Source organism: Anser anser, assembly GCF_964211835.1.
Source record: "Anser anser genome assembly, chromosome: 1".
Classification (NCBI taxonomy): domain Eukaryota; kingdom Metazoa; phylum Chordata; class Aves; order Anseriformes; family Anatidae; genus Anser; species Anser anser.
In genome coordinates, this window is record NC_139720.1 from 196,010,197 (window position 1) to 196,141,892 (window position 131,696).

The 131,696-nt window shown below is 40.7% G+C and overlaps 3 protein-coding genes across 24 annotated transcripts; 2 read left to right on the plus strand and 1 right to left on the minus strand.

Moving 5' to 3' along the window:
* Nucleotides 1-56,096: 56,096 nt before the first annotated feature.
* Nucleotides 56,097-93,746, minus strand: AASDHPPT (aminoadipate-semialdehyde dehydrogenase-phosphopantetheinyl transferase). 4 transcript variants are annotated; one of them, XM_083820240.1, is made up of 7 exons: nucleotides 93,002-93,246; nucleotides 91,707-91,932; nucleotides 73,383-73,504; nucleotides 72,751-72,912; nucleotides 66,940-67,017; nucleotides 65,826-66,002; nucleotides 56,097-56,346 (listed from the first exon to the last, which is right to left on the minus strand). In XM_083820240.1, the coding sequence occupies exons 1-6, from the start codon at nucleotides 93,143-93,145 to the stop codon at nucleotides 65,844-65,846; spliced, it is 891 nt and encodes a 296-aa protein (XP_083676366.1). In that variant the 5' UTR covers nucleotides 93,146-93,246; the 3' UTR covers nucleotides 56,097-56,346; nucleotides 65,826-65,843. The 4 variants fall into 4 exon arrangements, with proteins under 4 accessions (XP_083676366.1, XP_083676367.1, XP_083676365.1 ...); XM_083820241.1 differs by lacking the exon at nucleotides 56,097-56,346 and adding an exon at nucleotides 56,420-58,100 and having other exon boundaries at nucleotides 93,002-93,241; XM_083820239.1 differs by lacking the exon at nucleotides 56,097-56,346 and adding an exon at nucleotides 56,420-60,683 and having other exon boundaries at nucleotides 93,002-93,241.
* KBTBD3 (kelch repeat and BTB domain containing 3) lies at nucleotides 93,378-109,855 on the plus strand. Of its 18 annotated transcripts, none has more exons than XM_083820233.1 (4): nucleotides 93,830-99,315; nucleotides 99,835-99,877; nucleotides 99,993-101,804; nucleotides 104,292-109,855. In XM_083820233.1, exons 3-4 carry the CDS (start codon nucleotides 101,581-101,583, stop codon nucleotides 105,910-105,912), a joined length of 1,845 nt encoding a protein of 614 aa, XP_083676359.1. In that variant the 5' UTR covers nucleotides 93,830-99,315; nucleotides 99,835-99,877; nucleotides 99,993-101,580; the 3' UTR covers nucleotides 105,913-109,855. The 18 variants fall into 18 exon arrangements, with proteins under 18 accessions (XP_083676353.1, XP_083676359.1, XP_083676346.1 ...); XM_083820220.1 differs by having other exon boundaries at nucleotides 101,563-101,804; XM_083820222.1 differs by having other exon boundaries at nucleotides 93,830-98,141.
* A 2,259-nt stretch (nucleotides 109,856-112,114) lies between these two features.
* Nucleotides 112,115-121,517, plus strand: MSANTD4 (Myb/SANT DNA binding domain containing 4 with coiled-coils). 2 transcript variants are annotated; one of them, XM_083820237.1, is made up of 3 exons: nucleotides 112,115-112,327; nucleotides 117,088-117,713; nucleotides 119,553-121,517. In XM_083820237.1, exons 2-3 carry the CDS (start codon nucleotides 117,252-117,254, stop codon nucleotides 120,126-120,128), a joined length of 1,038 nt encoding a protein of 345 aa, XP_083676363.1. In that variant the 5' UTR covers nucleotides 112,115-112,327; nucleotides 117,088-117,251; the 3' UTR covers nucleotides 120,129-121,517. The 2 variants fall into 2 exon arrangements, with proteins under 2 accessions (XP_083676363.1, XP_083676364.1); XM_083820238.1 differs by lacking the exon at nucleotides 112,115-112,327 and adding an exon at nucleotides 112,330-112,793.
* Nucleotides 121,518-131,696: the final 10,179 nt, after the last annotated feature.

The window sequence follows — 131,696 nt, forward strand, 5'->3', positions numbered from 1 at the left end:
ACAATGAGGTAATTTCCTGCTTATGTTCCCTATTATCCTCCAACACGGAAGAAATTACAAGTAAGAGGGGAAAAAAAAGGGCTTTATCTCCTGCATGCCAGAGGACAGTCACTGGAACCTCCAACTGAGGTTGCTGACTGAGGGGACAAACCCCACACAACACAGGGATGTGTCCTGAAGAGTTGATCATGTGGACACAGGTCTCCTCACAAGTTACACTGAGAAGGAAAATTAGCAAGAGAACACTTGCAAGGACATAGAGTAATGCCTTCCCTGTAAGCACTCAGAAGATCAACCCTGGGAGTACCAATCGTGTACTGCAAACAAGAAGAGCTCAGGGCAAACAAAAGGGATCGGCTATTTCAAGTTGCAACAGTGTCCAGGTTCTTGCCCTGTCTCTCAAATCTTTTTGATGTTTTTTGTCAGATGTTGTCATATCAGGACCTTCTTTTTTGTTCTTTTGTTTATTTTTGCTTTGTTTTTTGCCTCACCTTGCCTCTCCTCTGCCCTTCCTCTCCGTACATCATACATCATTTAAAAGTCTCTAAATGCTGTGCAGGAGTAATTCCTTAGTCCAGTGAGGGCTTTGCTACATCCACTTTAGCATCAGCCATTACTTCTCACCTACTGTGGTTTACAGCAGTGTTTCTTTTTGTTGTTGTTTGATGGTATGTTTAGTTTCAAAGCCCTCTCAAGTACAATTCAATACAGGACTGAAATGCAAACATTGCATCACATTCTTTATTAGAGAAGCAGCTTTCTACTGGGTTCCTAGACTGGCAACTATCACACCAAGTTATTTTGGAGCCCACATGCTGCAGAATACTCCTTGAGCACCAAAGCATGCAAGACTATAAAAAAATCTCTTCTTTGAGTCTCCAGAGATGTATGGTGGTGATGCAGAAGAGAAGGGATTTACTTTGAGATTTGATTATTTGAGTAAGAGACCACTATGGGAAACAATGCATAACAAGAATTTTGGTCAGAAATTCAGACATGCGAGAATCTGAAGTGAAATCTCTAATTCCTAATTTAGAGTAAACGAACAATTTCATCTTTCCTCACACCTCAGAGGATTTTTTTGCTTTGTTTTTTACACACCAGAAAAACTACCTCATTATTCTCCCCCAAGTCTCTTCTTAAACCCTTTCTTGCCCTAATGCCAGCAGCAAACCTTGTAATGGTAAAACTGCTCCAGTAATGATTTTACTGCCACTCACGCTGATTGATGTTGTGTCAGTGATTTCTTGTACTCTCCATCTGTCTCTTTCCATCTGTCTCTTGTCTTGGATGGTAATGTCTTGGAAAACAGAACTTTAATTTTGTTCTTTGAATAGCACCCTGTATGTATGTGGTGGTTTTACTCAGGTGGGCAGCTGAGCTCCACCACAACCGCTTTCTCACTTCCCCTCCTCAAAGGGAAAGAGAGAAAATACGATGAAAAGGGCTAAAGGGCTGAGATAAAGACAGGGAGATCACTCAACAATTATCATCACGGGCAAAACAGACTCAGCATAGGGAGATTACTAAAATGTATTGCCTATTACTAACAAGCTAGAGAAGTGAGAAACAAAGAGAACCAACTAAAAACACCTTCGCCCCATCCACCCTCTTCCACCTCCTCCCCCCAAGCGGTACAGGGAAACGGGGTTATGGTCAGTCCCTGACGCTTCGTCTCCGCTGCTCCTTCATGGTCCCTCTCTGCCCCTGCTCCCCGTGGGGTCCCTCCCACGGGATGCCGTCCTTCCCGAACTGAGCCTGGGGGGCTGCCCACAGGCCGCAGCTCTTCCAGAACTGCTCCCACATGGCTCCGTACCACGGGGTCCATCCCCCAGGAGCAAACTGCTCCAGCACGGGTCCCCCACGGGCGGCAGCTCCCCCCAGACCCCCTGCTCCTGCGTGGGCTCCTCTCCACGGGCTGCAGCTCCGGCCCGGGGCCTGCTCCTGCGGGGGCTCTCCATGGGCCGCAGCCTCCTCCAGGCCACATCCACCTGCTCCACGTGGGCTCCTCCACGGGCTGCAGCGTGGAGATCTGCTCCGTGTGGGACCCGTGGGCTGCAGGGGGACAGCCTGCTCCACCAGGGGCCTCTCCACGGGCCGCAGGGGAACTTGTGCTGCGTGCCTGGAGCACCTCCTGCCCTCCTGCTGCACTCACCTTGGGGGCTGCAGGGCTGCTTCTCTCTCAGCTCTCACCCCTCTCTCCCAGCTGCTGTAGCACAGCAGATTTCCCCTTCCTTCAATCTGCTCTCCCAGAGGCCCAACCAGCATCGCCCATGGCTCGGCTCTGGCCAGCGGTGGGTCCCTTTTGGAGCCGTCTGGAGCTGGCTCTGATCTGACCTGGGGCAGCTGCTGGGCTCTGCTCACAGAGGCCACCTCCACATACCCCCTGCCACTAAAACCTTGCCATGTAAATCCACTACAGTGTACTGTCATGCTCATTCTAGGAAGAAGACAAAGAAGAAAATGTAAACACATTAGAAACTTTGTTTTGAGGCAAACCAATGATCCAAGCAAGTATCCCGTCTCCAACAGCACCTGGAAGCATATGCATAGAACAGAATGCAAGAGGAGTGCAAGTGTTGGCATCCAGATCTGAGCAATCTGAAGGAGAGTTCCTAAACTAGAGATCTTATTTTTGTTTATAATAACCCTGGATTAGGACACTTCTCAAGCTAAACTTGTGGTGTTCACATTATCCTGTGAAAATGAGTCCCATGGCTTAATTAGGCATTCTGTGAGAAAGCACTTCTTTTGTTCATTTTATACGCACTGTTGAACAATTTCATTCATTTCCCTGCTTTGAATAATGACAACAAAATCATTGCTAGTATCATCTAAGTATGGTTTCGAGTCTGAAGTGTATGCTACCTGCTCAGGCTTCAGTACTAACTTGAATCCAGCTACTTTTGGTGGAAATCTATGAAAATGCATGGTCCAATGGATAACCTTGAATCTGAGTTCATCTTCAAAAATTATGAGAAACCCATTTGTTTTAATTAAATTAGTCTTCTGCACTAAGAGTTTTTGAGTTTTGCAGAGTTTGAAACTCAAATAAAGATGAAAATGTAAAAGACAAAAAAAAAGATTCTATTTTGGGTTGGGTTTGTTGTTTTGTTTGTGTTGTTTTTCTTATATCTAAATGGACTGGATTTCACACAACATAAAAATGCTGTTGTAGTTGTATATCTTAAAATAAAGCAGATTTTGAGACTGTCCTATGAAAACTTTGCTGAATAGTACACTTTAAATTTAATTGCCTTGGAAATTATCACAAATAGCAAAAGTTTACTTTCACTAATGACTTTTACAATCTAATAAATTTCATCAACCATGATTATTAAGCTAAGTGTCAAAGTTCCTCTCAGAACTTTGCTTTATGGTATAACTGATGACATTTTCACCCCAGATTACAGGATAGAGTGTCACCTGTCACTAATGACTTTTAATGTATGTATCAGCAGTACAATGGGCCGACCTTTCACCATTAGAGTATGCCTGCAAGCCACTGTCTAAAAATGAGAAAAATATGAACAAGGAAGAAGCTTTTTTTAGGATTTCCTAAGTAATAACTTATGAGAGAATAGTTGAATTTTAGCAGCCAAAGCTCATTAGCCTGAGAATGGTAAAAGGAGGAAAGTAGAGATGCTAGTTTCTGCTCTTCAAGGATGAAGTGTTGCCTAAATGGTAAGACCTTGGCAACAGTCAGAACACCCATAGAAATGACAATTGGTTTGCAAACAGGGAAAAAGTACTTGGAATGAATAAATTGTCCACCTCTAATCTGGATGCATGATAAACCTTCAAAAATTCACATCTTTAGTGTTGTTTATTACTTTTTCTTCCCATTGAGGAATGTCTCAAGAAGGCATCCTATCTTCATTATGATTTTAATACTTTTTTTTTTTTTTTTAGCAGGACACTATTTTACCTCTAATGAACGACAAACTGCATTTCATTGCCTTGTGTTTGTATAATCTAACTTTACAGAAAATACTACATGGTATAATGGTGACCAAGCATTATTTTTCTAGTGAAGTTGTTTCCTTAACTTGGTCTATTCTTGTTTGTGTTCCAAATTTTAATTTGTTAATTCAATATGAAGTAAAAGTAATTCATTCCACTGTGATATGTTGTACTGTTTACATTATCATTAATAGAGTCAGACTATCATAAAACCTTGCCTATAAAGATGAAATAACATTCGTAATGAAAATAGGCCTAAAAGACTATTCAGAAATTAAGCCTTAAGATAGCTGAAAAGAAGACAATGCAAATGTAAGATAGAAAAAAAAAAAAAAAAGTAAATTTTATCATGAATCTATGACTGCAAGGGTTCAAAAAACTTTTTTTTTTTTAACAAATTTTCTGTTGTTTGGACACCCATAAGAACTTACACTGTTCTTTGTCAAATCCATTATTTCAAAATGTATTTTAATTTTTCTTTTGTTTATCTCTACATTGATTTTCTTCAGACAAAAGTTAACAGTTTTATTTGATTTTTTTATTTTTTTTTTTAATTTTTTTTGTACAAGTTATTATTTCCTGGGAAAGGTTGCCTTTCTCTCATGGTTAGCGAGGTCTTCAGCCAAAATCATAAGGGCATTCTCTTTGACTTTTATTCTTACAGAAGCAGCTCATGTCATTCATTTCTCTGCGCCCACCTCTCAGTAACAGGAAGACAGGATGTGACATGGTGTATTAGGAGCAACAACTCAGTGTTTCTGCTTTTCTGCTGCTTCTCTGACAGCAGAGAGCCTCAGCCAGTGCCTGTGCCACTCACCTTGGTCCTCTTCTCTTCACCCTCATGCACACATGGGCACCACCAGCCTCTCCTGGCATTGAAGGCAAGCAGAGAAGTCAAAAAAATCTCAGACAATCTCATTGTTTGCTTAGCTCTCAAAGTATTCTGTTTGCTCAGGGGTGTAGGGAATAAGAGCTCTTCAAGGCCAAGATAAAATACATCTGGATATGTACACGGTGTTAAAATGCTTCCATATCTAAGGGCCTGTTGGAGCGACCATCAGGAGCAGTGGCCACAGCATTTTAAAAATTCACTCTCTGCCTTTCCCTGCCCACCTATTTCAGTTATTGAAAACAGGCAGTTTAGCAAAGACACATTATGCTCTCAAATACCATCCTAAGAAATATCTGGGGGCTTGTGTTCCTTTCTATGATGAGCACATTCAGAAGTATTCCTGGTGGTGAGGATATATAAAGCCATATTCTTACCTCTAAAAAAAAAAAAAAAAAAAAAAAAAAAAACAGGAAACTAATGCCAAAATCATTGGCCTGCTCTTAGGAATGCTATATCCATTTGGAGGCAGCATCTTTGTTTAAATCTTAACTAGCACAAATTTATAACTGTGCATACACATGACTTTATGGGACTCTTCTGCCTAGAAGAGTAGATATTTCTGATGAATCAACATTTTGACTATTCAAAACTATGGCAATACGGTCTCTGTGAAAATGGTGTCTAATAGCGTTTGCTCTGCCAAAATGTAGTTCTGCCATGATAACTGTGTCTATAGTCAGCTTCTGGCCCAATTAATAGTTAATTATTTATGCAGTGTGGAACAGCTCCAGTTTTAAGTGCGAGCAAGAGAGCATAGCTGAGGGGATGTTTATTTGCTCTTGGTAGACATATGTGAATTAGTTCTGCCAATGCTCTGAGACAGCAGGTTGTGAGGAAAGTCTGATCCAAAAGTTTTCTGCCCATCCTGTATCTTACAGCCTCAGAACAAATATCTCTCTCAAAACAATATCTGGATAGAAAGAACTGGTTGGGGAGAATTTAATAATAATAATAATAATAATAATAATAATAATAGACATTAAGGGTTGATATGTTGCAGTAGAATATATCTGTGTAGAAGAAACTGAAGACTGCATAAAAGTAAACAAATTTGCAGAATGGTATTTAGAAATAAAAAGGCTAACTACATGTGTGGGAATTAAAAGCATGGGATACATGGAAGAAGTTGCTAGGTGCATTGAAAAGTACCTAGATATAACAGAAAGAATGGATGAAATTAAAAGCAAACTAACTTACAAGAAAGTAATACCTGAATGCGAAACAGCCTCAAAAAAAAAAAAAAGCTGAAAGTCTGTAAATGTTTTCCATTATTTTGACAAAAAGTTCACATTTTTCTGTCAATTAAGCATACGTGAATTTCTGAATAAACTGCAACATAGTTCAAAAACACCAAAATTTTTAAAATGTCTTAAAAATACATGTTCTGGAGTGAAGAAATTGTAAAATAAGTAATATTTAGTTTGGTGCACACTAACAAGATTTTGTATTTATACATTTTATTAACCCAATTAACGAAGACTATTTAAACCTTTAATTTCAGTCAGATCATCTTTAGACATCTAGGCAAAGTGTTAGAAAATGTCATAACAGAAGCTATCTTCAGAGACAGGAAGATCAATAAATATCTCCTATTGTTCCTTTCCACCTTGCTTTGTAAAACAGCGTGAGAACAGCGTCTCTTATGGGTGGCAATGACAAGATTTCAACACTGGAGTTGGCTGAACGCGCCTGGCCTGATCGTTATCCAGTGTTACACCTCTTTGTTAGTGTCTGTACTACCATCTTGTCCTGGAGTCCTCGTAACAGGTTGTCCCGGTCTCTGGCCAGAAGAGCTGAGTGGTGGTTTCTGCCCTCAGAACAGGGATAACACAATCCAGTCAGTCAGAAGCTTTCATTTATTATCTTTCTTCAAAGGTTTCAGATCATGTTCACTTAAATTAACCATCACCATGAAAAAAATGTCAAACTCGAATGGCTCATTTCAGATGTCTGGATCCATGCCTTAGAGATAAGACCCTGGCTTACCAGCAGGCATTTCTGAGCTGGTTACTCCATACAAAGTGTGTTTCTGCTGCTCACAGCCTGCCTGGGTATCAGCACTGACCTCACCTCCCTGAAAGTGTCCCTGATGGAGGTAGGCCATCCATCGGATTTTATCCTTTGGAGAAAGTGACACTTCGTACCATTCTTCTTTCAGATGTCTTCAATTACCATTGTTATTGTGTAATGAAGTTATTTTGGCTGGAAAAAAAATTGTCTTGTGGAACAATTCCACAAGATCTTCTTGATCCACAAGATCTTTTGGAGTTGAATAGCATGCTTAGCTACTCTTACACTAGTTTTATGGAGAGATGAGACAGTTTTGTGTTGTTTTTCAGCAAAGAAGGAGCAAAACATACTTTTACAGCCCTGTGATGATATGTAAATTACTTGGCACAACAGCAGATGTAGAGTGCTTGCCCGGTGCCCAGGGCAGCCAGATCTTCTGGCCAGACTTCAGCATGACATTCTTGAAGAACTGAGGGCAGAGCATGTAAAGAAAGTCCAAGAGCTGTCTCAAACAGACAGAGAAACAATACTTGGATGTAAATCTGGATTTCAAACAATCTTGCAAAATAAATGAGACACAGAAATTCAATACGCCAGTCAAAGATCTTCCCAATATTTTTATGACTAAATATAGTAGTTATGAATGAAAAGATGTTGTTCTCCTTCTTCTTTGGTTAGAATAGGTTTGACCTTGGCCTAGGAACTATAAGCAAGTAATCTAGCTAGTAAAATAAACTGGGCACAGGCTCAGGAGCTGGTGTGTGATCATTCATATTGGTTAATTTCAGGGTGCCCCTTGCCCCTGGAGACCTCCTAGGCAATATCCTGGGACAGATATGGATATACCACTGGTTAGAGACTGCTCTCTACCTGCTGTGGATTGGAACTACCCCATCCTCAAAGGAGACGGGAAAGCAGTAAGGACTGCAGATGCAAACCATGGCCTCAGGATTGGACCTGGCCTTTTCTATTCTTTAATCCAGACACAGTCCCTGAACCCAGGACATCCACATGGTCAGAAACTTTAGGTTTATTTTAGACAAGTTGCCTTATACTGACTAAATCACTACCAGGTACATCAATTACTTTAAGATTAAGTAGTTATATAAAGATTATTTCATTACTATTTTATTATTATTATTGTTAGTGTTGTGAAGCCAAGTGATGGGATTTTTTAGAGTCAAAGAAGCAAGAACAATCATCCTCTGTTGAAGGGTATGTGGGGAAAATGAGTAAAATCTACATTTCAAGAAAAATCCTTCAGCAAGATTCTGAGATGCTTAACAAAACACAAGTTCCGTTTATTTGTTTATGGACTTGAAGTTTTATAGGCAGAGTTATAAATTCATGCACTTTTCCTAAGTGCTGAGATTTTCCATTTGGGAATATGAGTGAAATGCAGGATGTTCACAGTCACAATTGCTATTGTGTATTCATAAGAAGGAGCTCAGAGTAGTAACAGCATTTGCATATAAAAATCCAAGATATCTGTGTTTTCCATAAGTACTGCTATGATTGATTGAGTCTGTCTATGCTGCATTCAAATTTATTGTAATTTCAGACATGCACTGCTATCACAAATTCCCTAAGCAATTTGTTATTTCTGATCAAATTTTGGAAAAAAAAAATGTTGACTTTGTGTTTTGTGTTAATAATAGATAAGACGCTGTTTAGATACAATCAAACATTTGAGCTATATGCTTCAAAGCCTGGAGGACCTCTGTCATTGTAAAAAGATGTATAACCTGGAAGGAACAAGTTAGACCATCACCTGTCAGTGGGTCAGTTTATGCCTCAGTTTGCTACCTGCTTGGACTGCCACCTTCCTTAACCCTAACATGTAACAACTAAATTCTTTATATGAGTACTGCAGTGCTATAAAAGACCATGGAGTATCAAGCAAATGCCAGTTCCAATGCCGTGTTATCTTTGTAAGCCATCTAACATCCTCAGTCCTCTAGCTTCCCTAGCATGAGATGGTTCAACCATAGTCCTAGTCCTAAAGCAGTGTGTCCAGAAACCTAGTGGACACTCCCCATCGTAGAACACAATATAACACGCGGGGGACCAAAACAAAGCAAAACAAAACAAACAAAAATACCACCTCTATCCAAGGAGGACGATTAATATCCAGCAAGCCACTACTTGTCAAGACTGCTGCATTCTTCAGCCCTAACCCTTGCACCAGGAAATCTTATGACAAGGATGTTCAATTCCTCCTATAAATAGGAAGGGGGGCTGGATTTATTTCTTTTCTAGGTGTTCCTGGACCTTTTATTGCAGGGCTGGACTCTCTTGATACCAGAAATTTACTGTAGCATGAGTTTAGGGTGAGCAATCCAAGTATGTGGTAGTTTCTGTCATATTTGATATCCCCTGCTATCAGAAGAGAGTAGATCCTTTTTTTTTCTTCTTCTTCTTTTATTTTTTTGGTTAGGCTTTTTTTTTTCAATGTTTTGTTTTCATTCCTTTGCAAGCTGCATTGTTCCTCAGAGACTAAGAAGCCAAAGAAATGGATAATCAAGGCAACTGCAAATCCAGCAATTGTTTGGATAGGATCACTGGAGAATAAAGCAACAATATCATTAAAAGAACTTTATTTATTAGTTTGCTTGTTTTATTCATATAAAAGAATTAATACAGTTAAAAAATACAGGGTTTTTGATGATCTGATCTAATCTTCTTGTGTCCACATACACTTAAAATATAAAGTCTCATAGCTCTAAAGCTTATGTGAATGTTTCAGGCTACAGATTGATGCTTCTTTATGTTTGTAAACATTTTGCTGATATTCAGTAAAATGCATTAATTTATTAATCTGCAAATTTATCAAGGGTGAGAGTCATTCAGAATATCTAATAAATATACTGGACAAACTCCTTTATACTTGTCTTCTTTTTGCTAAAAAAGTAATATAGTAATTTACAGTGAAGTCCCATTTGTTTGGGTGAATAGACATATTTTTGTGTAAGTCTGTCACTGAAAATGATGAAATAGTCTATTGGAACGAACACAGGTTTGCAAACATAAACGAAACACCGAATTAGAGGCAATTACAAAACAGCTAATCTCAACAGACAACACATCTACAGAACAAATTTAGAGTAAATAACTTCTGTTCAGTTTGTGACTAATGTCTCTTTTTCCACTGTCAATCTAAAGTGCTAAGGCAAAATTCTGAAAAAATATTATAACAGATTGTTTAAAAAATCCAAAATCCACCTGAAAAAAAAAAATAAAAAAAGCCTAAGTCAGGTTGACAAAGGAAGTGTCTCCATGATCTTGGATGACTCTAAGGCAGTGTTTGCACATGGTTCCAACTGTACTGTCTCTAGACCCAGACATTCAGAGGTATCCAGTGCTGACACCCAGGTACCAGATGTGCATCAGCTTAAGGCAAGATGCAGTTATTTGTTTTGCTCATGGGCAAGGCCACACTAAGGAAGAATTAACTCAAGTTAGAAAACAGGTTAGCTGCAAGATTACATTTTCCCCTGTGAATTTGAAAACTTAGGACTCTATTAATTTATTACTCTCCAAAACATGTTCCATTTTACATCTGTAGATGTATCTTAGATGCATAAATGCATAATTCGCTGGGGAACCACCCTGCTCTTCTATAACAACCTCCAACATGAGAGTTGTCACTGTATGCATCTGTTTCTAAACATAACCTTGTAGCTTACAGGTAATTGTTTTTAACAGAAAAAAAAAATGTAATTCATTTTACACTCAGATGTGGGGAGTCACTGTAATGCAGCAGAGAGCCCACTGAACATGAATTAAATAAACATATTTTATTTTCTACAAGCCTGGCAGGTGGAAAAATAAAACTGTTTTACCTGCATGCACCTCAGCTTATTCCTCCATAAATGGAAAAAAAAAAAAAAAAAGTATGTTTTCCTTATAAAATCATTTTAAAGTGGATAGAAATACACTTTAGCCAAATTTAATTAATCTCACCTATCTTGAACACTGCTTTAGGGGGCGTTACTTTTGAGTTCTCTCTTTTCACAGTAAGGGGAGCTGGGAGCACTGCCAACTACTAGACAAATATCCTTCGGATAATTAAGGTAAATCTCTCCTATGCAAGGGGGAAAATTTAAGGGAAAAATAAACCCAATACAGATTTAAGAATGATGAAAAGAAGCAAAATAAGTTAACAGTTAAGTTAGTGGTATAAGATTACTTTTATGTAATTTCTTAAACTTTTAAACAAGTAAGATTAGTTCCATCCTAAAAGCTGATTGTTTTCATTGTTATATTAGCTAGTGTTTTCCGAAATTTTTTCCTACTTTTTTTGTTTGTTTAATTTTTTACTACCCTAAATGTCTCTGAGGTCCTTTTGTATTAGATCCCTGTCCTTCGTATTGTTATATCATTATTCTATTTATTACTATCCAAGTAGTTTTTTACCTGTACTTTTAAATTACTGCTGATAAAATAGGAGTAACCCTAATATTAAAACATATATTCTTCTGACCCGGTTCATGTTGGCTCTTGTCCAACTTTTGTTTATGTTTGCTAAGAAAATTGAATTAATCCTGTGAAAATAAATTTGAATGGTTTACTATGCTCTTCAGGTGTACTCCAAGGTATGATTTCTGTTAGAATTACAAAAAAGGTCAATCAATATGAAAGTATTGTGAGTATTCAAAAATTGTAAGCCAGGCTCAGAAAATCAACCAGTTTCTATTCAAACTGAAGAGATTAATGGATACATGTTTAATGAATGCATACAATACTATTTGCCTCGTTGTTTTGTCAGTCTTTGAGAATTGTATTCAAAAGACTTTTCTTCACAGCCTTATGGAAAATGTGAAATAAATATGACATAAATATCAAAAGTTTGGGGGGGGGGGATGCTATACTGAATCACAGAATGACTACAGCTAAAGTTTTAAATCTTGTTTCATGTTGAAACACTGAGCAATGGCAACAATGTTTAATAATATTGTTACTTTTTAATTTTCCCTTGCTGTTTATAATGTTTTTGAATAAGTGTCTCAATATTTTTGTTTTTAAAATTTTCACTAGCTGCATTTTGATTGGTTTATGGTATTGGTTTAAGGCTTTTGACACCGTTCCCCACAACATTCTCCTCAAGAAACTGGCTGCTCGGGGCTTGGACTGGCGTACGCTTCGCTGGGTTAGAAACTGGCTGGATGGCCGGGCCCAGAGAGTTGTGGTGAATGGAGTCAAATCTGGTTGGAGGCCGGTCACTAGTGGTGTCCCCCAGGGCTCGGTACTGGGGCCGGCCCTCTTTAATATCTTTATCGATGATCTGGATGAGGGCGTCCAGTGCACCCTCAGTAAGTTTGCAGATGACACCAAGCTAAGTGCGTGTGTCGATCTGCTCGAGGGAAGGAAGGCTCTGCAGGAGGATCTGGATAGGCTGGAGCGATGGGCTGAGGTCAACTGTATGAAGTTCAACAAGGCCAAGTGCTGGGTCCTGCACCTGGGGCGCAACAACCCCAAGCAGAGCTACAGGCTGGGAGATGAGTGGCTGGAAAGCTGCCTGGCCGAGAGGGACCTGGGAGTATTGGTGGATAGTCGGCTGAATATGAGCCAGCAGTGTGCCCAGGTGGCCAAGAAGGCCAACAGCATCCTGGCCTGCATAAGAAGCAGTGTGGCCAGCAGGTCTAGGGAAGTGATTGTGCCCCTGTACTCGGCTCTGGTGAGGCCGCACCTCGAGTACTGTGTTCAGTTTTGGGCCCCTCGCTACAAGAAGGACATCGAGGTGCTCGAGCGAGTCCAGAGAAGGGCGACCAAGCTGGTGAGGGGTCTGGAGAACAAGTCTTACGAGGAGCGGCTGAGGGAGCTGGGCTTGTTCAGCCTGGAGAAGAGGAGGCTCAGGGGCGACCTCATCGCTCTCTACAGTTACCTTAAAGGAGGCTGTAGAGAGGTGGGGGTTGGTCTGTTCTCCCACGTGCCTGGTGACAGGACGAGGGGGAATGGGCGAAAGTTGCGACAGGGGAGTTTTAGGTTGGATGTTAGGAAGTACTTCTTTACCGAAAGGGTTATTAAGCATTGGAACGGGCTGCCCAGGGAGTTGGTGGAGTCACTATCCCTGGAGGTCTTTAAAAGACATTTAGATGTAGAGCTTAGCGATATGGTTTAGTGGAGTACTTAGTGTTAGGTTGGAGGTTGGACTCGATGATCTTGAGGTCTCTTCCAACCTAGAAATCTGTGATACTGTGATACTGTGATTGGTTTATGGTACTGCATTTCACAGCACCTTAGTCCAACTGCTAGAGTTTTCAGCACAAATAATCTTTCAGTTCTGAAACTAAAAGTATTGAATTTTAAGTCCACTTGTCTGCTAGTGATTTTGATGAGTTGACACCCTCTCTGAAAATCCTATTCAGACTCAGGAGTTCATACAATTTTCATACATACCTCAATCTGTTAAACCTTTTCAGAGTGCTGAACCTATCCAGGCAAGGTAATGAGGAAAGCTTTACCAAATTCCCTCTGAATGTCTGCCTTAATCTAAGTGATTGTCAAGGAAAGAAATCCTCATGAATAACAAAAACTTATTTGGAAAATGAGATGCAATCATAGGCTCCCTACAAATGTAAGAGGAAAACATAACCTGTGTGTCAACAGATACACATCTGTTCAGACAGGAACACTGATAGATTAGCCTGGAAGCCTCCCTGCACTTCTCAAGAAAGGTCTCATTAGAGACATTAGTTATTATTATTATTTATTTATGCTGCATAGCACTGAGAGCCTCCTGCTGAGACCCCAGTACCATTGTGATAAGATTGCGCATAGCAAGAGAGTGCTGCTGGCCTCAACATGTTTCCAAACTCAGTGGACAGAGGAAAGGAAGTAGGTGCAGTTCTCCTGGTGTTGGCAGGGAGCAGAGGCACGTGAAGATGAAAGAACTCGCTCTGCAATTCTGCGAGGATGTCTATGGTGGAACCCATGATGGAGCCACTGCTTAGGAGATGCACATCTGCCAGTAGGACAGTCCTTCTTTCAAATTGCATTGTGAGTCCAAAGTACAGCATTTTTTTTTCATTTTCTTTGAGTTATTCAATCCTGACCAGGGAGATAGGTGTGTTAGTCCTAGAAAAGGTAAATCTAGGTGTTGGAGCAAGGAAAACTACTGTAATTAGACTGTGATGCTTCAGGGAGGAGTCATGCTGAGGTGGCTTCTGACATCCGAGCCAGCTTTGATATTTTTTCATAATGTTGTAGCTGTTGTGTAGATTTACTCTCCAATAAGAGAAAGAATTGCCATTATTATTATTTAAACTCTGAACTGAGTATCAGAGATACGTGGTGCACGCAGCAACTGTGCCTGGACCAGACATCTCAAAGTTTCAGCTCGTGGAAATAAACTAATCATCTTTCTTATTGGCATTTCACTTATATTTGTCTCTCCTTTCAGCCTGTAGGCTGAAGAGGCTTCTGGAGAAAAGAATGCTTCCTGAAGAAAGACAAATGAGGTAAGTTACAAAATTAGTTCATTTCAGATGCTTTTATTCAAGTGACAGCTCAAAAGGACAGCAGGCTAAATGACTCAGAAGAGTGAGAAGAATGTGAACATGATTTATTATCCTGACACCCATTATATAATCTTTGTTTTGTGCTGTGCTTTAGAAACTGCCTCATTAAACAAATTTCCAAACATTCCATTACTTGCACTTAAATCTATTTTTAAGCAATTTCTTTTTCATCTTGTGAAGATTTGTTCTTTGAGAGGCACCTGAGGACAGTTCACAGGATTTTTATACACACCTTTTTCATCATATGCTGCACACGCACAGAAGCACTTGTTTCAGAATTGCTGTTTTAATAAATTCTGTCAACTTTTGGTCCCTACCTTTTTGTAGATTTGATCTGTGCTGCCAGTTTCGTTTGTGTTGGAATCTCTCATATCTTTGTCTTTTGATTCAGATCATCCCAGGTGTGGCGACTGGCATAAGTACCAGTTTCCCTGCTTTTCCTGTGAAGGTCAGATTTTGGGAGCTAGGCTGGCAGAGAGATGAGCAGCAGCATGCTGAGTATTACCCAGTGCCTCTGCAGGTTGCAGGGGGTTCAGGCAGAAAGGAAAAAAAAAAACCAACCAACCAACCAAAAAAAAAAAATCAGATCTGCCTAAAGTGACAAACCAGGATCTGAGAATCTGGATTTCTTTTATCTATGCTGTTTGAGCTGAATCAGACCAGATATCAACTTTATCCACAATTACACAAGAAGCTGAACTTAGTAAGAGCACAAACGGAGATGGCAGTGATGGCTAGCGTAAAAAGATGTAGAACAAACCGTTACTATTCTTGACAGTAGGCATGAAGATCAAAAAGTTAAATGTCCTAATGGTCTATATCTTAAAACAGATCATAGCCTATTCTATGCTTCATTTAAATGTTTCCTATTCTGTCTAATTTATTTTGTCATTGTTAAAATGTTAACAGAAAAGTACAGTCTGTGCAATGATATGCTTGGAAACCTTGCTGTTAATTGGGTAAGAGTGTTTCTGCTTACTTTACATAAGAGCGGGTATAACAGATCAAACCAAGGTCTATCGTCTTTCCTTTCGTTTTGACCCAAAAGCTTGGGGCACCGTGTGGGAGCAGAATAAACATCTATGGTGTTCTTCTGATGCTTCTCCAAGTCTTATTACTCGCAGTTCAGCCCCTGGGGTGGTTTCACCCTGATGTGCAGCTCAACTCCACCACACCACTCTCTCACTCCCCTTTCTCGAAGTAACAAGGGTTGAAAATATAATGGAAAAGGTCTCAAAGGTTGAGATATGGACAGTGACATCACTCACCAATTACCATAACGGGCAAAAATACCTCAGCATAATGAGATTAGTGTAATTTATAGCCTATTGCTAGCAGATTAGACCAGTGAGAAATAAAAGCAAACCAAAACCACCTTGCCCCATCCACCCTCTTCTACGTCCATCCCCCGACCAGCTCAGGGGAACTGGCAATGGGGGCTGCGGTCAGTCCCTGACGCTTCGTCTCCGCCGCTCCTTCACGGTCCCTCCCTGCCCCTGCTCCCCGTGGGGTCCCTCCCACGGGATGCCGTCCTTCCCGAACTGAGCCTGGGGGGCTGCCCACAGGCCGCAGCTCTTCCAGAACTGCTCCCACACGGCTCCGTACCACGGGGTCCATCCCCCAGGAGCAAACTGCTCCAGCACGGGTCCCCCACGGGCGGCAGCTCCCCCCAGACCCCCTGCTCCTGCGTGGGCTCCTCTCCACGGGCTGCAGCTCCGGCCCGGGGCCTGCTCCTGCGGGGGCTCTCCATGGGCCGCAGCCTCCTCCAGGCCACATCCACCTGCTCCACGTGGGCTCCTCCACGGGCTGCAGCGTGGAGATCTGCTCCATGTGGGACCCATGGGCTGTGACAGGTCCTTTTGGAGCCGTCTGGAGCTGGCTCTGATCTGACATGGGGCAGCTTCTGGGCACTGCTCACAGAGGCTACCCTTGCAGCCCCGCTGCTACCAAACTCTTGCCACTTAAGCCCAACAGAAGCAAGGCCTGAGCTGGGAGTACTTTCTGTGTACATAACAACCCCCATCGGATTTGTCTGAAGTGAACTTTTCCAGCCTCTCCTTGAAGCCATGCAAACTTTAACAAAACATGCTGAAGATTTCTGCTTCTCAGCTGCAACACTGACTGCAAGAAAAATCTTGTTTGCTTTGAGCCTTATTTCTGGCAGCTTCAGTGGATGTCCCTACAGCCAAAACAAAATGTCCTTGGGAGCTACAGTGGGGAAAACTGGTAATGGAAGATAGCACTTTGTAGGAGGCTGTCAGTGTTTTGTAAAGTCAGGTCCCAACTGAGAGCAATGCTCCATTTCTTCACAAAAATGCCTAAAGAACATGAAACTGCAACTGTGCTCCTGAGGGTAAGGGTTTGGGGCTCCTGTGATCAGAACTGGTAGGATTCTATATAACTCTATCACTTTTTCTGCTTCCTGCCAGGTTCAATATATCTCTGTTTGGTCTCATCAGCAGGGGAATAGGACACTGCAAGAATATCTAAATAAACATTTTAATGCTTGCAATAATGCTGTACTTATGTCAAAACCAGTAAAGATGAATTTTAATAATTTAACAGCAGTTTTCCCCTCACCTCTGTAAGGAATTTTACATGTGGATTTAGCAAGGGAAAAGGACGGTGAAAGGGGGAGAGGACAGAGGCTCTGTAGCCCTCTCACTGCAGCTCCATGTGTTGTAGGTAACTCCTCTCTGCAAGCCCCTCCACAGCCTCCCTCCATGGAGACACTCAGCCAGCTGGACCACCAGGCTGAACCGCCTCTTTGTCCGGCCATCAGTGTCGTCAGCGCATCAGGTTCATAGGAGATGGCAAAGCAGCACCACCAAGGACTAAGCCCAGGAGCTGAGGGGGCCAACCCTTCCCCTCCTGCCCCCACCCTCTTTATGCACAGCTTAAAGATGACCAAAACAGCGCAGAATAGGGGTAGTGATACCTGTTATGTGTCAGCTTCCTTTCAGGCTTCTCTTCAACACAACTTGAGGAATGCTCATCACCTGGTAACCTGCAAATGTTGCTAAAAGATCACTGCAGGCTGATCCGATGAGAAAAATCAGAAAGGGAGGTGGAGATGGAGGTCACCCAGCTTTCCCCCTCGACTACCAAATAACCTGAGTATTTAGTCTAATCATGTTCTGCTTGTCCTTGTTTTTCTCCTGAAGTACCTTCCAGAGTTCAATATAAGCTTTCTCAGTCAAAAGGATGCATATTGCTCTTGTATTTAGGACTAAAGCAACAACGGTGTTTTTCCTCTCATGTGAAAGACTTTTCGACAGAGCTGAGCTTCTACTTTGACTTTCAAAATTCACTAAACAACCTCCAAGCAAGTCAGTTTAGCTGTAGCTTAGAGGACCACCACAGGACTGACAAATAATATATGGACTTATCCTCTATTATGACTTAGAGCTTAGTCTGACAGCCTCAAATATCATTTATAATTAATTCTTACCTTTAGAGTCTTCTGTATGCACAATTCAAAAATGCAAACTATAATAATATAATATGATATGACATGATACGATATGGTATATGATATAATTTATATGATATGATATGATATGATATGATATGATATGATATGATATGATATGATATGATATGATATGATATGATGTAATGTAATATTAGACCTGAAATAAGAGGAGCTTTCTAATATTCCTGTTTTTCATTAGAACGGTGTTTGCTTATAGAACTACAGATAAGTACTTTTGAAAGGGAATTTATTCCTCGCTAAGCTGGGTAGTAGGGAAATCTCTCTGGGTTAAATCTCATCTTCTGCATCCTGGAACTATGATGGTGTGAAGCAAAAAGCTCCAGTTGTGGTATCTTGCGCTGCATATGAGCTGGTAATTATTTTTCTAACCAAGCAGAATAAAAGGTTTAATGATTAAATGCAGTTTAAAAGGCCAATGAAACAGAAGCTAGGCATCAGTTTTTGTCAAGATACTTATGCCAGCAAAATATAGTAGCAAATTTTGCTGCTGTGACTCTGTTGAGGAGATATTCACTGATTTTATCAGAAGCTCAGGAATGTGCAGACACCTGCATGTACAGATATATTAAGATATCTCCCTCTCAAACTCATTTCTCAGAACATCTACTTTAAAAAGCATCTGCCCAAACTCTTGGGTCTCTTCTTGTTTGTTAATTTTATGCAGTGTCTTCTGACAAACTCAGTTTTTAGCAATTGTGTCTATGCATTGCTCGACATAAGGCATTGATGATAATTCTGGTAGTCAAGCTTACTAACTGTGCTGGTAGGAGACTGGTTTCTTTTTTCTTCTTTTTATTTAAAAAAATCACATTTTCTATTGCAGGGAGATGATCAGCGTGAATGAAAAAGCTAATGGTGGGCAAACAACCGTAAGGAAGTAATTCAGTGTTTAATGTACTACATTGGGGATTGAGAGCAAGAATATAGATCCCTTTGGGGATCCTTGGCAGGCAAATCATTAGTCTAGTCCTACAGACTTACACAATTTGCTATGCATAATTGCAAGTAACTAGATTTTTTCTAGTGGTTAAGAGGAATGCTAGTGTTTTAAGAATACATTGAAACAACTCACTCCTTATTGGCCACCATTAAATTGCAGCAGTGTTTCATTTCCCATATTGTTGTAATACGCAACACATTTTCTGGAATAGTTCTTTATAGGTGGTAATTAAAGGGAAAGAAAGGAAAGTCAAAAGGTAGTCTGAAAGTTTCTTGAGCAGTTCAGTTTTGTTACCAGGTAGTGGTGTTGGAGGAGGAAGCACTTCCTAGTAGTGAATCTCTAACACTTGTGGACTGGATGGCGCTTAATGATAAATGTTGAGAAATTCCAAGGTGACTAAGGATTTTGGACAATTTGCTTAAAAGCTCATGTGGTTTATATAGATGAAGATTTGAAAACCTCCACTACGGAACTAGTTTACCAGGTGGCCTCTCAGGTGGTATGTGATCAGAAACAGAAGGAAATTGTAAAGATCTAGGCTGGTGGAGGCACTACTAATACTGTGTGGAGATGTGGAAAAACAGGAACTGAGGTCCTGGCTACTGAAAGGACAGACTGTTAACGTGACTCCCTGTAGAACTCAGAGACCTGCTCGGAGTTCATTACATGAAGCACAGCTTCCAGACAGACCACTGTGCCAGCGGTGGGGGCTGCACTGGGAGCCTCGGTGTGCTGCTCTGGGGATGGCTACCCTCCCTCTGGAAAACACCACCTTAGGTATAGCCCAAATTTATCTAACTTCAGTTTCTATACACCATCTTCTCATGCTTCCTTGACTAGATGAAAGAGCTATTATCACAAGCCAAGGGAATATGGGAATGATGACTCCTTCTTTCCAAAGCCGCCTGAAGCCACTCTGCATGAGCACTGCTCCTCCAACTCTGAGCCCTCTGGGATGGAGCCTTCTGTCCTTTCCTTCCCGTCCCAGGCATTTATGGTTCATCCTGTCCATTACCATGATCCCTGCAGTAGGCCTGGTGTGTTTACCAGTCTTCTTCTCTCGCAGTTATTTCAGATAAAGCAAAGGCCTGCTATTTAGGAAGAACTCTAAATACAATGAGAAAATGAAATGGCATCCCCTTATCCAAAGGCTACTGTGGCAGGCAGAGTATATGCTTCTGTTCGTCCTGGGTTTCAGGACTTTTTCCTCTCCCCTCATACAGTCTGGTCACTCACTGCCATCACCGAGGCTTTGACAGGAAACTTTCATCAGCACACCCAAACTCACCCAGGGTACGTGGGACCTCAGCCTCTTGGGAGCGCTTTTTCTGCCTTGCTCTTTGCATTAATTATCTCTGAGCTATTTTATTTCATGTGCAAAGCTTCTTTAATTCCTCCATGGAGACAGGATCCAATTTGTCCACAGAGACAGATGTAACCCCTGCTAGACCTATTGAACAGCTTCAGAATTATATTTAATATTTATCTACTTGATATTATGGAACTGATTATTCCCTGGGCTTCTGCTATTTGGCATGCCCATTACCAAAGCTTTTACCCATGTATTTCAATTCCCATTCTCATTTCCCTCTCATTGGTATGAAATGAATCAGGAAAGAATATGTTCTACCTCAGAGAAGAGTATTACATACAGCTCAGCTGGACACTAAGGACTAGCATTAGTCCAAAAAGAAGGCATGGATGAATCAAAACTTAAATTGGAGCTGAGGGGGAGGAATTAATAACTGGCCAGGATTTTAACACAGAAACGATGAACAAGATGATCTTTGCAAACATTGGATTTGGAATATGTGAATTTGTACCTCTCTAGAAAAGTACAAAAGCATTGCCACGTGAAGGATTATAACATACCCATCCCTCAAAGGCAATCCTGCTTTATAGCACCAGCTAGCTCTCCAGGAACAAGAAGTCACTGATTTACCCTGATGCCTGAGTTATCCATGGATTTCATGCACTTCTGCTTAACAGTACTCAGAACCAGAGTGACAACATCCCCGCTTAGAGAAGTTCCACATGGCTCCCCAGGGAGGCCAGAGAATTTGGACACATTAACCTCATAGCACTGCACTGAATTCAGACCATAATGTTGTCCTGCTACCTGCCTTTCTCATAATAGCCTAATGCATAATGCACTGGCCTCCTGCTGCAGCCAGTGACAGCAGAGCACTCAAAAAACAGACTGGCTGCTCATCCAGCTTGCAAGGAGAGAGGCTGAAGGATTTCGTTCCCATGACTGTGACTTTATCTTCACTAGAAATACACAAACATTTCATAAGAAACAAGTCCTAAGATCTTAGATCATCGTTATCTTGGATGAGTTCATTTGGAGATGATGCTTGCCACTGATTTTGCTTTGGAGAACTTCCACAGATCCATAGCAGCAGTGAGAAGCCTAACTTTCCTACGCAGTCAGCAAAGGCGGGTAGCTGCTCACTTAATTGGTCTAATTTGCCTTCTGAAAGCTTTCAGAGATGTCTGCACTGATTATATAGGGCACTTAGCTTGCCTTCAGGGTCTGCATTCAGGGTCTGTATTGCAGATATTGCAATACATATTCCATGCTGCTAACTTAGTCTGAATCTCACTCTTCCTGCAATACATGCCTGAAAAGCTTTAATTCTCAAATATAAAAGCAATTCAGAAACTAATAGCTGAATCTTCCATGGGGAAAAAAAAAAAAGAGAAAAAAAAAGAAAAGAAAAAAAAAACATACACACACACACACATGAAAAGACAACAAACAACAAGAACAAAATATTGAATTTCTTTATTGATCTAAATACCAGAGCTAAACTCAGTCTGACGTCTTCTGGATTCACGTTCCATTGTGGGCTCCCACCACTGCGATGGTGCTACTGTCTGATAAATTCAGCCTGTGTTTTCTCAGTTGTCCTGTCCTGTCCAGAAAGACTGCATGGAGAGAGCCTCAAGATGACTCAGCTCCATCCTGCAATCAGGAGCAGAGTACTGAGGGACAAGATAATGCATGCACAGAGTTTTCTTATGAAAATTAAATGTTGTTTGGTCTGTTGCCTTTGGCTTTACTGACCCAGAAGGAGAATTTCTGCATGTTTTCCACTTTGTCAAGGATAGTCCTAGTTCAGGAAAACATCCAGCTATTTTTGAGCACTGTGCTGAAAAGGTTTGAATGCAAAAACATGACTAAGCTAGGTCCTGTAGTGGGACCTTTCTGGCATTAAGTTAAATTGAAAACCTGCACAATGGAGTCTTAATTTTCATCAAAAATAGAAATATGTATTTTTCTTTTACACTGTTCTTCCTCAGAGTGCTTTCAAAATATTAATTAGTTAATCCCACAGTGAATCTGGCATTCAAACTTTTCCTACAATAATGATAAAAACTTTCTGTAAATGTTAATGTGCCACTGAACTTTGAAATTGTAGAGACTGTATTGGAAAAGGAATGTATTCTGTCAGAAAGGCTCTGGCTGAAGCATAAAGGGTAGAGAAAGAAACATTATGCATAATAATATTCAAAGATACTTAAAGGTCAGACGTAGATTTTAAAACTTTCCCCTTCTGAGGGAAAAAGTGTTCCTTCTTTGAAGTACTGTTATCAATTCCTCTTTAGGGCTTTCTGTGACCCAACCCTTCAATTTTATCTCATTGTGTTGAATATCATCAGGCTCCAAGGATGGGTGTTCATTATATTGACTCAGTGTCAGTGAAATCTTCCCACAGCAAGAGAAAAAAAAAAAAAAGGTTTTCATTTTCAGATCAAGTTTAATATACTCAAAATGAACTAGTAGAAATTGTCTTAATCTTTATTCTTCAAAGGGGATGCAATCCAGAGGAGTGCTGAGAGCCCAGCTAGGGCCAGTACAGGTGTTCGGCAGGGCCCTGCTTTGCTCTCGCATACCTGGTTTGTCAGTGACTCCAGAAGGAGCACAATACCAGGGGGCATTTGACAATCACTGGGTGCCTGTGGTCAGAAGGGAATGTAGGACATCCCAAAAGATGATGAATTGTTGCCACCATTTTTTTTTTTGCACATTAGCTCTGGGCAGAATCTCACCCTGTACCAAAGATACCTTCTCCTCAGCAGAGGAAACCCACACATGATGACAAATATTAATTCTGTAACAAAAGGTTCAAAACTATCAGTGCAACCAACCAAAAATAAAAACAACGTATGTGTAAACCAGTGGCTCTCCCCAAAGCAAGCTGAGCACCCTGGGAAGGCAGGAGGGGATTTGGAAGCTCATTAAGGACTTCGTTTATGGAAAGTATTTGACACCCTGTACCTTGGACCTTACCTCATGGTGTCTGTCAGTCACTGCAAAGATTTCAGAGCTTTAAGAAGTATTAAAAAATTGTGGTGAATGGCAGAGCATTACAGTAAGCAGTTAGTGAGCTTGCTCTGACATTCTCTGGTGTAAATCATGTAAATCATTCAGCTTAGCTCCTGATTTCATCCTGTGTTATTCCCAGTGGAAGTATAAGTGGAATGGTGTTATAAACAGTGTGAAACCATATTGAAATGTGGAGTCACAACACCCTGCCTCTGTACAATGGGTGCAAAGGTGACTTCTTGGTTCTTGAGCTTTCCTTCCTTCTTAAATCACCAAAGCTGGATGTACTTGGGTAAAAGCCAGAAAAAAAGTACTGCCATGCACATCTGCAGGAACGGAATCACAGAATGGTTTGGGTTGGAAGGGACCTTACAGATCATCTAATTCCACCCCCCCTGCCATGAGCAAAGACACCTTCCACTAGGTCAGGATGCTCAAAGCCCCATCCAACCTGACTTCTAACACTTCCAATGATGTGGTGTCCACAGCTTGTCTGAGCACCCTGTTCCAGTATCTCGCCACCCTCATAGTGAAAAATTTCTTCTTCAGAAGGTGAATGCTAAACATTCCTAATGATCTCACTGCTTCAGGGAAGGACCAAACACCTGAAAGCTCCGTACTTGGTTCCCACCCCAGCCTGTACCCATTGCCTTCCCAAGCTATCTGCACCTAATTTCTGAATTGTATGTGACCTGAGGCAACATCCTTCCTCTGCAATAAGGACTTGTTGGTCTCTCAGCTGAATTAGACTGTGAAACCTATAACGTGGCCTTGGTATGAAGTAAGCGTCATTGGTAGGCTGCTATTTTTACTTGCCATAAATCTTTCACAGTAAAACCAAGAAATCCTTAAAAAGAGCATGGCTGAGATCACTGGGGTTTACAGCTCTTCACAGAGAATCTTGTAGTGGGAACCTTGTCTGAGGAATACTTCCCAGACGCTGTCTCCTTCCCTCCCTGGCAAGCATTGCCAGCTGGCTGCGTGAGAGCTCGCAGCTCACTGCAGGCCTCAGTCCTGCCTGCAAGGATGCCATTTAAATATTCACTTTTTGTTCAGCATACTTAATGACCTTTGCAATTATTTACATACTAAATTTCCAATGGCCCTCTGCTGCCATGAGATCGTTAGTTTTAATGAAGGCAGAAAAAGGCAATGAGGTCAAACAGACAGCTCTTTATTGAAGCTTTAAGTTCTGCAAAGAGGTTGTGGGACTGAATTTACCTTTTCCATACAGCGCAGGGTCATCTGCTCTGGGCTCACACAGATTTTTACGATCCTCATAGATGGCTTGCTGATTTTGGAGCAATTTAGGGTTGAGAAAAGGAAAAGTAGGAGCAGCAGTTGCTAAGGATTATTCTGCCTCAGCGTGTCCGTGCTTTGGCAGTGACTCAGACAGAGGCAGGAGTACCACTGAGAAATGCTAGCTCGTATAAATGTCCCAGGTTGTTCCAGAAGCAAATCCGCCCCACACAGTCCCAGATACATGAAGGAGAGCCTATATACTCTGACTAATGCCAATCTGAGTACTGTCTTCTGGGCAGGCTGGATGCTCAGCTGACACGTTCAGCCCATGGAAGGCTCTGAGGACTTTATATATGCTCTCAGTCTCTTGAGGGTAGCTATATTGGTTACCCAAAAAGAGAAGCTAAGCAGCTGTCAGTAATAAGGTAATATAAGAGAGAAAAAATTACCTTATCTGCTACAAGTTAAGCAGCACGCACTGGGCACAGGGGTACATTTCTCATATGGGTAAGAAGTCATCTGCTTTTGTAGTTAATTTTCTGAGGAAAATTTTTCATCTGTTGAAAACAGAAGTTTTTTTCTCAGTAAAAAGAACGGATCTTCTCTTCATAATCTTATTGAAATTCTGCTGTGGTAAATTCCTTGAGACACGCAGACAAGGCAATGCAGCTCTCTCTGGAAGATGGGCCACCACGAGTTAGATCCGACAGCAGAACAAATGGTGCGGTGCTCTCCCTTGCAGAGCTGTATGAATTATTTGTTGTAGTTCCTTTTGCCAAATTTAGCTGATTTTTCTCTTTGTTTAATGGTTCTCAGCAGATGTTGTCTTCAACTTTTTTTTTTTCAGGTTTGTTTATTTCTATTTATTAAATTAATGTACTGGATTTATGGGAGCTGTGAAGTACTGCTACAAGTTTGAAATATGTGTCATGTGATCTCTCATCCATGCCACACGGACTTATTACTGTGCCCTGAAAAAACAGTAATTTGGGCAATGGAAAAACATCTTACAGAAAAAAAAAAAAAAATCAACCGCAACTCTATTCTTAGTATTGTTGTAGCAGTGGCAGTTAATGCCAATACAGAAAAAGGTACAGGCTAAATGCAAGCTCGGGAGAGAGGGGTCATTCTGTAGATAACCTTCTTTAGTGTTAGAGGTGAAGCTGCAGCTAAGCCAGCTGGAGATGAGGAAAAGGGCTTAGCTAAAGGTTACAAACTAGAAGAGCTGCTGAGGCTCACACGGCCCTCGGACTCCTCTGTTTCTCCTCCACATAGTCACCAACAGTATGGCCAGAGAGCCATAACCACCTGGATCGTGTCTGGAGTGACTGCATGGCTCTGTAGGTGATGGTCAAGACCATGGGGTCTCAGGTGGTTTTCTCCTTGGTCCTGCCAGTGAAGAGGAAGGTTTGGGGAAGACGGTGCCAAATCCTGCAGATCCACAATGCCACAGCTGGCATTGTCGTTAGGGATTATTTTGTTGTCAGGGTTTTTACAACCACAGGACCCTCCTTGAGGACAAGTGGGGAGGGGTGAGGTCCACTTTAACTGGTGGACTTCCATGATAAAATGATGTGGATGGCAGAAGAGCAGTGCTTCCCACAATAAGTCCGTGCGATGACGTTACTGTCTGGATGGGTGGACAAGCAGATGATTTAAAAATATATATTTTAAGTGGTTAATTGGATGTACTTGATCTGGAGGCCAATAAGAAAGGAAGTAATTCATTTGTCTATCCCAATACTTACCCTGTAAACATTTCTATCGATGACCTAAAGGAGGAGAGAGAGTGGCTCCCTTAGTAAGCTTGCAGGTGTCACCAAACTTGGGGTGCAGGTGGGATCCAGTGTCATGCTACAGGTGAGGCTTTCCCTACTCACACTCTGCCCTGTCGTGTGTTTGCATCTGTGTAGTTATAGATGGAGGTTGTTTTTTGAAGACCTGCTTCCTTTGTTCGAAATTTTCATCAACAAAGGCACATCAAGGTTATTTAAGTTTTAAAAGCTTTATTTGTGTTAGCTAACTTTTCCCCTACTCCTCCTCCTCCTAGCAGCTCTGAGTCTTGTTCATGGGGAAGACAAGAATGACAACTTTTTCCAAATCTAGAAAGAGAAGAGAAAGATGAAGAAGTGTCATTTCCAAAATGTTTTTGCTTTTGTTCTTGATGCCCTGAAAAAGAACTGGTGCCCCATGAAACCAGCAGAACTGCTTTTATTAAAAGGTTCGCACATTGCCTTTCAACTCTCTAAAACTCACTTGGTCTTCTTTTACCCTGAGCTATTTTTTTGTTCTTTGGGTTGTTTTTGTGTATTTTTGTGCTTGCTTGCTTCCTCTCTCTCTCCTGCTTGCTTACTTTCTTTCTCATTGTGTGTTTTGATGATTTATGCATGCCGAGATGCTTCTGGGAATGCCTGTTGCTATTCAGATGCCTGGAGGAAAAATCTTTTGTTGGGAGTTGCTGAAGTTACTACTAAAATAAATTTAATATTTTGTTCTTTTGTTTTCCAACTCTAATTGGCTCTGATCCATTTGCAGGCATTATCCTGATCACAAAGTCTTGCCTTATTGCTTGGGCTACATTTCAGTGTAATTTGCTTGGCAGTGTTCAATACATGGAGGAAGGAGGCGTCTGCGTGTTATTGCTTGGGGAAGGTGCCCTTACATCTCCTCATACTCAACCTCTGCAGTGCAGAAATCCTTATGATTATGTGGCTCCAAGAGAGGAGGCACCTGAGAAAAATTAACAGACACCAAATTAGAAGCCCAAATTGCAGCAACCAGGATGTGGGCAGCTGGGCTGAACGCTGACAGCATGTGGTCAGCAGAACAGCGTGCCCCTTGCTGCCCGTGGGTCCTGGGGGGAAAGCAAAGGGAATATCTCAGTAAGACAAGGTGCCACCACCCCGCGGCTGTGTTTGACAACCTATGTGTTGCAGCTGGCCTCAGTGGGTCAGAGCAGCCCCTAAAGCAGTGCCAGACACTGCCCAGAGCTACCTCTTTTATTACCCAGGGCCCTGGACTGTCCTCTTTGCTAACAGGGAATCTGGCTTTGGTAAATGCATGGACTCAACTACTTATTAAAACTGTAGTCTGAATATTCAGATTGCCAAAAAGGTAATTCAGGTAATTCTGTGATTCCTTACATTCTTTGATATTTGTCTTGCAATGTTTGATGCTTTTAAGATTGCACAGATATGGAAACATGATTATCTGGTGCACCTTCATCTGGCTTGATCTCCAGCTGCTCTCAGGTGGGTACAAGCGCTGCAGGCCCCCTCTGCCCACCAGCACCGAGGGACCATGTGTGTGTTTGCACTTCAGTCCTCATCTTGGAGCGTGGAGCAGAGCAAGTCAGAAACCCGTGAGGTTTTCTCTGATTGTGTCAGCTGTCCTTGTTATGGTCACCAGAAACAGGGAAAGTATTTACTCTCATGCAATAAAAGGAAGTGCATTTTTACACACTCAGGAGGTGGGGATAAGGCACAAGAAAAAAATCATCCCGTTATCTGAGTGCTGGTTCTTTCCCCCACTGTTTGGTTTTGTCAGCATGGATTGCCTTCCTGGCATGCTTGGTGGTGTCAGAAGGTAACTGCTCCAGCCGCAAGATCTCACCATGCTATGTGATATGTGACCATTAAGCTGCTGCAGCAGCGAGAAGTTTTAATATAAAGATTGCCTCTTGGTGTTACAAGTCATCACAGGCTCTCCCTGACGTATGATTCGTAGGCAACTATCTTTTCTGTGTAACAAAAATTATTATAGCCTGGAGGGTGTTTTGTTCTCCGAGAGGAAACGTACTGCTTCTTCCTACAAAACTTACTCTTAGCACTTCTGATGCTGATTTTATTCTAAATAAGAAATCTCTCCCTATCATAGAAAACTGAACAAACATAACTCTAAGAGCTGAAAATCAACAGTAGTTAAATCTGCAGCGTCTGTAGCTAGGCCAAACCAATATATGTTTTAATGATAAACAAACTCAAATGGTTGAGTTGAGCAGCTGCATCCATCTAATCTTCTTTGATCTTCAAATTGGTTCTTTTGCTGCTTTTCTGGTACAGTACACAAATACATTAGTGGACTCTTTAATCTGCCGGATAAAAGCACAAATATATAAAACACTGCTTGAAGTTGAAGTAAATAAAATTCAAACTGGAATACACTGAACGTTTTTAGTAGTGAATGTAATGCTTTTTGATCAGATTATTATTTATAAATTATGTAAAATGTCCAGAATGGATCACGCTCCTGAAAAAATGCTTTAAATGTGTTAAATTAGTGGTTACATGAAGAAATTTGGTAGACTTGTCACTGCTAGGAAGCAATGAGATTATTGTTCATGTGCTCCTCAGCACATCTGTGCAGACATGTCCCTGGCTGTTACTGAGTGAACCCTCAGGACAAAGCTTTGCCAAATGAGTTCACCCCATCCACCCTTTGCTGTTGTCTCTCCTGAGTGTGCCTCAGAGGCAGAAAGGGCAGAAGGATGTGGAGTTGGGGATCTGCCCGTGCCTTGTGCCTCCGTGGTGAGCTGGACACAGGAAACCCTCCACCCAGACCCACGGCCACAGCTGCAGAAGGCAGGGTGAGTAACGCTGGTAGCTGGCTGTACAAGTCAAATGCAAACAGAAGAGATGATCTCAGGTCAACAGTATGAACTGAAAAATGGCCAGACTTAGGAAGTTCGGAACTTTTTTGACTTCTGTAATGAACATACAATTAAGTCCCAGTCTCATTAGAACCCATCCAAAGCAGAAGGCACAGTAGTAACCCACAGATGATGGTCATACAGGTAACGAGGGAGGCAGAATCATCACAGTGCCTTCCTCACAAGCTTTGCAAGAATAAACTGTTACAGATGAAGAACTGCAAAATGCTCTTATCTAGGGAGCCCAGTCACGCAGCAAACACATTCTCCTTGTCAAGCCCAGCAGCATCTCCCTGCATGCTTATTCATGCTGGGGAGCTGCCATCAGTCCTTATGGCAGCTCCGCTCACTGTGATTTTATTCACAGCTCTTTATCCATCTCTGCAAGACGCACTGGCCACAGCTGTGAAGACTGGTTGCAATCTGATTGTGAACTGGCCAGTTTGTAACCTGTTCGGCTGGTCTGGCTGAAGGAACTTCAAACCAAATTGCAGGACTGCTTCTGAGGAAACTTTTTCTTATTTTTAATGAGAAACGTTTTTCTCACCAGCCTGACTATAGGCAATCTTTGCTTAGTCTCTTAAAACCACAGGGATTATTTTGGAGACTGCAAAACTACAAGCAAATTGAAAAGATTTGTATGCAACTGAAAAGATCTGCATGCAATGGCAGATGAACAGTAGCCTGGATGTTCTCTAATAGTTAATGAGTTGCATCCCTGTGAAGAATACATATGCTTAACACCAGTAGCTACATTAGCAGGTTAAGATAGAAATGTTTTTGTGTGGTACACAGAGTGAAATAAAACCACGTGTCAATCAGCTCTCTCTGTGACAAACGGCGTGAGATGAACAGAGGTCTGCAGCTGAGTTGCGGATTGGAGAGGCATGTGAACCTGTGCAACCCAGGTTAAGCCATTACAAGGCATTACAAGCTTTAATTTCTGCAAGTGTTCCAAAAGTTCAACATTTTAGCTAACATCATACCAAAGAAATCTAGATGCGGCTCACTCTTTGGAATGATATTTAATTTAGATGTTTATACTGACTGTAGCTGGAAAGTCCTTGACAGCCATTTCATTGCATTTGTTAGAAGATAGTATTTTCTGTAGCACTCAAACATCCTTGTCATGTCAGAATTTGAAGTAGCAGCCAGGTTAGAGATTGACTGCTCTGGGAGACCAAGGTGTCTGTTGTCTACATGGGTATTTATGAGTGAAAGGGTAGTGGCTAATCAAAGTGTAGCAGGATAATGGGAATGGCAGCACAGAATGAGCTAGGATGCTGTTGACTTACTGTCTTTTTACATCTATTTCTTGTGCATTGCCAAAATGGCCTGCAAGGAATAGGCAGCTCTGCAACACTGTAAAATCCTGGACACCTTAAGCAAAACACCAGTGAGACCAAGCAGATCACTGGATCTGTCAGGTTGAGATCTATAGCCTTTGCTGAGCAGCACGAGTAATCATCAGAATTTGTTTATAGAAGCTGTTCCTTATTGAAACCTAGCTGGACTGGTTATCAAAATGATCTGCACTTCTGTAATGTCTGATTGTCCTGGCTTCATCTAGGAGAGAGTTAATTTTCCTCCTAGTAGCTGGTCGGGTGCTATGTTTTGGATTAGGATGAGAAGAGCGCTGATAACATGCTGATGTTTTAATTGTTGCAGAGCAGTGCTTACACCAGGCCAAGGACTTTTCGGCTTCTCGCTCTGTCCTGCCAGCGAGCAGGCTGGGGGTGCAGCAGGAGCTGGGAGGGGACAGACCCAGGACAGCTGACCCAAACTGGCCAAAGGGGTATTCCATACCATCTGGCGTCATGCTAAACAATATATAGGGGTGGCTGGCCGGGGTGGGGGGCCGGCTGCTCGGGGATAGGCTGGGCATCGGTCAGCGGGTGGTAAGCAATTGCATTGTGCATCACTTGTTCTGTATACATTATTATTTTTATTTTTATTTTTATTTTTATTTTTATTTTTATTGGTATTTTTATTGGTATTTTTATTTTTATTTTTATTTTCCTGTCTTAATAAACTGCTTCATCTCAACTCACAGGCTTCACTTTCCTGTTTCTCTCCCCCATCCCAGAGAGGTAGGGGGGAGGGTGAGCGAATGGCTGTGTGGTGCTTAGCTGCCAGCTGGGTTAAACCACAACACTGATGGAAGACAAACTGCTCCAATAGTCAAAGCCTACAGAAAAAGCTGATATCAGAAAATATTTTGACTCATTGCATATGCAATGAGCGCTATACACTTGATAGCATGACTATCTGCACACAGACTAGCAAGGATCTTAAAGTTTCCAGATCTCTGAAAGTGTGCAGTTCCTGTTAATCCAGGTCCTCAGCTGGGCTGTCCAAGGGCAAGCAGTGCCGGGTCCCTGACTGCACCAGCAGGCTCTGCAACCCCTTCCCCAATCCAAAGAGCTGTACAAAGAGACTGGGGCATTGCTATTCATAGATGCTCCAAGCTGTTTCAAAGTCTACAGAGGATTTTTGATTTCGTGTATATAAAGCATTCAGAAATTAGCGCTTCTATTATCCCTGTATTTATGAAGCTCAGGTAGCATATTTGATTCCCAAAACAGTTTGTCAGTTTGATGCAAAGGTTCTTACTAAATCTAGTTTTATCTTAATTGCCTCTAATAGGTAGATGTGTATTTTCCTCATGACTATCCTATATACCACAATGGCTTGTTTGAAATCAACATTGCATTATTGTGCGGTTGTGACAACCTGCCTTGTAAGTTTGTTTTCTAGATATTTTACCTATTTTTTTGTCCATAAAGTCTTTTTTAAGATCTTGCCTCTCTGCTGGAATTTAAGCTTGCTATTTTGGGACCTGCCAGTTTAAGACATACCCAAATCACACTGTCCAAATATCTTGTGGCACCCAAATTACATCCTGGCACCCAAGACTGCTAGTCTGTGGGAGTGTATTCCTCAGAGGAATGGCAAATCTGAGCAGTTGGACAAACAGGAACTAATCACTGAAATCCAGCTGCTGAAGACCACAATTCATCATTTGGAGGTCAAACCTAGCACTACAGTATTAGACATTTCAGGAGTTTTTTGTTGTACTTTTCTGAGTTGGAGCCGATATAAACATCCACTGACATTTTCTGGATGCTTTTAATCCATATTTAAGAAGTCTTCTATAGAACAGGTTATTAGATACCTAGATTTAAAAAATATAAACAAACCCAATCTTTTTTTTTCTGTTACTACTTGTTTTACATGCACATAGTAACACAGTAGCTCCAATGCAAACATTACTTATTTTTGAATCAGAGGTAGTAAACACCTTTTTGCCCCAAATGTATTATTTATGAAAAAAAGTGATTTCAGAAAAGGTACAGTTTAAATATTTAGTGAGTAAAAGTGAATGATAAACACTTATGCCAAAATACTGAATATATGTCTTCATATACAGGTCTGAAAATAAAAACAACACATGAACTGCTAGAAGAAAAAGAATGTATGTTGCTTTTCCAAGCCAACAACAAAATGAAATTTAAAAGCAGAAAAAAATAATTAGATTCTACTGATGGAATATGGTAAACAACAAGGTCACCCAAACTGCTTGCTGTGCCTGAGCATACCTGTTGGAGGCTCACAGGGATCATAACAAAATCCAACATTATTGAACATTTTTATTCATAATCTCAAAGTAGGTATGAAATATCTGCTGGAGAAAGCATGCAGACAGGAAATGGTGAAGCTTGATAAGGACAGTAAAATCATGCAGACCAGTGAAAAAATGAGGTATTAACAACAATGGTGATTAGGATAACACCTGGGAAGATGTTGGCTTTTCCATCATTTGATGTTTCAGCTAAAGATTTCCTTTATCTTCAAATAAAACGTTGATGTCTTTGGGGAAAATAGGCTATAGCCAAACAAGTCGTGCTTCACTCAAACCGAAGTTATCTTGCTCAAGATGAAGGTAAGTAGATAAAATTAAAAGAAACATCCCAAGATTTATAGGAGGTTTAATCTCCCTCACCTTATTGAAAATTTTCAGAGTGAGTTGAAAATATAATGTGCTAGTGATGATTCATTCTTTTGTGTGTGTGCGTGATACAATTAGCTGTAAACAGCAGGCCTGGAACCTTCTAACCCAGATTTTTTCGGATAGCATTTTACTACTTTAGCCCTCCATAAATTAACAGAGGAATTTAAGTGAAAGGTAGAAGAAGGTCTTTGGAGTTCCTGAATCAGGGTGCGCCCCATGGTTCCACCAGAGGGCTGACCCTGACATGTATTTCATGACCCTCTTTTTATTCCTGCAAGTCCTTTTTTTCCAAAGAAAAGACACCAGTTGGTGCTGAGCAACAGGAAAGGCAACGTGCTTTGAAAGTCCCCAGTCTGGGGATCCAGGGGTCCAGAACCTTGTGAGTACCGCAACACTCACTGGTGCATAAATCTGAAGAGCAACTACAACGAACAAAGTATTTACAGTCTTCACATACTTCATTGAGTACATAATTGAGTCTCATGATTATTCTTTTACTGAGTAATAATGAGACAACAAGCTCTTGCAATGATATTGCTACTGTCTCTGACAGTTCATCTTATAACATTTTTTGTTCTTATTCCATATTTTAACATAGGTTTGGAAAATACAGTTCATCTACCTCAAGTCTGTGTTGGAAAGTGCCTTGCACTGATGTCATGCCACAACAAGGGGCTTTCGTTGACTCACCTGCAAGATCATGATTTGCTTTTCTTGTTGGTAGAGATTGGTGGGTCAGTGCTGGAATAAATGAATAGTTTTTGTGTTTGCCCTGCACATACTATATAAATTAAGAAAATAAATATATTTTTAAAAATACATTTTTGAACACTTTCTTCTACTTTCTTTTTTTCCTTGAATTGGAAATTGCAGGACAAGGGTAGGCATGAAGCAGTTCTCAAATACGTGAAACATTTTCCACATGATTGAACAGCAGAAGATAACTAAGCACAGTTTGGACCCTTGGAGGAATGAACTCTGCAATTCACTTATTCCAGTGTGACTGAAGTATGAATAAATTATAGTTTAAAACTTGATCATTTGCATATTCTGATAAACAAAAGAGTATTGGGAAGATATGTTGTGTACAGTGTTATATAAACTTGGAAACCCTATGCCATGGTGGTCCAATACTTCTTCCCCCGAGCAATGACTTCTGCACAGTAACTCTTTCACCAGTGGCTTTTCAGGTGGAAGCACACAAGACTTCTCCTATACTCATGTCAAAGTTTATCTCAGGCTCACTTTAAAGCATCACTGTTGATCGCCTAAATCTTCGGTACTGCTCCATGCTGTAAAACTAGGAGTGGTGGAAAGCACCCTGCTGGAATTTACACTTGAGGCAATGCTGAACCTGGTGACAGCCTCTGTGAGTGTGAGGGATGTTCTTCCTCATCAGAGGATGACTTGAATGTATCCCTGTGTTCTCCAAGAATACCTGCTTCACATTGCCATTTTGGACAATCTTCACAACCTGCTGACTTAATTTAATTGCTTCAACATGCTCGTAGTTGGTTGTATGATAAAAATAGGTGCCTTTTTATGAGATTTTGTTACAAACTCAAGAAAACCAGACACTCATATCACATTTTAATTGGAAGACAGATGATTATCTGTCAGACTCCTCTGAAAAAGCACATTCTAAATATGCCTTACTGGTGATGTGATATTAGATTTTTTCCTGTAAGGAAAACAAATTGCCTGCCTCTTTATGGGAAATTACTGTACCATTGTACTCAGAACATCACTTAATGCTGGTATAACCTAGTCAGCTGTGCTGTATTATCTAAAGTTTCATTTGGGGGTAAATCTATTGAGTAACTGGACTGCTGTAGGTTAGAGTTTCTGCCTACTTTGTGTCTACTTACTATATTATAGAGGCTTCCCCTTAATCTTTCATATCTGTTTTTCTGGAGCTGGCAGTGTTCTGACAAAGTTGTAGTTAATATTCTAACAGTGCAGTTTGTGTTAGTTGAGCATCACTCCCCTGAGCAGCCGACATTTTCAATGAAAAATATAATTTTGCACATCCAAGCAGATGTTTCCCAGGGCACTCAATGCTGCCAGTAGGGATGTGTAAAGGTGTTTTATTAAAGAATGGTTTCTGTTCCAAGCACTGGAGTTAAAGGAGAAATGTACAGAAGAAAATCTGCCATGCCTCATGCTGGAGCTGGTTTCTAGATGCTTACAGTAGTTCCTCCTTAAAATTAAATTTTGTGAAAATTCCTGTTCAGTGTTCAAATATATATATTCCCTTTCAAAAGTGGTGAAACAAAGTGTCATAGCTGTGATGTTTTATTTGCAACTTCCAAAGCAGAAACAAAAACTCTTTTTTCAATACAAACCCAAAATTTGTTTCAAAGCAGAATTACATCAAAATGGAAAGAACATTTCAGCCTCAGTGCAGCAGCACTTTCCAACAGAGAAATGTTTCAGCTGAACTCCCCTGACTGCCCTGCCCTTGTGGGAGTGGTGCTGGCCCCATCCAGGCAGGGCATCAGGAGGCACAGAGATGGGAAGGTGCCTTTGCTCCTCGCCATGGTGCTAGCAGAGCTTCTGCAACGTTAATGAAACGCTCTCTCCCTTATTTCTGTGGCCAGCTTCTCTTAACTTGCTGCTCCCACGCTTCTTTAACACATAATTGCTCTGCGTCCAAGGAACCGAGGCAGACAGCCCTTTCCAAGGCTGCTTTCCACGATAAACAAAATAACAGCATGTAAAGACTGCTAATAAACTGAAAATCCCTCTGGAGGCAAAGCCGTACCTCGGTATCATCCCATTTTCTGTTTATTCCAGGAGTGAGAGTCTCAAGGCCAGCCAAGCCAAGGCCCCCCTGGAGGCGATGCTGACGCCAGCCTGGCCATGGACACCGGGCTGCTGGCCCAGCGGCTGCGCGGGCTGCGAGTGCCTGTGCTCTTAGACTGCTGTTTTCCTCTCTATTTACCGTTCTCCTGCACTGCATCACTTTGATATCAGACTTTTTAAATGTCCTTTCTCCTCCTCCTACGTGCAATTTTCCAAATAGCAGGGGTCTTTTACGAGGTGAAGAAGCAGGTTATGTATACATGCATATATGCATTATGCACAAAAAGCTGGGCTGAAAGAAAAATCTCGTGAGAGTAAAGCACTCGAGCACTCAAGAATTAAGAAGAGAAGGACTATCTGTGCAGTTTTAAATTATGCTTTTTCCATCCTTATATAAAACTGAAGTGACTGAAATTTTTGTATCTCACAAGACCTGTAGTTCTCTTTTGTCCTGTTTTAAGCCCTGGCTGAACAACATTTCTGCCAGCCTGTCAGAGACCAGCACCCCGTGCTGCAGTGCTCCCCACCAACAGAAACTGGTACGCAGGGAAAGAAGTTAATAAGAAAGCCAAACAGCATGCTTTTTATGAGGAATTTGAAAAACAAATCTTTCTAGTGAAATATGGTCTTAAAGGAAATCTGTCATCGAGGCTGCTACGCGAAAATCTAACAAAAGCAAATTCAGGTTGGCAGTTCCATCCCAAACTTCACTTTTAATTTTTAATCTATTATGTGCAGAGAGACCTGTGAATGTATTTGCATTAGGAAAGACATCTTTTGAGGCTGTAAAACTACCTCTGTTCGCAAGAAAGGAGAGGATATATGGGGATCGGGGGGTGGGATTATTTTTCCCCCTTATTCCTCCATTCTGCTGTTGTTGAAATAAGAGTAGAATTTTTGCAGCAGTGCCATCAGGCTCCCTTGCAGGGCTGTGCCACTGGAGGTAGCTCTGATGGTAAGGGAAATCAATTTCTAGGGTGTCCACACAACCAAGCTGAGAATTCAGACCAAGTACATGTCATTTCCATTTCCCCCCTTGATGCAGTCCAGAAAGATCTCCATCCCAGTTCACAATTCAAATTTGAATTTCATAGAAAATGTTAGCAGGAGAAAGGACTGGACCAGTATTCTGCCTTTGTGAGAGAAAAGGAAAATCAAACGAATTGGATTTTAATGTCTTAAATGTTATAACTCACCTGGAAGCAGGTGTCTCTAGCAGCTTGTAGTCTCAGGCCGAGACTTTGCTTCTACACAAGAAAGTAAGGAGGGCATTGTGTGCATCTCCCTCACACACATTCCCACCATTCCCGAAACCATCCAGGCTTCATTTTAAGTAAATATGGAAAGGGAGATCTATCCTGAGAAAGGCTATTCTCTGTACAAGGGCATTGGGAGTTTGCCAAGGAGAAGGAGCTTTAGGACAATGCTTTCCATGATGCCATAGAAGAGAAGCACTGGCATCAAACTTGTGTCAGTTGTTAGAGAAGTTTCACTCCCAAGGCTGTTGCAAACACTTTGCCTGCTGTACCAGAGGTAGAATTATAAATTAGAAAATCTCTTGCTGGCCTAGCATCCTTGAATAAGCATTCACATATCTGCAGAGTTCAGCTCAATTGCCCTTGTATTCTTTATTCCGCCTCCACTCAAACAGGGTGTAGTCTAGTAACAAGGTCAGATCGAGTTACAAAACTGATTTTTCAGCCAGTACCAAGTTTACTCAGGGTATTTCACATCCAAAGCCTGAACAGCTGATTTAGTTCTAATTCTCTGAGCAAATCTGGCATACTGCAGAAGCCTCTGTTTGTGTCAGAAATATTTACAAATCTGTACATAAAGGGAACCTGCACCAACAAGGAGGTGACTACTGCTTTCAAGCATCAGAAAGATGCCTTCCTTGGTCATCTTGAAAACCCACAGTAAAATTTGCCCAATTCTTCTCTTCTGAAAACTGAACACTGTGGAAAATTCAAGGAAAATTTTAAGACATACACAGAACATCCACTATAGTGATACAGTTCATTATGATTTCCTAAAGCAAAATTTGAGATGTTTAAATTAGATTTGCTAAAGCAGATTAGTTAGAATTCAGGGTTTTATCCTTTCTGCTAATTTTGCATGAGAATCAGCTGTTTCTGTAATCATATTTTGTAGTGGCACTTCAAATATTGTTTAATTATTGCTCACAACAACCTTAAAAGTAATGAAATAGAGGATATAATAAAGCAGTAGCTTAAAAAAAAAAAAAAACTTTAACACATAAAGTGACTGTTTGCTCAGATCCTAATCATCAAAAAATAATAATTAAGAGTAAGGTGATGAGACAGCACATTGCATGCTATCCAATAAAGCAGACTGAAAAGCCAATTCTGCAGATACCGATCTCCTCAGGACTCAGACAGGCAGTTAAACACTGTTTTTCCAAAGGTTACATGGATGGAAGGTCAGCCATGCCACTGGATTACTGTCAGCAACGTGACCTTAGTACAAAATGGAGACATTCCTAAATTCAATGCACAGACCGAGGCTCAGGGGAAACCTTATTGCTCTCTGCAGCTACCTGAAAGGAAGCTGTGGGGAGCTTGGGGTCGGCCTCTTCTCAGATAACTAGTGATAGGACTAGAGGGAGTGGCCTCAAGTTGCTCTAGGGGAGGTTCAGGTTGGAAATGAGGAGACATTTCTTCTCAGAAAGAGCAGTCAGGCATTGGGACGGGTTGCCCAGGGAGGTGGTGGAGTCACCGTCCCTGGGGGTGTTTAAGGAAAGGTTGGACGTGGAGCTTAGGGACATGGTTTAGTGGGTGACATTGGTGGTAGGGGTATGGTTGGACCAGATGATCTTGGAAGGCTTTTCCAACCTTAATGATTCTGTGATTCTATGACCAAGTTCCTGGACTTCAGCAAGGCTTCTGACACCATCTCTGACAGTATTTTTGTATTCAGGTCAGGACATAATGGTCTGGCTTGGAAAGAGAGGCACAGCTGAATCTGGTGAGGATGAGTGACGTGAAAGGCAAAAAGAAGGTCTTCTAAAGCTGCAAAGTCAGTAAAAGGAAAACTAAGGGAAATGTGGGCCAGCTGCTGAGATCATGAAAAAGGCTGATGTACTCAATGACTTCTTCACCTCAGTCTTACCTGGTAAGATATGCCATCAGAAAACCCAGACCACTCTGATTCATGGGAAAGTCTGGAGCAAGGAAGATTTCTACTCACTAGTGAAAAGTCCAGTTAGGGAACGTTTAAACAAAATGGACAACACAAATCTATGGACTTGATATAATGCATCAACAAGGGTTGATGGAGCTGGTCAACACCACTCAAGGACAGCCTTGATTATTTCTGAGGAACTGTGGTGACTGGATGAGATTCATGAGGACTTGGGGAGAGTAAATGTCTCCCTTCTCTTCAAGAAAGGCAAGAAGGGTTTGGGGAACTACAGGCTGGTCAGCCTCATCTTAATCTCTGGGAATGTGATGGAGCAAATCCTCGTGAAAACCATTTCAAATCCTCTTGGAAACACACAAAAAGATGGTGACAGCAAGTAGTCAGCATGGGTTTACAAAGAGGAAATTCTGCCTGACCAACTTTAAAGTCTTCTGAAACAAAAAGGTGGAGCCAGTGGGTGAAGGGAGAGCAGAGGATTTTGTTTATCTCAGGTTCATCAAGGCTTTCAACACTGTCTTCCATAACATCCTCATAGACAAAATTATAAAGTTGGACTAGATAAATATACAGTGATGTGGATTATGAAAACAGTCTGCACAGCCAGGTTCAAAGGGTTATGATGAGCATCATGAAGTCTAGATGGACAACAGTTACTGGTGATGTGTCCCAGGAGGCAATACTGGGGTGAGTATTGTTTATTGTCTTCATTAATGACCTGGCTGATGGGAGAGGACACTGGAGAGGAGAGGAGAGGAGAGGAGAGGAGAGGAGAGGAGAGGAGAGGAGAGGAGAGGAGAGGAGAGGAGAGGAGAGGAGAGGAGAGGAGAGGAGAGGAGAGGAGAGGAGAGGAGAGGAGAGGAGAGGAGAGGAGAGGAGAGGAGAGGAGAGGAGAGGAGAGGAGAGGAGAGGAGAGGAGAGGAGAGGAGAGGAGAGGAGAGGAGAGGAGAGGAGAGTTCCACCACTTCTCTCAAATAAACAGAATTCCTCTCTTTAATAGCAACAATAATCTCATTCTGTGCCGTTAGTCATCTGAGTTCCACCCAGGTTGGTGAACACCACATCAGCGTACTGTTTCAGAGAATGAGCAGACGTGTGCCTGCTGCTATGGGAATTAACTGAGATGTCAGTTTTCATTCACTTTCAGGGCTATAACCTGAATATTTCATGTTTATCTTTAAATAGACTATCTCAGAGTTTATGGGAAATCATGAACATTTTACTACACATGATGCAACATAGCCATTAAACAAATGAAAAACAAATCCCTGGCGTTTCTGTTAAAATAAAATAAAATAAGGCATATATAAAAAAACATTAAAAAGCAGCAAAAGCTACCAAGAGAATTATGTTATTTCCACTCATTTTAACAGCAGAGTCCTGCAGGCCTTCTGAGGTTCAATTTCTTCTGTTTTTCACAAATCCATTCATATCCAAGAAAGAGAAAAGTATATAGTCAAGCACAACTTGCTGCCAGGAGTCAATCAGGAATTCACAGGACTGATGAAGGATTAGCTTTTGGATATCTTGAGCAACACAGGTATCCGACCTCCTGTGGAAGCCAAAGGGTTTTTTCGTGCCATAATCTGAAAAAAGGTTGTGTGCTTCTCTGTTGTGCTAACAGCACACAGGTTTGGGACAGCCACAGCACAAGTGCAACACAGCCGTATGATTTGGCAGGGCTGTGCTGGTGCAACACTGATCCTGCCATGGAGAACTTGGTTCACTGGTTGTTTTTCCTCTGAGAGCATCCTGAGGGAACAGGAAAAGGGGAGGCAACAAAACGAAATGGAGAAGGACATCAGAGTTATAGACAGTGAACGTTACGAAGAAGTCCTATCCCCATTCTCTCCTCTGTGTAACTCTATATTCTGGGCAGGGAAAGGGGTGAAAATGAATTTGTGTCGGGATTAATGACAGAGAAAGTGAACAGGAGTATAATGAAATGAAAATTTTCATTTTCATTCTCTACTCTTTTCCACTTCCTGTCTTTTGCTGGACACTTGGCTCCTTCAGAGAAACGGTCTTTTCCTTCTATATGTGTACAGCATTTAATTTCTTGATATTAATGAGTACAGGAAACTTTTTCATGAAAAGTTGCAAAAAATTACTACTAAGGTGAGAAAGTCCTGGCTGATGCACATGTCACATCTTCATTTTCAGGTGAATACAAACAGCAGCAAGACTGTATCCTCTGGTTCGTCTTTTAGGCACCATCTCCCTGCTCACAGCCATTCTCCAGAGGGCAAAATTCACAGCCAGGTGCACAGCTTTTGGACTGGAGATTTATTCTGGACATACCATTGCATTTTTTTCAACAGTTTTGAAATGGTACCGAGGGCTCACCCTCAGACTGCCCAGTTTAAGATCTGGCAAAAAGTGCTGCAGAATTTCCATGCAGAATTCCACAGAACAGCCATTCCTTCATCATATCAGAAGCTGGGGCAGCTGTTTATAACTCAGCAAATTCACTTGGTTTCCAGCTTGGATATTATTTTCCATAAGGTGTCACACCTTATTTTAATCGCTTTTACTTCTCTTATTGTTATCTCTCATACAGTTTGAATTGCCCTTTCCTTGCTCGGTAGCAGGAGAGCAATTGTTTGTGAGCAACACATAAATCTCTGGATGCCGCGATACTTCTTTTTGGCTTCAATTGATGGCACTCTCAAATGTTAGTTATTTTTCTACAGATTGTTAAAGTGCTCAGTAATATTTAAGAAATTGAACTCAAAATACATACGGCACCTTTTACATTTTTGGATGGCTGAGGTGATAGTTAACTGTGTCCAAACAATCACCAAGAATCAATTTTATTACAAGCTTTATCGTAACAGCCCTTATTAGCTTCTGTAATTTGATCTAAAAATGCAAGAAGCTGAATTAGAGTGGTTAACTAAACAAATCCTCTGGTTTTATCAGAAATAATTAATCATCCTTATCTACATTGCACATTTATAGATGTTTTTCATCCAATAAGTTTAACTCCATAAGGATTGAACTGTGAAAAGCAACGAGCTTCTGAGCTATCTCTGGAGATTGGGCCTGGGAAATTGAAGTAATTACATATGTTGGTTTTAAAGTGAATGGAAAGCAGCTAAATAAATTTTTTATGAAGTAGTATCTCCATGGCAATACTTGGTCATTGGGTTTAATAGGTACTTGCAATATCTTCAGCTATTTAGACAAGCAGTTTTCCAGGCTATGTTTGTAATTATTAGTCTTCCTATTCCCCTGCTCCTGACAAGCATTAGTCTAAGACAAATAAAATTACTGTTCTGCTTTTCTCCAGTTTTTAGGTAGACTTCTGAAATACTGTTAGGTTATGGAAATAAAGAAGAAATGTACTGTAATCTTTCTGAGAAGACATGGCACCTGCCCTAGGGGTTGACTCAGATCCAACACTCACACCCTGTGCCAGCAACAGTGCACATCCATACTTGGCTGGATGTGGCTGGCATCCCCCTGAGGTCAGTGCATGCTTTTCCTAAGCATTTGCCCTTGAAATCAATGGAATTATTCACATCAGGAAGTAATTCTCAGCGCTGCCTCTTCCAGCTCCCTCATGTGGATATTCTGACCGTGGCATTGTGCAAAGCACAAGGAATATATTGCCTCTTAAAACAGTAATGAGAATATAGTAAGCTTACATCCATCATCCAAAATGTTTTTGAGGTTTTTCATAATGTATAATATTATGTGATAAATTTGAATGTATTGCAAGCCACATAAACACTTTGATTTTAAATGAATTTTTAAACAATCTTCTTCCCATTTTTATGCTGATGTTGACATGTTCAAACTGCTGCACAAGCTTTTGTTCATCCATTTCTCAGAGGAGGAGCTGCTGCCCTATGAGAAACCCTTCACAGCGCCAGAACATCACCACTGTCTGCTTCAAGAGCTCTGACACCTCACACCTCTCTGATCTTTGGTCCAGGGTGGACTGGAGGCCACCACACTCTTCTGGATGTTCCCTGTCCCAAGTTCTTGTGGGGTGACCCCGGCCAGCACCTGATGAGCAATCATCAAAGGCCAACTCATGTACCCATCAAGGGTTTGGCTGGCATAGGTTAATTTGGTTCTGGACAGATTGGAGACCTGGGTGATCACCAACCACATGAAATTTAACAAAAGCAAGTGCCGGGTCCTGCACCTAGGACGGGGCAACCCTGGCTATCCGTACAGACTGGGCGACGAGACGCTGGAGAGCAGCCCCACAGAGAGGGATCTGGGGGTTGTAGTCGACAGCAAGTTGAATATGAGCCAGCAGTGCGCCCTGGCAGCCAGGAGGGCCAACTGTATCCTGGGGTGCATCAAGCACGGCATTGCTAGTCAGTCGAGGGAAGTGATTGTCCGGCTCTACTCTGCACTTGTGCGGCCTCAGCTCGAGTACTGTGTGCAGTTCTGGGCACCACAGTACAAAAAGGACATTAAACCGCTGGAGAGTGTCCAGAGGAGGGCGACGAAGATGGTGAAGGGCCTAGAGGGGAAGACATATGGGGAGTGGCTGAGGGCACTGGGCCTGTTCAGCCTGGAGAAGAGGAGGCTGAGGGGGGACCTCATCGCAGTCTACAACTTCCTCGCGAGGGGGAGTGGAGAGGCAGGTGACCTATTCTCTGTTATCACCAGTGACAGGACCTGTGGGAACGGTGTTAAGCTGAGGCAGGGGAAGTTTAGGTTGGACATCAGGAAGAGGTTCTTCACCGAGAGGGTGGTTGCACACTGGAACAGGCTCCCCAGTGAAGCAGTCACTGCACCAAGCCTGTCTGAATTTAAGAAGCGATTGGACTGTGCACTTAGTCCCATGGTCTAAACTTTTGGGTAGACCTGTGCGGTGCCAGGAGTTGGACTTGATGATCCTTATGGGTCCCTTCCAACTCGGGATATTCTATGATTCTATGAATTTTCTTTGTAGATGCTCACACGGGACTCTGTTTTGGATATTTGATGAAAATAGTGTTGATAACACAGGGATACAACATAGTTACTGCAGAGCAGCGCTCACACAGAGCCAAGGACTATTCAGCTCCTGGTATTGCCCTGCCAGCGAGGTGCCTGGGGGTGCACAGGGAGCTGGGAGGGGGCACAGCCAGGACCTGACCCAGACTGGCCAAAGGGATGTCCCATACCACATGGCCTCATGCTCAGCAATAACAGCTGGGGTAGAGGAGGAGGAAGGGGGAGTCATTTGGAATGATGGTGTTTATCTTCCCAAGGAAACGTTACATGTGATGAGCCCTGCTTTTCTGGAGGTGGCTGAACACCTGCCTGCTGATGAGAAGCAGTGAATGGATTCTTTGGTTTGCTTTGCTTGCTGGCTTTTGCTTTACCTGGTGAACTGTCTGCATCTCAACCCATGAGTTGTCACATTTTTCCCTTTCAGATTCTCTCCCCCATCCCACCTGGGGACAGCGGGCGAACGGCTGTGTGGTGCTGAGCTGCCTGCCAGGGTGAAACCACAACACTCCAGCGTATGTTTTCTGTTTGACTTCATCTCATGTTGTCAAGCAACAGGTTTCGGAGGTAGTATCTCATTGTAGTCCTGTTATTTTGCATAATTCTGAATATAACTTCTTGCTTGCAGAATTTCATTCCTAAGAAGAGGATAACAGCCCAAGGGCATGAATCGTGGGTATGTCAAAGAAGGCAAAGAGAAAGAAATTGGAAGAACATTTGTTGATTGTTTTATTTACTATTTCATGATCTATCAAAATAGTGGGCCTGTTCAAAGCATCTAATACAGACAACATTTACTGAAAACTTGAGAAGAGTTTTTGAACAAATATTTTTCATATAAAAGGCCTCATCTGTTTCTTGCACTGATCCAAGTTTTATTTTAGAAAGTTGTAAGTATCTTATCAGAAAGTTCACCAAGCTTTTTCCCTGATCAACTTTCTGAAACAAAATGACAAACATATGTATGAACAGCAACATTCTCATTTGCATTTAGATAAATATTATGAACACAGCTTAAATAGCAGAGGTTCTTGCTTCGCTTGAATCATTATTTTCTATGTACCGCTAGATTTGCAATACACATCATGTACTTCTATGCTCAAATCAAGGCCAGCCTTGAAAATGTCAGGCAGGGTGTGGATTTTGAATGGGATCATTATTTCAAGAATATTGGGCTAGACTATATGCTGGTTTTAGTATGCAAAGTTTCTTTGACTTCAGTAGAATTAGACTGATTCAGGCTTGCTAGCTGTCTGGCTCATGGGATTTTTTTTTAACTTTTTTTTAAAGAAAAATAAAACCAAACAAGTTTACAATGAGCCCCAGATCAGGGGAACAGCCCTAAAGTACGAAGCAGAAGGTATGATTGCACCACAAAGCGGTGAATATTACATGTTATCTGATGGCAAGAAGACAATGAAAAATACAAAGCATTTAAATTGGTGCTCTGACAGGGTTTTAGCTGTTAATTCACTAAAATCACAAGAACCCAGGGCAGATCCCAGTCCGCCCACTAGCAGCCAGTCCATCGATGCAAAGGGCTGCCCACGCGGCTGTCTTTGCTGGGCTTGGGTAGAGCAGTCCTCATTTACATCCAGCACAATTTGCAGTCTGCCTGGCAATAGCACCACAGATGTGTTCTCTGGCTGCAATTTAAATAAGATCTACATCACAGAACTAATTTAAGAGTGAATTTGTATTGGCATTTAGGATCGTTTTAAAGGCTGCCCAGCCCAGTTTAAGCTGTATGAACTGTTCTTCCTACGCCTTTAGCATATCCTGTAATTCATTTCAAAATCAAGAGTAAAAGATATTGCAGTACTGAAAGTTGGTCTGCTCGAACTTAAATGATGACTTTTTAAATTAAGAATCATGAATGAAAAGTAAATTAGAAAGTAATAAGAAACCCAGCATACAGAATGAAGAAGAGAAATTGGGAATGGCTTTTCTCCAGCAAGCACTCTTGAACAGTATATAAACTTCTTGACCATTTTTAAGGTTACAGCTGACATCAGGGAGAGGGGGAGCCCATCTAAGTCTAAAGCAAAATTTAGACCAGAAATCTAGGTTCAGTTTCATAACCATGATTCCTTTTTTTTTTTTTTTTTTTTTTTGGAGCTGAGAAGTCACAAAGAAAGTACAAAAAGAAGTGCAACAATGAGCTCTGTTTTTTAAGTCTCTGTCGGAGCTTTTGTGCCCCTGGAAAGAAGCAGCAGAAGGTCCAGGCCACAGGCCACACACTGGTGTCTCCGGCCACCACCAAGACATATCCAGCTCGGCCCTCATCCAGTCACTGCTCACGTCCTCTCCTCACAGGGAGAAAGTCTGAAGGCAGGGAAGTCTCTGCATATTAGACATATAGCAGAATAAAGGGAGGGAAGCAGAGGGTAAACGCGTTCCCTTCATCTCACCTTCCCCAGCTGGCAATGCAGTGTTTTCTAGCAGAGCCAGTGCATTCCAATTATTTTGTTTTCATCTTCTTTGTGGCAAAATTCAATTGTGCCTCCATCACTGGAGAGGCCCTGAGCCATTGCAGGGAGCTGGGTCTGTTTCTCACTGGTTACCACTGCACAACATTGGTCTCTGTGTAACGCTGGCCAGCTTTTACCAGAGCCAAGTAAAGGCAGAGTTGATTACATCTTCCTTCCTCAGTCGAACGTAACATTAACAATTACAAAAACTAGCATAAAACAAAATTAAAATCATACAGAGTTTCAAAACCATATCAACATCCCATTAACTAAAACAGTTAATGAGATTCAGTGGGTGCCCAGGCTGCCTTGAGATTTTCTATGTTGCCTGTACTGCTCCTATTTGTCAAGTGGGTGCAGGCATATGAGCTCTGGTCATACTGTACTGGAGGGTCTATGCCTGCTGGGCCTTGCCACCTGAGATATCTTTTTGGATTCCAGCTGATACGTCCCCCTGTTCTCCATCCTGCAAGGACCAGAAGGTACTGCTGCTTCTTTCACAGTCTGTCTCCATCTGGGCCCAGAACATCTGATATTGAGAACATTAATTAAAACACACAACTCTTACCACTCAACATAAAGGTTACTTAGGCACCTGCTTCTGGGTTGTGGCTTTCCTTCATGGGTCCATGCATCCAGCTTTTGGGCATGGCAGCTCTGAGGAGCATAGCACCTGGGATCTTTCTGAAGCTGCCCCAAGAAATGAAGACCAATCAACATTGGTGGTAATAAAATGCATAAAGGTATTTTTTTAGATTACTTCATGCCCATTCCCATGGTGATGAAACTTTTCATTCCTTGTGGCCCCCATGAATATTCTACACATCTAGTGAAAGAAAAGTAGCAAACTGGTTGTGTGTCAAGACACTAAAATACTCAAAATATTGGTAAGAGTGGGTCTTTTGTAGTTATAAATAACCTTTTAAATTCTGCTTTGATGGCAGTCTGTTCATTGTCCAATGCAAGTCGGCTGCCAGAATGTCAATATCCAGATTACAAACTCCCTTGCCACAGAGGGCAAGTCTAACATAATTCTGTCAGACAAATAAGGAAGTGAGAGAAGCAATAGTTCACTTTATATTTATTGGAGAGAAATACTCTCATGGGAAAATAATAGAAAACTTATAGTTTATTCAAAAAAAAAAAAAAAGACACTTTCCTCTTTATGCCCAATTAAGTTAGTCACTGTTTTCATTCCTGTGGTGTATAACATAAATCACTGATGCAATAATAAAAGACAATCTTTCAAAAGCATTAAGATAACATAAAACTATTCATTTCTTACATTAAACAAACATTTATCCAAGTATTTCAGCTTAGCAGTTATGGCCTCTAGCCAGCTCCTACATTTTTATACCTCTGAGATATTATTATGTCCTGACAAATCTTAAATTACATTAACAATAAATACCATATTTTATGTACCATTTACATGAAACGATCTCATCAAAAGCTTCAGTTGCAATTAGACTCTTCACACATATCTTGAAAAACAGCTCTATTTTTTGACTTACTACATCGTTGCAGTACCTAGCTTTTGAAGTCTTTTGGCTAGCATTAAATGATTTGAACATTTTTTTGTTTGAATTGACTCAGTGTAAGACCAGCTTCAATGATATTCAGTGACAGAAGGTGAAGTCATACAAATTTATCAAACTCAGAAGCTGCCTTGTTCACTCACAGATAATTTTAAGAACTGGACTCAGGGAGACCTGTCTGCACTGGAAGGTCTAGAGAAGGGGCAGAGCAGAAATGCTTTGCAGAGGGCTTACAGATGCAAGCTGACTCCTTGTGTCTACCTGGGCTGCTAGATGTAAAGAAAGTGGTAGATTAGCATCTAAACTGCACTCAGAGGGTTATGCTGATTTCTGCTTCTCCATTAAAGCTAATAAAGCCTCCAAAGCCCATTAATGCCTTTCAAAAACAAGCAAACAAGCAAACAAACATGGACTCCATTGGAGCAATACTTTTTCAGTATTTTTCACCTGTTTAAAAGCTTGAATACAAGCACTTTGAGGCACTGAACAAAACAAACCACTGGGTAGTAGAAATCATAGAGGTATCATCCCAATTCACAAGTGAGAAAATAAATGCACTGATTACTTGCTGAAGGTCCCATGTAAAGGCTTCAGTTCCACAGCAATGCCAGTGAGAGCTGTGTGGCACAACACCAAACGCCTCGTTTGATTATAATGCCAGCTCCTGCCTCACAAGGAAACAGCAGAGATCTTTAATGAACCAAACTCTACCGTGATACTGCTGTTCAAGGAAGGGGCATCATCTGTGCAAGGACCTGGAGGCATGTACTCCTGCCTGCAAACAGTGTCATAGGGTGGCCTGAGCCAGGCTAACCAGAGGTGCCTTCCCCACCTCTGCAGCTAGCACAGAGCAGCCTTCTCTGAGATTGATGAGGACGAAGGGACTGATGAGGGAAAATGCGGGCTTGGGAAAAAGAAATGAAAAATAGCTGCAGAAAGAGCATATAGCTTGAAGAGAGGTTTAAGGGTTGTGCAGGAGAAAGGAAGAGGATGAGGGAGCAACCTGGGAAGTCAAACGTGAATTTATCAGGAAAGTAAGTGGTGTTAGATTGGGGAAAGGAAAAGTGCATCAGGAGAAAAAAAGAACTAAGAAGGACAAAAGGGAAATCAGAGGTTTTTAAAAAAATGCCCGTAGACTCACATTGCAGGTATTCACTTACACTTCTGCAAAATGGGAGTCCAGTGCACTAAGTGGCTTTGCAGACAAGGGAAGGACAATCTCCATCAAAAGAGCACTCAGGCTCAGTCCCCCATAGAGGGAAATTAAACTGCAAGGGGTAAAAGAACATGAACAGGAGGAGCGTGCTGGGAGAGTGCACTGTGATTATCCAGTATTTGTGAACTGGCCTGGGATGTAATCAGCATCATAAAAGAGACCTTGGCTGGCAGAAGATAAAAATATTCTGGCCAAAAAGTTGTAGGCTAAGCAGGAAAGCATGGTAAGTAGAGGCCATATACCCTAAGCACAACCGAATTATCTTTTAGTTCATACATACACTCACATTTAATTAAGTTATGATATTGTCAAGCCTTTGGCATGCTGCCTGCTGTATAAACATTTCTGGCGTGGATGTTCTGTAACTCTATTACAGACTTAGTAATTCAAATGTAGGAGTAGGCAGGCATGAAACTACCTAGAAATTTCAGCTGAAAGCCACCTATAGGTTACACAGCACGCCACAACTTGCCAAGGTGGTAGAATCTGACAGCGATGTCTCCACTCGCAGGAGCCACCTGTGCCCATCTCTTCGGTGCATTAGCAGTCGAACAGCAAAGTCTGTCTTTTGTCAGCACAGCCACCCATGAGCATCCCCCATGTACAAGAACAGCATCATCTGAGTTCGTAGAAGCTGCTGTTGGATTATTAGGTTTGTCACTGGTGGGATTCAATTATTTCTGTATTATTTGTGTAAGAGTAATGCAGAGAGGCTCCAGCTGAGACCAGGCCTCTGTTTTACCAAGTACTGGGAGACAGTTTCTTTCTCAAAGGGTGCATGCAGTTTCAGCTGACAGGATGCAGACAGAGGGGAAACAGAGGCATTGAGAAGTGATTTTGTTATGGTTGCACAGGCAGACTAATTCCCATTGGCACTTTTGCATTAGCAGGTGTCCAGTTAAAACATAACTATATGGTATTTCTTGAATAAAATAGAAGCAAAGCCATCTTAGAACTCTACCATATCAAAAATAATATAAAATTACGGTAAAATGTATGTTAGATGTACAGAAATATTACATTTTAGAAGCTGGAGGACATGAGAAAAATGTTTTACCACCAGAGTTTGAAACTCCCTGATTCCTCCCTCCCAGCTATGCCTCTGTCCTGTACTGTTTCCAACAGAAACACACATTTTGCTTTACACTAAGGAAAAAAAAATGGTGGTAGCAGATGGACAGACTGGAGTCTGATTTTAGCTTCTATAATTCTTGGAACAATGGTTTTCACTGTGTAAGCTACACTATAAACCACTCTCTATGGAATCAGGTTTTAGCTGCCCTTATACTTAAGAAATAAAGTTTCTTCCTCCAAAGCCTTGTTTGATGCCAGCTCAGGTGCTAGATGGGCTTGCAGTCCTTGACCTGCCTTACTCCTCTTACCAATTTTCCCTGGCTACTCAGGGCTGTCAGAGGCCTTCTGAAATCAGGAGGAAGTCCCTGCATACGGCCATGGCACGACATCTGTGTCCTGCACTATATGTGAGATCCCTTAGAGACGAGGAATCTTCCCGAGCAGCCACAGAAAGTCTCAAAGCCTTCCATCCTCTGTGCCTTGGAATGGTAGATTTCAGAAGAATTTAAAGCCAGATTGTTGTTAAAACTTACGCTTGATCATTCTTTTACAAATAATGTTCTACAAACAGCAAATGTAAGTTTGGGTATGTCCTACGGGATCTGTACTGCTAAGTGGTGGAGAAGTTGTAGGCAGCATTTCTGATATTGTGTCTTATAATAATTATAGAATTACCTCTTTAAAGCAGGACACAGTAGTTATTTGGCTGTGATATACTCACCAGATTTTCTAATTAATAGGTGTTTTGCTACCTGCCAACCTACAATGTTGAGATTCCTTTTCAGAAGCATTTGGTTTCTGAAACAGTTGCATTTGGATTCATCTTTTCTAGTCCTGTTGGAAACTTAAATATATTTCAAGCATGCACTGTAACGATACCACAGATTCTCCTCCACCACACTGGATATCAACTAGAAAAGCATTTAAGATCTCTGAGATGAAGTAAAATAAATTCAATGAAATCTTGTTTCTTGGGTTTCTGTTGTTAATTTGTCTTGTACGAATCACCAATCATAAAATGACACAGAACTGGGTATTTTACCATATTTACTTCTTTTCACCTTTTTTTTTGAATTCATTTATTTTTGATAAAAGCTACCAACAAACACATTTTTTATGCCTTAATCTGCCCCTTTTTCTATTTGTTCAAGGTACTGTTTCTCATTTCCCCCAAACTGTAAATTGTCTTTTTCTTCAGCCAAACATACTTGTACCATTTTTAGTACTTGCTCTTGAAGCTCTTTTCTTACCTGTCCAGGCTACAGAGCTAATAAAGATGGGGTTAATTTCTAGGTCTTTTAAAGATGATCCCATTTTATATGTGTGTGTATATATATATATATATATGCATATATGTATGTACGTTTATGTGCATACATATACTACATATCCATAGCAACTCTGATACTTGTCAGTGATGAACTGACTGTAGTCTGAGAACAAGAGTTAAAACCCATTGTATGGCTGAAATGGATATATTTGCATAAACACACTAAAAATTTAATGCAGCTGCACTTTTTATTTCGTTTTTAAAAGCTGTTTGTACAAAATTAACAATTCAGTCAACTCTGTTGTCATGCCAAGAAACTAAACCAAAACCCATAATCATTCTATCAATCACATTGTTTCAGAAGTCCCAAAATTGACTTTTATAAATAAATTAGATATATTTTAAAATTCCTAGCACTTTTGAGGTTTCTTCACTATTGAAGCAGCTTTCACCTGGCATTATTTTCTTCCCTTTCTTCATTGAAGACTCATCTCAGAAGATAAACTTATTATCCGATTACTTAAATGCATTTACAAGACTGAAGCTATATAGCTCTATAGCCCAGATCTGACTTTATTTAAGCCAAACAAAAGCTATGTGCTTCAACTGCAATGAGCAGTTTGCTATTGTCTCTTTTTATCCTGAAAGGTGACTGAGAAACAGCAATCATTTCTTCAAGTAGGAGCTACCTGACTGCATAATTTAAATGCAAATAAATATCTTAATGTACTTTAGGGAAAACATTTTAAATTAACAAGGCCAGTCATTTATAGATCCTAACAAGCAATTAGACTGAAACAATGATATCAAAAATATCTGTCTCTTTGTAATACATTGTTTTCACTCACATGAGAATTTTAATTATGGTATAACCAAGCACACAGCTGAAGTACGACCTTTACCCACACACAATTTCACCAAACAGAATTAATTCAATACATTTTCCTCGTGTTCTACAGGTAGTTAATTAATTGTAGATCACATAACTATCAAAAGATTAACAAAATGCTTTTATGTAGGTAGTAAACACTGTATCCTGAAAATCCTACTGTATTCAGTATGCGGTGTTGGAGCTGAATACATGCAGGAAAATTCCATTTTGCCTACAAAGAGGCCAGTGACCCCACTGAACAAGCTGCTCTCTGTGCCTCACAAAAGCTCTCAGAGAGGATGAGGTGTACATTGGATGATCCGCTGATACATGGGCTGAGAATCCACTCACCTGATGGCAGCCATGATAAATGACACGAAACGATGCTGCTGAAGCTGACAAAATGCAGGATGTTCACCTTAAAGGGAAAATATTTTCAAGCTACTAAGCTTCAGCTTTTTGCCTGTGTACTATTTCAAATGCAAACTCAAAGTAATTCTAATAGGCGGTCATTTAAATACATCAAACACTACTCTATGAGGAGAAGTAATAATACTTTTCAAACTACATATAGGTACTTATGCCTATCCAAACTGCAGAGAAAAACACAGGCTTATCCTTAAGTGAGAAAAATCCTTAAGTGTAAGATACTCTAATATGGTACATATATATATATATATGTATATATATAAAACTCTACATGTATATGTATGTAATAAATTTATAAAACTTATATAACATTATAGACAATATAACATATTGCATTACATACACAGCATCCATTAAGCATAACACAAAGACATACAAAATCTATTTATAAAGATCATTTATAGTTTTTGTCTTTTTGCACTTCCTCAACACTACAGTCCCTTCTGCACTGGTTATTAGGATGCCCACCTACTACGCCTTAAAATCCAACCCAGCAGTACGTTTGGTATCATGGCAGAAATTGCAAACACTGATGAAAGCAGCCATTAGCATATTCATGGCACAGAAGCAGTGGAAGGATTGAAGAGATTTAATTAGCTATGGATGGTCAACTCAGGATGTCTGGTGACAGGCATAATTTGGTGAAATGCCACTTAAAACACATTTTTTTTCTGCTGTGAATTTCAAATTCATAGTGCTAACAGAAGTTTAGCGTTCTCCATTAATATTTCTTTGGAGCAAGTCTAAACAGGGAAGGTGTATTCCTTTGAATTCTGTAACCTTGCAAATGGTTTAAAATATTTTAGAAACTCATAATAGCTTTGAAAAACTTCAATACCTCCTGTGAAATTGATCTAAAGCTATAGTAAACTGCCTACCGATTTCTGTTGTAGTCCTAGTGATTAAAGTAATTCCAAAGTGCTTCTCCCATGTGAGGTTTAAATACATTCCCACAGCATTTTTCCAAAACATGCCAATCCCATGAAGTTTATGACACAGATCAGTACTCAGATCAATTTTCTACTGCCCAAGATACGTTTTTCTCAATAAGAAAGCCATCAGCAAATATATGGTTATGATTCAAATCCCACTCTCAATTCAATATATCAGGTCAAACTCTTAGCCATTGTAAATCTGTGTAGATGCACCCTCCCCCCAAAAATAAATTGGTGTTATGCTAATTTACTCTGAGAGACAGATAGTTAAAAACAGAAAGAAAAACAAACAAACAAACCTTCTTTTCTACACCTTTCTAAAAGGCAAAGAAAGATGCATTTTGACGGTATGAGTGCCAGGATACAAGACTATAAGGAGTGATGCACACCTGAGTAGCTTAAAAATAAGAGGCCATGGGCACAGCCGGGCACCCAGGAGGCTCCCTCTGAGCACCAGGCAGCACTTCTGTGCTGGGCGGGTGACGGAGCCCTGGCACAGGCTGCCCAGAGAGGCTGTGGGGTCTCCTCCTTGGGGATCTCCAAAAGCCGCCTGGACGTGGTCCTGGGCAGCCTGCTCTGGGTGTCCCTGCTTGGGCAGGGGTTGGAGCAGATGAACGCAGAGGTCACCTCCTACCTCAACTGCTGTGTGATTCTGTGTGATTTTGTTGCAACAACTTCCCCAGATTTGCTTCCAGCTCACATCACTAGATGTGGTGAAAAAAAATGAAAATGAATTATTAGTCATGCAACTGGGAGTTTAATATTCAGTGACACTAAGTAAGTTCAATGCAGTTCAAGAAACAGTGAAGCAACTTAAGAGACTTTACAACAGAAACGTGCACTCTCCACCTCTGACCGAAACGGGACCAGGTTGAACAACTGCGTAACTGCTGCAGCAGGCTGCAGGAAGCGCCGCACTGTCAGGCTCATGGTGCTGCTGCTCTATTTGTGTGAGAATATCTGAGATGCACTGTGCGACCCCAGCCTTTGCCATCCCTTGGCACTGCTGTACCAATGGAAAGAGCAGAAGCGTGCCCTACCTGGGCAGCGAACAGGATCCTGACACACAGGGTTGGGCAGAGGAATGGGAAAGTGGCCAGCCTGTATGAGAATTCGAAGGCAGTCCAGGTTCCCGCTTTCTGTCTGTTATCAGATTCCCCTGGATAAACTGGATGTGAACGGTCACTTGAGTGAAATTCAGACTCTTTCAAGGTTAAAGGAAAGCAATTTTTTAGAACACTGAACCAAGGCTGGAAACCTTAAACTACTGTGACAACAGAAATTCACTAGTTTGAAAATCTAAGCAGGAACTTCAGAACTGTGTAAGATGAATACTACTATTTAACCTTGAGGGGAAGGGAAGAAAAAAAAAAGAAGAAACACAAATATTTAAATTATTGACTGAAAAACTGATTGAAATAATTTTAGATGCTTTGAGACCTTAGAACAAAGTAGAACTAAAAACTTCTCTTTGTGAGTTAAAAGCTAGCATGAATATACTTTCATCTTGTTTTTCATATTTATTTTCCCTCTTCATTTACAGTCTTAATGTATAATTCATTTAACCATCTTTTCTATTATCTTGCCAGGGGGACATCACACCAAAGCACACATAATGATACCACAACATGTCAGCTCAGGGTCAACCCGCTGTCAGCAGGAATTTTCAGCGTGCTGCGAGCAGCCGATTGAAAACTTGCAGCAAAAGGTCCCTTGGCAGATGTTGGAGGGGCTGCGAGACTGAGGGCACAGCGCCAGCCAAACTGACAGATGAGGAAACAGGATGGAGCTGATACATCAGCTTATTCATGAACTTTACAAACAAGGGTAAAGTTAACCTCAGTGTGGTTGCTGTTGCTAAGTCTTCAAAACCCAACTCAAATAAAACCTCAGTGGCCTTGTGGTGGCTACTGGGCAGGTTCTCCCGGCACCTTGCCATATGGCAGCACTCCTTTACTGCTTTGTAAAGGAGAAATAAAAGTATCTGGGTACCTCTAAATGTTCAAGGATCAAAGATACATTTCAACTGAAATCTGCATTATTCACTGTTTACATCACTTATAAATCCAAAGTTGTTTTTTTTTTGGTGAGACTGAGGTCCTACTACAAGAACCTTTGTGTTCCACAACACATTTTCAAACAAAATTCTTCAGAAATTTCCTTACATGTATTAATAAGTGCCACTATGCAACAGTGGCCTCTTTTATTTGAAAATACGTATCTTCCTACATGCCTTTAATATCACATTATTTTTGCAATTTAGACCAAACGACTCTCTCTAATGTAGAATACAATAATGTTATGTTATAGTTTATGTCAAGAAACCAGGTTGCACTTTATTAAATTAAAATTGCAGGAAAAAAACAGGGAGTATCTTTGTCCTGGAAAAGACTTGAACACACCCAGTATTACAAGAATGCCACAGAATGGACAACTGGTCCAGACCTTCATTTTTTGGTTAATCTAAAAGATGTCTCTAGGAGCATGCAGTTTTGTGTTCCCATAAATTGTTTCAGAAATAACAAGAGTATTAGACAAGTGCTTCAGTAATCCCACACGTCTGGATCTAAAAACCAGCAAGAGAAAAAAAAATAACTCAGAAATGTAGAGCCATAAATAGACAACACAAAATCAGAACACAACCATAAAATGCACTTTTTATTTCCATGAAGAAATTAAACTCCATCTTAGCAGAAACAGGAATTATATTTTGTATCTTGCTGTAAAAAAAAAAAACTGTAGGGACAGCACAAGAAGATACCACAACACATTACAAAAAATGTGTTAAAAAATAATTAAATGTTAGCTCTTTTGAGAGGAATTCAGAATAGATTTTCATACCAACATTTTTAATACAGTGTACAACAATCTAAAATATCTGTACATGGGAGGAACATACCCAGGACACTACCATGTCCAGTCACAGGTAGATTTAGGCAGCAGTTAAGGAAGAAAAGTCTAAATCACTGTTTTAGACTTAGTTGTATCAATTTTGCCCAAACACTGCTCCATCTTCTTTGCCAACTGTAGAGCTATGGTCATGTAAAGCTCCACAAAAGACAAGTTATGCTCACTTGAGGAACTACTTTTTCCTTCCAATCTTGCTTTTCTTTGCAGATCATGGTTTTATTGCAATGTCTTAGGTAAAGATGATTGTTTGAATGCAAATTGTTGCCTGTGCGTTTCCAGGAACCTATAAATTACAACCATATTTACACTACTTCTGCTGATATATCTAACATTTCTTGTTTGAGTAGGACCAGAGCAGCATTTGATTAACATCAGTGCAATTGATTCCATAATATAGTAACAAGATATGTTTTGCATAGGTTTACAGGCTTTGTGAACACCTGAGTGAATTCATATAATCCACTACTCAAAACTGCATATTTTCACATCAAATGGCACCAGTCTCTTGTCATGTAACTGCAAAATTGTCTTGAAAACAGTTTTGACACTTCAAGTTCCTAATCTACTCGGAAAACAAGGGAGGCTGAACCCTCGTCTCCGCTCGGAGCAGAGTGAGGAATCTCCCCCTCGTTCCTGAATTGCCCCTACACAATAGATAGGATGCTCTGGGGCTGAAAAAAGGAGAGGGTGTCAATAACAACAGCGGTAATGGGCAAGACCCAGGAAAGGGCAACTGCAAAAAGGTGGACCAGCAAACCATGTGTATAAAAACCAGTGCCACAAAAAAAGCATGGAGGGTGCTGGTAATTGGAGATTCCTCTCTGAGAGGCACTGAGGTGCCCATTTGCCACCCAGACAATCTCTCAAGAGAGGTTTGCTGCCTGCCTGGGGCCCACAGTTGTGACATTGCAAGGAGGCTACTGAGCTTGGTCAAGCTGGAGGACTATCACCTGTTCTTGTTCTTTCACGTGGGGACACCTAAGCAGTTGCGCGCCATAGGGAATCATATGGCCTTAGAAACAAAGAATGTCCTGGGAACCCTCCAGCTTATTCTCAAAAAAAATACGGAAAAACTGTGCCCTCTGCACCTTGCAGCAAATGCTTGTATGGGCTACCATGAATGACCCCTCTGTTACGAATCAGACAGTTTACGATCCTGAAACATGGGACCAAATTGGGGTCAAACTTTGGGATTCTGCTACTAAAAACGACAAGGTTGTGGCTGGATTGCTCAGCCCCTGGCCAGCAATCTCTGAGGCCTTAAAGAGCCATGTGGGACCACAGTCAGAAACATGTGGTTTGCCAGATAGTGAGGAAGCTGCGGGCTTGTCCACTGATCCACCTGCTACGCCATCGGCCCACCCACCGCTACTGCCATCGCAGGCCTTTGCTGTTATGCCCCCCGATGACCTGGGTAATCACAAAAAGGAATGGAAAGTGGAGACTGTGATGTATAAGAAATGTTTGTTCATTATTTTTCATGGCTATATTAAGAAGGGAACAAAAGAAGTTGCTCAAGCAGCGGTAAAAACCTTGAGACATCCTGCCTGTTGATGTCTCGGATATACGGTTGAGAGAACTTTGTGTAAACAGTACAATTGCCAACCCGATAACCCACTGCCCTATCTTAAGAAAAACTAAGATGACCAAATAAGGAGGAGAAACGCTGCAAACTAAGCAGAGGAAGACTACTGCCTTCATCCGCGCGACCACCAGAGGGACAGAGACGACCCCCTAGCAACAATCGATGCAGCCGCAGTACTTGAAAGGGGCATGTAACCCCAGAAGAACCCGGTGATATAAAAGGGGACTGCGAAAGGGGGAGGGTGCGCGCCGTTTGGAGGAGCATGGACTCCCCAGCCGCCCAGCGCTGTTTTGCTTGCTGATCGCTTACTCAATAAACTAATCGACTTACTATAAGTTCTTTCTGGCTAAAGAGTAATTTATAACAGAGACCGTTACATGATTTGAGAAAAATGAAGTCATGAAAGATATGGGAGCAGTTCAACGAGGATTGCCATCTCCAACTATGCTCCCCCAGTCATGGATATTAATAGTAATAGACGTAAAGGATTGTTTATTAAACATTTGCCAGAATTCGGAACTTTGCAGTTTCAATTGATACCTTTTTTGCCTGTATTTTTGCATCTGTCCATGCAGGAGAAAAGACAAAGGATGTGTGTAAACATCTTCTGTCAGCTTTTGCGACATTAGGAGTCCCAAAAACGATTAAAACAGATAACGGGCCAGGATATGTGGCCCACACAACCCACTCCTTTTTTCAACAGTGGGGCATTCAATGTCTGAGGGGTATACCTCATTTTCCCCACAGGTCAAGCAATTATTGAACGGGCCCATGGTACCCTAAAAGCTATGTTTCTAAAACAAAAAAAGGGGGAGTAGGGGTGTGACCCCCCAGGAAAGGATACGTAGAACATGCTATGTTCTTAATTTTTAAAATCGTGGACAGATGAAGGTCCTCCAATTCACAAACATTTTAATCATAATACCTTAAACTCAGTTAAAGAAAGGGCACAAATCATCGTAAAAAAAAAAAAAAAAAAAAAAAAGCACCAATCAATGGGAAGGGCCCTGCTCTCTAACAACTTGGGGCTGAGGTTATGCTTTTGTTTCAACAGGAGCTGGTCCTAGATGGGTGTCAGCACGATGGGTCCGTCTGTCCTTCTCATCATCTGCCTTAACATGATCACAGCACTCTCCTCCACGGCTTGGATTCCAGCTCAAACAAAAAACGTATGGAGCTCCAGGAGCTGGAGGGGCAGCCAGAGCCCCCCCGCTCGGCGGCACTCGGTGCCTGCCTCTCCCAGGGATGTGGTTACAAAGTTTGTTAAAGATAGGATTAGTATGTCTGGTAGTTTTTCTCTGTGTCTTAATTTGTGTTAATCGTGCTTTCTTTGTTAATGAAGAAGGGGGAGATGTGGGAGTATCGCCATGGGGGTCGACAAGCCCCGTGCTTGGTGATAACATCGGACTCCTGATGAGGAGGCCAGGAGGAATGTAAACCAGTTAGAAGGAACAAAGAAGGGTGATTCAGGAGCCGCCCTCATGTCTCAAATTGCTTGTTCTCCAACCATTAAGACATGGAAGTTGCTAAATGTTTGCTGTTGCTGGGCGAAGTTGTTAACCAATGAGTAGCTCGTGTGTCCTGGTTCCAGTTAGGACAGAGTTAAGTAGCTCATAGTAGCTGGTAGGGTGCTATGTTTTGGATTAGGATGAGAAGAGCGCTGATAACATGCTGATGTTTTAATTGTTGCAGAGCAGTGTTTACACCAGGCCAAGGACTTTTCGGCTTCTCGCTCTGTCCTGCCAGCGAGCAGGCTGGGGGTGCAGCAGGAGCTGGGAGGGGACAGACCCAGGACAGCTGACCCAAACTGGCCAAAGGGGTATTCCATACCATCTGGCGTCATGCTAAACAATATATAGGGGTGGCTGGCCGGGGTGGGGGGGCCGGCTGCTCGGGGATAGGCTGGGCATCGGTCAGCGGGTGGTGAGCAATTGCGTTGTGCATCACTTGTTTTCTTACACATTATTATTGTTAATACTATTACCATTATCACTATTATTATTATTATTGTTATTATTATTTTCCTGTCTTAATAAACTGTCTTTATCTCAACTCACAGGCTTCACTTTCCCGTTTCTCTCCCCCATCCCAGAGAGAGAGGGGGGAGGGTGAGCGAACGGCTGTGTGGTGTTTAGCTGCCAGCCGGGTTAAACCACAACAGTCCTTTTGGCGCCCAACGTGGGGCACTCTGTACAAACTTCCGCCACATGGGTAGTGTACACCGGACTGCATCTGGATCTGCGGATGTTTGTGCGTCGTCTAGGTCCTTATAAATTACTTCCCGTACGGCCAATTCCCTCAGGTACTGAATTCCCTTCTCCATGGTGGTCCATTTGCTTGGTAAACATACAAGTTCTTCCTTGAAGGGATACCTTTCCTTCACAGCTGACAGGAGACGCCTCCAGAGGCTGCGAGATTAAGGCAATCAACATCGTGACTAGCAACTATTAAGCAGGTCCAATACTTATACCAATTTTAGTTTAACACACTCTGGTCAGATTTGTCGATATCTCAACCCTTCGGGCCCCATTGGGCATTGGTGGTTCAGTGGTAGAATTCTCGCCTGCCACGCGGGAGGCCCGGGTAGTTACTGTTGATTTTCCGACATCGTGTGAAAGCACCCCTTGCAGAGCCAATGGTATAAAGGAAGGGAGCCTGTCCTCAGTAAGGTTGTTATTGATCCCTAAACGTACTCAGGTGTTCCTGTGATTGTTTCACCACAAATGGCACCTGAACAGGGACCAGCTAACAGAACAGGGACAAAAACAAAAAATGATGAACAGGGACAGGCTAACGGGACAGGGACACTGATTGCCTCACGAAGATAGGTTTTGCCGAACCCAGCGAGCTGAAAGAAGCATTGTGTTGAGAGAAGTGTACCCACGCACACAATTACCTCTCACTGGCTGAAGGTAAGCAGTTGCGCACCATGGGGAATCATATGGCCTTAGAAACAAAGAATATCCTGGGAACTTTCCAGCTTATTCTCAAAAAAAAAAACAGGGAAAAACTGTGCCCTCTGCAGCCTTGCAGCAAATGCTTGTATGGGCTACTATGAATGACCCCTCTATTATGAATCAGACAGTTTATGATCCCGAAACATGGGACCAAATTGGGGTCAAGCTTTGGGATTCTATTAAAAACAAGGTTGCTGCTGGATTGCTCAGCCGTTGGCCAGCGCCTGGCTAATCACTCGTTCCTGTTCTTTCACGCAGGGACAACTGACGGTGGGACAAGGAGACTCCAAAACATCAAAACGGACTTTATGTTCCTTGAAAAGATGCTGAAGGGATCAGGAGCACAAGTAGTGTTCTCAGTCCTCCCTGTTGGAGACTGGGACCCAAGGAGGAGGCGGCATACAGACCAGGTGAATGACTGGCTGCGTAGCTGGTGCCATGTTCAGGGTTTTGGGTTCTGTGATCTCAGGTGTGATTTTGAAAGACTGGACATGGTGACATATGATGGGGTGCACCTGATCAAGTGGTTGGTGATAACATCAGACTCCTGATGATGAAGCCATGAGGAAAGTAAACAAGTTAGAAGGAACAAAAAAGCGGTGATTCTCTGATGGCTCTGGTGAGGCCGCACCTCGAGTATTGTGTTCAGTTTTGGGCCCCTCACTAGAGAGAGGACATGGAGGTGCTAGAGCAAGTCCAGAGAAGGGCAACGAAGCTGGTGAGGGGTCTGGAGAACAAGTCTTACGAGGAGCGGCTGAGGGAGCTGGGGTTGTTTAGCCTGGAGAAGAGGAGGCTGTGTAGCTGGTGCCATGTTCAGGGTTTTGGGTTCTGTGATCTCAGGTGTGATTTTGAAAGACTGGACATGGTAACATATGATGGGGTGCACCTGACCAAGTAGGACAACAGCATTTTGGGCAGCAAGCTAGCCCGACTCATTAGCAGGGCTTTCACAGAATCACAGAATGGTCTAGGTTGGAAGAGACCTCCAAGATCATCTAGCCCAACCTGTCCTAACACTAACAAGTCTTCCACTAAACCATATCACTAAGGGCTACATCTAAACGTCTCTTAAAGACCTCCAGGGATGGCGACTCAACCACTTCCCTGGGCAGCCCATTCCAATGCCTAACAACCCTTTCAGTAAAGAAGTTCTTCCTAATATGCAACCTAAACCTCCCCTGGCGCAACTTTCGCCCATTCCCCCTCGTCCTGTCACCAGGCACGTGGGAGAACAGACCAACCCCCACCTCTCTACAGCCTCCTTTAAGGTACCTATAGAGAGCGATGAGGTCGCCCCTGAGCCTCCTCTTCTCCAGGCTGAACAAGCCCAGCTCCCTCAGCCGCTCCTCGTAAGACTTGTTCTCCAGACCCCTCACCAGCTTCGTTGCCCTTCTCTGGACTCTCTCGAGCACCTCCATGTCCTTCCTGTAGCGAGGGGCCCAAAACTGAACACAGTACTCGAGGTACAGCCTCACCAGAGCCGAGTACAGGGGCACAATCACTTCCCTAGACCTGCTGGCCACACTGCTTCTTATGCAAGCCAGGATGCTGTTGGCCTTCTTGGCCACCTGAGCACACTGCTGGCTCATATTCAGCCGACTATCAACCAATACTCCCAGGTCCCTCTCGGCCAGGCAGCTTTCCAGCCACTCATCTCCCAGCCTGTAGCGCTGCTTGGGGTTGTTGCGCCCCAGGTGCAGGACCCGGCACTTGGCCTTGTTGAACTTCATGCCGTTGACCTCAGCCCATCGCTCCAGCCTATCCAGATCCTCCTGCAGAGCCTTCCTGCCCTCGAGCAGATTGACACACGCACCTAACTTGGTGTCGTCTGCAAACTTACTGAGGGTGCACTCGATTCCCTCATCCAGGTCATCGATAAAGATATTAAAGAGGACTGGCCCCAGCACTGAGCCCTGGGGGACACCACTAGTGACCGGCCTCCAACTGGATTTGACTCCATTCACCACAACTCGCTGGGCCCGGCTATCCAGCCAGTTTTTAACCCAGCAAAGCGTACGCCAGTCCAAGCCCCGAGCAGCCAGTTTCTTGAGGAGAATGTTGGGGGGAAACGGTGTCAAAAGCCTTACTGAAGTCAAGGTAGATCACATCCACAGCCTTCCCCTCATCCACCAAGCGCGTCACTTGGTCATAGAAGGAGATCAGGTTCGTCAAGCAGGACCTACCTTTCATAAACCCATGCTGACTGGGCCTGATCGTCTGCTTGCCCTGCAAGTGCTGCGTGATGACCCTCAAGATAATCTGCTCCATGAGCTTTCCTGGCACTGAGGTCAAACTAACAGTTCCCCAGGTCTACCCTCCGGCCCTTCTTGTAGATGGGCGTCACGTATGCTAGCTGCCAGTCGACTGGGACCTCCCCTGATAGCCAGGACCGCCGATAAATGATGGAAAGTGGCTTGGCCAGCTCCTCCGCCAGTTCTCTCAGTACCCTCGGGTGGATCCCATCCAGCCCCATCGACTTGTGTACATCCAAGTGCTGTAGCAGGTCGCCAACCATTTCCTCATGGATAGTGAGGGCCACATCCTGCTCCCCATCCCCTTCCACCAGCTCAGGGTACCAGGTATCTAGAGAACAACCGGTCTTGCCGCTAAAGACTGAGGCAAAGAAAGCATTAAGCACCTCAGCCTTTTCCTCATCTTTTGTAACTAAATTTCCCCCCACATCCAGTAAAGGATGGAGATTCTCCTTAGTCCTCCTTTTTGTGTTGATGTATTTGTAAAAACATTTTCTGTTATCTTTAACGGCAGTAGCGAGATTGAGCTCCAGATGAGCTTTGGCCTTTCTAATTTTGTCCCTGCACAGCCTCGCAACATCCTTATAGTCCTCCTGTGTAGCTTGCCCTCTTTTCCAATCATTATAAACCCTCCTTTTTCTCCTAAGCCCGAGCCACAACCCTCTGCTCAGCCAGGCCAGTCTAGTTCCGCGTCGGCTCGTCTTTGGGCACGTGGGGACAGACCGCTGAGCCATTAAGATTTCCTTCTTGAGGAGTGCCCAGCCTTCCTGGACTCCTTTGCCCTTCAGAACCGCCTCCCAAGGGACTCTGCCAACCAGTGTCCTGAAGAGCTCAAAGTCAGCCCTCCGGAAGTCCAAGACAGCGGTTTTACTGGTCCCCTTCCTGACTTCGCCAAGAATAGAGAACTGAACCATTTCGTGGCCACTCTGCCCAAGACAGCTCTCTTTAAACTAGATTTGGAGGGGGAAGGGGTGTAACTGTATGTGACACGGTCCCACACAACATCATGATCTCTAAATTGGAAGGATATAAAGGGTGGACCACCTGGTGGATAAGAAATTGGCTCAATGACCACACCCAGAGAGTAGTGGTGAATGGCTCTATGCCCTGGTGGAGGCCAGTGACAAGTGGTGTCCCTCAGGGGTCTGTCTTGGGACCAGTGCTGTTTAATCTCTTTATTAGCAACATGGACAATGGGATCGAGTGCGCCCTTGTCAAGTTTGCAGATGACACCAAGCTGAGTGGTGCAGTTGATACCAAAGAAGTAAGGGATGCCACTCAAAGGGATCTGGACAGTCTGCAGAAGTGGGCCCATGACAACCTAATGAGGTTCAACAAGTCCAAGTGCAAGGTGCTGCACCTGAGATGAGGCAATCTCAGACATGAGTACAGGCTGGGAGAAGAACTCATGGAGAACAGCCCTGGAGAGAAAGACCTGGGGGTTCTCGTGGTCGAAAGGCTCAACATGAGCCAGCAGTGGGTGCTTGCAGCCTCAAAGGCCAACTGCATCCTGGGCTGCATCAACAAAGGAGTGGCCAGCAGGTGGAAGGTGGTGATTGTCCCCCTGTACTCTGCCCTTCTGAGGGCTGACCTGGAGTGCTGCATCCAGGCCTAGAGGCCGCAGCACAAGATGGATGTGGATCTGTTAGAACAGGTCCAGAGGAGGACTACAAAGATGATCAAAGGGCTGAAGCACCTCTCCTATGAAGAAAGGCTGAGAGAAGGGGGGATGTTCAGCCTGGAGAAAAGGCTGCAGGGAGACTTCGACTTTGCTGCGGCATTTCAATATATAAAGGGGTCTTACAAAAAGCATGGAGAGAGACTCTTTACTCAGATAGATAATGATAGAACAAGGGGGAATGTTCTTAAGCTAAAAGATGATAGATTTAGATTAGATATTAGGAAGAAATTCTTTCCTGTAAGGGTGGTGAGGCCCTGGAACAGGTTGCCCAGAGAAGCTGTGGATGCCCCATCTCTCGAAGTGTTCGGGGCCAGGCTGGATGGGGCTTTGAACCTGGTCTAGTGGGAGGTGTTCCTGCCCATGTCAGGGGATTGGAACTATGTGGTCTTTAAGGTCCCTTCCAACCCAAGCCACAGCATGGAGAAGCAAAGAAACATGTGATCAGCTTAGACTTCACTCAGAATTCCTTCAGCGAGGAAACACGCATCTTTTTTAAAATATTGATAAAGAATGTCAATTTTGAAAAGGTGAATATCAGACTATTAAATAAGGAAATATTTTAAATAAAGAAAAACGCATTTCATTTATACATGTATACAGATATTCCCACAACCTGAAGAACAGCATGAGAGCTTTGACAATTTCTTCCCTCCCCCTTACCGCCGCTTGTAAGCGTTCTTATCTTGAATGTGAACTCTGTTTCACTGGACTCTCCTGCTTAGAACAAAAGTTATCCCAATATGCAGAATCCTCAGGTGCGATTGGAATACCAGACGTGACTAAATCTTCAAAAGTCAATAATGTAAACTGCGGCTGATTAGGTTCCGTGGAACACACCTACATAAAACACAATTTTACATGAATTAGTGTATCTCAATTTTTCTTCCTGCAACCTTCCCTGTCCAGTTTAAACTGCATATTGTTACTGAATGAGAAAGTATTACAGTTAAGACCAATGTCACTGTCTCTAATTTAGGCTATACATTAACTAATAGAAACATGTAGTAAGGCACACAGAAAAAGCAAGTTTTTCTTAGAGACTCAGGTCAGAAACCTGAGAGAACAAGGCACAGGGAGTCCTGCAAACACCACAGAATGAATGTTTAAATCCAGAAAAAGGAAAAACAAACTACTTCATTCTACAGCAGACATGATTATCTGAGACGATAGCATCAGGATTTATTCTAATAGAGGAATGCCTACTCCTATGCCTTTTAAAACCAGCAATCACTGGGGTTGTGCATGCACTCAGTCTCCTCCCAGAAACTCATGCTACTTAAGAACAAAAGCTGTAACAATCAACTCAAAATTCCTAGTGTTAAACCCAGATTAAGCTCAGATACTGGAGATAACTGAGTCATGATCTCTCCATTAGTTTCATCACTTCAAGAAAATCTATATTTCAAAGAAAAAAAGGCTTGTTTTTCTGAGCTTGTGTTACTGTGCAGTCTGCTGTATGCTACCTCCATGTGTAATTCCAGCAAGGTAAATAGTACAGTTGCATGAATCTTACAGAGGCTCTAAGTGCCTCTTCTAAATAACATCTACACAGTATTTCTTTAAACAAAGTCCTCCCAAGCCCTTTTCTGAAATAGGCACAATAGGAATAAAGGTAACAGTCCAGTGAACAACCTGGTTAACACCGTGGTTAAGGTAAGCTTTCTTTTCCTTGGACCTACACCTGAGACAATAGACTGTTAAATAAAGCATCAGGCTAAGCTTACGGTTCAAGTGATTAGTTACCAAGACCTGCAAACATTTCTTAATTTCTTACATCAGAATGTTGCTGTCCAAATCCCTCCTGCTTCCCAAGAGCTACTGCAACGTGATGATAGTCATCTAACCGGGTTTCCTAGTAGAGATGAAAAACAGCAATGTAGAAGCATTTCCTTTACTCTTGTTTCCATCAAAGACTATATGCACGGTCAGAATATGGTTCAGAACAACACCAAAGCATTATTTAAAATACTTTAAAATAATGACATTCAGAAAGCAATAGTCCTTCTTAGCAGGTTTGTTGGAGAGCTCAAGGACACAAATCCAGTTAGCCGGGCTGAACTAGTTACTATAGGTTAGCATCACCTCACCCCTTTATAGACTTATACATGCAGGTTTGTGACTTTAGTCTTCCTTTATCAGTCCATTCTAAGTCACAAGACATACAATCTATTTTAACCATCTGTTTTTGATGAGATGAACTGTGAATGTTCTCTACAGGGTATTAGGAACAGCAACAACGTAAGCATAAACTTAAATGAATGACTCTCACTCTTGGCTTCAGGCATCATATAAGACCACAATGACAATTTCTGACACGACAGTCTGAGCACTGCTCTGTGTTAACGCAAATCAATTTTCCACAAAAAAAAAAATCTATTTTTAAACATAATAGCTATATTTTATAATAGTATATATATAATCTAATGATTTTGTTTAAAAGTCCTCCTCCTCCTCAGAAAGACTAACAATTCATCCTAAACAATTTATTTCAGAAGAATCTGCTTTTATATATTATTATTTCTGAATAATGTTTATTCTATGGTCAAGTCATAACTGTTGGCTTTTTTTTTTTAAATGAAGGAAAAAATGTTTCCTTTGCTTCTGTATCCAAAACTTTTCATGTCGTTTCTGCACAACCTTTCTAAAATGGAAATCAAGAATAGAAGAATTCTTGAAGGCAAGAATTTTACCTAGAAAAATGAACAATTTAGGTGTCACCATTAATCTGAATATCAGCTACTAGTCTGGTTGCTCTCTGGGGGTGTATGACTGAACCATTTCCACTTCCTCAGGAAATACTCCAACGCACTATGTTATATGAAGAAAGCATCACGATGTCCTCCCATTCTTCTGGCAGATTGTTGTTTGCTCTTTTTTTTTTTTTATTATTTTATCGAAGCAAAATGTCTTCTAAAATAATGCTGTCAGTCTGCCTCAAGCTTCCTACAGCTCATCTGCTATATAGCATTTTCAAAGATTTCAACTGCAAGGATACAATTTCTGTGATTCCCCAGTAGCCTTGTATATAGAACAGGTGCCAAGATGCTCAGCTCAGATCTACGCAGCCCAGCTCACCCAAGACAGCAGCTGCTCTACTCATGTGTAGTAGCACAACTCTAAGGCTGGGGGACTTTACTGGCAAAGATGTGGGTGTCTTGGCAGATACGTGCTGGTGTGGGAGTGAGTACAAGTGTGTTTTTACTTTAATCACTTCAGCACCTGAGTTGTGTGTATTTGATTGATTTAGCAGCAAACTTTGTCTCTGTCACTCATTTAAAACCAAAATATCAAGCTCATGTTGCTTAGTCTTTCTGCAAAGTGCTACTAAGAAAATGATAGATTACTTTAACTTTGTACCAGGAGAAATATTTGATGCCCACAGGAAATGCCAACAAACCTGCAGCGTAAACTGTATTTCTCATAATTGCAAAAGCTATAGTTGTACTTGCTATGAAGTATTTTAGTAAGTTTTCTACTCCCTTAATATGTCACAAGACTGAAAATGAGCCAAGGATAAAAATGCTACCTCATCATCCGTACACATAACACATTCCTGCAACTTATTCAAAAAGCAACAAAAAATTGCCTATCAGATGTTTTATCAAGTGTTGGCAAACAATTTATATAGCTCCAGGATGGCAATGTGCTGTGCTTGTCTACATGGAAAAATCACCACATCCAGTTTTTATCACTTTAATCACTCCCCACCTTTTTTTCTCAATTTTTGCCTGTCCCAGAGGTTGAAGACTGATGAGACTGTGCACACAGCACAGCACATAGTGGCCTACATCTGCAGCTAAAAGTCTGGGAACAACTGTGTTACAGCTTTAAGCTAAATGCACAGAAACCTGCATTTATAGAGTGAATATTTGTATTAGTTATTGTTTGTGCAACTATAAATGTATATAATGTAAAGTCTCTTACATATTGTCAACAAAATCATTTTCTGTCAGCTCAAAGCATCGTTTAACAGGAGGTGACTCTTTAGGTAAGGGGGACCATTCTCCTGCAGACCCCACCCAATGCAGGAGGCTCCTTGTCATTTACTTCACATGTCCTCAGTACATTCGAGACCACAAAACAGTTCCCAGCATCTTATAACAAAACGTAACAAACTAGGCCCTTCACTGCTCTGGAGAAATGTAAGCCCATAACAAACACAGAAGGGAAGGAGATCTTTCCTGACTCCTGCTAACAGCAGCAAAACCCTTACGTTATGGAGATAATGCAGCAGAGAGACCAAAAAAACCAACCAGCTTCCATATTCATATCCATACACCATCTTACAAATCAAATTCAACTTCTTGCACAGAAATAGAAGATTAACCGAAAGAGTAGCATAGGAAACAAAAAGGACAGTACAGGAACTCCCCTGAGGCACAGGATTTGTTTTGTTAAGATACATTTGTTTTGTCTGTGAAACAGAAAACATAACTTGTTTTTCTCTGAACCAAACTTACTTGAATTGTTCCAGCTAAAGGCACAACGAGAATTATAATTACCTCACTTCAAAGGCTTAACAGAACGATGTGTCTGGGATTCAAATCAGTCTGGGCTCACTCAACAGAACAGCTTATGAGGAAACTGTACCTCCAACCAGCAGAATTGATTGCTGTGTAAATCTGGTTGGATCAGCTAGTCTTGGGAACAAAAATTTTCATTCCTATTTATTCCTGACAATACAACAGAACGAACTTCTCTCACTGAGGGTGAAAGACTCCATTACTGCTGCATGCCAACAACAATTACCAAATATGCTTCTAATTGACCCAGGTAATTCCAGTTTGAAATCCATGTTCTGGAAGTGTTTGCATATAGACAAGCCAAACAAATATTTGCTGTGAAAAAATGTGAACAATGATTTGTGCAGCAGCAGTGATGTCAGGTGATTCTCAAATGCTGACTGAAGATAAGGACAAACGGGAGCTTCCTGTACGAATTGCCTGTATGAAAACTGGGATGGGAATCTAGTTTGCTCCCTATTTAAAATTCTTTAATAGAGGCTCCAGTAAATGCTATCCAACCATCATTCCTGAGTAACAAAATTGTGACTAAAAAGTCACAAATCCACTTAAGTTTTTGCATATCAGTAGTTTTTTTTCCATAGAACAAGTCTGCTACAAATATATATTGTAGACATATTTCTCTTTAAACTATAAAAATTACCAAAATTTTTATCGACCCACTTCCTTCACTTTTATTAATATTAACTAGTACTTCATTCTGAAAGATTATTTTCTTCAGAAGTACTAACTGGAGCATAAAGAACTATTCAATATAATAATATTAAAAATAAAAAAAAAATCAAGAGTAATGACTCCATGCTAAATTAAAAACCTCACACAAATACTAAATTGCTCTTCACTTGACTACTGTATTTTTAATTGTTACTAAACAAATTATTCTTTTTTAAAAGGAGCAAAGCATACACTGCTTATATGAACAAATCATACTTAACACAGATAGCAGACATATCTTAAAATTTAATGTTTCTGAATGATGTTCTACTTTACTCTTTGTCCTATTACCTCCAGTAGAGTTGAAGGTAATCCCATCCCCTTGGATGACTCCCCCATATTTCTCAAAATTAGTGTTTTCTGGTAACAAGTTATTTCAATAGTTTGGTTCAAGGCCAAATAGTCAAATAAAAATAAGAATTTTGTAAGTAACAAAATGGACACACAATTTTTTCTTCTCCTGAGTGTTTTTTAAATGTAAAGTGATGCCTAATTTTAGGCTGGGATAGATAACTGAAAAAGTGATATTTTTTTTCCAATTTCATTTTAATAAATGCTGATATTTAAAAGAAATTATACCCAACAGAGCTAATATTTTAAATTAAACTTGATAATAAATCCTTTCTTTGAGATACTACAATCTGCCTAGTTATAAGGCTGTGCTCTTGGGAAGTAGGAGGTGAACATGGGAGATGAGACATTCCTCAGACAAAAATTAAATTAAGCTTCTAGAAGTAATTATCGACTAATAAAGGGGAAAAAAAGCATTTAAGTAATACAAGGAGTTATTTGCATTATCAACTTCAAGGTATTTTAGTCAATCAACAACCAGCATGCCACTGAAGACCAAAATTTGGAGATTCATACGTCAGTCAAAAGAGATAGATGCTTCTTCGACAATGATACAGTTAGCATTAAGACAGACAACAGTCCTATTATAAGGCATGTCACAATTTTTTCTAAGATTTTTTTTTTGCCAGTCTGTAATTCCCACTGGTGGATTTCATGACGTGCTCAGTTCCTAGACAGCATGGCAATATTAGTATGAGAACTGATTTAGCATGGGTAGACTTTTAAAGTAATAGAAATCCAAATGTAACTAGAAATGCTGAAAGAAATTAACTGTGAAGGTCATCTTATGCCACAAGTTAAATGTTACTGATATGTTTATTTATTTATTTTTTTACTATCATAAATGTACTTTGTATACTACATAAAACCAGTACATACCAGAAAACTTATTTTGACAAGGTCTACTGGGACAGTTGTGTCCAACAATGTACACATTTTCAAAATGTAAACGTTTCCAAGTGTACTGGAAGCTGAGTACTCAAATGAAAAGCATGCTTGACTATTTTGTGAAATAGAATTGCAAAGTCAGTAGGCAGTCAGCTATATGCCTGCTGCACAAACTTAGAGCAGACAGAGATAAGGACAACCTGGAGCAAGATGCCCTTTATAAAAAACTTTAAAATCACAATGTCTTTTGCAATTCTTCCGTTCAGTGCTAGACAAAGAGCACTCTGGGGTGCTCTTGTTTTTTTTTTTTTTTTTTTGTAACTTGGATTCTTACTATAATTAAATAATGTAAGATCACAGTACCTATCGGTTCTTTCTCTTCCCACCCATCAAACCACACTAGATGCCATTGGTCGTTTTCATGGATGTTTTACTAGCAAGTCTCAGTAACTTTCAAGAAAGAAAAAACAAGCAAGCAAAACGACAACCAAACAAAATCCTGCACTCAAGATAGAAGACTGAGCCCAAATTAATGTTTCAAAGGCTTTTTTTTTTTTTTGCATCTGTGAATTCCCACACACAACAGCCTGCCAGCACACCTTAACTCCAAACCCACAAAACCCCATTGCTTATTGTCTATACAAGCAGGTAGAGAAAGACAAATACACCAAACAAAGAGCTGAAGACACATTCTCTATTTCAAGCATTTAACGTAAATGCTAACTAATGGAGTCAATTGCTAGTCTCATTCTCAACTAACTGAGGAAGAACTTCAAAATTTTAGACACTATTCAGAAGTCAGGCCTGAATATACACTTTACTGCACTTCCTGTGTGCTCTAGGATGTTCCCTAGAGTGCCAGAAAGGTACTCAAGGAACAGAAAAAATAAAAAGCTATTATAATGAATATACTCTCCGGGGTGCTTCTGTGATCAGAAATATTTTTAGATGCTGCTGATTTATATCCTTTACTTTAATTTGTATCTTTGCAATGTGGTTATACAAAATAAAGGTGTGAAGCTGCAATTAAGACATCAAATGTGCAATTTGATTAAGGCATTGAGACTGGTTATTATTATTAAAAAGAAATTAGTTTGAAGATTTCTTACCTCAAAAGTCCACTCTTCTTCTTTATCTCCATCCAGCAACATTTGTGTCTCCTTATACACCTTCCCTATTTCCAGTTGCAATGGAGACACATTAAATTCAATTCTTTGCAAGTTAAAGCCAATTCCAACTCCAATAGCCTTTAAAAAGCTTTCTTTTAGGGCCTATAACATAAAATGTTGTTTTCAGAATATGGACTGTTCATACTGTCTGTTGTCAATCAAACTTCTCTGTAAACACTATTTTGGAGCAGACAATGTAGGCCATGTATATTTAAGGCTTAAACCACTGTAAATGTGAGGGTAGACTGACACAGTTACCAAGAAAAAAAAGTTATCAGCCTTGTTATTACCTAAGTTATTGCGTAACAATGAACAGGCAACTAGAATTACTAAATGGCACATATAGATAAGAACCCTTTACTTTGTTCTCTGTGTGTTTAAAACTAGTCATAAATCCTAGAAATGTCATCTGTAGTAGTGTTCTTACAAGTTATTCTGACATTATAAAAGATAACCTCCATATGATTATGTACCTATAAAAGTATACAATTTTATCATAATGAAAATAATAACAAAAGAAGAATTTGCAGGTTATAGTATTGCAGTCTTTAAATAGAGAAGAAATACATTACCCAGTGCCGATGAAACATATCCAGCTGCATCCATTCATTATTCATAGATTTGATTACACCCCACTCTGTCTCAGTAAACTGTCGCTTCATGATATGAAAGAAATTTGGAATTGAGCTGCTACCTGTAAGTTAGAAAAAATATTTACAGAAATGTTAACAGAACAATAGTAGTAAGTAAATAAATCACCTCATGTTATTGCTCTTAAAAAAAAAAAAGCAGGCTCATTCAGAAGAAAACAAGAACCAATTCTGCTCTACAATCTGAATTTACTCTGTATAGCCTCAAAGCAGTGAGCAGCTGTTGGTGACAGTTCAGGATATAGTATTAAAAGGAACATTCCGGTGGCAGAATTACTACATAAAAATGTGATATGAGAGTCAAACGTATTCTGTATTTTCAGCATTCTCTGAAAAAGACAGTATTTGACCAGTGCTGACTTCATATAAAAATATATATTCAACATTCTACAAAACAAGCATATACAATCTTCAATATTTGACAGCTTGGTCTAGTAACACTTTATAAAACAGCACGCTTTTTGTCAAAATTCATCAAGCTATTCTGCCTCCTGTCCTTTGACGGTGGGAATATGAAAGAAACACTTTTTAAAGCACATGTGGAAATACAATCTCCCAAATTTATCACAGGGACAAAATAAAAAAAAAAAAAAGGAAAAAGCCTCAAATCCTTCAATTAAATTTAAGTATCCCACAAAAATAAGCACAGCTGTGTACTGTTGCCACAGCTTTTCAGGGACTACACCACTTTTCCCCACTAGTTGGGATTTACTTCACAAGAGACACTACAGATTGTGTGGTTATATTGATCAATGGCATCTCTACAATGCACTGGAAGCTACGGACCTCATTACACACTTGACTAATCACCTAAAACCCGCATCATTAATCAGTATTCCATACAATCTGTCCAACATGGCTTACAGCTGGTTAAACAGACAATGGCACAAAGCAATCTATTTTCTTTAGTTGGGATAATCAAAATCTGGATAGAGACAATTACACATATTGAGACAATTTTTTTTGTAGGTAATACGATATTCATGTTAAAGAGAAAAAAACAGATGTATTTAATGGAAAACAATCTCACCTCCCTCACTGCAAGGCCACTCTTAATCCTTGATAGATCATGGTGACAGGGAAAAGTATCTGAAGACTGGAAGAAAAAAAAAGTCACTCCTACCATCAAAAATGGCAAGAAGAAAGACTCAGGGAACTACAGGCTGGTCAGCCTCACCTCAATCCCTGGAAAAGTGATGGAGCAGCTAATCCTGGAAACCATTTCCAGGCACATGAAGGAGAAGAAAATCATCCGAAATCAGCATGAATTCATCAAAGGGCAGTCATGGCTGACCAACTTGCTAAGTTTCTGCAATGAAATCACCAACCTGATGGATGAGGGGGAAGCAGGGGATATTGTCTTCCTAGACTTCAGTAAGGACCCTGTCCCCCGTAAGATTCTCACAGAGAAGCTGTCAAAGCTGCTGGGTGAGCAGTGAGGTGGATCAAAAACTGGCTGAATGGTCTAATCCAAAGGTGCAAAGTCTAGTTGGAGGCCAATAACAAAAGGAGTACCCCATGGTCAATATTGGGCCCAGCCCTGTTTAACATCTTCATTAACAATCCGGATGATGCAGGTAGAGTGTACCCTCAGTAAATCTGCAGGTGACACGAAACCAGGGGGAATGGTAGATGCACCAGAGGGCCATGCTGCCATCCACAGGGACCCTCACAGGGTGGAGAGGTGGGCTGACAAGATCTCATGAAGGTCAACACGGAGAAGTGCGGAGTCCTGCCCCTGGGGAGGAACAACCTCAGGCACCGGGACCTGGTGCGGGCCACCCACCTGGAAAGCAGCTCTGCAGAGAAGGACCTGGGAGTCCTGGTGGACACCAAGCTGAACATGAGCTAGCAATGTGCTCTTGCCACAAGAAAGGCTACTGCTCTCCTGGGGTTCAATAGATCAAGTGTTGTCAGCACATCAAGGGAGGCAATCCCTCCCATCTACTCAGCACTGGTGAGGCCATACGTGGAGTGCTGGGTCCAGTTATGGCCCCCCCAGTACAAGGGACACATGGAACAACTGGAGAGAGTCAAACAAAAAGCCACAAAGATGATCAAAGGGACTGGAGCACCTTTCCTATGAGGAAGGGCTGTGAGAGCTGAGTCTCTTCCCCCTGGAGAAGAAAAGGCTTGGAGATGGGGGTGGAGATCTCATCAAAGTCTACAACAGACTGAAGGGAGGGTACACAAAGGACAGAGCCTGGCTCTTTTCAGTGGTGCCCAGTGCTAGAGCAAGAGGCAATGGGCACAAACTGGAACACAGGAGGTTTGGTCTAAACATCAGTGAACACTTTTTTGTGTGTGCGTGTGTTGGTGAGAGAGCCCTGGCACAGGCTGCCCAGAGAGGCTGTGGGGTCTCCTCTTTGGAGATCTTCAAAAGATGCCTGGACGTGGTCCTGGGCAGCCTGCTCTGGGTGTCCCTGCTTGGGCAGGGGTGCGACCAGGTGCCTCCAGAGGTCCCTTCCTACCTCAGCCAGTCTGTGATTCTCCCAAACACTACACTACTTTTGAAAACTTATCACTAAATTATTGCTTAATGAAGACACAGATGCTAACCCTAGTTCTGTCAATGATTCTGTGAGTGATGAGGGGCAAGTAACTTCCCTTCTTTGTATCAGTGTTCCCCTTCTTAAACCAGGCATAAAGGTATTAAACCTCCTCTATAAAACAGTCATCTTCTACAAGCATCTAAGAGCTATATAAAAAAAAGATATTGGCTGCAGTAATAACTTGATCTGGCAGAATTAGTGTCACACTAAAGCAGAGATGCAGGTTTTCTGACAATTTCCTTTCCATGTCATACTTCAAAATGAAACCTGACATACTGTATATATCATGCAATACATGACAGTGACATTTTAGAGATGCCCTTAATTTCCTTTATAGACTACAGTGGAAATAAAAAACATCTTAACTCAGAAATTATGTTGCCAGTTGCAGTAGTCAGCTAATGGAATGATCCAGAACAATCTCAGGACAGAACTAACTTTCCTTTCAGGAGAAAAAGATGATACTAAAAAAGAAAAGCAACCACAATGCCAAGCACTTCTTGATGGATGACCAAGGCACAGGAAACATCCATCTGCTTAGACACTCCAACTTCTCTGAAACAATGAAAAATAACAACAAAAAATCTTCAACTTGGAGAAAGGCCTTTCATCTTGCTGAGTTTAAATGGCCTATTTTTTATGATCAAATGACTGTATTAAAACACGCTCCAAACTCTTTTTTTTCCTTCCTTTTCTTCTCTTGGGTATTTAAGGGGAGGGCAGTGGTGCATCTGCTTCTTCAGGTAACTCAGATTTTGAAACTTTCAGGAATTTCCTGGTATACCTTCCTCCTCAGAGTCCCGTTACTTTCAGACAGTTCTCTTCTTGCGTTCAATAACCCAGGGCCATTCACACCACCAGAGAAGACTTTCAGCACCTTGAGTCCTTCTGCCCTACAGGCTGTACCACACGACATGAATGCACTTCGTACTTACTAAACTGTTTAGTATACCAAGTGTATAGCACACTCACGCAGTACTGCCTTTTCTCTCCTTATTCCTTTTTTTTTGTCCTAAGTTTCTTCACCTGTTCAACTCCTGGATGCTCATGTTCAAATTCACAGTGAGCTGCACGCTCTGAAAAGCTCAGGCTCTGCTTTCTCCTGAACTGCCCTCCCCTCCAGTTTCCTTCTTAATAAAGTGTAGTCATTTTGCTCTGAGGAATGGATCAGATTATAGGAGCCAGGGCTATTATTCTCAAGAAATTGCTAGCAGTGCTACAGCCTGCCTAGACTGTTTCCCCCTATCTGTTTGAGTATCAGAGAGGCAGATTCACGGAACTATAGAAAAAACTTAGGTTGGAAAGGACCTCTGGAGACCATCTGGTCCGACCTTCTTTTGAAAACAGGGCTTTATATTACCCAGAGCCCTGTCAAGCAGGGCAGACGTTTCCCTGCAGCCCATGGAGGGGACTATGATGGACCAGGTTGCTCTCCTGCTGTCCATGCAAGACCACATCAGAGCAGATACACGCAGCGCAGCCTATGGAGGGGACTTCTGTCTTTCTCAGCACCCTACTTTTGTCTTTCTCAGCACCTTACTGTATTTCTAACTGGCAATAAATTAAATTAATCTTCCCCACATCAAGTCTGTTTTGTTCATGCTAGTAACTGATGAGTGGTCTCCGTGCCCTGACCTCAACCCACGAGCATTTTCCATCTTATTTTTCCCCCATCCCATTGACGTGGGGGAGTGGGAGAGCAACTGGGCAGATACCTGGCAGCCAGCTAAGGCAAACCCACCACACCACATCTCTCACGACCTGGGAGTTGAGGGAGGAAAAGAGCTAGAAGCAAACTTCAATACTTATCTAAGAGCAAATTCTAGGAAAACTTTCTTTAAAATAAAGATCTATGAACTGGAAAATGATGAAACATATGACCTGACAATAAATTTGAAAACCAGATTCTCTGAAGGAACAAATGGTTTTGCTGTAGCGCACACACAAAACACAAATACTTCCAGGACTATTTTTTGTCTTTACGGATTAAATGAAAAACGGTAAGGCTAGACTCTCATTGGGAAATATGTAACCATACCCCTATTTCTTATTTAGCTCTCAGTAGTAAATAAAAAGGATTCCTGTAGGACATGCCTATGTAGTTTGTAGAAAATTGCACATCTGATCTGCCTGTGCTTCTTAACATCCATACACTAACGAGCTCCCGAGCAGAAGCCACACAGCTGGGTTCACACAGTACTGAGTCCTTTGTAACATAACCCAGCACTGCTTTCCCAGTGATCAGGGTTATCAAAACAAAACCACCACAACAAAACACACTTACATGTTGAGAGGAAACATTAGCTGGGAATGCAACTATGTGGAAAAACTTCACTAAAAACAGCATTTTAAATGCTCCTTCTTGCAATGCATACCTAGAGCTACTGAAGAACCAGAATTTAGATTCTGATTCCAATGCATCCAACACAGTTAAGCTAATCTTGTCCATCTCAGTGGCCAGGCAGATTTTTTTTCCCCTGTAACACACAATGTGTGCACTTTGGAAAAAAAAATATTGATGTACATAAATCACCTATTTAAATTGGTTGGCATCAGGAAACTGTACAATATTCATCTGATTGGTTTGGCCATCTAACTAGGTGGGGGATCATCACAGAATAAACTAATTTTTGTGATTTTAGGAATAGGTAAGACAGGTAAGACATTGGCATACAAGATTTGAAAAATAAAAATAAGTGTAGTTGGAAGCAGGGAAAACTGGTAAGCTAATTCAATGGATGGTTTTGATTAATGAGAAAAGATCCTTATACCCATCAACTATTAAAACTCTGAAAGAACAGACAATAACCTTTTGCTGGTTTTCTCTAAGAGAAGAAAAGTAACTGTGGCAGGAATAGATCTGTGAAAATGCTGGAGAAAAGGTTTCAAGAAATGAAAGAAATCAGAAGAACCTGATTTAGATTCTAAGGGGAAATGAGAGAATGCATTTCAGGAGACAAAAAGCTGAGCCAGTGACACAGAAGGTAATAACATGGCAAGGAGATAGGGATGACATTTCTGAATTAAACATCAAATCAAACTTGCCTGGGTCAAGAGGAATGACAAAAATAAGTTTAAATGTAAGAGTTTTCTTGCTTTGAAACACATTATATTGATTACTATGAGTGTTCTGTCAAAAATCTAACACTATTCCTTTCCATAATTACCCTTTATTAATACCTTAAAAAAAAAGTTTTTTTAGTATTGAAACCCAACCATAAAAATGTTGAGTCATTTTATTTCCCAAAATGCATGCATCTGTTCAATCAACCAAATAAATCTTACGAAAATCTAAGTTAACAGCAGATTTTGCATGTGATAATTCTTAGCAATGTAAAGTTTCCAAATATATCCAATAATTTGTATACTTCTTTATCACCTATGCCACTTCATTTACAAGCTTGTATTTAATACACTTTGCAACACCTACTTTGCTTATTTTTATAAGAAATTGTGAAATATTTTAATTTGATTTTCAATAGTAGAGCAGATTGATACTTCCCCTGCTTATTTGAAAATATATTTTCATTTGTAGATGTTTTCATAATTGACTCCTTTTCTTCCCTTTATGCAAACTGCTGCAAATCATTCTTTTTGCAGTTGTTCATTAACAGAAATCCCAAAAACATTTCTCCAGTCTACTGCAAACTCCACATGTAAATATTGAAGGTATTTGTTTTTATATTAGATCATCTTACTGAAAAACGAAGAGATTCAACAAGAAATCTCTAATAAAGTTAACCAAAACATACTGTAGCTTCTTTTTATAATATCCAATTAACTGACAACAATTTGTACAAGTATCTAATTGTCTAACAAATACAAATATGTATGATTATTTGCATTAGAAAAAACTGACTGGACGGTCTAACTGCTCAACATCCCAACTTTAAAAATACTTTCTCCCTCCAATATGTAGAGTTCTGCCTCCTCCCCAAAACACTCATTAACTTTCTCCTTACGGAAGAGTAGCCAATATAAGAAAGGCTCTTCATCCACCAAATCTCTGACCACTTCCTTCAGCTGGTGTCTAAATTCGTTTGATATTCACAAGAGAATCTAGAGGTTTTATCCTTGAGACCAAGGCATATTTCATTTCTACTGACACTTAAGCCTCACACTCGTATATACAACATAACACAGGTTTGAAGGCAGAGTTCACAGAATAAATTAAATGTAAAATTTAGTGAAACTAAATTTAGTGAAACTAAATTTAGTGAAGCTGTGAAGGCAGTTGATTTCTTACCTGTATATACATATATATATATATATATATATATAGCTTTAAGCTTTATCTCCTTCTAATAAACTTTAAAGCACATTAGATCCTTACAAGTACAGTCTCAGTAATCTTTCAAAAATTGTCTTCTATATATTAAAAAAGACTAAATCAAAAGTTCCTTGATTACATTAAAAATATAAGATACTCTGGCAATTTCAGGAAGAGCGAGGAGAAGAAAGGAGTGAGTGACACTGGAAGAATCCAGTATCAAATCTGGAAAACAAACATCTTATATGCAGGCAAGCGTGCACAAGCACGCGTGCATGCTCCCCCCCAACAAGCCACTTGCATTGAAATACATTTAATAGCATCTTCTCCACTTAAATGACAACTATTTTTTTTTCTGAAGACTAAGCCAAAAATCTGCCTTGCATTTAATCCCTTAAAAACAAACAAGCAAAAAGCCCCACAATCCTAACTGCCTTGAACTGCATGAAAGGAACAGATCACCGATCAAGAACTAATATCTAATCAATACATACAAGTTCACTTTCAGATGGCAAATGGGCCTAGCCTAGCTAGCAAAATGAGCAACCGACGTATCAACCGATCAGTCTGCTTAGTACAGTGAAATACAGGCTAGCTATAAATCCTGCAAGCTAATAAACTGTATAGGATGAGCACATACTGAGGTTCTTGGGCTGACAATCCTTCCGGTGCAGGGCACCACACATTTGATTGTATTTTACCACCTCTAGAGGAAACCAAAGTAGATTGATACAGAGAAAACATTTCTTCTGCAACAGATGACCAAGTCCTAGTTGTTTATTAATGTAAACTAACCCTTATACAGATGTTTAGCAACTGACAACATAGGACAAATAATTATCTAAATAAATGACTTAGAAGAACCAGATAGGAAATTAACAGAGCATGTTTTTTAAATCTATTAGCTCACACAGCTTTAGTGTGAATTGGAAATTGAATTTGCATTCTGTGACCTCTCTACTTCCTGCCATTATCCTGAAATTCTCCCAGTGGTACATATGTTGAACATCTATTCTTGTTTTTAGTCACTGATGATATTGTATCTTTGCATGACTCAGAAGAGCAGCATTAAGTCATAAAATTTGAGGTTGCTTCTGTTGAATCACTGACTCTTTCCCAGACTACAAAAATGGAAAGGCCATTAAAAATCTGCCATAATTAGTGTATATTATTTTTCTCTGCAGTTAGGATCATTAAGTCCTTGTAATATTAGCAAAACTGCTAAGGTTTCAATTGCAGTAGTCCTTGGGCCCAGCAGTGATCAATCTTTAAGCAAGCTGCCCTGACAGTCAACAAAAGAAAATAAGGACACGTAATTGATTAGGTAGCTCTACCTCCAAAAGTGAACTGGAGAAACAGCAATTTTGACACAAGTGTGGCCCTGACAAAAAACTGAAAAAAATCACAAATTATTACCTAGATACAACTTCACATCTTTTTTTTTTCACATCTCATCAATTCACAGACAGCTTGTTTATGGTCTGCACGAGGTATATGCCGTCTGGTTTTAACTTCTTTCTAAGTAGAGAAAATAAAAATATTTAAAATACACTGGGTATTATCAAATAGAATGATTCAGAAACTGTGAATTCTTTTAATAAAATGTACTTAGAACTACAAAGCAAAAACAACTAAGATAATGAGCAATAATAAGAAGTAAGAAACCCTTTCTTAACTTGACTGAATTACTGCTTGTACCTTTTTCTTGTTTAAACTCTTTCCAAGATCTTGCATGACCACATCTAGCAGAGCTCAAGGTAGCCGCAGTATTCCAGCAAAAAGGTAAATTAGCCCCAAGAAAATGACATTTTAATCATTTTTCCATTATAGAAGGTATCAAACAGTTAAAGCAATTATCTCATTTTGTTCAACAGCAGGAACTCTGCTTCCTTTCAACACTCATGAGGTTATGATGCATCATGCTACAATTAAACACAAAAACCCAAAATCTAAATAACCCCCCAAATGGACTTTCTTTTATAAAGGCATTATGGTTGTGAGTTGTGAGAACAAAACTAAATATGCAAATCAGCCAACCAAAAAGTCAAATGCACTCAGATCTCTTTAAGGGTGACAGACATTTAGGAACATAACGTGTCAACAGAGCCAGGCTTTCTGTCACTCTGCAAAACAACAAAAACCTCAATATGTGGCTAGCACAATGGCAGCCACGTATAAAATCCTGTTTTCCTAACAATCTATAGCCTCGCATTACCAAACCTTGCAATTGCAGAGGTCAGGACACTGCACAGAAGCCTGTCCCAGAATACAAATCTCAAAGCCAGATGGAATAAACATTCCGTGACGTCCACAATCAACAGTATATAAACATTTTTCACAATTAGAACATCCCCACTTCTGTGTATATATTCTCCCTTCTCCCCCCTTCAAAATGAGTGAGTATTATGGCTTTAAATTTGGGAATCAATCTCTCCTATACATCAGTGAGAGTAACCATGTAAGAATATGCATTGAAAACAAAACAAACAAAAAAAAAACCAACAGAAGACTTTAAAAGCCAACTGTTAGGCTTTCCAAGAGACTGTCTGGCCTACTCAACAGCTAAAAACCATCATGTTTTGTTTGGTCTTCCCACAGAGAAGAAACAGCAGTCAGCTGTCCTTCAGCATCCTTCCCCGTCAACACACAAATCAACACACGCACAGGTCCAAACCAGCCACTGCTGCAGCTGGCTTTTATCAAGCCAACAGGCTATAAAAAAGATGCAAGAGGAAGATGCAATTGCAATGCAGCAAGAGCAGAGCATGTCCCACAACTGAAAAAAAAAAAAAAAAAGAACTTCAATGACCCATACACCTCCACCAGTGTACTCTTTATGGCTGGGATAGAGTTAATTTTCTTTATAGCAGCTGGCAGGGTGCTATGGTTTGGATTTGTGATGAAAGCAGTGCTGATAACACAGCAGTGTTTTAGTTGATGCTGAGCAGTACTTACACGGAGTCAGTGTCTTTGTTTCTTACGCTGTCCCACCAGTGATTAGGCTGGAGGTGCACAAGAAGCTGGGAGAGGGCACAGCCACAACAGCTGATCCAAACTGACCAAAGGGATATTGGCTCAGCAATAAAAGCTGAAGAAAAGCAGAAGGAAGGCAGCAATGTTTTCATCTATGATGTTTGTTTTCCTATGTAACCACTGTGTGTGATGGAACCCTGCTTTCCTGGAAATGGCTGAACATTTACCTGCCAGTGGGAAGTAGTGAATGAATTCCTTGCTTTGCTTCTATGCACAGCTTTGTTTACCTGTCTTTATCTCAACCCACAAGTTCTCTCACTTTTGCCCTTCCAGTTCTCTTCTCTGGGGAGGGGGGATGCTCAAGTGGCAGCGTGGGGAGCGCTCACCTGCCTACCAGGATACATCCACAACAATCAGCTCGGCACCCTGCCCAGAGAGATTTCATATTTCAGAACAGCATGGTCAGCTCAGCAGGGTAATACTCTTATAGATACGATCGCCAAGTGTTTGCTCATGTTTTTATTAAATTGGTTTTTGCCAGGAGAAAGATCAACACGCTTAATACAACAACCAGCAATTCTAATGAAAAGACTTGAAATCTAAACAGAGCAGGTGACAATTTCATTTATGCATGACAAGATTGGATTTTCTATGAAAATGCAACACAGCATGAAACAGGGATGAATGCCTAGAACTTGTATTACCAACCTGATACATGGCAAGGAAGAGTAGACAAATATTATACCCGTAACAAAAGTCTCCAGGTCCTAAACTTTCTTCAAAACCTGACACGACACCAGCAATCTTATAGTGAAGAAACAAAAATATTTGTATTGTTAAAAAAAATCAAAGTTTCTCCTAGAAAAGGAGGTGTCTCAGGGGAATCCAGACGAAGCTTTTTTTTTTTTAAACTGTTTCATAAGGAAGATGTTAAAATATTTATGATATTTTCTACCATTTCATAAGTCAGACTAAAAATTTGCAAAACTTTCTAGAATATTGTCTTCCAATGTTGAAACTAATATGTAAGAGCTCCAAACTGTAACCCTTGCACAGAGAACATCCAAAGAAACTTTGGACAACACAGAATAAAGACAGCTTCTTTTTTTCCAACTTTTGCAACAAATACACACCTATAGATCTGTTGGAAACTATCAGCGTTACCAAGAAATTCCTTTAAAAGCAATTCTTAACATATGTATAACAATTACTGAAACCTTGGCCCTCCTGTTACATCCTTGTGTTAGAATTCCTTAATTTGGAAAGCCAAAGCTAACCGTTATTAGTGTAGGCTAAGAAGTAATTCTTTCATTTAGTTAAAATATATATATTCAAATCTCTTCAGTCTCTCATTTTGAATGTGTAACTTAATTTCCCCAAATACCAATTAAGGGATAAATTGTGATTACTATAAATTCAGTCTGCAAAAAGATACTTCTGCAACAACCCAGCAAATGTTCTTGTAGCTTCTCTTTGTTCTACCTCTTATTTTTTATGAAAAGCTCCTGGTTTTTTTTTCCTAATTATTAACGTCTCCCTCATTTTAAACATACCTATTCTCCACAAGTTCATTGTCACTGTTCTACATTTTGCTACCATTTTCTACTTTAATCCAAGTGGTTTTATGTTGTCCTACAAAAAAAACATCATGAAGGACTGATAAGCTTTTTAGACAGAAACAATTTACCCTCAAAGAGAAGATTCAATCACAAAAATCAAATTTTCCTTTCACAGTTTATTAAAGCATCAGTGCTTAATCCATTACCAGAACGTGGAAGTGTTTTTTACAAACATGGGGAAATTCCTACTTAAAACAGTGTTAGAAATTTAAATAAAGCAGAATAATAAGATTGCCATATAATGTGCTCTTTACAAGGATCTTTAAGATGGCTGTTTCTTCCCATCTTCAAACAGAACAAGAACAAAGAAATTCTTCCCTGTTTACTCAGTGAAAGGCTTAAGATCACTATGATGCTTTAGTTCAATAACGCTGATAGTTAGCTATTTTAACACTACTGTGAATCTAAAATTGAACTGTTTTCATATTTATAAACCCTAACCTTCCTACTTCAATTAAAAATAGCATTTAACGTAAAACCCTGATTAATTTCTCTAAACAGTGCACGTACATATTTACAGCTGTACCATTACCTAATAATTCAGCAATTGTCTATTCTAGCAAAAGATCAGACGCTGATTCCTGCTATGAGATACAACAATAAAACCAAAAACAATTAAAACTTTGGTCAAGGTAAAGAAATGTAAGGTATTGTAAGAAGGACAAAAGCACTCCCATCTGTTCTGGCACTTTCTAGGTCAAAAAAAAAACCTTTTTGCAAAAGCTGAAAAGCAGAAATGAAAAAAGCATTGTAAGTTCAGAAGCTTAAAGATGGTTGCTAAATAAAAGACTCATGCCAAACATATTGACTATGATGCAGGTATGACTAACTCTGAATTTAGTTTATGATTGCCAGAAGAAATGGCACAAAACTGGCTGGAAAGAGTTTTGCTCCACCAACATATTTTCCATCGTGACGTAGGATTTAAATACTCCGATTCACGTGTGACTTATCTTTGACTTGAAAGTTGCTATCCTGTATTATCTCACCTCAGTGATGAAATAATGAGAATAAAAATAGAATGAGTTCTGATTGTATTTCTTTGCCTCAGAGAGAAACAGTTTCAAACAGTCTAGTATTTGCACATCACGTTCTATTTACTTAAAAAAGTATTTCAGCAAGTATTTTTAGATCAAATTAATTTCCTGTAAAATTGACATGCAGAAAAAAATACCCTTTTTTGCCTTAATAAACTTACCTAGAATAAAAAAAAGATTCATGAAAAAAAGCTAACTTTATTGCACGTCAGATATTTAATTCTGAAATTATATTAAGATTAAAGATGTCAGGATCAAACTAACTTTAAAGCAATGCATATGAAAGATGGCAGGCTGATGGTGAAAGATCAGGAATGAACTGTTCATTTATTTATCTTTATAATTCCATCTAAGCTAAGAAACTGTATTACTGACTAGAAATTCATTTGCATAGTAGAAATACCTAGACTTTTTTTCCAAATGCACAAAGTAATTTCGATTATTATACAATTATTGTCTCTAAAAACACCCTACTTTACGGGGTTTAAGTGACCAGTAAATCAACAACCCATATACCACTTAAACCAAGTTTACACTTGTTGCAGAATTTCTTGTCCGTAAGTTAAAAAATTAAATACACCAACACAAGCTGAGCTTTTTTTTTTTTTTTTTTCGGGAGTTACTACTAGTACTGTTAGAATCCTTTTCATTTCTTGTGTGGAAGGGTTAAAATAGTTTCACATACATTACCTCTCTAGACAAATGATGTCCACAGCTAATTCCACTAACAAATTTGCAACACAGTATGCACTTTCCCAAATGATTTTTTAAAAATCACCTTAAAATAATCTTAAGGGAAAAAAAACCACACATTTGATCTCAGTGATTCTTCCCAAGCAAATAAATTAAAGCCCTGTTTTAAATCTACTACAATAACCTGCTGGATAACCAAAAAAATACCACCACCCTAAGAAACAATAACATACAATACCTAAAGAGGAGATTTTCCTTTTCTACTGTCACTACATTATTTATTTCAGTATTTAATGGAAGAAAAAAAAGTGATGAACTGTTGCATACCTGCAGTGAGAGTTCTACAAAAGTTCTATTTGCACTACTAAAAACAGCTTTTTGTGTGGCCTACTTTCACCTTCTGAGACTGTTAATTCTTGCAGTAGTTTCGGTTTTCAGATTGTAATACTAAAGCAAAAGTAATATTGAAAGAGACTTCTTCAGTACTGAACATAAATAAAACAAAAATAGATAGGACAGATTAAGATGTGACATAAAATGTTTACGTGCACCAGGGTCTCCTTGTGTATATGCTAGCACACAATTAATGAACATATTTCACAAAACCTGCAATTGCACGATACTCTGCTACGTATTTATTCTGCATATTTTGTTCACTGGTTGAACGATAAAGGAGTGTTAAGAATTGGAATATTTGAGACCTCAAGATTTTGTTGGATAACATCACAAGATGGAGCATTCTGTCCTTAAACAAGCATATTAAAAAATACTGTAATGTACTCTGTGCATATGGAACTCTCTGTCCTTGTAGCTATTCCAGAGAAAGAGATTATAGCAGATTTATGCAAGCCTTTATGATCAGAAACATAATGTACTTTGCAACTGCAGAGCAACAGCACCACTCAGTGGAACTATCAGATAAAACAATGCTGGTGAAGTCAAAGGTATCCTTTATCCATAGCACAGCAGTAAAAAAAAAAAATCCTGCTAATTCTGTCAAAAATCATTCTCAAGAAAAAAAAGAAGTGAAAAACCTACTTGCATTAGTTCAAAGTACAGAAACTATAATTACAAACTCTATCCTTAGTAATTCTTATTCACTAACTCACTTTCCTACCACATACCATTACTAAATTTTCATAACTATTTCTTTTCCGAAACCACAAATTATTATTTCAACAATGAAACTGTACGGTCATAAACAAAACCTCTTTAAAATCTGGGAGATGGTATTTTTAAACTTAATTCACAAATGTTTTTGCAAAGTTCAGTAACGTGGAAAATGCAAGATCAGGCACTGACACACTTAAGACATTTATTTTTTACGTAAAATGACAAGCACTGAAGTTTCTCTCTTTCATTACCAAAAGATAGAAAAGATATGCTCCATGCAAGCTGCTGACAGCTAAATCACCTCAGGACAGAATATGCTAGCTAGGGAACTTCAAAAATTGGAAACAAACCCAGTAATTTTGGAAGGATATGTTTTGTACTCCTTTGTATATACACTGTGGCTTGCTACTACGAATTCAGTCCGTGGATACGACTTCCCCAATACCACCACTTTCTGCTAACATACCTACATCTCTGTGAAGATGAAAGAGGCAGATGTGGGTAAAGTAGCATTAAAAAGGACGCACGTTCAGGAATTCTAGCAGCTTGTATCTGTCACTAGCTTGTTTCAGAGTGGTATTCAATACACACCTTTGCAGTATCACTGTATTACAGAAACACCAATTTCACTCCCTCATTTAAGCCTCTGGAATCACTAGCATCTCCAGAATAGCCATCGTTTTTCTTTTTCTGGGTAAAATCACTGAAGTCTGTTTGTATAAGATCTCAAAGCACTGTTTTGTCTCACCAGCACATGTTCCCAAATTAAATCCACACAGCTGCTCAGCACAGCTGTCCAGGGTGATGTGGCATCATTTGCTCTACAGTGGGAGTTCATGATCACTGCCATCAACAATACTAGGAAATACTGTCAGGAGCCTCTCTTGAAGAAGTTAAGAATTTAATGTTGTACCCAAACCCTGTTATTATAAACTAAAAAAATAAAAAATGAATTGTTTCATCTCTTTTCCTACATTTACACTGAGATGAAACATTTTTCCTGATACCAAATCCTTCTGTGACCTTCAGCTTCACATTATTTGGAAATCCTAGGACAAACAACTACAAAACTATGTGACAGAAGCCAAACAACAAATGTAACTTATTATTAGGATGAATACTACATATTTTTTCCTAAATTTAGCTTGCTGAAGTTAACATAACTAAGAGTAAGTGACAACGTGTACTGAGGTGCAGAACCAAAGTCAGGTTGTCTTGTGACAGCAGGGATTAAAAATGCTGAAAGAAGATTACGCTCAGATACAAGGCAAATGATCCTTGATTTTTTCTGCAACTGCTTGCACAATGAGCAACAGATAAATGCACCTTAACTTATCCACTATTTCAGTGATTTAATGTGAGGGAAACGAGAAAGAAATAGTGAAGAAGTTTAGAAAAAATACAAGAGAAAGGAAGCTGTACAAACAAGACAAAGATTATTACTATTATTTAAATAAAGCCAGCTAGTATTGAAGTTAAAGGATTTTTTATATTAACTGGAAATAAAGTAAGAATATGTTCACTTAAAAGTTGAATGCATTGTATTCCAAAATGGGGAAGCAAAACAAACCAGGTTTCTAAACCTAAATGTAAAAATAAATCTATACTCTTCACAATTGCTTACTACTCTCAAAACAAAAGTTTAAAAAATTTTGTAAGATTTGTTAGCTGGCTGTCAGCAACATATCTTTAAATTTCCATCTGCACAAAAAAAACAGTAAAGGATGGAAGATGTCCCTACTTTCATACATCTTATTCATAATCGTGTGTAAATGACTTTAAGGTTTTAAGTTCCCCAAAAACACTTAAAGTCCAAAGAAAATGAGTAACTGTGGCAAGCCTAGCTGACTTGTTTTCAAGTGTAGTCAGTCTTGGTGTTAATTTTTCTTTCACCATGGTTCATATGGTGCTGTGTTTTAGATCTGTGACTACAACAGTGTTGGCAACACACTGACATTTTAGCTACTGCCACAGTGTTTGCACAGCATCAAGGCATTCTCTGCTTCTCACTGCCCCAACAAGCAAATCAGCTAGGGATGGTCAGGAGATCAGGAAGGGACACAGTTGGGACAGCTGACCTGAACTGGCCAAAGAGGTATTCCACATCACAAAACATCATGCTCAGCAATAAAATGGAGAGCGAGAAGGGCTTCAGAAGTAGGCACTGCTTGGGGCCTGGCTGGGAATCTGCTTGCTGGCAGTGACTGCCTTTGCATCACTTCTCCTTGCTCCCCTTTTTTCTTCACTAATTTATCCATATCTCAACCCATAAGGTTTTCCTCACTTGCCCTTCTCGTGGAATTCCCTAGGGGGTGGAAGTGACCAAGTGACTGGGTCAGGGCAGAGCTGACAGCAATAGTCAACCCACCACAGTCTTTTTTGTCGCACAGCTTGGGGCTTGAGGAGTTCAAGTTATCAACAGAATTGATTGGAGTGCGCTAGATGGAATTTATAGCTGTAATACCTGTTCAATTGCGAAGATGGTGAAGGGCCTAGAGGGGAAGACGTATGAGGAATGGCTGAGGTCACTGGGCCTGTTCAGCCTGGAGAAGAGGAGACTGAGGGGAGACCTCATCACGGTCTACAACTTCCTCGCGAGGGGGAGTGGAGAGGCAGTGACCTATTCTCTGTTATCACCAGTGACAGGACCCGCAGGAATGGTGTTAAGCTGAGGCAGGGGAGGTTTAGGCTGGACATCAGGAAGAGGTTCTTCACCAAGAGGGTGGTCGCACACTGGAACAGGCTCCCCAGTGAAGCAGCCACTGCACCAAGCCTGTCTGAATTTAAGAAGCGATTGGACTGTGCACTTAGGGTTCACATGGTCTAAACTTTTGGGCAGACCTGTGTGGTGCCAGGAGTTGGACTTGATGATCCTTATGGGTCCCTTCCAACTCGGGATATTCTATGATTCTGTGAACTGTTACTTCCCATTTCTGGTCACAATATCAATTTTTTTGTTTTCAGTACTGCTTCATTTGTTCACTTACTTGCTCCATGGCATGCTCTTGTTGTGCTTCAAACTTCAGGGATTGTTAATGGCTACTTTCAGCATCTGCAGTTTGCTGTGCTGTTTATCACTGTTTTGCCTGGGAAAGCCATGATAAAAGTACTGTCCTTGAGTGCTGCCTCAAAACTAGCACGTGCTGCCCAGAGAAGCTGTGGATGCCCCATCCCTGGAGGTGTTCCAGGCCAGGCTGGATGGGGCTTTGGGCAACCTGGTCTGGTGGGAGGTGTCCCTGCCCATGGCAGCGGGTTTGGAACTGGGTGATCTTTAAGGTCCCTTCCAACCTAAACTATTCTGACTCTATGAAAATGACCTTTATAAAAGCGCATTTAAAAATACACTTTGCTACAATTCTAATTTACACTTTTGGTCCTGTAGTTCACTAATAGAATCATGTTAACTTCAAACTTCATACAAGTAAATAAACCAATTTATTTACTTAGTAAATAAGCCACAGATGTCAATGCTTGTGAAGTTTAGCTCTTTGTGAGGGAGGGGCACGTCTAGCGCTCCCTGATGATCCCCTCTCACTGAGGATTACTGCACACACATAACGAACATGCCAGTTTGCTACATTACTGGTGCTAATGCATATAACGTCCACATTTATGGAAATGGGAAATACCATTTAAGGTCTTGTGGGAATGGATCCCATTGTCCCTAGCTGGCAAATTGTGCCTGCTTCTACCTGCCTACCAGGAAGCAAATTGCAATTAAAATATCTGCCTGTGCCAATCCTGCCAGTATCACAACAAGATTTATGACTATTTTTGCAGGCTTCTGGTTTTCTAAACTGGAAACATATCCATATCTGGAATAAAGTGAGCAGTATGTATAACAACAAAGAAGCAAATATATTACACATGCATGCACACTCTTCGAATAACACTAAATTGCTAGGACACAGATTGGTTCTTTGGGAAACTTTAAATGTGTTCAGCATTTAAATATTACAAAACGAGCTTTCATCACAATAATGCATTACCTGGTAAACTAGTCTTCATGACATCAATGCCAACTTGAAGCTCAGGCTCAGCTGCAAGAACTGCATAATCCCCTTGGTGAGAGACATTGAAGTTGTAATTTGAACAGACATTGAGTATAGTATTTGCCAGGAAAGGTTTTCCTTTTGATGTCCTTTGCAAGTGTATTTCATTCCAAGGTATGCACAGCTTTTCTGCAATCAATTTCCGCATCAGCAGGCGACCAGCCTATGAAATAAAACAGAAGTGATTCACACAGAACTACTAAGCTATGTAGATATCTATGGCTCCTAGAAAACAACTTGCCTAAAAAGAAGTATGCTTTTATTACTGCAGAAAGAAAATGAATATGTTTGTGCTAAATCATTTAGGCTTTTCCCTTTTACGAAAGCCCTTGCCATATAAACTTAAACAAATCCAAAAACATTTCACCAGACCTGATTACGCAACATGTTTGCTACCACTATTAGCAGAGACAACACAAGGCCCAATATGAAGTAGTCAGAGCCCAGAACAATGACATAAAATAGTTCTCTTTTTTATTTAGGATACTTTACTGCACAGACGAATACTTTTTATCCTGCACTGAAGAGTAAAACTCTCTCAAAAGCTTTCTTCTCAGTATCTTCATTCAGTTGCTTCAGTGCTAAATGAAATATTGTGCAGACAAAAATGATGAGTAACTGTTTATAGGGTAATTCGCAAAAGACTGCATTACTGCCCCACTCTTATGTAAGATTTTAAACCTGAATTGATTATGCTAAAGCCTCTGGATGAAACAGCTTTTTTCTTTTACAGATTACACTACTGTTTTCGTTCAGAATTTCCTAGAACATGCTCATATTTTCTTAACTTAGAAGGTGGTGAGACACTAGCAGAGGCTGCCCAGAGAAGCTGTGGATGCCCCATCCCTGGAGGCGTCCAAGGCCAGGCTGGATGGGGCTTTGGGCAACCTGGTGTGGTGGGAGGTGTCACTGCCCATGGCAGGGGGTGGGAATTAGATGGTTTTTAAGGTTTCTTCCAACCCAAACCATCCTATTAATTCTGTGATATGATGACTTTACCTCCTGAGGTACATAAAACTTGTAAACCTTTCAGAATAACTACCCATAGCTGAATGTTACCACCCCTCTTAAGCTAAACTGCAACGAGAGCTGCCAATTAACGATTTCTAACCCCTTAGCCGCCCTGACGTGACCCCGCAGGACCCATTTCTCCACAAACAGCCCTGCCCGCCGCTCCCCGGCCCCTCGGACGAGGCAGCCCCCGGTGCCCCCCGCCCCGTTCCCTGTGGTACCAAGGCGGCTTTGGCATCGCGGGCGAACACCAAGCGCCCGATGCGCTCCTTCTCCTCGGGCTGCACCAGCCGCGCCGCGAGCAGCCACTCCTCGCGGCGGGGGCGCCAGGAGGCGCAGGGGAAGGCCCACCGCACGCCGCCCATCTCCCCCTCGGCCGGGACCGCCTCAGCGAAGACCCCCCCTCACCCGGGGCCCCCTCAGGAGGCCCCGCCACTTTCCTCACGCCGCTCCCCCCCCCCCCCAACCCGAGCGGTCGGTGGGAGGGCCCAGCTGTGGAGCCACCAGGACCAATCCGGTGCCAGAAAAGCCCTGAGTGACAGGAGAACGCGCCAACCGCCGGCTTATCAGGGAGAAGGAGGCTGGGCGGCGCCGTCAGAGCTCTATCGGGGGATGGGCGGGGCTTTATCCCGATTGACAGCCCGCCAAGCCATTCCGAGGGAGAGAGCGCGGAGAATGACACCGGAAGGAGCCAATCCGCTGGCGGGGCTGCCGCCGGGGGGTGGGCCAGAGCGGGGCGGTGAGCTGCTGGTGGCGGCTGCAGGTGGGTGCGCGCTGTTCGGCGGGGAGCGCGGAGGTGGGGAGGGAGGCAGCTCTTCGCTGCTTACAGAGGGGCAGCGGCGGTACCGGCGACCGCCACGTCCCGGAGCCCGCAGTCGGGCTGCAAGAGGAAAAAACGGGCCGGCAGGCTGAGTCCTCCCTTAGAATGAAGGGAGGCGGCGCAGGGCGCATGCGCGGGAGGGTGGGCATGCGCAGAAGCGGCGCTGAAGCCGTTGCCCGCCCCTGGCGGGCGGGGCGCTGTGAGGGCAAGGGCAGGGAGGGGGTCAGGGTTGGGGACAGGGACAGAGCCAGTGTCACCCCGGGTAGTGCGCTTGAAGGCCCCGTCTGGCCCCAAAGGCCTCCTGGGGCCGTTGCCGTGTGTCTCGGTGGGGGGCACAGTGGGTTGAGGTGGTGCCCTCAACCGCAGACCAGCGGCGGGGCCATTTTGTTCCCCTGGGCTGCGGATTGGGGGCCTCAGGGGAACGGGCAGTGCGTCTGGGCACTTCTGTGTTTTCGGCTGTGCCTCTCTGTGCTAGCCATCAAGTGATAAATAAAAATAATGAAGTGGTGTTACGTCAGGCATTTCTTAGAACCTGTCGTTATTCAGCATCCCAACTCCCTGTAATGTGAAAAAAAAATGCCGTTTCCCCCCAGGCCAGGTGAGCTGTTGTCCTCCTGCCCAAAATAACCCCAATTATAACTGCGTACAGGTTGGGCTCTGCAAAATATTTTAAATGCTGAAGTAACAGCTGGGGAAGAAAGTTTCAGGAAGGCATCAGCAGTGTAATTTGTTTCTTTTCAAATGTGATTCCCATTTTTTCTTGTGACTTAAGCAAGGGATGTCATACTTACTCCCTTGTGTGTTATCCACACTGACACAAAGTGAAATGACAGCAGAGGAGGATTTAGTACAGTCAGAAAAAGCAGGAAAATGCTGCTCACAAATACTAATCTGTATCTGATTAACTTTTTTTAATCACATACAGAGCTTAAAAGACTAGAAAACCCAGTAAAAACAGCGATTTTTCTCTTCTGGAACTTGCAGTTATTACTTTTGCCAGAATTCGAAGTACAACATTGCATTTCAATTCCATCTTTTATACAGAAAATGAAAATTATAATTCTTGACCTTCCTTATCTAAAAATAATTTCCAAAGGAACCTGATGATTTTAAGAAATTTAGTTTTACAATAAAATCCAGTCAGTTTGAGCTCTCCTTATTAATTTTTTTTTTTTTTGTCTTAATGGATTTATGTGTTTGTGAAAGGATATGCAATTACAGACTGCTGCTTGCAGAGAGGGAATCTTCCACATTGGGAATGTCTGCAGGAACCAGTGCAATTTCACTGCTTCCTGCTGGTACCATGCTGTTTCTTCTTCATTTTTTTTTTCCTTTTCATGCTGTTTTTTTTCAATCACTTCTAAAGAATTCAAATCTTTAAAGTCTCTCTGTCACCTTTTCTTCTTACAGTACTGTCTCAGTATGTATTATTGATAAATGCCACTTTTTTGTGGAGTAAATGTCTCATAATGTCACATGCATCTTTTCTGATTGTCTGAAAATGATTGACGGAGCATTAATTTTCTGCGATGTTCACTTATTTATGAAAAAGCTGTGAGACTGAGTTGCACTGAATTTTCCAGACAGGAACTTGGAATTCTGTTGCTGTTTTAGATTGCAGATATTTGATACAGTGAAGACAAAGCAATAACAAAATATAAAAATACAGAACTTTCTACTTAATATGTACACTTCGATTGTCTTTCAATCCACTCTTGCCTGTATAGTCAACAATTAGAAGGATTACCAAAGGTACCCTTTAGACACCTATTCCACTCATTCTCATCTTGCTGAATCAGGAGCTGTTAAATTAGATGTGTAGTGGGGAGCAGTGTGTTTAAAATTTGACAATAAATTACTAATTTCTCCCCCTTTGAATAGATCAGGAGTGAAAACAGCAAATTGTCTTAATAACTATGTAGTGTACTCGAAATATTAAAAATAAATTTTAAAATATTAATTTAAAACATTGAACTTGACATGCTGAACCTCCCAAGATTTCATAGCATTCTAATTCTTACTACACTAAAGCAGTTGAAGGGTAAGAGGGAGCATTTTTTCAAAACTTAACACTTTCTGTACAGTTAAATTTTGTATTAGAAAACCAAAGCCTCCTCGCAAAAATGAATACAGTTTCTTTATCTTCATTGTCTTAATTCTTTCTTCCTAGGTACACAAAATATTCTGTAAAATAACAGCATTTACAATCTCTCTTTTCTAAAACCCTTTTGTCTAGTAAGACATACCAACCAAGTTGGGAGCAGGTGAAGTGACAAAGGTAATGCTCTCTTGAATCGCTATTTGTTTCTCATGAGATAGTTCTTGTAGGTAACAACTATTAAGAGATAATGTCTTTTTTCTTCTTTAATTTACAGAGAGTGCTGTACAGAGAGTGCTACAGCACAGTTATATTGTGCTTTGAGATAAAAACAGCTAAAGGGTGCTTTACAGTTTTTTGTTAACCTTTATTTGGTACTTCAGTGTTGAGTTTGGACTGTTTTGGATGTGTGCATTATCTACATGGAGAATGCTATTTGTGCTGTGTGAATGCACTGGTCAAGTAAGATTTGTGTCCATTGTGTTGGGAATGGTCTCGGGCCTCTGTTCAATTGCAGAGGTTCAGTCATGTTTATTGTCAGGCAGGCACGGCCCTGGCGTGTTTTTTTCTCACAAAATGCTAGCTTAGGCACAATATTTATGTATGTTCTATACTTTCACAAAACAACATCCGTTTGGCTATTACAAAGTTGGATATATTTCTATATAGATTTTTGTTTTACTATTATAAATCATCAAAAGAGTTTGTTGTTATTCTCCTCCAGTGTCACTTCGTACCGTGTCCTCCTCATCTGGGTTTTCATGCTCGATTCTTACTATGCATGCCTTTGTCCTTCCCTTGTAACTTACCTCTGGTACCCACATAAAACAGCACATCTCACACCATTCTCATCTTCATTAGTACAAAATGTAACTAACCACTTATTCTGTTAGTCACAGCATCTAAGGCTATTTGGGCTGTCGGTTCAGGATGTATAAATACAGGTACTTTCTACGGCTATGTTCTGTTCAATGCTCTGGTGACAACCACAGTAGACACAACCCAAACCAAAGGTTGTCTGTGCTCAGAGCTCACTCTGCAGCTCTGCTTTGCCGTTTCACACCTGGTAGAATGGGTGCTATCACCTATTATAGGAGGCATACTGATTATGATTTTAGCGTGTGGCTGTTTAGATATTTAGAAAATGGCTGGCTTGGATGTTTTTGGACACTTGTGTAAGTTTAAATTATGCTGTCTCTTAGATATCTTAAAGATACTGCAGTCTGGAGTACCAGTCTAAGAGACTACAGTCTCTTAGTGTAATGTCTAGGAGTCTACAAATATCAAGATTAGGAAATTGATACTCAGAAAGGCAGCCGGACTTCCCAAAGGAAGATTATAAACAGATAAACTGCACATTTCAATTTCTTCCACACACAGAACTACCAGTACATCTAAGAAGGGTTGCCAGTGGTGCCAAATAATAGAAAATCTTTATAATGATGTTACATCTTTTAACTATTTTTGAAAAGGTAACATTACCATCAGTGAGGTAAAAGAATTCCTCCAGAAGTTCAGGGAGTGGTGTTGCAGCAATGTGCTTGGTATACAACCATTAAGGACAGTTAGGCATTTTCTTGAAGCTTTTTACAAGGAGATAAGATAATAATGATAGGAATGTGCCTATACCACATTTTGACTGTAGGCTTATCACAATTTTCAGTGTGGATACCTGACACCTGGGTCATCTAGCTCATTATTTTCTAGACTGCTCTTGGGAAAAGGGCAGTATTGAAATGGAGGGCCTTGTGAACAGCAGAACTAAAGAGGTCTGGGTCCTTTCTATTGTACTTTGTAATGGACCGTGAGAATGCTCTTACCATCACAACCTTGTTCTTCCCATAAGGTGTTCCCTTAGTTCATCCACTCTAACGACTGCCATTACCTTACCGTCCCCACCTCCTGCTGTTCAGGTGCCTGCTGCTTTGGCTTACTTTGTGGCCAGACGTAAGCTGGCCGTTTCTTGCCGTTCAGCTGTCAGGTGTGCAGAATGCCTCACATCTCAAGTGGAAGTCTGAGCCTTGGAAGGTACATAATATCTTCCTGATTACGTGTTAAGTGGGGTCGGCCTTAAATAAACGTCTTTGTCAAACGTCATTGCAGTGGCCAGTGCAGATGTGACTTTCAAGCAGGAAAACTTTCAGGGGGTTTGGTTTCATTTTTTAGAAAGCTGGGCTGATACTTAAAGGTACACAGAACTCTGAAACTGGAAAAAAACAATAATTAAATTCCCTTTGAGAAGGCAGAGTGAGAACAAAGGGGATAACCGTACAGTAAGAGTGGCAGACGATCAGCCGTGACCAGATGGAGCCCACAAGCACAAACCTAGACAGCAACCCAAGGCTCCCTTCTGTCAGGGCGTCTTCAGCAAGGAGGCCATATGGCAGGTAGCTGAAGCGTTCCTGAGCCTGTCATCTGTCCCTCCTGACCTCTTCGGGATGCCGTGAGTCTTGCCATTCTTATGGCCAGTTGTGCGTCTACCCAGTGACCAAAATGCGGCATTCATCAGTACAAGATGTGAAAACGTTCAGTACGTGAGCAAAGAAGCTTTGCCGAGTGGTGGGGAACCTTCAGTATGGCCACATCAGAGACCACGTTTGGTCTCAGAGCAGGCAATACCCAGCCCCATATGCCAGCACTCAGGGTCTGACGTGTCACATTATAGGAGGTGCCAGAAGGCTGTTGTGTGACGAGTATCTGTGGGGTTGCGTGATGGAAGAGGGCCTGAGAAGGTGTAGCTTTGGGTGCCTTGGGAAGAGGCTATATGGCACACAGCCGTATGTTAAGAAATTAAAGTAAGAGATCCCAAGTCTAATGAACCATCTACTGGAGTTTGGTTCGTGGTAATCCACATAAAGACAGACTCTGTAACTGGAATTCTGTGTTCCTAAAAGGAACAAAAATAAGGAGTCTCATTGCCCAGTTTTTCTGAACTCCAGACCTACACAACATATGTCTGCACCCCCATGTTTTAACTCTGCTGTCAGGAACTTGATCAAATATTTATAAATGTAATTGCAACTATTGATTAATTCATACAACTTTGTAGAAGATGCATGAAATAATTATAAATGCTACTTGGCTCTGTTTTTAACATACAAAGTTTTAGCTGAATTGTTCAAGGTATTTTGCAGGGATCTAAAATCATGAACAGATCGGTCAAACTGGTAAAATAGTACCAAAAATATCATGTAAAGCAGGAATTCGCTACAGGGGAAATGAGAATTGATGGTTTTTTTTTTTCAGTGGAGCAGAGGAAGGAGTGACAAAGCACAGTATTCTGTATATCTCCCTTAATGGTGGACAAAACCAGTTGCAGTACATCACTGAAAATTGCTTTTAATACAAAATAAGAAGACACTGCTATCACAGATTAGGATTAAGATGCACCGGATGAGTAGTGAGACGCTGCTGAGCATTTAACCATCATGCTGTACAATAAATCTGATAACAATGAAAGAAAGATGAGCTCAAACTGGACTGAATGAAGAAAAAGCTGCAGGAAATAATAAGCAAAACAAAAAATCAGTCTCATAAATGGCCTTAGAAATTTTGACAGTTGTTTAATTCATCCTAACAAAAGTAGATGAAAAAGAGGATATCGTCATTTGATCATTGTGAGTGACTAAATATCACAAAGGAAAATTAAGTCAAATAACAGTTTTGTCAGAAGAACAAATATGCGTAAGCATTAATAAATTGAATGTGTACTTAAAAGAACGCTTGCAGTCTTGTCATCAATAGTAGTGGGATAGCTTTTCAGTGGAAATAGTGGTGGTAAAAGAAAAATAGGAAAATACATGCTTTTATGAAAGTGATTATATGATGTCTTTGCCTGCAGAGATGGACCTGATGACATTAGATGTTTCTGTGTTCCTTATACAAAGATAGATGTTACTGAAACTGGTAATTTTACCCACAGAAAACAAGTAGTAAGTCAGAGCTTGACATAGAAATTACATGTAAAAGGAGGAACATGTCTACTATCTATTATCAATTCCAGAATTTTGTGAAAAGGTTTACATTTCCTTTAGAAAAAAAATATATAATGCTAATTAAACCCTGAAATTCACTTATTTTAAGTTTCATTGAACTGTGAGAAACTAATTTTACTGAAATGACTCTGCTTTTTCCAGATTCAGTCTTTTGAGGAGTAGAATTGAAGGTCATAAGAAAAAGGTATTCTAGAGAATTCTGACACAAAAAAAAAACTTTATGATTTATGGAAGTTGGGGTTTATGAGGCCATGTATTATCAGAATAAACGGTGGTCTTGTTCTTCTGTATTTTCCTAGTTCCTCAGGCTTAGAATGGAAAGAGTGAATACATGAGATTGTCTGGCCATGGCAAGGAGAAGATGCCTGCTCCAAGGGTGCCAGTGCTGGGAGCAAGATCAATGGATCTCTTCTATTCCAGGAGACATGGAGGTCTATTTGTGGTTGGAGCTACCTGACTAGATAAAAGCGTAGATCAGTCTGCTGTGAAAGTACCTCCCATGAAGAAGACCGCCTGATGGCGTAGTTTGTTCTGAATGTATCACCTGATTAGATAAGCCTTTTCATGAAATTTAAAAAACAGAATCGGTATTTTTATGGTCTCCGTGTTTGGCTTGGATTTTTTATCTGCTTCTTTGTCAATTCAGGTGGGCCATTATCTGTTGCTAATTGTAATTGGAATTGTGGAAGCAGAATCCTCTAATAGAAAAACTGTGACATGTTTCCTTAAGCTTTAAAATAGGCAAGCTTGACACAAGTTTCCAGCAAGGCCAGTTTATGCATCTGAAGCAGTATGAATAGCTCTCAGTATAGGTGTAAATAAAATATATTTATATATTTTAAATATATTTTATATTTATAAAATATAAAATATTTAAATATAAAATACTTAATATAAATATAAATTATTTATATATTAAATATATTTATATTTATATAAAGTATTTTTTGTTATGCCATCAAAGTGGAATAAAATATTTTTAATGTACAAAAAAAAATAAAAAGGCAAAGCCCAACTTACTGTACAGACCATGCACTTTATTCAGTATAGGGCTTTTCACTAGAAAACCTTGTCTACTGAAAGGGAGATTGCACTGTTTTAAGATTAAATCAGTTCTGAACCCAGTTAATGTACGTCACTGTAAATGGAGCTCCCAGCGTGCAGGGTAAGCTGTAAGCAAACAGACGGCTTCAGGGGCAAGAGCAGAGGTTGCAAGGTAAAGTCAGCGTCAATTGCTGAAACACTCAAAGCTGTACTGTCACCAAACTGTCTCTGCATGACCCCACCTGGTAACCCCTAGCAATCCTGTGGTTAGGCCAGGCTGTCGTGTTTGCGCTGTTATTTTCATCTGGAATGCCTAACGGGAATCCAGGAGCCTGTGTCTCCTGTGCTCTGTAAGCCTTAGAAAGACCATTGGTCTGCTTTGAGTTTGGGGGTTTGTAGTATGCAAATGAACCTTCTTAAAATCTAAAAATATGTAATGAAATTCTCCTTTTCCATCTTCATTTTTCATCAAATTATAAGTGTGCATTTTTTTTGAGGGTAAGCCTAGGAATACTCTTTCATGACAATTAAAATCTATATCACACTCCTTGGTATGTTCCCTGTGGACTCTATTGAAAAAAATCCTACAGGTAGGTACTATTTGTAGATATGCTTTTTGCTACGTCAGATATTTTACTTTTCAAAGTATGTCTTCTTTATGTATTTTGCAAAGTAGAAGTATTATTATCAAATTCAGTGTAAAAGTCACTTAAATTTAGAACTGTACATACGACTTGCAAACCAACTTCAGGATTTGTGTTTTATGGCATATTGATTACAAAAATAATGAGACTCTAAAATCAATTACTTATTTTTCCATTTCAGGATTAGATTGAAGAAAACATGGCCAATCAACGGGATTACATTAGCAGACCTATTTGCAATGGAATTTCTGTTCCTGAAAGTAAAATCAATTCCTTAGTGGCTGAAGGTCATGGACAACAAATTCTAAAAGTACTACAAAAGTTCAGAGAACAAAATATATTTTTTGACTTTAAAATTATTGTGAAAGATGAAATAATTCCTTGTCATCGTTGTGTACTGGCAGCATGCAGTGATTTTTTCAGGTAAACATAATTTTGGCGTGACTTTGTAGGAAATGGATTGTAAGTTCTCTGAGAGGGAGGGAAGGAGTACCAAAAATTAAAAGATAAATCAACACAATTTTCACGTCTGTAGGGTTTTAATCAAAGTGGTCAAACATCATATTAAGGATACTTAAAAAAAAAAAAGAGAGAGAGAGAGAAGGAAAGAGAGAGAGAGAAAGAAAAAGAAAGAGAGAAAGGAAAGAAAGAAAGAAAGAAAGAAAGAAAAAGAAAGAAAGAAAGAAAGAAAGAGAAAGAAATTGCAATGTTAGATTTCCAAAGTGATATGAGTACCCTATGAATTTTAGATTCAAACAGCAGTCTGTACTGTGAAATAAAGATAGCAAACCTTAACTGACTCTGCTGTTTGGTAGAATTTAAATAAGTTGCCTGTATCTGTACCTGAAGGTCTGCAATTGTTTGACTTTGTTTGGGACAGTCTATGTACTTTGACATATTTACATTGTGAAACAGAACAGGTTGATTCCATATACATTTTGCATTGAACAATTGTGGGTAAATTGTTCATGGTTTTGGAGTGGGGCTGGATTTTGTTATAGTAAGATGAGTGATCAGCATAGCACTGTTTGTCTTCATAATTATTTATCAGATATCTAATATATTTTTCTAAACTACAGAGTTCAGCCTTTCAGCATGAAACAAATCTGTGATTTTCTTTCTGGTACTTAAAGCTATACATTCTTAAGGGACAGATTATTCACATACAGAATATAAATTTATGAAGAACTTTGCGGAGCTTTTCCTTAGTAAGACTCAGTCATGCAATTCCACGCTGAAAATCTGTTTCCAAGTACACTTTTTACTGAAACACAAAGACACCGGTAGAAAGGAATATTAGTATGAAAGAGCTTCCAGCGTTAATTTTTAGAACTGGAGTAAGCACATGGTAACGTGGCCTTTTTACTAGCTACAGGCATTTCAGGTTAAAATTTGCCAGGAGGGTTTTCATGTAACAGCTACTAACAGCAGCCATCGAATTCGTAAGTTGTCCTGGAATGCAAGGCCCATTTACTACCTTCATGGAATAAAAAGTACCCACGTCCACTAGATAAAAGGTTTTTCATCTGAAAATGATATTTCTTGCCTTTGGACTTCTCTTAGTTTTGGTTTCATTTTGTACACCCAATATTCAGCAATATTTTGCTCCCTACACTTTAGCTTTCAGATTCAAAGCCTTTTCCTAGACTGCTTTCCTCCTATTGGTATCACTCAGTTGCTATTGTGTGTAAGTGAAGCTGTAGTGCATTTCCTAGGCATCCAGCATCCTTTCCATTTTACTCTACAACTTAGAGATTTATATCATAGCTCTTGGGTCAATGAGGAAAGGATTCAAAAGATTGGGTTGTTGAGTATGTAAAAAGTTCTTTGGGATGTAAGTTTCTTACTGTAATTTTACCTTCTTGTTCTGGAGGTCAGGTGAGTTGCTGCTTTACCTGATTTTCACTTTCCAAAGAGTATGCTATACACAGTGATTTATTTTTTTCCTCTTTGGCTTCATAGAAGTATGGGATTTTAAAAATCACATGCTATACAGATACTAATTGTGTAACAGAGCTCCTTCTATTAATAGCAACTACATTTGATATATTAATAATCCAGATGATATACTTAGTATTTGGAATCATTTGTCTAATTTTTTCTCTAGTATCATTTGTCAAATTCAGGAGCTGTTGCTATTGTGTGCAGTAGTTAAAAGTTAAAAAGTAATTATTGCATATTTAGTAATAAAATACTCAGTTGCAGTAAAATTTGGACAGACCTACTGAGCAATAATGTTTGTTTAATAATTTCAACCATTGTTTGTATTCAGTCACAATCCACTTTCTGCACAAGATTCATTTTATCATCCAATACTATGTCAGAACCTCATTTTTCTGACATCTGCCTGTACCCATAAATCTATCTGTCAACTCTATAGCAAAAATGAAGGTTCTTCATACTTTTCTCCTCTTTCACCACTCGCCCACTTAATGACTGAGGAGTGCACCCATCATCCATCCTGCCATTTGTTCCAGCCTGCAATTTTGAAAGCCTTTTTTTCTCTTAATTTTCTGTATTCATCCACAGTGCATGACCTAAATCATGTTGGTTTCTTGCTATATATTTTTTAAATCTGCCTTTCTTTCTCAGCGTTGAAGCTGATGCTGCCCCTAACATTTTCACATCTTTGTTCCCATTGAGAGCTGTAGACTTCATCTCACTCTGAAAATCCATAGAAAACACAGCTGCTGCTATCATTTTTATGAGCTATCGCCTTGAATACGTTCTTATCACCACTCCTTTATGTCTGCTACCATTTCAAGCAAATGTGTTCTTATTTTTGATAACCTTCACATTTTAGATCTATACAGCCATCCCACCTTATTATCTCCTCCTTCTCACATCAGCGTTCTCTTCTGTTTGCTAGATCCTTAATTTCTGTGTATATCTTCTGTATTTTATTCACAGAGCCATGTTTGAAGTTAATATGAAAGAACGAGATGATGGCAATGTTACTATTAGTAATCTATCACCCAAGGCAGTGAAAGCTTTTCTTGATTATGCTTACACAGGAAAAACAGAGATAACAAATGATAATGTGGAAATGCTCTTCCAGCTGTCATCATTTCTTCAAGTTTCACTCCTTTCCAAAGCTTGCAGTGACTTTCTAATAAAAAGTATTGATCTTGTGAATTGCTTACAGTTGCTATCGCTATCAGAAAGTTACGGCTCCGACCGCTTATTTGATCACGCACTAGATTTTGTACAGCACCACTTTTCCCTGCTACTCAGATCAAGTGACTTCTTGGAGATTAATTTTGAGATATTACAAAAATGTCTTGAGGCTGACGAACTAGATGTCCCTGAGGAAGAATCAGTGTTGAAAGCTGTCCTTCAGTGGACCAAACACAACTTAGAAACACGACAGAAATATCTGCCTAATTTGATCCAAAAAGTGAGACTGCACCAGTTACCTGAAAAGACTTTGCAAGACTTTCTGCATTCTGAAGAATATTTACTGAAAAGTGCTAATTGTTCAGTAATAATCAATGATGCAGTTAAAAGCGTGCAAAACTTTAGTGGACTGTTTCCAGATGCACGTCCTTCAACAACAGAAAAATACATATTTGTTCATAAAACTGATGAAGATGGAGAAAACAGGCATACATTTTGCTACAACATCAAAACAGATAAATGGAAAGAACTACCAAATACACACATGATTGATCTTCCAGGGTCAAGTTTATCTAGCTATGGAGAAAAAATATTTATAACTGGAGGATGTAAAGGGAATTGCTATAGGACCGTCAGGCTTCATATTGCTGAACCGTTTCATGATGCCACGGACCAAACCTGGTGCTACTGCCCAGTCAGCAACGAATTCTCCATTGTGTCAGCTATGACAAAGCCAAGGACAATGCACACATCTGTTGTAACCTTAAACCAGTTGTTTGTAATAGGTGGGAAGACCAGAGGAGCTCAAGAAACCCGAAGTCTTTTGGATGTAGAATGTTATAATCCTCTTTCCAAAGACTGGAAATCTGTAAGCCAGTTACCAAGAGGTATCTACTATCCAGAAGCAAGTGCATGTCAGAATATAATTTACGTCCTTGGCTCAGAAGTAGAGATTACTGACGCCTTTAATCCATCTCTTGACTGTTTCTTTAAGTATAATGCTATGACTGATCAGTGGTCGGAGCTTGTAGCAGAATTTGGGCAGTTTTTCCATGCAACTCTAATCAAAGCTGTTCCAGTGAACTGCACGCTGTATATATGTGATCTCTCCACCTACAAGGTCTACAGCTTTTGCCCAGAAACCTGTGTATGGAAAGGGGAAGGATCTTTCGAATGCGCTGGTTTTAATGCAGGCGCAGTTGGGACAGAAGACAAAATTTATATATTAGGTGGTGATTATGCTCCAGAAGAAATCACAGATGAAGTTCAAGTCTACCACAGCAGTAGGTCTGAGTGGGAAGAAGTTTCCCCAATGCCAAGAGCCTTAACTGAGTTTTACTGTCAGGTCATTCAGTTTAATAAATATAGGGACCCCTGGTCATCTGTAATGACAATTTGCTCCGGAGAATTTTGAAACTCTTGAGTCAGATGAATCTATTTAAATGCACAAGTTTTAGAACAGATTTTTAGGTATTAATTTGCATAAAACTATGTACTATTTTTGTTTTAAGTTATTCAGTTTAAATTGTCAGCTATAGAGTTGTTTTCGAAAGGGTCCATAAAATTGTCATTAATATTAGCCATTATATATAAAGTATTTTTTAGTTTTATATACAACTCTTCTCTGTAGTTATCTGAATAATTTTCAAAACACTACATTTCAAGAAAGAAGTTATGAAGAATTCATCTTGTAATGTGCCATTATTTCCGTAATAATCACAGTTGACCTAGGAGACAAATTGCTGAGTGAGAATAGTGCTTGCGATACTGTTTTCCCTATGTAACTGAAGTTTAAAAGTAATCTACATTCATGTGTTGTTGTTTTTTTGTCAGCTTTATCCTATTAGAATGACCTTAGCAAAGGCAAAAGCCAAAGTGACCTTCACAGCATTAAAACCAGGTATCTGACATGAAGAGACTGATAATTTCTGTCATCTTACATCAGCTCTTCCGTTTGACCAGTTTTTCTCCATCCTTGTGCCTTAGTAGTAGCTGTACTTTCCGTTGTCATCCCATAGCTGTGGCAAAAAAAAACCTTGGTGCCATTCTGCAGGGCGAAAAAGATTTCTACAGGGTGGATGATTCCTGTGGGAACTTTGCTGTACAGGTGGTCACCTCGGTCGCTGCAAGAAAAACCGCTTTGAACAGAAGTCTTCCACCTCTGAAGTCTGCAGTGCTATCTGATAAGCAGCAAGCTGTACAGTCAGCTTTAGTTGTTGCTTCAGTTAACTATGGGAAAAGTTTGTATCTTGTCATACACAAAATACAGTGTTACATAAATAACTCCCAATACTTAAAGTAAGTAGTATTCTGAAGTGAAATAACCCTTTTTTTTTTTTAAATTTTTTTTTTTTTTACTTCTATAGCAGTTTAAATGAATGACACTTCCATCTTGTACTTCATAGTAATTTTAAGTGTTAAAATATTACATGGTAAACACTACATAATATATTGCTTGAGAAACTTCCTACAGTAATCTATCATCATGTTAAAATTGTAATGGACTTTCAGTATTACTATTAGTCAAGGTATACATAGTGAAGTAAATTTGATCTCATGCGTACAAATTGGGACCTGTGTCTGACGAAAGGACACTCGCATTAGCTAGGTTTCATAAACTCGTTTGTAATCTTCCACAGCCTGAGAATTTTCTTTCTTTCCAAATATTTAAATAACATTTTGGGAGCCCTTATGTATTGTTTAAGCCATAAAGTTGTGTTATGCCAGTCAAAATGGTTCTAAACATCTAAGCACGTCTTTTCCAAGTAGCTGAAAAATGAACAAAATTTAGTGAGGTAGCTAAAAATTCTTTCACACGGCTTGAGGCAACTAGGGTAATTTCGTTATCACATCTCTACTGCATGTACTGTCTGCAAAAGTCAAGCTCAACATTTCTGCTTAAAGCTTGGTATCACCTAGCAATGTATTTCTCTTTCACACAGCAAACAATGGCAAGCTCCAATTCTGTGATTTTTATTACTTGTTATCAGGTATCTTTAAAAAATTACATAATATTTATCATAAATATTTTCATAAGGATGTAAATGAAAATTATGCACATTTGGATAACCTATTGCTAGCGGAACCTTCCCCCTCAGTAATTTCTATTAAGGTATGTGTCAGTTCTGTAGAAGTAAATAGTTTGTTGTAGTAGTATTTCAGGTAACTTCCACATTTATTTCGCTCTTTTCATCATGAGTCTCCAACTCATAACTACACTTAGACCCTATAGAATCACCATATGGAAATGCAAGTATTTTTGTACTGGAACACAACTACTTTTCATTAGTGCAAACCAAATGTATTGAATAGTTTAGGAGAGATGGAGAAAACTATTTCTGCTTATTGAAACATCAAGAGACAAATAAATAGACATACAGGAGAACAGTAGTTTTAGCTTTAATAAGGCTACTCAAGGTAGCAAAGAGACTTCATTAACCTTTAATTATTGTAACTTGTCACTTTCCATCAGAAATACTAATTCTTTGCTTGTGCTTTCATGCTGTTTTTATACCCAAGTAATAAGTATGCAATTTATGCAATGACAAAAGTGACATTATGCCCATAGCACATGGGTATAAACAGCTATGCAAGTTGGAAGAGACTAGAGAACTGCGAGTTATTTTCAATTGCCAGTGTCCTGACCGAATTGTTGGGCCGCATAAACAGCACTGAGTTGGTCACAAATTCAGGTGATGCTCTTTCCTCCAAGTTTTTCCTTCCAGCACATTTTATCTGGTGGTCCTCCATCCAGCTACTTGCTATACGCACATACCTCTATCACATGACATCAGACAGAGCAATGGCGTATGTGGTAAAGTATACAATTTATATATATATATATATATAGTGAAAACAATGCAGCTTTATTTGGAAAACATATGCTTCTTTAATATTCTACGCGACATTTGCACAGGAACTAATGTCAGTTCCCAGTCCGACAAATCGTTCATGGATTTCAAATGGAGTTTAGCTGTCTTAATCGGTGATCAAGAAATAAAGTGGTAGTGTCAGTTATTTTACACTATTGCTTGTAAAAAGTTACTGTGAAATAGAATGAAATTTCTTCCATTATGTAGGTAAGCCCAAGGAGGAATAAAAAGGCTATTTGCTGTAGTTTCACATACAAGGGTTAAATCTGATAGCGGAATTGAGTGCAGAAGCAGCTGTGCTAGAAAGTCATGGTTAGAAACAAGGCTTTATGATATGACTAATGGCCAATATTCCACATGCTGTGATTAATACCCAATGATAGATGAAATCTCAGTGAAGTCAACTACACTACTCAAAAGAATATGGATTATTTGCTTGAGTTACTTCTGTAAGTCTGGATCAAATAGATATTTTTAGTTGACTTTACACAGGAGCTATGGAATTTAAAAAGATCCCAAAATTCATGCAATTTTTTTCTATATTTTTTCTGACTTTTGAAAGCTCACAGAACTTTATGAAAATGTACATTCCTCTAAAAACAGTCCATGACTAGATTAATGATTACCGATGTTCTCACTGAAATATAGTAAAATGTTTAAAACATTCAAATTGCATGTAAAAGTATATGCTACTATTTGCACTTAAATAATGTAACCAAAACATTTCTAATAGTTGTCTATTATATGTCACAGAACACATTATAAGCATGACCAGTATAATATACATTAAGATAATATATTGTATGTGGGACTTCAATACCCAGTAATGATTATATTGGAATAATCTTAATTTTTAAAGAATGCTATCAAAACATTATGGCACTTTGGTAATGTTATCATATTGGTTGAGTTATAATAAATATCAATTATTCAGGTGTTTATATTGATTATGTTTGCACAGACCTGATGATCATTATTTATGCGTTAATGAATTTATTTTCTATATTCTAAATACATTAATAGTAAGTCAGTTTACTGCTGTTAGAAAATCATTATATTTTAAAAATGGAGTAGATTTACTGGGTCAGATTTATTCCTGGTATTACTCCATTAAGAAAGCTGTATACCTCTTCTGATTAGTAGTAACTGTTAGGTAAGGTATAGGATATAGGATATGCTGTTTGCATTTTGAAACGTGGAGTCTAATTTTAGATGTTTTTGTTTGTAGTTGACCGACAGGAGGCAGCATAAAATCTGCTTTAATTAAAACAGAATTAAACCAGGGATATATTTGACAATATTTGTATCTGAACATTATGCTCAGTTTACTTTTTTTTTTTTTTTTTCCCCTTCTAACATCCAGTACAGCATAGAGATCAGTAACATTTTGCTACTGCCTGGGCTCTGCTGATATGTGGAAAGTGCGATACTGTATGTTTGCTGAAATGTTCATTCTTCTGTGAAATAAAGCACTGAGCAACTGAATCCTTCTCAGGTCTGTTTTTGTTGTTGTTGTTGTTTTCCACTGAGTTTCAAAATACAGAGAATCAACAATGTTTCTAATGAGGTTAACAATTAAAGTAAGTTTTGTCAAATGAAGAACATTTTGAATAGTAGGTTATGACCAAGAGTGCAATTAGCAGGCATAAAACTGCAGTGAGAGATTTTGTTTGTTTTGTTTTAATTTTTAATTATCCTTGGACTTTGTATATCCTTTATATATCAATTTGCTCCTACCAAGCCAAACTGATGAAAAGCTCTAATATTTATTGACTGCGAAGTACTTATTTAACTTGGTATATTTTTATTGGATGCAACTAGATCACATTGGTATGTAGCATTTTTAACAGTTTAAGTATTGCAAATGATTAGGTATTTATTTTGACTGAAATGGGCTTCCATACTACTTTATTTTGCTTAAAATTGCTTTAAATAAAAGGATATAAACTACTTTAAAATTCAGGTGCAACGGGAGCAGCAATGGCATTAATACAAAATGGGGGAGCCCTATGTTGTCGTATATTCTTCCAGAACTTAAAATTCAGCAACCTTCAAACCACTGTATAGAGAAATTAGAGTTACAGCAATAAAAAATGATACTCCAATCTCCCAAGGCATGTACAAGGCACTCCAACAGCGTTCACAAAGCTAAAAGCTTAAATTGAACAATGAATTTGTAGACCCAATTTGAGAGCTGTAGTTATGTAACCCTGCGCACGGTCAGAAGAAAACCGTGTATGTATGTTTGACAGATACAGAAACCTTTAATTCACCTTGGACTTGCACAGTTTGTATGTGAAGCAGACTGTACGACATGGCTTTTCTCACTGTGATCAAAAGCAGGAAACCAGAGTCTGGACATAATGAAGGTTATCAAAATGCACTACATGCAGAGTGAGTGAGTATAAAGCCCGAAGGAAAGCAGACACCGGGGCAGAGCTGCAGCCCATGACAAGCAAATCTGGCACAAAGGCAGGCAGGCTTCGGGTGCTGAATGATTCCTGGGCAGACTGGTTCCGTGGTGGGTTCATAACCAAAAGTTTCTGCTTATTTGGAAGATTACTTTTCTGCATGTTACAGAAGTACATAAGACTTGTAGATGTTTGTCAAATTATGACAATGTCAAATTATGAGATGATTTCTTACAATTGCCAGCAACGTGCAAAACAACATACGGATTCTGGGATTACAACTGTATTTTTCTTAGGCTTCAGTCAAACAATATGTAAATTCAAGAGAGTTCACATGAATGAAGGAGCTCTAAGGACTTTTTGGTGGAGGAAGCTGGTATATATTTCACCAATATTTTTCACCTTTGATTAATAGTCTCTGTAATTGTGGAATAACAATGGGGAGAAAAGAGATCTATTTAAAATTATGAGTACAGTTACCATATGAAATCTTATGCTTTTTAGTTCAAATTATTTTAATGGGCAGTAATGAGGTTTAGTGTTTTTGTACTTCACAATGAAAGAGGGATACTCAGTGAGTTATAATTAGCAGTAATTATTTTTGCAGATTGGCAGAGATTCAGACTTGTAATGAATTCCACTCTCTTTCCACCTATTACACCTGAATCTATGTTGAACAAGTTTACAAGATCTTTAGGGCTTGCTTGCATCTTACTTCTGAGCACTGTCAAAACAAAATAGCATAAACTAAAGCCTAAGTCATGCATGGGATTTTTTAAAATACCACAATATACAGTATAATATATTGCCAATAACATGGCATGGTCTCCTTACCCTACTTCACAGTTTTCCTTATTAAAATGTTATGGTATTTTATACACAATGGGCAAGTATAGCATCAAAACTATCATTTTCTGCAGGCTGACAGAACTTTGTAGTGTTTTTATGTTTGGTTTGTATAAACATTTCAGGAACTCCACTGCCAGAATTGTGGGCTGAAACTGTAAAGTAACAACTTAAAGGAGGATTCAGTTTAACCACCACAGCAAAGATCCCCAGAAGCTGTATGAACCAAGTGATAAATAGTAAGTTTATTTCTCAGCCCGCTGCATGCCCGCAGCCTAGCACAGGCCGCGTTACCATGGTAACGGGGCGCAGCGCAGAGCGAGCGCCCGGCCCCGCCCGCGGCCCCGCCCGCGGCCCCGCCCTCCGCCTCACTGACCCGGCGAGAAACGCGCCGCCGGAAGCTCATTGAGGGAGAGGCGGGCTTTATCAGCGGTTAGCCAATCACCGCAAAGCATCCTCAAGACAAGCAGCGGCTGCAACCAACGGCCGCCCGCGGGTTGCGCGCTGCGGCGGCCCCGCGGGGAGAGCTGTTACAGCGCCCAGCGCGTACCGGGAGCGCCTCGGCGCGGCTGGAGGGCGGGGTAAAAACGAAGCGACGGGCCCAGCCCACCAATAGGCGCGCAGGACGGGCTGACAGGCACGCGGCTCGCCCAATGGACGGGCGGCGGGCGTTAAAGGGCCGGTGGCGCGGCGGGGCGAGGTGGGTGCAGGTGAGCGGCGCGCGGGGCTCCCCGGGGAGTGGGGCGGGCGTGGGGGGGGGGGGCCGCCGCCATGAGGGGCCGCGGGGCAGACCCGCCTTTGTTGCCGCCTCTCCCGGCCTCCCGGAGGGGCTGCGAGCGGGGGAGGCCTTCCCGGCGCGGCTCCGCGCCCCCTGCCCCATGGGAAGGGGGCTGTGGGCCCGGCGGCCTCCCTCAGGGCCGGCCTCCGGCGCCCCGCCAGAATCTCGCCGCACGAACGCGGCTCGTCGCGGCCCCAACGAGGGGGGGAGGGATCGCGCCTCAGGACTTCCAGAAAGCCCCGGGCTTCATCATCGCGTGCAGAGCCTCCAAGGAGCTTAAAATTTAAAAATCTTAAATTTCAGAAGAATTGGCTGCAGGGTTTCCTCGCTTAAAACTTATTTCTTAGTCTTGGCCTCTGAGAGTTGTAAAAGAAAAAAGCTGAACTATGTAGGTATAATAATAATTAAAATAGAGGTCAGGTTTTTCTAGAGGGCAATTCAAGCTTAATGCTAACAACAGTCCTTCAGCCCTGGTGAATGCATGGGGTTTGGGGGGTGTTTGGCAAATTCTGGCTGTGGGGTTTTTGTTGCAGCTTTAAGCACTCCATTTCAGCATGTGCACGCAGTAAGATGTGAGCAAAGGAAACAAGAAGGCACAGAATGTGGATGCCTCTGTCGGTCTGTACTCTGCAGTTATTACTGGTCTGTGTATTTACGTTCTGTTCACTTTTGCAATACCTGTTTCATTTCAACGCTGACAAGTAGTTTCGTCTTCTTTAGTCCAGATACGAGGACCGTCTTAACCTTCGCTTGCTTCTGCCTGACAGGACTGCATCAGACTCACAGCATCATGCTGCTGTCTTACCTGGAAGCCCTTTGAAAGCTTTCTGTTCTCTCATGATCAACAGTGTTTTTGTTTCTCTGGCCAGCAGGTTGCATGTCTACCCAAAAGGTGCAAATATGCAAACAGACTTTTGCATTTGCAGCGAGCCCCGTGCCATGTGATGGGGTGCATGACTAGTCATGTTTGGGCTGTTTGTGTCCTGTTACTTCCCAGAGATTTCTCTGTCACGTAACTGGACTTTTTTCACCTCTGCTCTTATCACCATATGCTTTTTCTCTGGAAAAAGCTGTAACGCTTGTCTAGAATTATCGCTGAATATATGCATTTCCATGTTTTAGACTTGTTACCTGTCCTTGCCCCTTAAAAACTTCGAGCATGTAACAGTTCATTTTTCTGAATTAAAAAGTAATATCCTGGGCACCATCTAGCAATACCAGAAACCAGAATATTACAAACCTCAGCTTTAGTTAAATAATACTGCTTTTTATTAATATATCAGAAAGGTAAATAGTCCCACAGTGGAGTTGATCCAAATCTGGAAGTCAATATAATGTTAAGACAATACATTAACACCACTTGAATTAATTAGAAAAGAAACGTCTTTAACGAGGCAATACACTTTCAGAAAGGAAAGAGAAAAGGTAAGATGTGCTTATCAATTAGCCATGAGTTTTAAAACGGGTAGGCTTTGTAGTTGCTTTCAGGAGCTTCTATCTTGCTATAGCAAAAAAAAAAACAAGTTTAAAAGAAAATTGCAAGTAAGGGAATATTATGTCAGGAGTTTTCAAGAGTGGAAGGGGAGACTGGGCAGGTAATGCAGAGCATCTGGGTGAGCAGCAGTGAGCCTGACCCGCAGAGTAGCCTGACCTTTGTGTTTTTTAACTCAACCTGACCTGGAGCTAAGAGGAAAACTCAGTTGTCTGTATCTTCCATATTCATATAGAATTATATTTAGAAGATAACAAGGATGAAAAAAATGATTTGAAACACCCCTTTCCCCTTGCCCTCTCTCTCTTTTTTTTTTTCCCCTGTGATTGTGCCTACTTTCCTCTGCCATGCTAGCACTGAGGAATTTAGGAAGGGCCAGGGTTACAAAGAAATAAAATGAGCTTTTAAAATCCTGTGATTCCCAGTTACTGGAATGACCAGAACCTTGTTGATCCCAGCTGGGACTAAGTAAAGGACTTAGCCAGTGTTTGCTTTGAGATGAAAACAGCTTTGATTTGGCAAGAGTCTAATATTTATGTTAAGAAAAAAGACAGTTAAGAGTACTTCTAAGCGTTAGATTTATCCAGTGCTTTGTAAAGTCAGACCCATTGTCCAATGGCTAGTACTTGGATGTTTGCTTAGGTACCTGCTTAGAATCAAGCATGTGAAATTCTACCAAGTTCAGTAAACATAAGTAGGGTTTGACCTTAAACAGAAGTTCACTGCCTTGGTAGTGAGAAGTCAGAAAAACTGTGCTGTAAGAGCTCAGTGTAGTACTTCTTACTTGGGAAACAGGCAGACAGGCACGCACATGCATGCGCATACACAGTTTCTGAAGTAAACATGAAGCACCTGGCACTAAGAGTTTGGCTTTATTTATTTATCAATCCAGAATACGTGTATTAACAGTGATACTTCTAAAAGTGGTCTTAATTCTTTCTGTGTACTGGCAATTTTCTGCAGAATTTACCTGCTCAATGGCTTTTTAAGTATGTTTTTTTTTTTAATCAACTGAACAAAAAAATAGCACTTTACACAAAATAAACTTAAGAGTTTGATAGATAGGTCAAGAAATTCAATTGCCATAATAACAGAGAAGCACTAACATTGCAATTTGGGTTTGAAAAGCACAGTAAGTACCAAATAAATTGACTTGCTGCTAGACACAAATAAATATGATACTGCTTCCTTGAACACCCAAGTATCTTTTCATGGCAATGTTATAATAATGAAGGTTAAGGGAATAGCTTAAAGATCAGGTAAAGAGTGTTAGGAATGAAGTATGTAATTCTAGCAGATACAGTGCTGTGTTGTGGTATAAACCTGACTTTAAACTGCAGAAAGTTATTTGCTTCTTTTTATATTACTAGTCATGGCAAGCTGAGTGTCTACATTAACAACCTAAGAGATAGTATATTCTCCCGTAACTGCCTTTTTTCAAAATGAATCAATTTTATTTTCAGAAAGGCAGGAAGTTGCATTGCATTTTGAACAACAATAGGCAGTTTCCAACTTGAGTTTGAGGAGTCAAGTGCCAGGTAGCTGCATGGGAGCACCATACAGTGGTCCATGCTGATGCAGGTTTATGTTCTATGAAATTGATTTGTTCTTGGGACTCAGGTCTTCCATATTGGCTAGTTATTAACCACCAGAAATAAATGATTTCCCGGTAGGGACAATATTTCAACCAGGAAATTTAGTAAAACAATTTCCTAAATGCAATATTGGAAAAAAAATGATGCCAGTATGCTTATGTGTTGGGTATGAAAGAATGTTGTTTGATACAGAAAACTTTGTATGTGAACCAGTTATTTGCAGTAAATAGTGCACAGGAGATGGAGACTGATCTCTGAACTATCATGTGCCTTACCTCCTGAATGGAGAGCTTTCGTGTGATGTGCTGATGTGTAAGTTTTAACCAACTTCAGGAGAATAACAGGAGAAAAATACTTAGTAATACAAGAACCCTATATAACCTGGGGGGGAAGTTACCTAAGGATAAAATCCACTAGTCATTAGTCAGTAGCAATCAAATATATAACGTTTGAGCTGTATGCTTCTGGTGGACAAAAGGCAAACTGGATTAATAATACAATAATTAATAATAAGCATAACTTGAAACTGTAAGTATAGTGAATTATTGCCCTGGTGGTTTAAAGCCGCCTTCTAACAGTGGGAGGTTAATGTGGTAGAAAAGAAAGTTCATGAAGAATCCTAAGATGGACTTTTACCGAGCAGTCTGAACAGGGGTCATTGTTGATTCTCAGTCTCTCTCTCTTTTTTTCTTTTTGTTTTGTTTTTGTTTTTTTGGTAATGCGGTCTGTGCTATATTCATCATTGTAGTAACAGTCCCATGTTTCTCCTACTCAAACTTTCTGCTTCCTCTTCGAGGTGTGCATGATGTCAGGTGTGTTACTGGGTTGAGCCGTCTCCTCAGCATCAGGCATGGGATTAGCTGGAGCTGGGGCAGAGGCACTGAGCTTTGAACCTGTGATCACATCCGACATGAATTGAGGTGTTTTACAGTGTGAGGACTATGGAGGATGGAACATGGGCGTGTAATGACTTATTCCTAAATCTATTTTCTATTGAAACATCTCTACTGTGTGGCATTTGTTTGAACAGTTAGTTCAAATAGTTAGTTTCTGTTATTCAGCAGGGTTGCTTCAGTTCTTTTTTATGATTAAGATAAGTCAGAAGAACCTCTAAAACTTCAACTTTTAACATACGTGCTTTTTTTTCTCTTGCACAGAAGTAGTTTAAAAATGTCTCAAATTTCATTTGTCTAAACATTTTGTTTTTTAAGTAATGATGTAACAATTTTAGCTTCTTTTGGAAATGACGTTCAAACTGAGATGTATATGTCAAATTTCAGCCTTAAGCGTATCCTAACTGGCAAAACTGTAAGAGCTGAAGGAAAATAGCTGTATTTCTATAATGGAAATACCAACTCAACCTTAACGGTTTGTGACATGGATATATTAATGGATTTATAATTCATATGAGTTTAGAGAAGCTTATCTGTAGCTACTTTATATTCAGGGTTTAACAAAATTGTTTTCTTCTATCAGATGAGCAGTCGATTCAGAATATGCATTCCTTAACTGGTGTTTTTGGAGCCAAGTTCATTAAAGGAAAATACACAGTGTATATCTTTGAGATTTATTTTGTTTGTTCTTTTTTCTCTTAGGAAGCCTGACAAATAGGAAAATACTACAAAGTGAAGAGAAAAATCATTTCACGAGAAATGAGCTCTGCTTTCATTGCTAAATTTTATTTGTATTACTAGCTGATTAGCGTCAAATAATCCTTGTAGTCTGCTGTGGTAAAATTATTAGATTAAAGCTGGAAAAAATGAAACAATTGAAAAGAAAAAGAAAAAGTAATTTTAGTGTTCAGGAAACTCAAACTCTCCTTAAGGAAATCAGAAAAAGGAGAGAAGTACTCTTTTCGAAACAACTTAATACAACAATTAATGAGATGAAACGGAAGGCTTGGGAGGAAATAGCAGAGTGTGTAAACGCTGTAGGTGAAGGAGAGCAGAGAACAGGGACAGAAGTGAAAAGGAGGTACCTTGACTGGAGAGCACTCATGAAGAGAAAACGCCTGAATGCAAACATCAAGATGGTAGGTGCTGGGTTTCATCTTCCTTCATCTGATCTAGATGACTCTCTCAATGAAGATATGGATGACAAAATGGGATTTGCAAACGAATCTAGTTTTGAATGGCAGAATATCACCGACTTCAGAGAAGCAGGTGGATCTTTAACAGAAATCAAAGTAGAAGAAGAAGAGGAGGATCCACAGAACTTTGAGGTAAGTGACTGGCATGCATTAGCTATGTGCAGTATGGCCCCCTTTTCACTTCAGTGTGGGACATTTTGCTCTGTTTTTTTCATAGCATCTCTGTCTTGTCTGAATGTGTGAATTAAGGAAATTGTAGGAGCAGGTATGTTTCAGAAAGATGATATTTAAATCTAGCAACTTGCAATGCTATGGAAGGTTGATATTTCTCAAAACAACAAGTGTGTATTTGTACGTTCTTCCATTTCTGTGTGTCATAGATAGGAATTATTTCAGTCAGTAGGATGAAAATACACTCTTGAAGGAAACTGGTTATTTTATTAAGTTAGGCTATTGGAATGGATGAAGGGAGAAGAGAGATGCACCTCTTTAACAAATGAAAGTATACATTGCCTGGAGGCACGATTGCACAGTGTTTGCATTTCTTAAAATGGACCCATGGGAGATGAACATGTTACTTGAATAAATCAATCAGCCATTCCTCTGTCAGAACTGTAGTGTGAATTGCATCAAGCAGCTGTGAGTCTTGTGGCCTGGTTTCTGCTCTCAGTAGCACCATGGCTGTCCTGCCTGGGATAAGCAGCCAATGAGACTGAAATCGGTCTGTTTCAGTCTGCCTGTACAAAGCAATAGTTTTGTTCTGCCTGTACAAGTGTATAGTGCTCATTAAAAAAGGGATACTTTCTCTTTAGATTGGGAACATCTGAGTCTTAGCTCAGATGGGATATGTGCTGCCAAAAATCACAAGAAACTGTTAAATGGTAGGGGGACTGCTGCCTGACAGCTGCTGAAGAAAGGTGTCTGTCTTCTCTAATACTAAGAGTGGCAGTGGCTCTCATTGTTTTAATTATTCTCTGAACCCATAACTTGCTCAGCTTGCCGACCATTTGCAGTATACACAATGGGTCACAGTGATCCCTTGTGTACTATGAATGTGTAGCACATAACTCCTGCAGAATTACAGCCTTTATGCTCCACCAAGAACAGTGGTACTAACCCCCCTAATCATCTGCATCATAAGTGGTTTTCCAGCAAACATGACAACATAAACTTGGTTGAACAAGTCCTGTTTATTGACCCGCTTAATGCAGTTTGAAGGGTTAGGAGCGTGTGAAAAACGTCAGATGGTTTTAAATACTGTACAGTGTTAAATGTTTTTAGAAATTAAATCCTCGTGTTAATGAGGGCTGGGTTAGTGTACGCACCACATAGTTCATGGATCCTGCTGCTCTGATAGATAATTAGTCACAAGAAATTCCCAGTGGCTTAAGTAAATGTCACTGAGCTATATGAAAAGTAAGAACAACACGGGCTTTCTAGATCCAGTTTTCTGTCATTGGTTCTGAATACTCTAATATCTCTCATGCAGTGTTTTCTATGCTGCTCTTGCATGTCCACAGACAAACTGATTTTCCATTTTTCATGGCCAAGTATTAACTTACAGATCAAGTGTGTTTCTCTCCCATGTAAACGCAAAAAAACAGTCTTTTGATCTAGCATGGTTATTTTGTAGAATCTAAGTTAAATAGTTTGGGGGTATTTTTAAGATGGAGAAAAAGACTGAGGGCAGGGTGACAGAGCACTGGCTCAGGTTGTCCAGAGAGGTTGTGGAGTCTCCTTCTCTGGAGATATTCAGAACCCTTCTGGATGTCATCCTGTGCAGTGTGCTATAGGCGATCCTGCTTTGCAGGTCAATTGGACCAGATGATCTCCAGAGGTCCTTTCCAACCTCAACCATTCTGAGATTCTGTGAAAAAAACAGTATCTGTTATTTCCAATGAAGTTGTATGTGACATTATTCCAGCACAGAAACTGGAATGTAATTCTGGTGTATTGCATTCCTCTCTGCAGTTTCCTATTGAGGAAGAAGAAGAAATTTTGTCATCAGTTTTGCCAGATTCGAAAAAAGAAAATGACCTACCAGATTTCACCCACATTGAGGAGTTTGGAAATCTAAGCTCTGCTCAAGCTAGGTTAGCCTATGAAGATTCTCACTTGCTTATAAATCTGGAGAAGCAGAAGGTGGAGCTGGAGAAGCAGCGACTAGACATAGAAGCTGAAAGATTGCAAGTGGAGAAGGAGCGCCTGCAAATTGAAAAAGAACGTTTGCGGCATGTTGACTTAGAGCATGAGAGACTTCAGCTTGAGAAGGAGCGACTTCAGATCGAGCGGGAGAAACTGAGGCTAGAGACTCTGCATGCTGAAAAACCTGCCCTGGAAAACGATCTGACCCAAACAGAAAAGCCTGTCGTGCAGCCTCTGGATCTAGAAACTGAGAAGTTAAAACTTGAGAAAGAACGTTTGCAGTTAGAGAAAGAGAGGCTGCAGTTCCTAAAGTTTGAGTCAGAGAAGCTGCAGATTGAGAAGGAACGCTTGCAAGTGGAAAAAGAACGCCTGCGAATTCAGAGAGAGGGTCATTTGCAGTAAACTTCTCAACTGAGGAGTCAGTACTAGCGATTTGATGTTTGTAAAATAGAGGTAGTTCTTTTCCTAATACTGAAACTGTCCTAGAGGTTTAATGTTCTCCTGTTCAGAGTTGAATGTTGATGTTAAACTTAAAAAAAAAAAAAAAAGATGGGGGGGAAAAAAGAATGGTGCTCAATAAGTCAGTGTGCCTACATAAATAAGCTTATGTGTGAAGTTGTGTTTCAGTGTATCAAAACTAAATGTTATGTTCTCTTGTCTTAAGTATTGTGTTGTATTAGTTTGGTGTCCTTGTTTCACAGACACGTTGAGAAGATTGACTGTTGTACTTTTTTTTTAATGCAGTAACAGTAAGGGAGCATCAGAATAAATCAGCATATGTTCTGAGGGCATGGTGCTGAGGATAGCCCACACAGTAAATAGGTATAATTAGGCAGAACATAATAACACAGTCGTGATGTGATTGATTTATTAAATTTAATTTCCCCTCTTTGGGTTTTTCTACTCCCACAGCTAAAAGAGGAGTTTAGCAATTGTCTAGAAGTTAAAGAAGTATATACAGGCTAAATCCACTACAGTGGTGTTTACTGTTGTTCCATGACCTGAACTGAATGCAAGTGTGGAAAATAGTGTTCTTTCTTTTTACGTGAAGTATTCATACCAGATAAAGTTACACATAACTGTAGTTACCGTAAGCTGGACTGTGGTTCCATCAGGTCATTAATAATGCTGTATGGAGCATTTTACATCTGGGTTAGCAGCACAGGGGCTTAGTAGCAGGATGTAACTGCTGTCTGGTCAGTCCCCTGAAGTAAAGCAACTAGACCTGGCTTGTTCCTTGAAAGAGATTAACTGATGATGGGAGGCCTGTGAGTGGAGGAGGAGGCTGAGCACAGGCTAAGGAGCGCTGAGCTTGAACACTAAGACTTTTGATACTAGTTCTGCCTAGGCAGCGCTGAGGTTATGTCCATGAGACAGCCTGAAGAGGCTTCTATGGCTGATGCCATTCAGCATGTTTTAGTTAGGCAAACAGAAATGGTCAGTGCTGATGGCTGTCAGTATTTGTCATGTGCAAAGTATTCATTTAAAAGAAAAAAAAAAAAACAGGATTTCTTTTATTTCATATATGTATTTGTAAATCCCAACTGAGCCAGACTTTAGATTTCTCATCTTTCTGTGAGCAACTATCTTTTTTGACTCCATTTGACATTTAGGAGTATGGGAATACTAAATCTGAATATACATTGAGTGACTTACGTGGATTCTTGTGCAAGTAAATATATTTATACCACTACAGGATTACTTTTATTCTGCAAAGAAAATGTTATTTTTTTATTACTGAAACAAGTGTGCTTCTACAGTGAAAATAAATTTGACTACTACAACCCAAAATCACTCTTGAGAGTGTTTCTTTACAGCAGTATATGAAGAGAAAGCTGGATACTTAATATTGCAATGCCCCAAAGTTGCTGGTGCCAGTAAGTGGGAGAGATGAGGCATCTCAGAGTAGGACTCAAACCAGGCAGCACTTAATTCAGAAAGGAAAAAGGAAGGAGACGCAAACCAGCTGGGTAGGAATGCCTCAGGGAGAAAAGTATCTGAAATTGTTCTTCGTGAAATAAAGTGAGGACTTCTCATCTCCCTGATGTGTCAAAAAAAATTATATTAAAAATTGTTTTCTGTGCTCATCTGTCAAAGTTTTTCTATCAATATGAAGAAATGACTTATCTTCCCCTTTCATAATGCAGGAGAGGCAGAATTCAGAAAATCTGGGGGGTTGCTTAGGGCATTTACCCAGGTAGTGGGATAACTTGGAGTTCACAACGGCTGTGTCCTAAGGCGACCAACTTTCTAGGTGACTTCTGCCAAACTGAGGAACGGGGGGCAGTGCAGCCACCAGTGCATGAGGTGGGGACCTGATGGACCAAGCCAGGACAGAGAATGCTTCTGTGGTCTTGTCAGTGAGAGGCACTCAGCCAGGGAGGAGGAGCAGATGTGGAATCTGGCTCCTGTTGGGAGGGAGTTATTACTGCTGCTTAACACCAGTGCTGCTGCCTTCGCATTTTACTCCAGTTGAATGACTTAACCATTAAAATAATGGCTTGTATTTTACATTGGACATCTTGTAAATCATGCCTTAAGAACATTTTCCCAAGTTTTTTTGGGGAAAAAAAAGTTGAGATAAATCTGAATGATTATTTTTTCATTTCATAAATTTGAACGCTTCTCCAAATGTGAATAGAGCAGTATGTAAGCAATTATTTCCTCCCAACAACTGTCTATTCAGCTTCCTAGGGAAATGATGGATCCTTTGGTTATACAGAACCTTGTGGAAAATACTGAATGATGAAATTAAGTATCATCATAAATCATTGAAAATACAGTTTCAACAAAAAATGCAGAGCAAATTACAGAGTTTAATGCAACGGTTTTCTAGCCTGCTTTTTTTCATACCAAAATTGCAGTCATTTTGTAATTTTAATTTAAATGTCTTATTTTCAAATACTAATCTGCAATCTCTCAAAACTTAATTGCCTCATTTACCAACTTGGGCTCTTGACAGCAAAGCCGAAGGGCAAGGTTTAGACCACATAAATGTCACCAAGGTCAAGACGTACACATGAACTCAGTTCCTATGCTAGATAAATTTGGACTCCTGCTTACAAGAAGAGCGTGTGATTGTAAGTAATCTGGGTGACATTCCCAGACCGGGAACGGCTTTGAGACAAGAGGGAAACAACTTATGGAGGAAAAGGCAAGTATTGGGGTGGGGAGGGAAGGAGAGGGGTTTTCACAATACAGTTTGGAGACGGACTGACTGATGCTTAACAGTATCATAAAATAAAATGGAGAAGCTCGCACACAGGGCAAAGTCGTAAACGTGATCCCCAAGAAGAGCCCAGCAGCCATGCACCGGGGAGGCACACCTGTGAAAGCACGGTAGGATTCAAAGTCAGCTTCATGTCCTTGAGTAGGCTGCCCAGCGTTGTCTCTGGAACACTTTGAGCAAGTTCACTGGGCATAAAAGATGCTGCAAACAATACTTGCACGAAGTATAAAATATTTATTAAGACAAAAGATGATTTGGATTTAATAAACAGTCAGACTAAGCATTAGCATCCTTGTTACCTCAAGAAGACTTTGCTAGCTCGGAGAGGAAGGGTCGTCCTCCAGGGCTCCTTGGAGCTCTCTGATAGTGCTGAGTTGCTGCCTTCCAACTTGTTTGTTTGGCTGTTTATTTCATTTTGGGCTTTCTTAATCATTCCATGTTGGTAGGTTTTTTGTCCATTAAATCTTCAAATTGCTACTGATGCTATCTTAACAATCCTACCTCTGTCTGTATTCTTCTTCCCTTATCTTGTTCAGCTCTTCTCTACAAACTTCCTGAGGTTTCTCTCTCAACTTTGCAGATTTCTCATCAGTGTGAGCTGAGAGTAGGCAGCCGTGCTGGGCAGTGGATTAAAGACCTGACAGGAGGCTGCACGTCTACCAGAAAGTCGGTCTGGTAACAGCCAGAGGAGGTCCTGATAACTGTCCTTGAGGTCTTGCAGAGCTGAGCTCCTGGCAGACCAACCTGTGGTGCACAGAGCAGTTCTCCAGCACCGACTAGTGGAGTTAGGAGCGATGTGACTGCTTAGTGGTGTCCTTATTGTCACTGCTGTTGCTGCCCCTGGGACAACAGCAAGACTGGGCAAAACGAGACAAGCCAGTACCACTTTCCTCAAGCTGCATTACATGCTGGAAAGAGCTTCTTGGTCACTGGTAGCTCTGAAATAGCGTGAAGGGACCAGGAGGGAAAGAAGTGTTGTATCTTGCATTCTTGTGAACTTTTATGAGTAGAGAATGGGGCTCTCGGTTACATCAGGCAGTTCTCCAGTGGTCTGCTAGTAGAAGTTGCCCAAAATACAGCTGCTACGCCAGTTCTTTGAGTAATCCAGGAGTGCATGCTGTTTGTATGTGACATCTTGAACTGGACAGTTATCTGCCAAGTTCCCTTTCAAAGTGTAGGTGAATTACATTAATACTATGTCCCAGGAAGGAAGGAAGGAAGGAAGGAAGGAAGGAAGGAAGGAAGGAAGGAAGGAAGGAAGGAAGGAAGGAAGGAAGGAAGGAAGGAAGGAAGGAAGGAAGGAAGGAAGGAAGGAAGGAAGGAAGGAAGGAAGGAAGGAAGGAAGGAAGGAAGGAAGGAAGGAAGGAAGGAAGGAAGGAAGGAAGGAAGGAAGGAAGGAAGGAAGGGAGGGAGGGAGGGAGGGAGGGAGGGAGGGAGGGAGGGAGGGAGGGAGGGAGGGAGGGAGGGAGGGAGGGAGGGAGGGAGGGAAGATGTTTCAGACAAAATCCTCCTCTCCAAGTCTGGAAAGGGGCTGATAAATCACATTGGTCACTGGAGCAGGCATCAGGCCCCAGGCTGAGCTGAGATGGGGTCCTGGCTGTGGACAGGGAGGGGGGAGGCCCAGTAAGGCCTGGTGGTGCCCTCAGGACCCTGACAGCACCTCACAGCACTCTCTGGCACTTGTAGTAGCATGTTACAATCAATGCTGGACACCTAGGCTGTAACACTGGTTGACTCCCATTGGAAATGATAGTCAGTCCCAGGATCAGTTGTCAGTAACATACCACGCTGTAAATTTTTGCCTATGGTGTTCAAATAGCATCTCATCCTGCAAGTTCTGGTCTGGCACTTGACTTTTTGCTCACCTTTTCCATCACTTGTGCTAGTGCACTGTCTAAATTTTGCGCTCTTTAGGACAATGTTCCTTCCAAGAGGCTAAAACTCCTGGACAAGCAGCCCCCCGGTGGCAAGTCCATGGCAGGGGAGTTTAAACTCCCTCACCCATCCCATGGCACCAGCTAGCAGACTGAGAGCAGCAGCAGCAGCTACAGCCTCCTACAAAGCTGGGTGTCACTGGAAGTCTAAATCCCTGCATCACTCAGGCACTGCTGAAGTTTGCAGCTGACGTTAAGATAAAATGTAAACGGACCAGGTTCTTGCACATATTGGGTGGTTTATTTTGCGTCAGTGACTCAGAATGTTTGTAGCTGGCATCATGACTACTAAAAGATTTTAATACAGGCTTAAAAATTATATTGCATTTTAAAATAAATATCCAACCTATTTTTGCAGATGATCAACTAATTTGAAGAAACATATTCCAGGCAATAAGAGGGGGATGGCAGGGGAAGAACGCTTTCAGTACTGATGTGGGGCAACTTCGTAATTTCCTCTCATTCTTTTTTGTGGGGAGGCTAATTTATGACAAAATGATGATTTTTCAAACCACTAGTTATGCCACCAGAGCTTTTGGCTCGGTGTCACTCTGTGGTCTGGCCATTTGTCACTCACACAGCATGAAATTGGAGTTTGGGGAGGGAGCACTGGGTGCTCACTCTTGGTCTCATCATTTTTTCTTCCCGGTCTCTTAAAGCAGGATGTCCTGATTCTGGGTCACAGTTATCAAGCCAATGAATGCACCAGTTCTCAGACATCAGAAAGCATCAAAGCAAATCAGAAAAACAAAGGTTCACTGATACAAGAAAAGAAGCCCTTTTCATGCACTACACATAATCCTTTTAAACTTGACCTACTTTAGAGGACACTTCATCCCCTCCTTTTACAGTTTATTAAGAATACCATTGTTATTTTCTGTTACAGTTTTACTGTTTTTAATTTCCCTACTTCACACTATCAGTAGTTTTATTCTACACATTAGCAGACCGTGGAATACCTTGCCTTGTTACTTCCATATTTTCTAATTGCAACACTCCATCATTAGTCAACTGGTTCATAATGTGGAAGGCAAAGTTGCTATTTCATTTCATGCTATATAATACAATGCTTCTGGTTCAGTAATTACATTGTGCCAGGCCTGTGATCAATCCTGAGATAGCTCACTCTTGATGGATAGCCCCATCACGGAGTGTATAAAAGTTAAAGGAAGAAGCAAATTTTTAATTTTGCTCCTCTGTCAATTTAGCTACTTGAACACTGCTTTTCAGACTGATATTTATCTCACTAAGATAGGAAGAGATTAGAGAAACGAGAACTTAAAGGAGAGAAGTGAAGTTTGAAAAGCATTTTCTAAAGTTTTGGTTTGCAAAACAGGAAAGATATAAATTAGACATTTTTCCACAGAAAGCTATTGTGCATTACTCTGTTAATGGAGTGCAGATCTTTTAGTCACCCGTTCAATGTGCTGGAGAAAACCATTACCTGCCTCTCATAACTATTCCAAGGATTATGTGAAATGAGCTGATGGTCTTCCTACTACTACTGTTCCATACCAGACCAGTGATATATATATATAATATAATATATATATAATATATGTATATTTCCAAATGTTTTCTGCTCTGTCACAGAAGTGTTCATGAATCAAGGACTTTCCTGAAGTGGCAACCAGCTTTCAAAGAGTCGTAAGATATGGGAAGTGCCTCTCCCTAACAAGGGAAGAATTGCAAGTACAGGCTTCAAGAAGTGCAATGGGGTTTCAAAAACAGACAGAATCACCTTTCTAAAAGAATAACAGCAGGGAGGGCTGTAACCCTCATGATCAAATGACACCCTAGTGCCCTGAGGTTAAGGTAAAGTTTTATCCTAATAGGGTGGATTTATACTTTCCCTGAAGTACCTTCTAGGAACAAATTTCAGGGACAGAATTTCTGGCCAGATGGTCTATTGCTTTGCTTCAGTGAAGTGGCATTCATGTTCTTATGAACCTTTATAGAATTGTATGATTTGATGACAAAAACTATGGATGAGATGTTCTTATTTCTGTAATAAAACTATGTTGTTCTCATTGCCATTTGACTTTTGTACAGGTCTACACCTCAGGCTTTTCAGTCTCACCTCCGGCCTGACATCCTTTCAGTATCTCATCCTTCTGCCAAGAACTGGCAGTGAGAGCCCCCCAGTCAGAAATGGCAGAGTTAAAAGTGCTTCAGAAACTCCAAGATCAGGCACCCTGAAGAGGGTTTGTTCATTTGCCTAAATGGCAAAACAACCTGAGGAGGGGGTGTCTGCAGAAAGACTTACAACTGCCAAGGTCATCTTGTACCCAATACATTGGAAAGGCTTGAGGCTCAGCATTCAGTCACAGAGCTGGATGGAAGTTCAAGGGAAAGAGGGCAGCAGGAGGACTCGATTACTAAGGCAGGTAGTTCGCACCCTACTGTGACAATGGATATTAAAAAGCTGAAAGCACTAACTGTGGCATGATCCACCATAAAGGTGACCCCCATAAAGTTACTGACAAAAATGTGTATGCACTTAGCCTGGAGCCCCCAAGCTGGTAGGACAAAGACCATGATAACAAAATGACCTTCCAGGAAAGCAGAAGTCAGTGACACCTATTCCAGGAACTGATGTCCTACCCCACTTTTGCAGCTACAGGTATAAAGATTAACTTACTATCTACCCAAAATTCTGCAAGAGCCTCTCTGCACAAGAACTTCCCTGCAAGGATGCCCAGGACAGACTGGATGCCTCACTGGGGACACCTGGCTGACTCCAGGCTCCATGCCATGGATCATCTCTGAGGCAGGGATTTTTTTCATCATCAATTAGCATCACTCCTGGGAGCGTTTTGGTGAGAGTCCTGCTGGAAACACCTCACATAATATATACAGGCGTGCATACAGGTTGCTTTGTTGAAGTAAAGCAGTAGTGCGACTGGCCAGAAATGTTGTCCCTGAAATTGGCTTCCAGGAGGTGCTTCTGACCCGAAGTATTCACTTGCTTCACTTGTCTAAATTCTCTAGTAACTTGCAATATACATATTTGCATTACTCTTGTAACATGTACTTGCTTTCCTAGTGGTAATTTGTTAATAACTTGTAGTATATATGTATATCTCCTTTACAAGTAGTAGTTTGTAATAAAAGAATCCATGGAAACAGGCCTCTGTGTCCGTGTGTATTACGGGCTCCATCATGATCATGATCTTTGGGCTCCCACAGGTGGGGTGACCCTCATAGGTTGCGATCGCGACCGTGACCACTACTTTATGATACTTATACAGGAAGGGGGAGAGGGACATGGCAAAACTGGGCAGCAGGTGAAATGGTCCCAGGACACAGGTGAACTGCCTGGCCCCAAGGCCTCCTCCTCCTGTTCAGGATGAAACTATACAGCATTGCTTTGGTTTTTCCCCTGAAGCAGCTGATCCCAGCGTCCCCCATGTGATGCTGAGTATGGCTGCTGTAAAAATAAAAGAACAACACCAGAAAAGCAACAGATCAGAAATCGGAGAGCAGAGCTGGAGTCTAGAGATGAATATCAAAGACACAGGTGAAGGGCAAGAAGGTCAGTGACCGTAGGATTGATAGCATCTTACTCTTGGCTTTCCAGGGCCAATGTGCTTTTCTATCCATTCATGTATTCAATTGACTTTTAAATGAACATGTCACTAGTACTTTATACCCACTCTATTAATGCAGAGGTCTTTTATTTGACAGACTGCAGGCTGTTTACAAGCATAGACAACTGCTCCACTGAAGGGGGTTCAGGAGAAATGCTGTGAAGCCATACCAGGTGATCAGTCCCCCCATCGCTGGTATGCATCCTTCTGCACTACTGCAGAAAAACAGCAGTCGAGAAAGCAAAAAGGGCAGAAAAGGTGGGAAAATGAACACACAAAGGTGAAGAGAAGAACTGTGAATTTTCTTCAGCCTGGGTTCTGACGTGCTCAACAAGCACATTTTAGCCAATAACACCTGGAGCACTTGCAGTACTGAGGGCTGTTGGGGTATCCCTCCCTGTGGAGTATTGCTGTTTGGTTGTATGGGAGTTTCTGCTGCTTTAAAAGACTTGCCTAGACAGGACTACAACTGCTTTTGGATGTGTGCAGATCTCCCTGGCACACCACCCGCCCTAGGGCTGGCTAGCTGTGCACTAGTGGCTTTCTAAATGACTAAGACCAGACTATGCCTAAAAGAACTAGCACTGTACTAGTTACAACTCGGGGCTGGAAAGATCTTTGGTCCAGAAATATAGTGGAGAAATTGTGGGCCAATCCAGAATGGTGTCTGGGAAAGCTCTTATTCTATTAAATGAACTAAGGATTTTCACCTAGCTTAATCTTACAGACAAACTAAAGGTTGACACCTACCTCTGAGCTGCCTCAGACTGAAAAAACAGCATTTCTGTTGAGTGAAATGTGCATTGCCACATCCTATTCTAAGAACTGATTTGTATTTAACCTTCAATTCATATTCATATTTTTAATTTTTTTGGCCATAGACAATCTTGATAAAAAAAAAAAAAAAGCAGTTCTTTCTGAGGCAGAAGTGACAATAAAGAATTGCCCTGCTTCATTTTTTTCACAAAAGGATCCTTCCTGTGCATCGTAGTGCACACTCCTGCTCCTCCTCCTTCCTGGGTCCTGCCAGCTTCCCTTCCTTCAAATTGTTTTCCCATCTGCAGTATTTATAATAATTGCAATGTTTCTGTGAGGAGACAAGGCTGTTTATTTTGGAGGCTGTACTCAGAAACTTGTCAATTTAGCTGGACTGTTCTCTAGAAAAGAAAATTCAGCCTATTAGAAGATGCCAGCTTTTATTCAGGATGAGCAAACTCATTCAGATAATGAGTCCCTCGTGCCCTCTTCACACTGTCCCTTTTGATATATGACCATTGTTAAATCTGAGTGGTTCATATGTTTATTCACTTTGTAAAAAAGAGTTATTTCCTGTAGAACAAAAATCTTTCTGGGAAAGACAGAAATCGAGCTCTCAGAGCTTCAGTTCACACGTTTTTTTTCCAAGAGTTCAGAAGGAGTTTAGGGGAAACACAAAAGCAGTGAAAGTGGAGAAGATTTTGAAAAGCCTCCTACCAAACCTCCTCTGCCACTGCCAAACAGAAAGGAACAACTTCTGGATGGACTCTGTCTGTCACTGTCCTTTGGGGTCAGCAGGACCCTGTATGGCACAGATGGTGGCAGGAGCATGGATCTGACCGACCAGAGTGGTTCCCACCCCTAACCAGCACTGCACTAATGTCCAAGTGTGTGTGTGGGGGTGTTTATATGTATGTGCATAACCCAAAACAGGTTTAGAAGAATATAGGTTCTGATGGAGATGGACTGCATGGACCCGAGATAGGAGCCTGAGGGTGATGCAGATGAGCACTTCTCCAGTGCACGGTCTTGCCCCTGCTCAGGTGCATACTACAGATCTGAAGCACGTGGTATTTTTGGCTGGGAGGGAAGGAGGTTGTTGTTTTCCTTTATTAGCCTTGCGCAGTGTGGCATAAGAGCTCAAGGTCCTGTGGCAGGGGGTCTTCCATCTATCGCACGGCCTCCCCACCATCACTCCTGCAGTGTTGGGAACTGGATCTAGAGAAGAAGAAAGGGTTGGAAAGCAAGGACAGTTGTAGAATTTGGAGATGCTCCCAAGAAGAAAGCAAATTTACAATAGCAATAACTCCTAAGAAAATTTAAAGTGCTTATGGCTATCCAGTGACCAAGAGGACTCCACGGGCAGTGATTCAAAGTCTCCTGAGCCAAAAATAATAATGATTTTTAAAAGCTTATTTGAGGCTGAAAAAAAGAAAGGAAAAAAAGTAAGTCTGTTGCTAAGAAGTGTTCATACTGACTATCCAATCTGATTGGATGAGACTGAAATAAATAGATTTTGGACTGACAACATTCCTCAAAAGTAATGATAGGCTTGCCTGGTAACACTGTCAGAAAATTAGGGGTGCATGAAGGAAAAGGATATCATTCAACCAGATGGTGAGGTGCAGCTAGCTGCTCAGGCTAGCTGCACAGCATGCTTCCTTGACAGACAATTTCTTGTCTAAGGCCTGGAATACGGGGCTGCCCTGGGGTGGGTGTCTGAGACAGGTGAGCAGATGCGGTTTATGTGGCACAACTGCTAACTTCACTGTTCAGAGTTAATTTTAATTGGATAGCTCGAAGTGGATACCAGAAAGCAGATTTCAGTACAACAGATACAAATGTGGAGCTTTGACTCTTCCACCCCCCCAAGGGGAACTGATGTCTTCTGATTAAGTTTGTTTTCTGTCAGTGTCTTTGTTTCTTCAGAATGTAAATTTCACTCCAATCTTTTAAATATTGCATTTTTACAGGAAATATTCTAGCCATATCTCTTCTATTTTGCCATTGTTGTAAGAAAAATCAATCAATTTCAAACTGAAGTTCACAGTATTTTTTTCAGTCGGTGTAGTGAGAAGGAAAGTAGAATAGAAGTATCCTGTTCAGATTTCCCAAACCTCGTGCACAGTGATTGCCTGGAATTTCTGCCAAATACATGGGTTTTGCATGGGGACTGAGCAAAAGGAGAAAGCAGGGTACGAACACTTTTAAACAAGTATTAAAGGAAGGGATAATAAGGGATTTGTGAGAACTAAAACCAAACACACACACATGCACACCAAAGTCTGGATATTTTAATCTAGGATTTTGGCTTGTTACAAAAATCCAACCTCTGGTGGTACTACTGTGAATTTCTGCAACTGTTTGATTTGCTGTTATATTGGTGGGAATCTGCAGGGACAAACAGGTTTACTAGAGCTAAGCTTATCTATGTGAGAAACAGAAAGAATGGCTTGAATCA

Bases quoted from the DNA above. Each gene is read 5' to 3' on its own strand.
- AASDHPPT (XM_083820240.1), bottom strand. From the start codon at position 93,145: ATGGGCGGCGTGCGGTGGGCCTTCCCCTGCGCCTCCTGGCGCCCCCGC. The intron at 73,505-91,706 runs GTAATGCATTAT...TCTAACTTACAG, and splicing joins CATGAAGACTAGTTTACCAG to GTAGCAGCTCAATTCCAAAT. The intron at 67,018-72,750 runs GTAAGAAATCTT...CATCTCTACTAG, and splicing joins AAGAAGAGTGGACTTTTGAG to GAAACCCGGTTAGATGACTA.
- KBTBD3 (XM_083820227.1), top strand. From the start codon at position 101,581: ATGGCCAATCAACGGGATTACATTAGCAGACCTATTTGCAATGGAATT. The intron at 101,805-104,291 runs GTAAACATAATT...TTTTATTCACAG, and splicing joins GCATGCAGTGATTTTTTCAG to AGCCATGTTTGAAGTTAATA.
- MSANTD4 (XM_083820237.1), top strand. From the start codon at position 117,252: ATGAAACAATTGAAAAGAAAAAGAAAAAGTAATTTTAGTGTTCAGGAA. The intron at 117,714-119,552 runs GTAAGTGACTGG...TCCTCTCTGCAG, and splicing joins AGGATCCACAGAACTTTGAG to TTTCCTATTGAGGAAGAAGA.